The 141,988-nt window shown below is 44.5% G+C and overlaps 1 protein-coding gene across 2 annotated transcripts; it reads right to left on the reverse strand.

The window, feature by feature from the left end:
• Nucleotides 1-25,559: 25,559 nt before the first annotated feature.
• CDC14A (cell division cycle 14A) lies at nucleotides 25,560-119,708 on the reverse strand. 2 transcript variants are annotated; one of them, XM_044300795.1, is made up of 16 exons: nucleotides 119,545-119,708; nucleotides 116,899-116,989; nucleotides 108,507-108,582; nucleotides 88,878-88,970; nucleotides 79,805-79,884; nucleotides 65,791-65,857; nucleotides 63,599-63,661; nucleotides 61,201-61,288; nucleotides 59,338-59,568; nucleotides 54,094-54,232; nucleotides 52,479-52,638; nucleotides 45,268-45,377; nucleotides 44,794-44,841; nucleotides 42,915-43,043; nucleotides 35,490-35,769; nucleotides 25,560-29,113 (listed from the first exon to the last, which is right to left on the reverse strand). In XM_044300795.1, the coding sequence occupies exons 1-16, from the start codon at nucleotides 119,591-119,593 to the stop codon at nucleotides 29,084-29,086; spliced, it is 1,734 nt and encodes a 577-aa protein (XP_044156730.1). In that variant the 5' UTR covers nucleotides 119,594-119,708; the 3' UTR covers nucleotides 25,560-29,083. The 2 variants fall into 2 exon arrangements, with proteins under 2 accessions (XP_044156730.1, XP_044156731.1); XM_044300796.1 differs by lacking the exon at nucleotides 35,490-35,769.
• Nucleotides 119,709-141,988: the final 22,280 nt, after the last annotated feature.

Consider the following 141,988-nt stretch of genomic DNA (forward strand, 5'->3'; position numbering starts at 1 on the left):
TTTTGTCCCTAGGTTTTCTGGTTCACTGTCTTTCCCCATCTTGTGGGTTTTTCTCCGTTTTGCCTAGGCTGTGCGCCGTTAATTTCTTGCGGTCTGCTGCAGCCCTCCTTCCCCAACCCCTTCCCCCCCCCCTCTCTTTCCTTTACCTCGTTTCGCGCCGGCGCCATTTTCTCCGGGCTGTGCGCTCCCTCTCTCTCGGCTCCCGAGATCTCGCGATAACGAGATCTCGGCGTCTTCTGCGTGTCCCGGTATCCCCGAGATTCTCGGGCGCCATCTTACGCCTCCCTCCGGCCGGCTTCACAATTAGGCCGGATCGGAGGCGGGTCTAATATTCGCGCGCGCGATTGGGGGGGCGGAGTTGTTCTTTGTTCCGGTCACCGCCGCCAGCCAGCTTCGTTTTGCCCCACAGGTTTGCGTCCTCTGGAGTGACTAACTCCCATCATGTCCATGCCTCAGCAGCCACCTTCTGATGCCCCTACTCCGCCCATGTTACCTGCTGCTGCTCCTTCTGTTGCAGCACCATGCCCCTCACCTGCCTTACCTCAGGCTAGTTTACAACAGTCCATCACAGAAGCCATTAATAATGCTATGGGCTCTATGTCCTCTGTGATATCTCAGTCCATTGCTCAGGCACTAAAGGCTCAGAACCCTGCCCCTACTCCCTCTGCTGCTACTGCCTCCAGAAATATTGAATCTGATAGCTTAGTTCTATCACAGGATCGCGTGCTTGGTTCACGCAAACGAGCCTGCACGCGCCAGGCAGAAAAAGCGCGCCCCTGGAAGTCAGCACGGGCTCAGCCCGTCCCTAGTTCAGACTCAGAGTTGGAGTCCGAGGAGGAGGCGTATAGTCACGGCCATTGTGCTTCTGACCCAGACCTAGAGGAGGTACTGGTTGAGGATGAGGATTTTGATCCGGAGATTCCTTTGTCACGTCCATCAGCTAGTTCTGCCCCTGAGGCCCAAGGGTCATCCACAGCCCTTACGGACCCTCTCGGCGAACCGTTGTTCGACCCAGATACGTTACACCATCCGCGGTCTGCTGAGTGGTTGCCCTCACCACATGTGGCCCAGTATTTGGAGGACAGGGTTAGGAAGCCTCTCTCCAAGGAGACACGCAGTACGCTAAAAGCTGAGTGCCCGTGCCCCTTAGTCCCTAATAAGGTTTGCGAAACCCCCAATGTGGATCCAAAAATGATCCAATTCTTGGCCAAGACTGGCTTTAATCCTCGTAGAGGACTTGACTCGGCGCTTCGTGCCTGCCAAGATAAATTATTGGATAGCTTAGGCCCACTAACCAAAATTTTCGAATTGGCGGAGTCAGCCAGATCTGACGGCACCCCCATTGACCCAGATGAGCTGCGCGGCTGGGCTCAGCGCGCCATCTGTATGGTAGGAAATGTGAATGCTTCACTTTCCATGGAACGGAGGAAAGCTATCCTCATCAAAATTGAGCCGAAGTTGTCCAACATGGCTCTTACAGAATCGGGCAAAGAGGCTCAGGGCCTCTTATTTGGTGATACTTTCATCAAGGATCTGGGCAAGTTTGTAGGGGCCTTCACCGCATTGGATAAGGCTCAAAGCTCCATGCGGAAGGTCTTTCACGGACGAGTCTCTTCCAGGGCCGGCAGCTTCAGGGGCCGTCTGTCCGGCCGTGCTCACTTCCAGACCCGTGGCGGTCGAGGCTCCTTCAACCAGCGGCAGATGTTCCAGGACCAGAGACCACAATCCTCCTTTTTCCCTTCCAGAGGTTCCTCCGCTAGGTCCCGGTCCTTCAGAGGGTTCTCAGGAACAAGACGTCCCCTCGGTAAGTCATCTGAACCTAATGTCTTTTTCCGACCATTGCATAGGGGGCAGACTCCAGCATTTTTTGGCTGCTTGGTCTCGCATCACGGCCGACCCTTGGGTCCTATCCACGATCCAGGGGTTTCACATCGAACTGACCGTTTCCCCTCTATTCCTTCCCTATCCGCAGCCGAGGGTACTTTCAAGTCAATCCCAAAATTGTCTGGACACGGAGTTGTTGTCTCTCCATTTGAAGGGGGCGATAGAGCGTGCCCCTCTTCCAGATGGAGGAGTCGTCAGCGACGTTTTCTTAGTGCAGAAGAAAGGAGGGCAGTTTCGGCCTGTCATAAACCTCAAACGTCTCAACCACTTTGTGCGATACCGCCATTTCAAAATGGAGGGTATTCATCTGCTCAGAGACCTTCTGATTCCGGACGATTGGATGGTGAAGTTGGACTTGAAGGACGCGTACCTGACGGACCCCATTGCTCCGACTTCCAGGGACCTCCTTTGCTTCCTGTGGGACGGTCAGGTTTGGCGGTTCACCTGCCTTCCTTTTGGTCTGTCATCGGCTCCTTGGTGCTTCACCAAGCTGATGAAACCGGTGGTAGCTTGGCTCCGCCTCCAGGGGGTTCGTCTAATAATTTACTTGGACGACATCCTGATTCTGCCCAATCCCCCGACATCCTTCGGTCTCACTTGCGGATGGCAGTATCCTTGCTCACGGACCTGGGATTTATCATCAACACCGAGAAGTCATCCCTTCAGCCTGCCAGGTCCTTGGAATTTTTGGGGTTTGTGGTGGATTCGTCCACCCAGAGTCTCTGTCTTCCGGGTTCCAAAGTCAGGTCTATCCGCAAGGAGTTGCGTCATACTCTGGGACTTCCCCAGGTCTCGCTCCGTCATCTGGCTCGAGTTATCGGCCTTTTGTCGTCCTCCATCCAAGCAATTTTCCCGGCTCCGTTACACTATCGGGCCCTTCAGCGACTGAAGATCGCTCACCTTCAGTCAGGAGCAGCGTATGCGGACTTGGTGACCCAGGATCAGGAGACCAGGGACGAGCTGGTGTGGTGGATTTCCAACCTCGATGCATGGAACGGCAGAGCCATCGTGGGCCCTCAACCAGATCATAGAGGCGGATGCCAGCCTTCTCGGCTGGGGTGCCCACTGCGAGGGAGTCTCCACGGGGGGTCCGTGGGCGACGGAAGAATCCTTTCTTCACATAAATGCTCTGGAACTCTTGGCAGGGTCGTTCGCCATTCGCAGCTTTACAAGCAACAGGATCTCGGCTTGCATCAAGCTCCGGATGGGCAACGTATCGGCGGTCCGATACGTCAACGCCATGGGGGGTACTCACTCGGCAGTTCTGACTCAACTGGCGAAAGAGTTCTGGACATATTGCCTGGACAATGGATTCAAGGTGGTCGCGGAATATATCCCGGGTCTCCACAATACCTTCGCGGATTGGAGTTCTCGGTACACCTCAGATTTCAGCGATTGGAGGTTGGATCCGACGGTGTTTGCCTCTATCGCTTCTCTTTGGGGCCCGTTTACCCTAGACCTCTTCGCGTCGCGATGGAATTCCTAACTCCCCAGGTTCTACAGCTGGAGACCGGACCCGTTATTGAAGGCCGTGGACACCCTTCTGCAGGATTGATCAGAGAGCCTTTCCTATGCCTTTCCTCCTTTCATGCTGATCCCTCGGGTTCTGTCGCAGATTCGTCGCCAGTTGGCAGAGGTGGTCCTGATAGTTCCCTTCTGGCGGGCTCAGGTGTGGTTTCCTCAACTCCTGGAACTCCTGACGGAGGATCCTCGCCTCCTCACGTTTTCCCAGAGTCTTCTCCTCGGCCCGACGGGCCAGCATCATCCTCTCATGTTGGATGGTTCCCTCCGTCTCCTGGGATGCAGGTTATCGGGCCGCAATGGCAGGTCGCGGGAGTATCGGGAACGGCTAAATTCCTCTTGGAGAATGCTTGGGCGCCCGGTACTAGGAGAGCATATCGATCAGCTTGGGGCATCTGGTCTCGTTGGTGCACTGGACGGAGTTTGGATCCCGTTTCGGCCCCTGTGACCGAGGTTCTTGTCCTCTCTCTTCGACGAAGGTAAAGCTTACAGGACTATGAATGTCTTCAGGTCGGCTATCTCTTCTCGCCACCAGGGTGTTGCTGGTTGTCCAATTGGCCAGCATCCCCTGGTTTGTCGTCTCCTTAAGGGCTCTCGCCTCTCCCGTCCCCCTCAACCCCGTTTCTCCTCTTCTTGAGATGTCTGTTTGGTTCTGGATTTCTTTTCACAGTGGCCTGCCAATGTGGATCTTTCGCTCAGACAGCTATCTGCCAAGCTTGTGTCGTTGCTCTGTCTTGTTTCTTGCAAGAGAGTTTCGGACGTCAGGGCTCTAGACTTTAATGCTCTCTCTTTTTCCCTGCATGGAGTTTCCTTCAACATTTCCCGCCGTACGAATACTAACATAAAATCGGTCTCTTATCCGGAGTTCCCTAATTCTCCGGCCCTTTGCCCGGTGGGTTGCCTGAAGGAATACTTGTCTCGCACTTCGTCCCTCCGGTCTTCTTCTTCTCCGCAAGTATTCATTTCTTTTCGTAGACCGTTCCGCCCGGTAACTAGTGTCACCCTGTCTCGTTGGGTGAAATGGATCCTTACCTCATCCGGGGTAGACACTACTGTGTTTTCTGCCCATTCAGTTCGAGGTGCCTCTGCTACTTCTATGGCGATGGCGGGGGCTCGCTTAGAGGATATCATGAGGTTTGCGGACTGGTCTAGATCTTCCACATTCCGGGAGTTTTATTTTCGTCCAACTCCTCATGCTTTTGAGTCGATTATCTCTACACTTTAAACTTGCAATAGGAGCCTCCGTGTCGTGACATAAAATTACATGATTTTCCTAGTTTATGACGTAAAGTCATGATTTTATAAACGACACGGAGGCGAGTATTGCCCCTCCCGATTTGGCTTATCTTTATTATTATTACTTCCATTAATAAAGTTTTTGTTCCCTCCCTGGTGTTTGGTGGTTATTTTTATTATTATTATTCTTATTATTATTATTATTGTTATTGTTTGCTGCTTTTTATGTTTTAGCTTTATTCTGGTTTCTGTTCCGTACTCTGATTTACGTTTGCTCATTGATTGTTTGTTTATTTATTACGGTCATGCTATGATACCGGTGTCCTTTTGGTTTCTGGCAGATTACCATGTGCCCTTCTATTTCTCTCTTTTAGGTTGAAGTCCTACCTTGCTGTGGTCAAGTGTTTGTCCTCTGGCGGTTTTTTCTGCAGCCTCCAAGGATTGTTTGTTATGGCGGTGTTCCGGATGGATCCTGTTTCGTTCCTGCCCGGCTCGGTTGAGTTTTCCGTTGGACCTGAGTTAAAGGTTGTTCCGATCTGGTTATTCTGTTTGGGAGTTCTTCATGACAAAGAGGAAGATTTCCGGTGGGAGGTTCTACTTATGGACTGGACTATGGGAGGGGTTATCCTTGTGGGATGGTTTACTGGATTTGATGTATTTTTTCTCTTTGCTGCTATGGATTCAGTAAAGATTGAGAAATGCAATACTCGCCTCCGTGTCGTTTATAAAATCATGACTTTAGGTCATAAACTAGGAAAATCATGTAATTTTATCCCATTTGGAATGTTTTTTCCAGCTCTCCATTACATTGTATGCAATATTAAATGGTGCTATTAGAAAGCACAACTCATCCCACAAAAAAACAAGCCCTTATACGGCTATGTGAAAGGGAAAATAATAAAGTCATGGTCCCGGAAAGGGAGTGAGAAACGAAAATGCAAAAACCGAAAAACCTCTGGGGATGAAAGGGTTAAAGTGACAACTTCCGCCATACAAATATACAGCAGAAGTTGCAAAGGGGTTAAGCAATATCTTGCAACCAATAAAGGCGTTCCCCTTCGCGGCAGGCATACACTTCTGCTACATTATTTGACAAGTTGCTTATCTGCGTTTTCACCTTGGGATGTGGAGGAATACACAGGTGCGCAAAACTGTGTTTTAATGTGCTCAGGCTCCGAAGGCTTTTCCTGAACACGAATGCAGTGCAGTCCATACAGTCCTAGCAAGACTGGTCACTTCTATAGGTCTTTCTCTACATCTCTCTTGCATCTGGACCGCTTTGGAGATGTTATGGCTCCATGCTGGGTGAATCCAGGTTCAGGATGAGCTAAAATGTCAGCCCTACATCTTTACTCTTTGCTAGTTTAGACTTCACTGAAGTGGCTCTAGAATGCACTGCCCCCTCTTATATAGAGGGTGAGACCATTCCCATCTTTTTTATTTTAAATTTTAAATTACCATGCATACACATGACCAATATGTTTTTTGCACTTTGCAGTATAATGGAGTGGGATGCTGCAGTTACTTTGGATTGTTTTATTCTCTTTGTTTCTGGTTATTCTGCTGACCTCCTGTTGCCAACATTTGCCTGTTACTGGACTATGTTTGCTACCGCTATCTCACCACTGTCTGAGACTACTCCAGGTGAGTGTAAGCTAGTGTTTTTGTGTCACTTTTATTAGTTTTTGAAATAACACTAGAATTGGAAAAAAATAAAAATAATAAGGTTAGGACTTGTAAAGTAAACACGTATCCTTTGAATAATGCACTATTACTGTAGGTTACTGTTGGCCCTATTGCCACTCCACCTAGTTCACCTGTTGAGTGACTGTTGCTATACCTTTACGTTTTTGCTATCTATATGTTGAATTATCTCTCCTGAGCCCTGCACTTAAGTGTGTCATGTAACTTTCAATTATGTCGATACGCTATGTTATATATGTACACTGAGCAAAAATATAAATGCAACACTTTCGGTTTTGCTCCCATTCTGCATGAGCTGAACTCAAAGATCTGAAACATGTTCTACATACACAAAAGACCCATTACTCAAATATTATTCACAAATCTGTCTGAGGCTACATGCACACGACCGTATGTGTTTTGCGGTCCACAAAAAGAAAAAAAAACGGATGATGTTACGTATGGCATCCGTTTTTTTTTTGCGGATCCATTGTAATAATGCCTATCCTTGTCCGCAAACTAGAAAAAAATAGGACATGCACTATTTTTTTAGCGGAGCAACGGAACGGACATACTGATGCAGCAGGACACTGTGTGCTATCCTTGTTTTTTGCGGAACCATTGAAATGAATGGGTCCGCATCCTATCCGCAAAAAAAACGGATCGGACACTGAAACAAAATACGGTCGTGTGCATGTAGCCTAAATCTGTGTTAGTGAGCACTTCTCCTTTGCCGAGATAATACATCCCACCTCACAGGTGTGGTTTTATCAAGGTGCTGATTAGATAGCATGAATATTGCACAGGTGTGCCTACAATAAAAGGCAACTCTGAAATGTGCAGTTTGATCACACAGCACAATGCCACAGATGTCGCAATGTTTGAGGGAGAGTGCAATTGGCATGCTGACTGACCTCCACATCCAGCATGTTCACCTCCATGATCGTCTGAGACCAGCCACCCGGACAGCTGCAGCAACAATCAGTTTGCATAACCAAAGAATTTCTGCACAAACTGTCAGAAACCATCTCAGGGAAGCTCATCTGCATGCTCGTCGTCCTCATCGGGGTCTGGACCTGACTGCAGTTCGTCGTCCTAACCGACTTGAGTGGGCAAATGCTCACATTTCATGACGTCTGGCACGTTGGAGAGGCGTTCTGTTTACGGATGAGTCCCAGTTTTCACTGTTCAGGGCAGATGGCAGACAGCGTGTGTGGTGTCGTGTCGGTGACTGGTTTGCTGACGTTAACGTTGTGGATCGAGTGGCTGATGGTGGCGGTGGGGTTATGGTATGGGCAGGCATATGTTATGGACAACGAACACAGGTGCATTTTATTGATGGCATTTTTAATGCACATAGATACCGTGACGAGATCCTGAGGCCCATTGTTGTGCCATTCATCCACGACCATCACCTCATGTTGCAGCGTGATAATGCACGGCCCCATATTGCAAGGATCTGTACACAATTCCTGGAAGCTGAAAACATCCCAGTTCTTGCATGGCCAGCATACTCACTGGACATGTCACCCATTGATCATGTTTGGGATGCTCTGGATCAGCGTATACGACAGCATGTTCCAGTTCCTGACAATATTCTGCAACTTCGCACAGCTATTGAAGAGGAGTGGACCAACATTCCACAGGCCACAATCAACAATCTGATCAACTCTATGCGACGTCAATGTGTGCACTGCGTATGGCAAATGGTGGCCACACCAGATCCCCCCCCCTAAGGCAAAACTGTGCACATTTCAGAGTGGCCTTTATTGTGGGCAGTCTAAGGCACTCCTGTGCAATATTCATGCTGTCTAATCAGTACCTTGATATGCCACACCTATGAGGTGGGATGGATTATCTTGGCAAAGGAGCAGTGCTCACTAACACAGATTTAGACAGATTTGTGAACAATATTTGAGAGTAATGGGTCTTTGTGTATGTAGAAAATGTTTCAGATCTTTGAGTTCAGCTCATGCAAAATGGAAGCAAAACCGAAAGTGTTGCGTTTATATTTTTGCTCAGTATATGTCATATGCTGCATATGGGCTATGTGGGCTTTATATTTCTTGGAAAACACCAACTGAGCAACCACAAGGGAGCACACTGCACTGGGAGTGAACAGGTACTTGAGATGTGTAATGGTGGGACATGTTCCAGGCAGCCTGCAATGACATGTCATCACTCTGGGGGAGTCATGTGTTTTGGGAAGGATGCAATGTACATTGCAAATTAACTGCACTAGAAGTAGTAAAAAAAAAATGCACTACTGATGTTGTGTTGCACTGTGTGTGTATTGTGGGTTATGCTGCCATTCAATTACCAATTGTATTATTACTGTTGAATAATATGTTTGGGTGCAAGACCATTGATCTAATTTGCTTAAAGGGGTTTTCTGGGTTCACAGCTGAACCCAGATATAATCTCTTCTTTACTAATTACTATGCATGAGAGGAGCATCGGAGCATTTCCTAGCAGTGAGCCCAAAGACGTCATCGTCACAAATGGGAGGTCTATTGCGCTGCCCAGGGCTGTTTTAGAGGCTTGTACTATTGAATAGTACAGCCAGGTCCATAAATATTGTGACATCGACACAATTCAAATTTTTTGGGCTCTATACACCACTACAATGGATTTGAAATGAAACTAACAAGATGTGCTTTAACTGCAGACTGTCAGCTAATTTGAGGGTATTTACATCCAAATCAGGTGAACGGTGTAAACATTACAACAGTTTGCATAAGTGCCTCCCACTTGTTAAGGAACCAAAAGTAATGGGACAGAATAATAAGCATAAATCAAACTTTCACTTTTTAATATTTGGTTGCAAATCCTTTGCAGTCAATTACAGCCTGAAGTCTGGAACACATAGACATCACCAGACGGTGGGTTTCATCTCTGGTGATGCTCTGCCAGGCCTCTACTGTCTTTAGTTCCTGCTTGTTCTTGGGGCATTTTCCCTTCAGTTTTGTCTTCAGCAAGTGAAATGCATTCTCAATCGGATTCAGATCAGGTGATCGACTTGGCCATTGCATAGAATTCCACTTCTTTCCCTTAAAAAACTCAGCAGTCACATCATCAATAAATACAAAAGAACCAGTTCCATTGGCAGCCATACATGCCCACGCCATGACACTACCACCACCATGCTTCACTGATTAGGTGGTATGCATAGGATCATGAGCAGTTCCTTTCCTTCTCCATACTCTTCTCTTCCCATCACTCTGGTACAAGTTGATCTTTGTCTTATCTGTCCATAGGATGTTGTTCCAGAACTGTGAAGTCTTTTTTAGATGTCGTTTGGCAAATTCTAATCTGGCCTTCCAGTTTTTGAGGCTCACCAATGGTTTACATCTTGTGGTGAACCCTCTGTATTCACTCTGGTGAAGTCTTCTCTTGATTATTGACTTTGACACACATACACCTACCTCATGGAGAGTGTTCTTGATCTGGCCAACTGTTGTGAAGGGTGTTTTCTTCACCAGGGAAATAATTCTTCGGTCATCCACCACAGTTGTTTTCCGTGGTCTTCCGGGTCTTTTGGTGTTGCAGAGCTCACTGATGTGTTCCATCTTTTTAAGAATGTTCCACACAGTTGCTTTGGCCACGCCTAATGTTTTTGCTATATCTCTGATCGGTTTGTTTTGTTTTTTCAGCCTAATGATGGCTTGCTTCACTGATGGTGACAGCTCTTTGGATCTCATCTTGACAGTTGACAGCAACAGATTCCAAATGCAAATAGCACACTTGAAATGAACTCTGGACCTTTTATCTGCTCATTGTAATTGGGATAATGAGGGAATAACACACACCTGGCCATGGAACAGCTGAGAAGCCAATTGTCCCATTACTTTTGGTTCCTTAACAAGTGGGAGGCACATATGCAAACTGTTGTAATTCCTTCACCGTTCACCTGATTTGGATGTCGATACCCTCAAATTAAAGCTGACAGTCTGCAGTTAAAGCACATCTTGTTCGTTTAATTTCAAATCCATTGTGGTGGTGTATAGAGCCAAAAATGTTAGAATTGTGTTGATGTCCCAATATTTATGGACCTGACTGCATGATATATCACAGTAGTGCCAGCTTCTATCTTGAACCAAATTATATTTTGTTGCAGAAATCTTTGCGAAAAGTATGCCGTTTGCAGCAGATGTCAACATCTACAAACGGCTGAACTCTGCAGCAGAATTTTACAACCATAATTGACATGGATTTTGTATAATGTGGATGAGATCTATGAAAATCTCAACCACTTTGCTGCTGCTGATTTTCAGCACACTAATCTGCTGTGGACAATCTGCAGTGTTTGCGTCATTCCAATCAGTTTCCTCCCTAACATTGTGTCACTGATGAAGATCTGAGAGCTGTGACTGAGACACCAGCCATTAGAATTGACATGACTAGTCTGATGTTTTCTGTCCTCAGTTGTCCTTGGAAAATATAAAATTTCTGGAAGTGCAAGTATTATTCTTGTTCATCATGAGTCTTGAACATTTGTTGCTAGCTCTTAACGCTTTTACTCTTTTAATACAATTGATACAAAAGTAACACTGAATACATGACAAAGAAACCAACATGCCAGATCGATGAAGGGAAAAACTGTCTGGGAACCCTAGTTAACATGTATTACACTTTCATTCAACAATAAGACATCCTTGTCTACTTGTCTAAACTGAGCTCTCCAGACCAGGGAGCAGCAACCTTCGGCATTCCAGCTGCTGTGAAGCTACAATTCCCAGCAAGTTCCGTTACTCGGCTGTTCTTGTAACTCCCATAGAAGTGTAACACCCCAGAGTTGTGTTACTACACGCCTCTACGCCGCTACTATCATTTAAGAGCTTTCACACTGTCATCTGATTTTTTTTTCTTATGTTCTCCACAAATGTGCATTTAAAACTATGTTAAATTCCATTGTTTCCTTGTAATTTTCCAGGTTCACCAGCAGGTAGCAGCAATGCATTGGCCAGGTACAAGTCCGAGTTTACTACATCTAGGCTGGAATGGATTAATCCAGCTTAGCTCTCCCTCTGTGGAGGTGTGGACTCTTCCCACATCCTGCAGCATGGGTGGAGGAGAAAGTTAGAGTCAGTGTAGCCCATCCCCTGCTAGTGGTAGGGTGTGTGTGTGTAGGAGATCCCCTGCATAGGGAAGACAGCAAGGATTTTGTCTCGGCTGAGACTTGATCAAATTCCCAGTCTGAGCCCTTCAGCCTCAGCTGGATGAGAAGAAAGCAGACAACCTCCAGAGTTCCAGGAAGAAAGCATCCCCTGAGAAATCATCTGAGAGATAAGTCCAGAGACCTAAGAGAAGCCATTCCTCCTCAGCTAGTCTGTCCCCACAAAGCATAAGTTATAGAAAAGTGCAGAAGATTAGTTCCTGCCACAAGTACAGAGCTACCAAGCAGACAAATTCTCCTGCAAGCTCACATTTAAAGTGCATAAGCATTCATTTCCTGCCAATCATTGCTAAAACCTGCTGGGACCAGAGACCAAAGCTGTATACTGCTTGGATACAAGCTATCTTCAGTAAAGAATTATTTGAACTTCACCAAAAGATCTGGACATCATTTCTGCTGCAAAATTCCTGTATTACTCCTACTATCACTACACTCAAATTTATTGCAAGTGAGCCAGGAGTCCGACCGTACCCAGGTAGGAGATACCGTTGACACAACCACCACTATTCTACAGAGACATTATAGGCCATTACAGCACTCTGACATTCCTAATCTGGGACGTGAGTTATAACACCTTAGAAGGGCCCTGTGCACGCTGCAATTGGCATCACAAACAAATACAGACTATTATCAACCTTTACCTGCCCACTGCATAAGTGGCGTCAGCGTACCCATTCCTGCTCACTGCAGAAGTGAAAGGAGGATTCCGGGACTTGTAATTTCAGAACAGCTGGAGTGCTGGAGGGTGCTGATCCCTGCTCTACACTGACTTGCTACCATTGGCCATTGTATTGCTTCTCAGTCCTTATGTTGAATTATATGTACATCCAATGCGATAAGTACCCCGTGGAATGCTAATTGTTGATTGACATATCACTACTAAGCCGTGTATAACTACATTGGTATTTTCACAGTCTTTTCATAAGGTATCAGTAATGATAGCAAAATCTGGGCAACAGCTACATTCCAAATGAACCCCAGCCCCAACTAAGAGCTCCACCAGATCTACTATGCCCCCATTAAAATGAATGTCAACCAGTCTGTTTTTAGGTTGTAAGTGGGGGGAGAGCCCCTCCAGTGGTCAAACATTCAGGAGTGCCCCACATGAAGATATGGGTGATTATGCCACTCTCACACCACCCTGATGAAGCAGAAAGTGTCAGTAGCTGAAGAGAGTAGGAGAAATTAAGTTGTAGTGGTGAGATCCAGAACTATATGGTGCTGCTGCGCCACCAATGAACCATACACTGCTCTCTGCAGAGGGAGAGCAATGAGGAAAAATGCCCGTCTTTTTTACATGAAACTCTTAAGGAGGAGGAAAAAGTCTGTATATAAGTGCTGAAGCAGCCATCTAAGGACAGTCTGGCACATGTTCAAGGAAGAGGGCACATTTTCCGCTGGAGGTAAGTCCCAAGGAAGCTTTGCTGTGGTGGCTGCTGCAGCAATGAGGCATCATCCAGGTGCTCACCGCCCGAGAGCAGGCAGAGGTAAGGTCCTGGCTGGGAATGTTGACATGGTCACTGTGGCTGTGATGACTGTGCTGACGTGAGTGAAGATGGCCACAGATACTAAGGACAGACACAAGGGGCTGATGTCCAAGACTCGACGCAGACCAGAGGCCGCAGAAGGAAAAGGCCCAGTGGAAAACAGTGAAGCAGATCAGCCAAAGCCAGATGACTAGGCTTCAGACCTGGTCCTATTGACCAGAGCTGACCAACAGCAGGGAGAGGTGCTAGAGGTCAGTGATGGGAAAGCAGCTGACACTGGGTTAGTGCTTGCAGGTCATATGGGGATGCATGCTGTAAGCCTATGTGTCAGCCCAAGTGGGTTTAGTTAGAGCTGTGGAAGAGGAGTCCATCAAGTTGTGGCACCTGTATATGGGAAAGTACTTGTTTGATCTGGCCTGTACATGGTTAATAGGTAGAGACTGTTGTCCCTTGTGGTTGTAAGGCCTGTTAGACTGTGAACTGTTATGCAGCATTTAATCCTTATACATGTAAAATTGTTTGGTTGCTGCTCCCCATGTCTTTATTTCATGTGCCATCAAAACAAACTGCTAGTAGAAAATTAGAAAATTGCAGCACACAGTATTTTTCTTTGCCGTTTAGGTTATGTTTTAATAGTATATCATCATATGATCATCATGATCCAGTGCAAATACAGGATATATTAGGAAGTCATATACAAATCAATGTGGCGACCGGACGTTTTCGGCCTGTCAGGGCCTTCTTCAGCGGTCTATAATCTAGAATAAAGCAATACGTATTTCTGTGAGCTTTAGGATCCATGCATATAGATCAAAGGACTCAGAATAAACAACCAATTTTCTGTAGAGTACAAAATCCGGAAGTAGTGAACAAATATAAAGGGGTAGCGGAACTAAAAACAGGAGACAGCTTGTTAGAGTCAGGGAGTGAACAAAATCGTATACCCAACTATGGTATTGATGTTACAATAGTGACATGTGGTATACACATATGCCTGCATGTCCAGTGGTAATCTGGTACAGACGATAGAGCTAGTAGGAACAGCAGTTAGGTAGGTATAGTCAGGTCCATAAATATTGGGACATCAACGCAATTCTAACATTTTTGGCTCTATACACCACCACAATGGATTTGAAATGAAACGAACAAGATGCGCTTTAACTGCAGACTGTCAGCTTTAATTTGAGGGTATTTACATCCAAATCAGGTGAGCGGTGTAGGAATTACAACAGTTTGCATATGTGCCTCCTACTTGTTAAGGGACCAAAAGTAATGGGACAGAATAATAATCATAAATCAAACTTTTACTTTTTAATACTTGGTTGCAAATCCTTTGCAGTGAATTACAGCCTGAAATCTGGAACGCATAGACATCACCAGACGCTGGGTTTCATCCCTGGTGACGCTCTACCAGGCCTCTACTGCAACTGTCTTCAGTTCCTGCTTGTTCTTGGGGCATTTTCCCTTCAGTTTTGTCTTCAGCAAGTAAAATGCATGCTCACTCGGATTCAGGTCAGGTGATTGACTTGGCCATTGCATAACATTCCACTTCTTTCCCTTAAAAAACTCTTTGGTTGCTTTGGCAGTATGCTTTGGGTCATTGTCCATCTGCACTGTGAAGCGCCGTCCAATGAGTTCTGAAGCATCTGGCTGAATATGAGCAGATAATATTGCCCGAAATACTTCAGAATTCATCCTGCTGCTTTTGTCAGCAGTCACATCATCATTAAATACAAGAGAACCAGTTCCATTGGCAGCCATACATGCCCACGCCATGACACTACCACCACCTGTTCACGCCGCATGTGACCAGTGTCCCCGACAGCCCTCACTGTTATAAGGGCACGCTTTCAAAGTTATGGCCCAGCATGCAGCGCCACCCACTACAGGAGGCCAACCACAGGTAAATGCCAGCAATGTGTTAACCCTTTGTGGCCCGAGCAATGTCTCCACCACTTCAATATATGCATAATAAGATTGTCTTGTCCTTTACATGTTTCCATGATATACCTACCTAACTGCACATACACCCCCTGAGGAAGCTGACGCGAAACGCGCGTTGGGGCTCATTGGATCACTACTTTGGTATTTATTGATGTAATTTTTTATTCACTATATTGTTCAATTTATTGTCCATGTACATTGTATTTCATGCAATTTAAATGTATGTACTGTATCTGGCTCCAATATCTTGTTCATGGTTGGCAAGGTCATTTATATATAACCCCCACTTGGGTATTTATTTATTAACTATCTAGTATCTCTTTGGCCTTGTCTATTGTTTTTTCAAATCTTCATGTTGTCCATTCTGTGATCCTCTCCCACCCTGTGCGTCTTTTTATCCACCATTGTATTGTCTGTCATTGTATTTTATAGGATTTTCCCCCCTTTGGGAACCATAATAAAGTTTATATATATTGTTAGTCATGCTTTGCCTTTTCTCCCCTGTTTTGGTGTCAATACCATAGTTGGGTATACGATTTTGTTCACTCCCTGACTCTAACAAGCTGTCTCTTGTTTTTAGTTCCGCTACCCCTTTTATATTTGTTCACTACTTCCGGATTTTGTTCTCTCAAAAAAATTGGTTGTTTATTCTCAGTCCTTTGATCTCTATGCATGGATCCTAAAGCTCACAGAAATACGTATTGCTTTATTCTAGATTATAGACCGCTGAAGAAGGCCCTGACAGGCCAAAACGTCTGGTCGCCACATTGATTTGTATATGACTGCCTAATATATCCTGTATTTGCACTGGATCATGATGATCATATGATGATATACGATAAAAACATAACCTAAACGGCAAAGAAAAATACTGTGTGCTGCAATTTTTTACTTGATTACGTCAAGCAAGTCCTTGCTGGCACCAGCAATACGGTGTGCGGTACTCCAAATTTAACAGATTGAACGGCACTGTGAGTAACCAGCACCCTATCCGAACATGTCAAATGTCTTCTGATATGACACCAACACTGCTGACAGCATTGTTTCTGGAGTGAACGTACCCAGCGACTATCTGCACACGAATTGAAGATACGCGACTATGAAAGAGATCGCAAACGCCTGATTGGATGGGAGCTGCGTTGCAGTACACTCGCTGAATATTATAAGAACAACCGTATACCAAGAGGTCTACGATCAAGATTGAGATTTTAAACAAGTGCTCTTTTGATATAATCCTTCTCACTCTAGAACAACTACAGAAGTCAATAGAAGAGATGTCTAAGAAGATTGAAACCACATAAACTACCCTCACCGCATCAGCACCAGAGGAGGACTGGAGAAGAGCGAAAGAGAAGAGTTATAAACAATTGAGTGAATACAGAAAAATAACAGAACAGAACAAGCGACAAAAATGTATACGTGACGCAGAAGACTACCGCTTGGATAACGTCTATAGGTGGAAGGGAAACATAACATAATTTTTGGGACAACAGATACCCTCATTATTCAGGCCCTGGTTCCTCATCAGACAGCGATCGATCAGGAGGATATAGACGTCTGGCTCGTTTTTTAGGCAATCGAAGGAGAAGAGGCAGATCGGGACCAGGCGCACCAGGAGAGGCGGGAGGAAACGGTCAAGGAGGTCAAATATAGACCAGATCCCAGGTAAGGAGAGCAACTTAGTAGTTAATATCTCCTCCACCAATATATCTTCAGCACAGACTTACATTTTACAGAAAGGACTATTCTTCTGCCCGACACCAAGCTTGAACACTTTTACCCTGGAACAAGAACTCCAGAAGTTTTACCGTACCTTGAGACTAAAAGTACTGTACATTTTAGCGAAATGGAACCTAGACCGGTGACTACCACTGATCCCCCAAGCACATTATCTTTAGAATCACTAGGCCTCAGGAACAAGAGCTCATTCATGCCTCCACCCAGTAGAAACATTCATCTCCTTTGCCCAAAATACTATACATAAGATCTTAAAAGATAATACACAAGGCCACTACAAACATACCAACAACCTAACAGTAGAAGAAAAGATGGCCCTAGATTCCCTAAAAGCACAAAACGACATCATCATTAAAGCGGCCGATAAGGGTGGTGCCCTGGTTGTAATGGACAAAACAAAATACATGAGCGAGATCAGGAGACAATTAAGTGATGACACAACATATGAGGTCCTGCGTCAGGATCCAACAAGACAAGTTCAAGAACTGATATCCAATATCCTCACTACATATACCAGCCTAGAAGTAATTGACTCCAAAACAGCCACATTTCTTACTAAACAAAATCCCATCACACCGGTATTTTACACTCTACCCAAGATTCACAAAAACCTATAAGAACCCCCAGGACGCCCCATTGTGGCCTCCACCAATTCTGTTTTTTCCCCATTGGCCATTTACCTCGAAAAGATCCTCACTCAACTGATTAAGACGTCCAGATCCTTTCTCCTTGATACAACAGATTTCATTTCTAAATTGCAACAATCATCCAAAAACACCGAACTGTACATTGGTCACATTAGATGTTAATAGCTTATACACGTCTATTGAACACGATAAGAAGATTCAGGCCACGGCCAGACTCCTGCACACGCAATCCGGACTACACTTGATACAGCAGGAATTTTGCATTGAATTATTAAAAACCATATTAACAAAAAAATTATTTATGTTCAGTGATACGTACTATGGCCAGAAGAGGGGTACCGCCATGGGGTCCAATGTGGCCCCTCCATATGCAAATGCCTATATGATGGCCTTCGAAAAAGATCACGTATATACACATCTTTTATTCCACCAATTCTCTGTCATGTGGCTTCGCTTCATTGACAACATTTTTTGCATATGGAGGGGACCCACCTACACCATTGAGAAATTTGTCCAGGACCTCAATAAAATCTACCCAGAATTGTGTTTCACTATGCATGTCAACCAGGAAGAAATCAGCTTCCTGGACATTATGGTCAAACTTGAGCTAATGGTCAACATAACGCTGGATCTCTTCAACAACCCCACAGACCACAATAGTCTCCTCCATTACAATAGTTGCCATCCCAGGGCCACCAAAAATTCTCTCCCTAAGTCACAATTCATACTAGTTAATCGCATTGTCTCCAGTAACGACGTGAAAGAAATTAGACAAAAAGAAATGACTCTAAAGTTTCAGATGAGGGGGTACCCGCAATCTCTCCTTGATTCCACAAGAAATAATATAAGTGACAGCACCCCAGCACGGAGGAATGAGCCACAACGATTGGCATGCGTAACAACATATCATCCCCTAATTCCCAAAATTCATCAGCCACTGAGGAAACATTGGCCACTACTAACAAAAGCTTATCCCAACATCGTGGAATTGTCAACCCCCTCTCACCTGCTACAAAAGACCCCATAATATCAGAGACAAACTTGTTAAGGCCGACATAGGGAGCTTTACCAAATTACCCAAACAAACATTTTTGGAGGAGCCAGCGACAAGGGACATTCCCCTGTCTACATTGCGCGCAATGCTCTAGTGTCATCAGGGGTGAACACGTCACTCACCCAAGAACAGGACGACTATATCCTATTAAGGGATTCTAACCGTGTGACTCCAGTTTCGTGATTTATTTAGTGATGTGCCCATGCGGCCTGGCATATGTGGGCGAAACAACACAACATGTCCGCAATCGAGTGAGTAAACATAAATCCACAATCAGACTTGGACATACCATGTTACCCGTCCCACACCACTTCAGTGAAAAAAAAAGCACCGGGTCTCGCAACTACTACGATTTCAAGTGTTGGAACAAATTGATTCCCCAAGACTCGGTGGTAACCGGATCCTGCGCTTAAAACAAAGAGAGGCATACTGGATCCACACATTGGGAACTATCACCACACGGTCTCAACCGGGAATGCGATTTCTTTTTAAATGTTTAATATGACTGTGAAAAGTTATTGACTCAATTACTTTTGACTCCTACCGCCCCCCCCCCCCCCCCCCCCCAATTTTCTACTACTTGATTATGACAAGCAAGTTCTTTGCTGGCACCAGCAATACGGTGTGCAGTACTCCAAATCTAACAGATCAAAACAAACTGCATCCCCTAGTTATTATGAGGTCTAAAATTTTGCGTTCATTCATTTCATAATGTACCATAAACTACATTTCACTGTATAGTGTATTTTCATCAATTACTCTAGCTCTGATTACTCCTTAGATTATATATTTTTTTTTTTCAAATTAACCTCATTTGCCGTTTTCTCTTAACTCCCATGTTTGAATCCTACTTCCTGGTTTGTCATGCGACTGCTTACCCCTCATGCCTTAGGGCAGAGCAGTGGCGTGCCCGGGGAAGGGGGGCGCCCCGGGTGCCGGCTCTGACGGGGGTGCCAGGCCCAGAAGCAATGAGCGCTTCCATCAATACAGATGGAAGCGCTCATTGCTGAAGCGCTGACACCCGTGACCCAGTCCCAAATACTGCGGCGGGGCAGGGAGCGGAGCGCATAGTTCCCTGCCCCGCCGCCGATCACCGCCATAGGCCTAGTAGGCCTGAAGCCTATGCGGTAGGGAAATCCCGGGCGCAGGCGCGCGTGATGACGTCATCGCGCGCCCCTGTGGCAGGACTCAGCAGCACAGTGCCGGGACTCTGCAAGCAAGAGCAGGTAAGTATTTAGCTTTTAGGGTTTCTTTCTTTCTTTTATGTGCCAACTTTTGGGGACATGAGGGGGCCGGGGTGCACACAGGACAGAGGACGTGTGGAGGCAAACTTTTATTTTATTTTATAATGTGGCAACTTTGGGGGACATGAGGAGGGTGCACACAGGAGGACGTGGGGGGAATATGGTGGGATACTGTGTGGCACAGTGGGGGGGCAATTTATTATGGGAGGGATGGCAATGTGGGGGGAACTACTGTGTGGGGGGCAGTGTGGGAACACTACCATGGTGGGGGGCAGAGTGGGGGGGACACCACTGTGTGGGGGGCAGCGTGGGGGGACACTACTGTATGGGGGCAGTGTGGGGGACACTACTGTGTGGGGGACACTACTGTGTGGGGGCAGCAAGGGGGACACTACTGTGTGGGCCTGTGGGGGCAGCGTGGGGGACACTGCTGTGTGGGGGGACTACTGTGTGGGGGACAATACTGTATGGGGGCAGTGGGGGGGACACTACTGTGTGAGGGCAGCGTGTGGGACACTACTGTGTGGGGGGCAGCGTGGGGGACACTACTGTGTGGGGGGTAGCGTGTGGGACACTACTGTGTGGGGGGAACCGTGGGGGACACTACTGTGTGGGGGATAGCGTGGGGGACACTACTGTGTGGGGGCAGTGTGGGGGAAATTACTGCATGCGACCACCACTAGGGGGAGCGCACTGCATATGGCTTTATACAACTAATAGGAACACATTAGGGTTGGTAGAAATCTATTTGCAATGAGCTCCCCCTAGTAAAGAGACAGCCATGTACGGAAGGTAGTTCAGTGCTGAGCCCCTTGTATAACCACAAGACTAATAACATCTATGGTGATGCAACTGTCACAAAACTGCACCCAGATGAACACATTTATTTTATAAATTGCTGTATGAACACACATGGACACTCCTGCGTAATACAATTTCACTTTATTAAATAAAAATAGTTAAATCGAGAAAAACAGTTTGACGTTTTCCATTTGAAGGGGAGGTAGAAATAGATTTCCACTGCTGTACATTTATTACAAGCTCATGTACTAAGCTGTACAGAATGTTCCAGTTTCTTTATACACATTTTCTTTCTAACACTTCTTGAGTCCAAGCACTTCATAGCCTCCCAGGGAAACAAGATTGCTGTGATTCTGATTGCCAGATTCACATTTCCCCGATGTATAGATTCGTAGATTAGGAGATAATCCACATAATGGCTGCCTTTGTTGTTACGGCACCACGAAGTTAAAAGGCTGAATTTAAAGGGTATTAACACTTTGTAGGATCTAAACTACTTCCTATTCACCAGTCTTGGAAGGAATTTTGGAATGGAGGGTCAGCAGCCTGGCTATGACGCATGGGTGGACGCACAAACCATTAGCTCTAATGGTAGGCTAACAAAATGTTTTTTGCATTCAGTGTTCATTTCGTAAAAGCCTAATCCCATTCACAACTTTGAAATGAAGGGGTCATGTTTACAGGGGTCCTGGTGGATCAGTTATGAAGCGTGGTCTGTTCTGACTCTAAAGCTGCAAAGTTGTTACAGGTGCCCATGACAAGAAGAGAATACTGTGGTCACTAATGGCTCCTTTTATTTGACTAATGGTGGCCATACATATTTGGTGGAAGTAGGTTAAAAGGGGTTCTCCGGGAATGAAGAAAATTAAATTACTGAAAATACTTAAATATTGCTTTATTATGAACACATTCCCAAATACCTTTCATTAATTATAATGGCTTGTTTTTTTTCTGGGAAGCGATCATCAGGGGAAATAAAATGGCCGCCATCCTATTAGTACATATAAAACCTGTCCTAGTCACACAGGAGGACAAGTTACTTCACAACTTTGAGATAAAGAGCTGCCTCATCCTCCTCTCTGCTTGTCAGGGATTATGCTCCTGAATACAACTGATAGGATCAGCTGAATCTCAGTAGGAATGGAGTTCATGAGGAAACATGAAGTACAGAGAGGAGTGAGGGAGATGTGGTAATGAGCAGCAGTACTTGTGTGCAGTCTGCATTACTACAGCCTCACATTACCACGGTCTGTCCTGCCAACCCTCTCTGTACTTCTTATCTCCTCATGAACTCCATTCCTTCAGAGATTCATCTTATCAACTGTATTCAGGATCATAATGGCTGACAAGAAGAGAGGAGGATGAGGCAGCTCTTTACCTCAATGTTGTGAAGTAACTTGTCCTCCTGTGTGATTAGGACAGGTTGTGTGTGTACTAATAGGACGGCGGCCATTTTATTTCCCCTGATGTTTGCTGCCTCGGCAAAACGATCCATTATAACTAATGAAAGGTATTTGGTAGTATACTTTTAATAAAGTAATATTAAGGTATTTTCATTTTCTTAATTCCTGGAGAACCCCTTTAACAGTTGAATAAACAAGCCAACTTTTCTATGGCTGCCCTGCGATCCCTGGTTGTGCAACATCTGTCAAGCTCAGGATTACCGTGTAGCGCTAGCATAACTGTATGCAGTGTTTGGCCTCTTTCACACGAGCGTGACATATTGGCTCTGGATGCGTTCAGTGAAACTTGCACCGTTTCGCAAGCAAGTTCAGTCAGTTTTGTCTGCGATTGCGTTGTTCAGTTTTTTCCGCGCGAGTGCAATGTGTTTTGATGCGTTTTTCACACGCGTGATAAGAAACTGAAGGTTTACAAACAACATCTCTTAGCAACCATCAGTGAAAAACGCATTGCATCCGCACTTGCTTGCGGATGCAATGCGTTTTTCACTGAAGCCCTATTCACTTCTATGGGGCCAGGGCTGCGTGAAAAACGCAGAATATAGAACATGCTACGATTCACACGCAACACAGAACTGATGCATGAAAAAAAAAAACGCTCATGAACACAGACCCATTAAAATTAATGGGTAAGGATTCAGTGAGGGTGCTATGCGTTTAGGTCACGCATTGCACCCGCGCAGAAAACTCGCTCATGTGCGAGTTTTCCCAGAGAAATGCTGTGTTCTTAGGCCTCTTTCACACGGGCGAGATTTCTAAAATCCGGACCCATTCATTTCTAGGGGGCTGTGCACATGAGTGGTGATTTTTACGCATCACTTGTGCGTTGCGTGAAAATCGCAGCATGCTTTATTTTGTGCGGTTTTTACGCAACGCAGGCCCCATAGAAGTGAATAGGGCTGTGTGAAAATCGCAAACATCCGCAAGCAAGTGCGGATGCGGTGCGATTTTCACGCATGGTTGCTAGGAGATGATCGGAATAGAGACCCGATCATCATTAATTTTCCCTTTTAACATGGTTATAAGGTAAAATAATAGCATTCTTAATACAGAATGCATAGTAAAATAGGGCTGGAGGGGTTAAAAAAAAAATTATAATAATTTAACTCACCTCATCCACTTGCTCGCACAGTCCGGCTTCTGATTCTTTTTTCTTCTTTGCTGTGCAGGAAGAAAAGGACCTGTGGTAACGTCACTGCTCTCATCACATGGTCCGTCACCTGATCCATCACCATGGTGAAGGCTCTTGTGATGGACCATGTGATGAGCGCAGTGATGTCATTAAAGGTCCTTTACCCAGGTCCTGAAGAAAGAAGAGAAGCCGGGCTGGGCGAATAAGTGGATTAAGGTAAGTTAAAAGTTAAATAAAAAAAATGTAACCCCTCCATCACCATTTTACTAAGCATTCTGTATTAAGAATGCTATTATTTTCCCTTATTACCATGTTATAAGGGAAAATAATAAAATCTACACAACAGCTAACCCAAACATGCAGATTTTTCTCACGCGCTGCAAAACGCATTAAAATTTTTGCACTCGCGTGGAAAAATCGTGCATTTTCCCGCGACACACCCGCATCTTATCCGCCCCAAATCCATAAGACCCGTGTGAAAGAGGCCTTAGGCTTTTATTGAGGAATGCTATGTACATGCGGGGATTTCAACCATAAGTGTCAGACTCTGTGGATAATGAAACGATTGGATAGCTATCTAAGTTATATAGCCACCTTAATAGTGTTACAAAAGTGTGACAGGTTACTGAAACTAATACTTCTTGCCCATTGATGTGGGGACGGAAGGTGACATAGGAAAATTACCTCTTGTATTTTTAAAAAATATTTGGTGGTTACTTACTTTTTAATTTTCCATGTCACTAATCCATAAAATCCTGCAGTCTTTGCACTACCTTAACAATAAGTGCCACCTCTTGGTCTGTAGGGATCACTTTTTAGCAGGCAATTTATTATCATCACAGGAAGGATTACAATGACATATCTACACAGCATCCACCATTCACAATAGGTCATGTTGTAAATCTGACTTGGAGATCGTCTTTTCCGTGCCATCAGAGCACTTTCTCCTAGCGGTGATTACACAGTGGTTTTATTGCTGTGTTACTTTGGATTACTTCCAATACATTTATATCCATATGAGCATCACCTTTGAAGTGCCAGGTTCTCTGTGAATACTGCCATGGGGAATAGGGTCCTACAAGGATGGCACAGTACTTCCTGGACAGGTGCTCAGGTAACAAGGGTATTTCCCCACCGTGTGGCTATGGTGCGGGTGAGTACTGCGTGGCCCTACAAGCAGCATGATATTAACTAATTAGAACCAAATTGTTTATTCTAGGTTCGCCCGGAAAACTGTATGCCCAATAACAATGAACACTGAATAAACAATTAGGTTCTAATTAGTTAATATGATGCTACAGTTTGTACAGCCATGCCGTATGGCAGAACCCACAGATGGCAGCTGAGACATACAACTAAGCTGTGGACTACAAGGGAAGTATGTGTTTATTTGCTTTTAATACTGTGCATCTGGAAATCACATTCATAATCACACATGAATATTGATTTAAGGTATCACAGAAACATCCCTCCAAAATCTCACCCAAGGGATTGATCCCCTTACTTCAGCTTTATATTGCATGATTTGTATTGCTCTAATGCGGTAATATACAGAAAGCAAATATCCATTAGGCCCTTTTCAATGGAAGGGTGAGATCTGCAGAAAATCCACACCAAAAACTGCAGGTAACACGTGTGGTTTTAGAGTGGATCTAGTACGGAAATGCACAAAAAAAAGTTTTTTTCTTTTCTGGATTGTATCCGGATTGCATGCATTTTTCACGCAGGTGAAGAAAAAGTGAAGAATAACAATCTACCTCTCGTTTTTCATGGAAGCCCCATTCACTTCCATGGAGCCAGGGCTGAGCGAACAACGCACTGTATAGAACATGCTGCGATTTTTTTCCTGAACGCAGAGATGATGAATGAAAAAACGACAGACCCATTCAATTGAATGGGCCAGGATTCAGTCCGGATGCTATGAGTTCACTACACGCATCACATCCAAACAGAAACTCATTGTCAAACGGTCTAAAAACAAGGCAAATTAAAAGAAAAATCCAGATAAAATTCTAATTTCACACGAGCGAGTTTCCCGTCCAGATGCGATTTGTGTGTAGTAAACGCATAGCATCCGGACTGAATCCTGACCCGTCCATTTTAATGGGTCTGTTTTTCATGCATCATCTTTGCGGTCAGAAAAAAATTGCACCATGTTCTATATTGTGCGTTTTTCACGCAGGTCTAGCTCCATAGAAGTGAATAGGGCTTGTTTGAAAAACGGACAGCATCTGGAAGCAATGCATTTTTTACTGATGGTTGCAGGGAGATAATGAGTGTTAGGGTTTATTCACACGAACGTATGTGTTCCGTTCCGTCCACTGGGGCCGCAATTTGCGGTCCCAGTGCACGGAGAACATTCGTGAGGCCTCCGGGACGGATCCAGACCCATTCAACTTGAATGGGTCTGCATCTCTCCGTTCCGCAAAAAGATAGGACATGTTCTATCTTTTTGCGGAAGAGAACCCCCCAGAAGCACTCCATAGTGGTTCCGTTCCGCATCTCCGGATTTGCGGACCCATTCAAGCCAATGGGTCCGTATCTGTGATGCAGAATGCACTTGGAACGGTGCCTGTGTATTGCGGATCCGCATATGCCTACGGTTGTGTGAATGAGCCCTTATTCTGCAGTTTCTCTCCACGCATCAAAAACTGATTGCCTCAGCATTGACAAAAATTACACAATCGCAGACAAAACGTATTCAACTTGCAAGCAAAACCATCAGTTTTTCCCTAAACAGATCCTGACACGATCTGTATTTCTCATGTGAAAGGCCGCAGGTCAGTGAATCCCGGATGTGTGCTGTCCGTAGTCTCCACAGGCCACTCACGTTTCCATTGATTTTAATGTGTGTATTCACACATCAGTGGTTTTCCATTGACCTATTACACCACGGAAGCATGCCCTATTTGTGTCCATGATTACGGATCCCTCACGCACATTATAGTCTGTGTGTCCATGAAAACCACTGACACAACACGGATCACATCTGTGTTTGGTCCTTGGGTTTTCACAGACCATTGATAGGAGATGCTCTGGAAATTAATTTTCAGCCTATCAGTGTCCTTTAAATACAGATGACACACGGAGAGCAAAAAATGGAGACACGGACCAAACACGGATCTTTCACGGACCACTGACCAGAGCAAAGTGGAAGTGTTACCTGTGGCAACTAATAAAAAACTAGCAGTCATTCCTTTACAGCAGGTAGCAAATGGAGAGCAGCGATCAGATTGATTTCCCTGCTTCCCATTTTCACCAGTTCTCAAAAAAATGAGCGCTACTAGTGTTATAAAATACTAATTCTATACATTTCCACTGTAAAGAATTCATTCTTATAACAAATATATTTCACAAAACAAGGCCAGCCATACACAAGAGACACGCTCAGCCGAGCATGAATGTCAAGTCTGAGAACAAAAGGATCAGGCATGTTGAAATACAACAGCCTGATCCTTGTCTTCAATTATACTGCATCTTCCACCAGGGAGAGTCGGGAGGCCCTCCTCCTACACACATTTAGTCCTGACAACATCAGTGGATACGGCTGACAGTAATCTAATGTGTAGGGCCAGCTTAAAAGTCTTATAGGCTAGAGCAGCGATCAGCAACTTGTGGTATTTTACCGCCATCAGAAACGTTTTCATTTGAAAGAGAAACAGGATACAGACCACTGTCCTAGCGAATACACATAAAGGGGTTGTATGAGATTAGAAAAGCATGGCCCCACTCCTCCCCATCGCCTGCAGTTCAGCACCACTGAATTGTAATACCAGACCTAGCCTATGGACAAAAGTGGCGCTATTTTTGATAAAAGCAGCCATGCTCTTTTAATCTCATACAACCCAATAAATTTATTTTCTGCACATTATTATATGGTACAGATCAAAACACATGATATATGGGAGAGCTGTTACCAGCCCTATTTAATAACATGGTATGAATAGTGCACATGTACAGCAACCTATTAAAGACAATTACTTTCATTTTAAGCAAACAAGGTTGATCAAGGTTAAAAAGTGAATTGGTTGCTATGGCATTTGACCCATTTATATCATGTTATTAATTCACATTTCCCTTTGTAGAAAAAAAAAGTTGACTGGAAAGACAACAGAAATAGGAATTCTACACTACCGCCAAATGACATGTCCCAAGATGCTCATCCTGGATCAAGATGAACATCTACGTTTATAACAATTCTAAATATAAAAATCTGCACATAATTCTCCTAATCTCCAACAACCACTGGTTTCCAGGACACTTCTACCACCGCCCTAATAAGGTTATTCTAATATTGCATTTTTATAAAATGTACCTGCACCAACAATGCAAGTAAAAAATAATTCACAGCAAACATTATTATAAAAATATGATTCTAGACAGAAAAAATAGATCTTCTAATTTTTTTGGTTACAAAGAATTGCTAAAAATTTAAAATATATATCATAAGATATGTCGCTCTAACTTGTCATCTATATAATGTATGTATATATACACATACGAGTGTGTGTGAGTATTAATATATACTATATAAACCTACAATATATATATAAATATACAATATATATAGATATATAAATATACACACACAGTGACAAATAGTTCCAATGCCAGATTGTTGTGATTCAGCCTTTCAGGACATTGTGCACATACACAGCCATCATAAGGGGGAGAGTAGCGCCTCTATTACATCCGCTATGAACCAGACATAAATCATGACGATCTAAAGGGCCCTTTACACAGGCTGAGAATTCCATAGATCACCGCTAATAAGCGTTTTTTAGTAACGCTCGTTAGCGATGATCTGGCAGTGTAAATAAATGTACTGCCGATTAGTGAAACGCTCGTTCATCAGGTAATCGGATCGTTTGTGCAAACACAAAAATCCTTTTTCCCCCGACAGTAGATTGTGCTGTGTAAACATAATCTGCGGTAGGGAAACAAGTCGTTATGGGGATGAGCAATGGCATTAGCGATCGCTCCTCCCCACCAGCAATCAGCAGATTGTTGGGAAGGAACGCTTCCTTCCTGACAATCTGCTGTAATATCATCCCGTGTAAAGGGACCTTTAAGTCAGTTTAGTCTGCAGCAGGTCCTTATATTCTGGCTGTAATACAGATGCGAAAATGTGCCCGTATTATGGTTGTGTAAAAGAGTTTTTAAGGGGTTACTGAGTTATCATAAAACTTAAGATACGTCATAGAGATATATGAAAAGTTTTGATCGGAAAGGGTCCGAGAGGTGTCCATCGCGCAGAAAAGAAGAGAGAAGTGCTCGCATAGCATGCTCTTTCTACTCGCTGCAAAAGACGGAAACGAGATGGCTCAACAGACTTTCTATCGAGTCTGTCTCACTTCCAAGGAGAGAGAGCGCGATATGCAAGAGTTCTCTCTCCTCGTTCTAGCAATAGGTGGGGGTCTCGCCACTCACACACTGAAAACTTTAGATATGTCTCTGAAAACTCAGGGACCCTTTAAGTGCAAAGTACTGTATGAACTCTCTTACACAGTATGTCGGAAAGATGCACTCCTTCCTATACCGCTAAGCTCCTTCCCTACTACATCTACCAAGGCTTTGCAGTAGGTGCATAAGTAGAATACCAGTAGGAAACCTTGGACCCTAACCAGTGGGGAAGTATTGGGAAAGGTCTGACCTTCCCACTGCTATACTACACATGCCGTTGTCGACTTCCAATGGACTGGCAATCCAGCATTCTAGCTACATGGTCCTAAGCGTGCCAATTTACTAGATATGTACATACACCTAAATATACCTCAGTATTTTCCTATTCGCACATTCATATTTTCAAACCAAATATGTACAAACCACCGTTGAATTCTACAAAAAAATAAATTCCATATAAAATCCAGTTCATACGATAAAAATTAATCAGACGTGATAATAAAAAAAACAGTCAGTAGCAGGGAAGCGTATGTCAGTAGTGGGCAGAAGCACGCTTTCATTGGCTTTCATTAAGCTTCAAATGCTATCTGGACAATGGATTCCTTTTGTTTGCTTCACTTCCGTTTCTCCACGGATTCGCGACGGGGAAGGGGTTAACGGCTGCGTGGGAACCTTTAGAACTGAACAGATTCAGACTGAAGGGACTGGAAGAAAAGAGATGCATAGTCATTACTTAGCAGAACCACAATCAATACAGAAGGGAAGGTTGCAGGGGGACTTTGGGGGGAAGCTGAGGGAACACGCTAATTGAACATTTTGGTCCAATGAAATGTTTAGGGTCCATTCACACGTCCTCAAAATATATCCGTTCCGCAATTTTGAGGAACGGGTGCGGACCCATTAATTTTCAATGGGGCCACAAAAGATGCAGACAGCACACAGTTTGCTGTCTGCATCTGCACGTCCGTTCCGCGGCCCTGCAAAAAAATAGAACAAGTCCTATTCTTGTCCGCAGACAAGGACAAGAAAAGGTATTTTCTATTATAGTGCCGGCCATGTGCAGTCCGCAAAATGCGCAACGCACATGGTCGGTGTCCGTGTTTTGCGGATCCGCACTTTGCGGACCGCAAAACAGTTGTGGACGTGTGAATGGACAGGACAAAAATGGAAGAAGACTCTCCTTGGTATTTAGTAGTTATAGAATACATGAGTTAAAGCAGTGCAGGTTGACATATCGTATGTTCTACCCATTATTATAAATCGGTTCCTACAACTGGTTTTTATGGGGTTGGCCAATTTGCACTGTAAGGCTAGGGCTACACGGCGACACTGGTTTGCGGCCAGGATCACAGAGTAGTGGCGATCCCACAGAAGTTAAAGGGGTTCTCCGGGAATTAAAAAAATACTTAAATACTACTTTATTATAGATATATTCCCAGATACCTTTCATTATTTATAACGGCTTGTTTTGTCTAGGGAGCAATCATCATGGGAAACAAAATGGCCGCTGTCCCATTAGTTCACACAAAACCTGTCCTGATCACACATGAGGACAAGTTACTTTACAACACTGAGGTAAAGAGCTGCCTCATCCTCCTCCTCCTCTCTACTTGTCAGAGATTATGAACTTTAGCTGAAACTGTGGGGAATTTAGTTCATGAAGAGACATGAAGTACAGAGAGGACAGACAGGACAGACTGTGGTAATGGAGACTGTAAACAAGTGCTGCTGCTAATTACCCACAGCCCTCACTCTCCTCTCATGTCTCCTCCTCATCTCCATTCACACAGATTCACCTGTATTCGGGATCATGATTCCTGACAAGCAGAGCAGAGAGGAGGATGAGGCAGCACTATAGCTCATTGTGGTGAAGTAACTTGTCCTCCTGGGTGATTAGGACAGGTTTTGTGTGTACTAATAGGACGGCGGCCATTTTATTTCTCCTAATGATTGCTCCCTAGACAAAAAAAGCCATTCTAAATAATGAAAAGGTATTTGTGAATATATTTATTATAAAATAATATTTAAGTATTTTCATTTTTTTAATTCCTGGAGAACAACTTTAATTGGATAGCAGCACGAGTCGCAAAAAATCCAACAATGTTGGATAATTTGCAACACAAGCTGCAATCCTATTAATTCCTATGGTATCATCGCTATTATGCGATCCTAGCTGTGACAGCTGTTGCATGACCAGTGTAGTTGTGTAGCCCTAGCCTAATTGGTCATAATTCCATATACAGTCATGTAGGCTCTATATAAGCATACATGACTGTCTACTCTTCCCCAGCTGTCCTAATGGAGGCTTCCAGCTGCCCCGGTTAGAACTAAGCCAACATATTCACCTGTCATCCTCTGCGTTCCTGGGCTGCAAGATGGCAGCGATGGCTTTGTCTGGCGGCTCCTCCTACCTTCCATCCTTTTGGATGCATCCAGCGCATGCGCAGATACGGGGAATTCTGCTGCCTGTATCGGAGCATGTGTCGGATGCAACCATTTGCCATTCAGAACCTGCACAGAATAGAAGATACCCAAAAGCAGTTTGGGGAAGCGGTGACCACCACCTTGCAGCCCGTGAACAGCGAGTACATTTAGTTCACTCAAACTGGGGCAGCCGGGGGCCTCCATGGAACAACCATGACTGTATATAGCATTTTGACCAAATACATTGCAAACTCGCCAACCTCTTTAAAGGGGCTGTGCAAAACTAGAAAGACATTGTAGCTTTTTTGTTTTCCAGAAACAGTGCACACCTGTTCACACACTGTGGTATTGCAGCTCAGCTTCATGTACGGAAATTGGGCTGAGCTGCAATTCCACACTCACCCTGTGAACAGACGAGGCACTGTTTTTTTTTTAGGAAGTGCCCATGTAGTTTTCTAATCCCGCTCCGGAGGTTGTCCAGGATCAGATAAACGTGGCTGCTCCTCTTATAAAAAAAACAACAACAACAGTGCCACGCCTGTCAATGGGTTGTGTCTGGTATTGCAGCTCAAAATCCATTGGAGTTTTTGGAAGAAAGAAGCCATGTTTATTTAATTCTAGACAGCTCCTCTAATGACTGCCGACACAAGAATAAGAAGTACAAGGGAACACCCTCTTGTATGTACTATCTACTGATGCTCAGTTATGTACTAAACCCATAAAAAAATGCACCAACACAGAAAAATAAGTATTCCCTAAAATATAAAACTAGAGAGTGTCATACTGGGTGAAAATGAAAAGCCATATAATTAGAAAAAATGGTAATTCCAAATTTAGTCTCAGTTATCATAAAGATTTTTTTTTTTTACTCTGTTTACTTGATGAGGTGGATCATGTGATATTTTTATAGATCCGGTCATTACGGACGCAACAATACCAAATATGTCTAGTTTTTTGTTTATTTTTACGTTTTATACAATAAAAACATTTTTAGAAAAAAAAATTATGTTTTTGTGTTGCCATTTTCTTAGAGCCATATTTTTTCCATTTTTCTAGCTATAGTCTTGTGTGAGGGATTGTTTTTTGCGGGACGAGGTGACTTTTTTACTGCTACTATTTTGGGGTACATACAACTTTTTGATTGATTTATATTATGTTTTTTGTGAGGTGAGGGGACAAAAAAAACAACTGTTTTGACATCATTTTTGGTTTTTATTACACCGTTACCTTGATGGGGTAGATCATGTGATAGTTTTGTAGAGCCAATTGTTATGGATGCGGTGATACCGAATATGTCTATTTTTTTATTTATTGTTTTACATTTTACACAATAAGAGCATATTTAGAAAAAAAAAACATGTTTTTGTGTTGCAATTTTCATAGAGGGATGAGGTGACGTTTTTATTTCTACCATTTTGGGGTACATACCACTTTTTGATTGATTAACATTATGTTTTTTGGGAGGTGAGCTCACAAAAAAAAAATCAGTTTTGGCGCAATGTTTATATTTTTTTTTACGGCTCACCTGATGGGGTAGATCATATGATATTATTATAGAGCCGGTCGTTGCGGACGCAGTGAAATATGTCTATTTTATTATTTTTTCTACAATTTTTTTTTAAATAATGCATTGGGGGGGGGATTATTTTTTTTTTAAATGTGAAACTATTTTATTTTTATTTATTTTTTTAAACACTTTATTTTTTTTATATTTTTTTTTACACTTTGTGTCCCCCATAAGGTTATACAAGACCTCTGGGGGACATTTAACTTCTTTTTTTTTTTCACTATTGATTTCTCCTGTAACTGGGGCTGACATAGTAGCCCCAGTTACAGTGGAAATACACCCCCCAGAGAGGCTGTACAGCGATCTAGAAGGCAGCGACACCCAGGAACAGTCCCTGTCTTCTCCCTGCGGTGCCCTGCTGTAACTGACAGCAGGCCCCCCGCTCGGCAGCTGCACGATTAGCTAAACTGACCGCCCAAGGACGTTTATAGTCAATGGGTAGTCGGGAAGTGGTTAAATTCTTAAATCTGTTCCCTCAACATTTGTTAAAGGGCTTTCCAGTAATTTTTTTATTGATGGCCTACCCAATATTTGATTGGAGGGGGTCCAACCAAGTCAGCACCAGAACTACTGTAGTGGAGGGAGCTGGTAATGGTGCTGGGCGTCAGACCTATCCTGAGGAAGGCTCATCAACATTAAAGTACCGAAAAACCCCTTAAAATTCCTAATATGTTTTCAATGGAAAAATCTTATTTTTAGTTTTCATTTTAGACATTGTGCAAAGTTGCTTTGCTGTCTTTTCCTGAACACGTTACTATTGTAAGGCTCAGGAAATCGGCAGGGTGTCAACTACATAAAGAGCCAATTTCCTACTCCACATGATGAAGTGGCCATCAGTTCTCACTGTGCAGCCTCCTTGGTTGTCAAATGAAGGAAGCGTATCCTGAGATATCCATGGCACTGGACCCCAGTGAAATGAGACTTGATCCATGACGTAAAGCTTTCTAATACAACCACGCTGTACAGCTGTTCTATAAGTATATATGGATACAGTCGGTATATTGGTTGGTGCTTTCTACTTAGGTGACTTTCACACTTGCGGCAGAGGAATCCGGCAGGCAGTTCAGTCGCAAAACGCATGCAAACTGATGGCATTTCAAGACTGATCAGTCTTAAAAATGCATTGCAGGAACGGATCAGTCTGTCCATTTGTCATACGGACAAACGGGTCCGTTTTGATTTTTACAGGTCTGCACATGCGCAGACCGGAAGGACGGATCCGGCACTAATACATTCCTATGGAAAAAAAATTCGGGCATTCAGGCCTTCAGTTTTTTTGGCTGGAGATAAAACCGTAGCATGCTGCGGTTTTATCTTTTGCCTGATCAGTCAAAAAGACTGACCTGAAGACATCCTGAACGGATTACTCGCCATTCAGAATGCATGGGGATAAAACTGATCAGTTCTTTTTCGGTATTGAACCCTTAGGACGGAACTCTATGCCGAAAAAGGAAAACGCAAGTGTGAAAGTGCCCTTAAATAAGACATTTTACCAGTTCATGAAAAAATTTACTCATTTAAGACTTGTTGGCAGCAACACATCACAAAAAAGTTGGGACAAGGCCATGTCTACCATTGTGTAGCATCCCTTTTTCATTTAACAACAGTCTGTAAATGTCTGGGACACGAAGAGAACAATTGCTGGAGTTTTGGAAGAGGAATGTTGTCCCATCCTTGCCCGGCGTAGGATTCTAGCTGCTCAACAGCCCTTGCTGGATTTTCGTTTCATGATGCCAAATATTTTCTGTTGGTGTAAGTCCTGGACTGCAGGCAGGCCAGTTCAGCATCCGGACACTTCTGCGAAGCCATGCTGTTGTGATGGATGCAGTGTGTGTTTTGGCATGATCTTGCTGAAATATCCAAGGCCTTCCCTGAAAGAGATATTATCTTAATGGAGACATATGTTCTTCCAAAACCTCTCTATAGTGTTCAGCATTGATAGTGCCTTTCCAGAGGTGTAAGCTGCCCATGCCACAGGCATAACAAGCTGGATGGTTCCTCTCCTCTTGATTCCACAGGACACCCGTGTCTGTGGTTTCCAAAAAGAATTTCACATTTTGATTCATCTGACCGCAGAACACTTTTGCCTCAGTCCATTTTAAATGAGCTTTAGTCCAGAGAAGACAGCAGCGTTTCTGGATCGTGCTGACATATGGCTTCTTTGCAAGACACAGCTTTAACTTGCGGATTGTGGATTGCATGTTGCGTGTTGACAGACAATGATTTCTGGAGGTGTTCCTGAGCCCATGCCGTGATTTCCAGTACAGAACCATGTCTGTTTTTAATGCAGTGCCACCTGAGGGCCTGTAGATCCCGGGCATCCAAAACTGACCTTCAGCCTTGTCCCTTGTGCACATGGATTTCTCCAAATTCTCTGAATCTTTTGACACCATGCGCAGTAGATTGTGGCATATTTAATGTCGTCACAATTTTACATTTCTCTGAAATTTTTCACAATTTTTAGATGCAGTTTTTTGCAGATTGGTAAATCTCTGCCCATCTTTGCTTCTGAGAGACTCTGCCTCTCTAACATGCTCTTTTTATACCCAGTCATGTGACTTATGAGAAAATTGCTCTTCCAGCAGTTTTTTTTATTTATTAGTACCACTTACTTTTCCAGCCTTTTGTTGCCCCCGTCCCAACTTTTTTGAGATGTGTTGCTGTCATCAAGTTCTAAATGCGGTCATTTTTTTTTTTTTAAACGGTTAAATGTCTTGCATTCAAAATCTGATATGTGTTCTATGACCTACTGTGAATAAAATATGGGTCTATGTGATTTAAAATCATTGCATTCTGTGTTTATTTACATTATTCACTTTTTTGGAATCGGGGTTGTATTTTTTAATACTCAGATGTGAACATAACCATGTAGCGTATATATTGCCTTTCCTGCTATGACTGGTCAGTATCTTCTCCTATTACTGTTGTCCAGATGAAAATTCAGCAGATGCATAAAACACATTGTTAAGTTAGCACCACAGCATGACTGGTTAGCTAAGAATAAACCCAAGGCAAGGAAGCGTTAAGCAGAGGCAGGAATGGGTACTGTTTGCCCAATGGTACTTAGCGTACAATATGAGGACACTTACAGGAATAGAGCGGCTGAGATAACGTGCAGTGGAAGTGAGGCCCGTGTATGAGGGTCGGAAGGATCCGTGTGAATCATTGCCAGCAGTAGACACATTCCAGTTACGGTTGTTGTTGAGCTCGCCTTGGCTTCGGCCAAGAGGACTGGAGGGGTACAAGCTGGAAGGGTGAGCCGGGGAGTAGCTGGGGCGGGAGGGAGGGGAACTGCGCGAGCTGTCTATCTCTTCCAGAGCAGAGTTCAGATTCCCAAGCGAGCCAGCAAACCGTGAGCTTACAGAATAACTGAGAGGAGAAAACATGAGGGGATATCACCCTGGTGCACTGACACAGCTGAAGAACATGCAGGAAAATGACATGAATGATGACATGCTTTCATAGGTCATGCTGGAGCTGGTACACAAGCAATTAATAAAGCACATACAGTACAACACAGCACAAATGTTTAAGTATTATACAGTTAACATGTGTCACCAGCATGCACCACTGGTATAATACCGTACAATGATCTCCGTTCAAGTTGCTAGAAAACGTAAGTGAACCTTTGGATTTACCTTTATTTCTGCATTGACTACTAATAAAAATGCGGTCTTATTGGTATCCAAGTCACAACTGGAAACAGGTCATATCTTTTAGACATCCACTGTGCAGGAAGAAAAAGTAAGTGAACCTTTGAATGTAACGAGCTCTAGATCACCCTTTAGCAGTAGCAAATTCTTTCTGTAGCTGCAACTAAGATTTGCACAACACCGAGGAGAAATGTCTGACCATTCATCCCTTTGTTTAAGATCATGAATGTGTGTGGGATACAATGTGTGCATGGCTCTCTTCAATTCATATCATAGCTTTCAGTAGGGGTAGGGTCTATTCACACGTCCGCCAAATAGGTCCGCATCCATTCCGCAATTTTGCGGAACGGGTGCAGACCCATTCATTTTCAATAGGGCCGAAATGTGCTGTCCGCGTCCGCACTTCCGCATCCGTGCTTCCGTTTCCGCAAAAAAAATAGAACATGTCCTATTCTTGTCCGCAATTGCGGACAAGATTAGGCATTTTCTACTATAGTGCCGGCGATGTGCGGTCCACAAATTGCGGAATGCACATTGACAGTGTCCGTGTTTTGCGGATCCGCAGAACAATTACGGACGTGTGAATGGACCCTTAAGGTCAGGACTCTGACTTGTCCATTCCAAAACACAAATCTTATTTTTCAACTATTCTTTACTTGTGTGCTTTGGATCTTTTTGCATTACCCAATCTCTTTAGCATGAGGTCATGGATTGCTGTTCTGCTCCTGTAATGATCCCTCAGTGACCCTGAAACAGCAAAGCTGCCCCAATCCATAATGCTCCCTCCACCATGCTTCAAAGCTGAGGTGTTCTTTTTCCATCAAACATAGGAGGGAATTTATTATACACCAGCATTTTACGCTGGTCTACGATATCCTCTGTGCTGCTGGAAGGGTTTAGGACTTTTGTACACCAGTCTGGAGTGGTGGTAATGATAAATACCCCCAATAGTGTTTTACATTTGTGCTAAAAGGTCTACTTTTGTCTAATCTGTCCATAGAACATTGTGCCAGAAGGTGGTTTTGGGCAAACTTGAGATGGGCCTCATGAAGGACAGCAGAAGCATCCTTCATGGTGTCCTTCCATGAACACCACTCTTGGTTTTCTAATAGTTTATGCATAAACAGGTTTTTGCAGTGTGTAGTGTCTTCTGTAGGACCTTTGCTGTTACCATTAAGTTTTTCCTCACCTTTTGCCCATAGTGCTCTTGGAATGATCCTCAACATGATGCCCACTCCTAGGGAGAGTAGCAACAATCCTGCATTGTCTCCATTTGTCAATAATTTGCGAATTGATGTACACCCAGGTCTTTAGCAATGCTTTTGTAGCTGTTCCCAGACTCATGAGTCTCAATAACACATCTTCTGAATCAAGGCATGGTTCACACTTGAGAAGAACAGATTTGTCAGTAACCAAGCTTTGTGTGCCTTAATTTAAAAGGCAAATCACCCGTGAAACCCGCACTTCCAATCTCATCGCTTTAACTGAAAGATGTCTTACCAATTAGTTCTTAGAGAAGTCAGTAACACAGGGGTACACTTACTTTTTCTCCCTGCAATGCAGATATTTACTTCATATGCTCAATAAGACATGAAGGGTACAACGGTTTGTGTATTATTATTGCATTTGTCTAAAATTGTGACAAACAGACCACATTTTATTAGTAATCAACCCAGAATCCAGGTAGTTCCTGTAAGAGTTCATTTACCTATTTTTTTGTATTCAACTGTATTCATGCAGTGGGTCAATTCTTTATAATGTAGCACAATGTGGTGACCATTCTATCAACTCTGAGGAGGCATGTTGCCAGACTAACCTAATTTCACATAAATGCTGCTTCATTCCACAAAATGTCTATCGGCGCTGAGGCTGCTTAATAAGTCGGCATATAAAATCACAGGAAACATTATGTATACAAAAGAACAATATGTGGGAGAGTAAAAGTGTACACATGCTTGTTATTTTTCTACTGACTGATGACATTTTGTATAAGAATATCAGATGAAGTAATAAAATTTCCCTCCAGTGTGAAAATAACTTGTTCAATATCAGCAGTAAAATGGGAATTTCCAGGAAAAAGGGAGCAGTCAGCAGGAGAGCATTTAGAGCTGCAGGAAGCATTTCTTTACCAGGCATGGCACAGGCTCAAGTTGTTGTCTCTATTCCCTGCTGGATATCTCCACATACCTCATCTACGGATGTGCTATTCAGTAGATGAGCTCTAAATTTACTGCATTAAACTATTCATTTATTAACAGGTTTTTTTATTTGCTGAAAACTATTGCAGAAAGTAATACAGCCGGTATACTGTGCCAACAAAAGGTGGCACATTCTACAAGGAGAAAATGCTGCCCGTCTTAGTTTTGGTTGTGTTTTTACTTCTAAGCAAACAACACTAATAAGGGATTTCTGTGTAATTGAACCCCTGCTGCTTCCTTGATTTGCACAACCTTACGGCTTGTACATCTTGGTGCTGCACATTCAATGTTGAGGAGTGTGTGTGTGTGTGTGTATATAAATATATTATATATATATATATATATATATACACACACACACACACACACACACACACACACATTTCTTTGCCCTATAACACGCACTTTTTCACCCCAAAAAATTGCTTATAGGGCGCTAATGAGAGCTTCTATGAGGATGTGGGCGCTTTGTGACGTCATGTTGTGCAGTGCCTCAAAAGAGGCGGAGGAAACTGGAGAAGGGAGTTGACTTTTTTTTGTCTGATCTGAGGTCTGATTAACATTGGGAGTCTGATCTCAGGTCTAACTGGGAGCCTGATTAACACTGGGGGTCTGATCTGAGGTCTGATTAACATTGGGAGTCTGATCTCAGGTCTAACTGGGAGCCTGATTAACACTGGGGGTCTGATCTGAGGTCTGATTAACATTGGGAGTCTGATCTCAGGTCTAACTGGGAGCCTGATTAACACTGGGGGTCTGATCTGAGGTCTGATTAACATTGGGAGTCTGATCTCAGGTCTAACTGGGAGCCTGATTAACACTGGGGGTCTGATCTGAGGTCTGATTAACATTGGGAGTCTGATCTCAGGTCTAACTGGGAGCCTGATTAACACTGGGGGTCTTATCTGAGGTCTGATTAACATTGGGAGTCTGATCTCAGGTCTAACTGGGAGCCTGATTAACACTGGGGGTCTGATCTGATGTCTGATTAGGGTCTGATTAACATTAGGGGTTTGATTAACAGTGGGGTTGATTGGGGGGCTGATCTGAAAATATTTTCTTTTCTTATCTACCTCCTCTAAAACTTAGGTGTATCTTATGGACAAGAGTGTCTTATAGGGGGAAAAATATGGTGTGTAAAAATATATATATATATATATATACACACACACATACTTCTTCATACTGGCAGATGATACTTCTTGCTGAGAGTTATTAGTACAGCGACATTAGTATTGTCAAGTGTAATTAAATATTATCCCACGCAACAATTTAAAAGGCAGAATCTAAGAGCACAAAAAGTGTTAACTTCTTCATGACAGACATGAGCTGTAACTAAGGCTTGTGCTTTTCATTCCTTAGGGTCCATTCACACATCTGTGTGTGTTTTGCGTATCCACGGACCGCACATCGCCGGCACTAATAGACTATGCCTATTTTTGTCTGCGAGTGCAGACAAGAATAGGGCATGTTCTATTTTTTCGGGAATGGAAATGCGGACCCGGAAGTGCGGGTCCGCATTTCCGGATTGGGGCCGCAATTCCGTTCTGCAAAATGCAGAGCGGAATTGCGGATGTGTGAATGGAGCCTTAGACAGATGGCTCTTGAACTTGGCAGAACCATATACAATATGGGCCTATAGATTTCTATAGGTGCTATATTACAGTTCTGTAAAACTCTGAAGTTGTATGGAGCCATAATACTCCTGTACACTTGAGCTCTGACAATATTTTCAGCCCTCGTCACTTTTAAAGGGATTGTCCCCGATGTCCGCAGCCTGCCTCCACTAGGGAAAGAACCAGAGTTGCCTACTCCCCACTGCTCTGGTCCTGCCCGCTGGCTTCCATGTGTCCATCTCCTGTTTACCTCCTCCCTGACATGGGCATGATCATCTGCTCAGCTGCAGTCATTGACTGGCTTCAGCAGAGATGGGTCATTGTGGGGAGAAGGCAAGTATGATTCTTTCCCTAGCGGAGGCAGGCTGCAGGCATCAGGGAAAATTACATTATTTCTTCCCTCTTTAATCACTCGCGTGGTAGTATTCTCTTATCCATCCATCTTTCTATCTACATTTACAGGAAAATGAATGGTATAATGACAGTATCATTATATCGCTCATATTTACCTTACCTACCTATTGTATCCTACTCCATCAATACTCTATAACAGCCATAATGAAAATCTATAAATTAATGTTAGTTATCTAGAGATTGATCATATGTCTATACTGGCTATTTATGAAACCGATTATTATCTATGTATAATATCCATCAGTTCTTTTAGCCATGACTCCATCTAGTCTACTGTCTCTGAACATGAAAACTGTACCACTGATCAGCCATAACAATAAACCATCTGCCTAATATTATGTAGGCCCCCCTAATGGTGCCCAGACAGCTATACCTCATTGAGGCATGGACTCCCCTCTTAAGGTGTCCTGTAGTGTCTGGCACCAAGAGCTTACCAGACCACCTTCTTCCACTGCTCCATGGTCCAGTTCTGCTGCTCCCATGTAGAAGGTTTCGGCAGCGGTCAGCATGGGCATAGTGACCATTCTTAAAGGGGTCATCCCATATAATGAAGTTTAAATTATTGTGTTGTTTATCCCACTACATGCAATTTACTAAATACATGTTTTAATCGATTCCTCCTCCTTTCCTCTTTATTTGCATGTCTTCCTCTGAGCCCCATACACCATGCAATGCATTCTGACACCCTTCTATCATAGCCAATAACTCTTCTGTTCTGCATCACTCCCCATGTGCATCAATAAGCCTTGGGCGCCCATGACCCTTTGACAGTTCACTGGTTATCCTGACCTGAAGAAGGGATGTACACCCCAAAATACATAATCATCATTGTGACATAATAAAAGATCAATACGTATTTGCTACCTCTGAGCCCATGGGGTTTTTAACTGCAAAAGGGAAGGACAGGATCCTGGATTTTTTTGAGAAACCCACCTCTTGCATTTTTACTTTTGGTAAGTACTAACCACTGCATACTAGGAACACCCCATAAAACCTGCCATTTTGGAGATGTTCTGGTGTAGCCATTACAATTGGACCCTTGTCAATGTCGCTCAGATCCTTAATTTTGCCCATGTTTCCTACTTCCAACACATCACCTTCAAGAACTGACTGTTCACTTGCTGCCTAATACATCTCGACCCCTGACAGGTGCCATTGCCATGAGATAATCCATGTTAATCGCTTCCCGTGTCAGTGGATCAAAAGTCATGGCTGATCAGTGTATATCTTTAAGGGGCATTCCTATCTTCCAATGGTGTTGGGGTCCCCTGCTGCCCTCCACTTTCTGCTCCTGCTCTCGACATGGCAGGAAATGGCGGTAATGGCGCTCAGCCGGTCAGTGGCTGAGGCAGTTCATCGCTGCAGCCCGTGGGGTGCAGCAGAGCGGAGACCCCGGTGGGGATCAGTAAGGTGAGCATAAATTCTGTTATTTTACCACAGCATGTGCAGCCCCTGGGACAGCCTTTTTCCCGCACTGGAATACCCCTACGAAGAGCCACCTCCATCATACATTAACATATGTGAATGTATGATATGAATTTTTTTTTTCTATAAAAATGGGTGGATGCCTTTCTGGATATCATTTTTTGAAGTCACTCCACGCATACTAGTTCCTGTCCAGAATCTTTTCTCTCGGTCTAAACTTTTAGCATGGCGGAGAGTGTCAAAGGAGTTTTCTACAAGATCTTTTCAATTTTTGTTTATTTATTGAAACAGCCTGGGCCCTTACACATGTACTTACCTTTCCTGGCCCCTCCGATCCAGCAACACCTCCCCGTCAGGACATACCGTACAATGGTGGATTCAACCACTGGTCTCAGTGATGTATAGCCTATGACCAGGTCAGTGATTGGCTGCAGCATAGCTCATCACTGCGTAGGTGTACAGGAAATCACTGCAGCCTGGGAAGAGGCCCAAGCGGTGGCATTGGATCTGAGGTGCCAAGGAAGGTGAGTGTCAGTGCCTTTTTATTATTTTAATCAGGGCTTTAGTTATAAATTAATAAAAAAAATAATGTTGGAAAACCCCTTTAGCACTTTTCGTCAGACCAGGGAAGAGCGAGGGGTGGTGGCTCAGTCAGTAGCGTGGCTGATCAGGCCTACGCACATTACATTTACTCAATGCACTGCTCCCCTGTTTGCACATGTAGTTCTCAAACAACTATGACCCACAATGACACTGGATTTCATATCCTGCTAAATTTTAGGGCAAAGTAATAAATAATCATTACAGATGTGAGGTCTAATGGGCGTTCTGGCAAGTAACTCTGATTGGGGGGGGGTCTAACAATGAGGGCTGATCTGAGGTCTGATAGGGGTCTGAAAATGAGGGCTGAATTGAGGTCTGATAGGGGTCTGGTCTGAAATAAAGGGCTTATCTGAGGTCTGATGGGGGTCTCACATTGAGTGCTCATATGAGGTCTGATGGGGGTCTCACATGGAGGGCTGATATGTGGGTCTGATGTAATGTCCTGATATGGGGGTCTGATCCGATGTCCTGATATTTATGGGGGTCTGATCTGAGGATCTGAAACATTTTTTCTTTCTTCTTTTCCTCCTCTAAACCTGGGGTGAGTCTTATCTTCGGGTAAGTCTTATAAAGAGAAAAATACGGCAACACATTGTGACACTTACCTTTTGATCTTGCTGCTTGAAGACCCTGAACTCTGCCCCACTCGTCTTGCAACTGCTGAGGTGGACGCAGAGACTCTAGATGACTTCAATGGGGACATAGAGCCTTGTGAACTGTTAGAGGCGATTATTCTAATTAAAAAAAAACTTAGCTTATCAAAGTGAAATGATATGAGGAGAGGTAAATCATTACTTGCTACAGAATGTGTGAAATAGTTGCTAAATGTAGTCTATCACTAAGACCACTTTTAGGGCTCATGCACACAACGGTATCCATTAAGGATCTGCAAAACATGGATAACTGCTGAGTGCATGCATCCTACAGAAATATCCTATCCTTATCCGTAAAACAGGCAAATATAGGACATGTTCTATCTTTTTTTGTGTGGCTGCAGAACGGACATAAGGATGCAAACAGCACACGGTGTGCCATCTGCATCTTTTGCAGCCCCATTGAAATGAATGGGTCAGAATCTGATACCCAAAAATTGTGGAAGAGATGCGGACCGAACATATGGTTGTGTGCATAAGTCCTTACTTAGAGAAACAGATGCGCTAATAAAAACAAGCTAAGGGGCGCTCCTAACCTATTGGCCAGGCTCTCTAATTATCGCAGAAATCAATATCTTTCTGTACTATCAGATACTGATGGCTATTCTTGTCGAGCTGAAGTTTTAAATTGATCTGTGCTGGAGTGGTTCTGTAGGTGAACAGTACTGCAAGTGTCCAGCAGGGGATCCACCCTGCATCCTTTAGGCTAGGTCTACACGACGACATTTGTCGCGCGACATTTTGTTGCACTAATGTCGCGCGACAATTTTTATAATGGCAGTCTATGGTGTCGCACTGCAACATGCAACATGCTGCGACTGCGACACGACAGTCGCAGAAAATCCATTCGAGATGGATTTTTCTGCGACTGTCGCGTCGTAGTCGCAGCATGTCGCATGTTGCAGTGCGACACCATAGACTGCCATTATAAAAATTGTCGCGCGACATTAGTGCAACAAAATGTTGCGCAACAAATGTTGCGCCCTATCTGTCGCGCAACTTTTTGTCGCGCAACAAATGTCGTCGTGTAGACCTAGCCTTAGGGCACACAACAGCGCAGTATTTTGTGGTCTGTAAACTGCGGATCAGCAAAACATGGTTGCCGGACATATGTGTTCCACAATTTGCAGGACGGGCGGCCCATGATAGAAATGCCTATTATTATCCATAAAACAGTGCGGGGCCACGGAACGGAGCAACAGATTCAGGCATCACACTAAGTGCTCTCCGCATCTTTTGCGGCCTTATTGAACTGAATGGGTCCCCATCCGAGACGCAAAAGAGGCAGCTCGGATGCGGACCCAAACAACGGTCGTGTGCATGAGCCCTTATAGATATAGGTTAATAACTACAAGGCAAATAACTTTTAGTTTGTAGTTGGTTAGGATGCAGTCTTTGGCTATAGGGAGTGTCATAGTTGATACATACAATAGGGTGGTCACTAATAACCTAAACTGAGAAGATAAAGTCTTCTGACAGGACCAATCTACAGCCAGTCTACAATCACTAATAACCTAAACGGAGAAGATAAAGTCTTCTGACAGGACCAATCTACAGCCAGTCTACAATCACTAATAACCTAAACGGAGAAGATAAAGTCTTCTGACAGGACCAATCTACAGCCAGTCTACAATCACTAATAACCTAAACTGAGAATATAAAGTCTTCTGACAGGACCAATCTACAGCCAGTCTACAATCACTAATAACCTAAACTGAGAAGATAAAGTCTTCTGACAGGACCAATCTATAGCCACATGAAAAAAAAACAATGATTTGTACAATCAAAGGTAATAAAACAAAGGAGGAACAACCAAATGTAAGCAAATCACCTGAAAGGCTGGGATGTTGATCTGGTGTGCGGTTTCATTTCCTCTAGCCTGTAATGAAAGATATATTCTTCCATGAGTTAGGAATACAAACCTGAAGCACATATAGTAGTGGGAGAAAATACATTTTCAAGAAGCTGCTCTGGCCTTAAAGTCTATGGACATCTATGAATGGTTTATTTTTTTTGTTACTGTTTATGAGCGGGTGCACCCTGTTCACTTCAGGGGTCCCGTTCTGAAAAAAGGAGCAGGTCCCAGATGTGAGAACTGCAGCTATCTGGCACTGATGTCAGATCCTGGGGATAGGCCACCAGTGTCCCAGATGGGAGTAGCCCTTTAAGCAAACAATAAAAAAATACGGAGAAGAGATGAGATGTTAAAATGTGCAATAGAAATTGGGCATACAGAAGGTCCGATAAAACAGCAACATTACCACATAATAGAGCCTACTGTGACGTTAACGCTTGGTGAGCTTACCGTAGAGCTCCTGTCGTAGCCGACCTTGGCTGTCTTCTGCTTTTTAAGGCACGTAATTTGTCTCCCTGCGTTAATCCATTTTTCTGTTCCAATTCATCCTCAGAATCAATCTGCAAGTGAAAACATGGTCTATTTAAAACCTCGTATAATACAATTATTAAATTAATGGGGCAGCAGATTATCTTCTGAAGATGAGAGTGACTTTCAGATTTGAAAGAGTGCACATGAAAAACTATTGGCGCAAGTAAATAACAGTAATGGAGGGGATGTGGTCATTTGAAACGTCAAAAATGGTCACCAGTTAATTAAAATTATTACAACTGCAGGAGCTTCATGAATGAAGAGAAAGAATAAAAGAAGAAAGCGGTGAAAGTAGGAAAGGTGAAAACTGAAGGGGAGATTTTTCATCTCCATAAGGCTACTTTCACACTTGCGTTCGGGGCTGCGCTTGCGAGTTCCGTTTAAAGGCTCTGACAAGCGGCCCCGAACGGATCCGTCCCCCATTGACTTTCAATGTAAAGTCAAAACGGATCCGTTTGCACAATCATGATGCAAACGGATCCGTTCTGAACGGATCTAAGCGTTTGCATTATAGGTGCGGATCAGTCTGTGCATATACCAGACGGATCCGCTCCGAACGCAAGTGTGAAAGTAGCCTAAACTGGCATTATAGAGTCACCAGCCCTGGGTTTGCTACTTTTTAAACACTATTTGTACAATTCTTTTTTTTTTGCGCAAATGGCATTTTACTACTGACGGGAGTGTGGTGAGGGCAGGGTCATTGGCCCTGGCAGATTTATCATCATTTACGCCATCTCTCTGATCTTTGATAATGGAAACCTACTCCAGCTACGAGTTTGTGTAGATTTCATTCTAGGCTAATGGACTGCTGGAGGATGCGCTGAATTTAAGACCAGGCTTGTGCAAAAAAATATGTAGAGTGAATAGTAACTGTACAAAAACAGATCCATCATGGATGCCGTGGCTGGATTTTTTGGGAAGTGTTCAAAAATGAATCCATCATGGCTGCCATGCCCCCATTTTGAATGGAAACTTTGATGCTATTGTGAACGGAACCACAAGCATACAAATTTTTATTTCAATTATGGTCACCATAACTGTGTTGCCACCATGAACAACAGACTTTTACAGGGACAGATTTCTGCCTGTGTAAAGAAGGCCGATCAGTGATATAGCATGCCGACTGATGTGTGTTTATTCCCCATACAAATGGCCACATGAACAACTGGACTGTTTGTGGGGCCGTTCACTTGCATTATTGACGTTACAGGGCATGATGTGTTATGGACTATTTTTCTGTGAGTATAAAAGATTCGATCAGTTGACTGATCAGGTCAGACTTTTGCATGGGCCAGTGATTATCAAGGAATGTTAATTTTTTCAATGTAAACGCCCCCATAAAGCAATCTGAATGAACATTCAACCCTCTCTGTCCGTGAACATCTGCTGAGGATACCACAAAGTAACAGTATGTTATTAACACCTCGAGAGAAACCAAAAGCTGAGGTGGACATGACCTCTACAGGGTTCTTCAGCTGTGAGAAGCAGGTATAAGGAGAAGTCCATACCTCCCGACAGTCCTAAATCTGGAGGGACAATCCCGGATTTCGCCAGCTGTCCCGCAATCCTGGGAATGGGTATGTACCGATTTCAACCATATCTGTAACCTCAGGATGTAGATATAGTTGAATGCAATGGTGAAGCAGGGAGCATTCCCCAGTGGTAGGCACAAAGTGGTGATGTCATCACACCTGTAGAGCTGAGCTGGAGAGTGCAGAGGCCAAGGATCATTTCCCACTAGGGCAGTGATGCTCAACCTGTGGCCCTCCAGCTGTTGTAAATCTACAACTCCCACCGTGCCCTGCTGTTGGCTGTCTGGGCATGCTGGGAGTTGAAGTTTTGCAATGGCTGGAGGGCTGCAGGTTGGGCATCCCTGCGCTACTCTTCAGCTTAGCAGTCAGCACATCGCGCCTGCTGCTGGGGGAGGGTAAGATTCATTAATTCACCAGGAAAACAGGCCTAGGTGACTATTACTTTAAAAAAACTTTTTGCTAGCACTACTGTAGGGGTAGGGGCTAAATCACATGCGCGGTAAGAACTTTCTGACATCACGGGGTAATTTATATTACTAATCTTTATTAGTGGCGAGCATTGGAATTAGCCAGTGCCCTGCTCCTGAATCCTAAGTCTGCTTCAGAGCAGTCAAGTCAGAAGGTCCCTATGGCACATCGGATTTAGACATTACCCTAATCTAACGGGGGCAATTTATTGTAAGGGGGCATAACTACTGTGTGGGTGCATTAAGGGGGTATAACTAATGTGGGGGAGGGGTGGGGGGGCACAACTACTGTGTGGGTGCACCAAGGGGGTATAACTAATGTGGGGGAGCACAACTACTGTGTGGTGGCACTAAGGGGGCATAACTACTGTGTGGGATACTAAGGGAGCCATAACTACTGTATGCGGGGACTAAGGGGAAGTAATTGCTGTGTGGGAGCACTAAAAAGGCCATAACTACTGGGTGGGGGCAATAAGGGTAACTAATTGATGTGTGGGGGCACTAAGAAGTCTGGGTGAGATTAGGTGTATAGGTAGGCTTAGTGCTGTTGTCCGTCTTTAGGTTTTTCAGAGGTTGGTAGGTAGGAGAAGACAGCTGAAATCATTATGAGGGCCCAAGAAATGAAATGTGCAAGAAGGACGTCAGAAGATCAGCCAGCGCAGCTCTGGGAATGTCTGTCATTAGGAGGGATAATGGCTCCATTATGTTACCTTTGAAGGAAAATTCTTCTTGTCAGGACAAAATAGGAGTGATTAGTATGAGACAAGCAGAGCTTTCCATAAAGCACTCTGTGCCCCCGCACGACACTTGTTAGCAGCCCCAGATCCAGAGCTCTTTCACATGAGCATGCTAAAAATGGTAACCCCAAAAGGAGCTAGCTGTTGGTCCAAAACGCGTTGCGGTCTGAAGTACCGCATGCTGTATCTTCAAATAGAGGGTGGTAACTACCGTATATATCAATTGTATAATGCTTTTACTTGAATTGCTATTTTCAATCTTGTGAATATGATCTAGTTGTTTGCAGTCAATACCATTATAGAATTCATTATTACTATATCATCAATAGGATTTATTTAGTATATAACATCACACTTCATCTGCTTACAATATATTACTCTACATTGTAGCATTGTATACCCCATAGATACAGGGGCGTAGCTGAAGGCTCATGGGCCCTGGTGCAAGAGTTAGACTTGGGCCCCCCTTCCCTTAGTGCTTTGTGTGTCTTCTTATGCAGCACAAGGGTATTTGGGCCCCCTCAGGCTCCTGGGCCCGGTAGCGACTGCTACCTCTGCACCCCCTATAGCTACGCCCCTGGATATATAACATAACTATATTAGAGCATGGGCTGCTTCTGACAATGTTTTTAATGGATTTTTGTGTCATTGTAATAATAAAGTATTATATTTGATATTTATGACTGAGTTTTTTAAAATATATATATTAGAGGGATTTACTATTCGGGAGAATATATAGGTGTTGATTGTATGACGAGTCTCTCTCTGAATAGAAGGTGTATCTTTTATACAGGTATTGGCAGATTAAAAGCAGTCGCAGAAGATGGATGATGGCATGCACGGACACAAACCTGGTGACAGTCGGAGACACTTGTCTCTAGGCCCGTGTGTCAAGAGGCATCATGCAGAATAGCATATACCCCGAGTTTCACTGCAGAGACCCTCGGTAGGAGCTGAAAATAAGTTGGTGTGAACAGCACCACTTCGTTCTATGGGTCAGTGTGCATTCCAGAGTACAGGCAGCACGCCAATGGGAACTACGCATGTGTGTAGCACCCCAGTACACAAGCCGAACATATATACAAGATTCGTTTTAAAGGGGTTCTGCAGTTTTTTTTAAACTGATGATCTATCCTCTGGATAGATCATCAACATCTGATCGGCGGGGGTCCGATACCCGGGACCCCCGCCAATCAGCTGTTTGAGAAAGCAGTGGCGCTCCAGCAGCGCCACGGCCTTCTTCACTGTTTACCGCAGGTCCAGTGACGTCACGACTAGTATCAACTAGCATGGGCGGGGCTAAGCTCTGTTCACTTGAATGGAGCTTAGCCCCGCCCAGGCCAGTAGATACAAGTTGTGACATCACTCGGCCAGCGGTAAACAGTGAGAAGGCCGCGGCACTGCTGGAGCGCCGCTGCCTTCTCAAACAGCTGATCAGCGGGGGTCCCGGGTGTCAGACCCCTGCCGATCAGATGCTGATGATCTATCCAGAGGATAGATCATCAGTTTAAACAAAGTGCAGAATCCCTTTAATGATCCAGGGCCTGTTATCTCTTAATGTCAGGATAGAACTGTGCATAAACAGATAACAAAAGGGGGAAAAGCATACCCCTAGATGAAAAACTTATGTTGGGGGGCCAGGGCAGGTGTTCTGGGTTTTTATGCACTGATAAAGATTTCACCTTCAGAAACGTTGCAGGGTGATTTACGTATATTCCTTTTCATCTACCCAAAATGTTTTGTTTCTTTCATTGTAGGACACTTCAAGACCAAGCCAATTTTGGAAATTACGTTTTGGATTTCGATTGCTTTCCAAGGGCCATAGCTCTTTAGGGCTCTTTCACACTTGCGTTCTTTTCTTCCGGCATAGAGTTCCGTCGTCGGGGCTCTATGCCGGAAGAATCCTGATCAGTTTTATCCTAATGCATTCAGAATGGAGTGAAATCCGTTCAGGATGCATCAGGATGTCTTCAGTTCCGGACCGGAACGTTTTTTGGCCGGAGAAAATACCGCAGCATGCTGCGCTTTTTGCTCCGGCCAAAAATCCTGAAGACTTGCCGCAAGGCCGGATCCGGAATTAATGCCCATTGAAAGGCATTGATCCGGATCCGGCCTTAAGCTAAACGTCGTTTCGGCGCATTGCCGGATACGACGTTTAGCTTTTTCTGAATAGTTACCATGGCTGCCGGGACGCTAAAGTCCTGGCAGCCATGGTAAAGTGTAGCGGGGAGCGGGGGCAGCATACTTACCGTCCGTGCGGCTCCCGGGGCGCTCCAGAGTGACGTCAGGGCGCCCCACGTGCATGGATCACGTGATCGCATGGCACGTCATCCATGCGCATGGGGTGCTCTGACGTCATTCTGGAGCGCCCCGGGAGCCGCACGGACTGTAAGTATACCGCTCCCCCGTTCCCCGCTCCTACTATGGCAACCAGGACTTTAATAGCTCCTGGCTGCCATAGTAACACTGAAAGCATTTTGAAGACGTCTTCAAATGCTTTCAGTACACTTGCATTTTTCCGGATCCGGTGTGTAATTCCGCCAAGTGGAGTACACGCCGGATCCGGACAACGCAAGTGTGAAAGAGGTCTTAGTCATATGAAGGCTTGTTTTTTTTTTTTAGACCAGTTGTATTTTTTTCAATGTTACATATTAATGTATTGTGAAACTGTAAATTTGCAGAGTGAAAAAAACAACACAATTCCACCATTGTCGTTTGGATTTCGTTTGATGGCGTTCGCTGAGCATGACAACCTTATTCTGCAGGTCAGTATGACTACAACAATAGCTTTTATTATGTTTGACTACTTCAAAAAGACCTTTACATTTTACTGCATTAGAGCTCATTCAGACGACCGTATGAATGGGTCCGCATCCGTTTCACAATTTTGGAAAAGCAAAAGGTATGTTTATTAGACAAGGAAGGAGCACTAGAAGGCATTGGGGCAAGTTTACATTTCCGTTGGAGGCTCCATTTGGGGCTTCTGTCGCAGATTCCGTTAAATGCATGCAGGACTTTTTTGTCCAATAAAAAATAAAAATAGAATTCCGAACAAAAACTGAGACTTCATTGTAGTCAATGGAGTCTGTTCATCTCCGTTTGGGACATGTGCCCTATCCGGCACTACCCTTATTTCTGTTGTTCTGCACCTCTAAAGGAAGAAAGAGAAGGAGTTCAGTGCCAGGCCCGCTCTCACCACTGGCTCCAGAGACAAGATCTCCATCCATGGTGAGTATACAACTGCCGTGACATGACTATTGATGTACGTGAAGCAGGCTGGCTGTTTGGGTGCAATAGCTAAACCAGCCTTATTCTCTGTCTCAGAATCAGCTGTGACATAGGCAGAGTCTGGCAGCCAGCCGCTTTAAGGACATCACTAATTAGGTGCTGACACGGGGGGGGGGCTCCTATCAATATCGGAACAAAGCAGGAATTGGAGCAGGACTGATATCACAACATGTGGCAGCTATCAGTGCAGTCTCAATAGTTTAATTAGAGCCCGCTGCAGCACTTTCAGTAACGCGGTACCTTAATGCAGCATGTCCACATAGGGGCGGACTGGGAACTTAAGTGGCCCTGGGAAAAAACTAAAAGTGGCCCCATGTTGTAGGCAGGTCCAAAAAGACAGAAGGCAGGGCCAACACAAGTAGGAAGGGACAACAGAAGTAGGCCAGGCCTGCAATACCATAGTGCAGCACAAAATACCACCTCAACAGAATCAAATACCACCGTGCTGCACAAAATACTGCTGCCCTCACCATAGTATCACTGTATTCAGGGCAGAGATACAGCTGAGTTCAGGAGGGCACCTGCAGCAGCTGGCATAATAATTGCTGAGAGCATCAGATTATTATATACCCAGCTGGCAGCCATGAGGAGAGCTCAGGTGGTCCCAAGGGCATCGGCCCACCAGGTAATTTCCCTATAAGGTCTATGGCCAAACCGCCCCTGCTTCCACGTCACAAGCGCCACATGACCGTGCCATGTGGTTGTACCCTCACACTTTGGGGCACATTTATTAAGATTGGCGTTTTGAACAATGGTCTTAATAACCCCAATACCTGGTGGTGGATCCGCTTGAGTTATGAAGAGTGGCCGGCCTTTACATAACTTCAGCGGATCCTCGGCCACTTCTAAATGTAAGACAGCTTCCTATATATGTCTTACATTTATACAATTTTCTACGCCTAAAACAGGCGTAGAAAATGGTAAATGAGATGGCCTGGCGGCCCAACCCGCCCATGCCACAACCACTTTATTGAGACCTGGACCTTTGCGCCACAATCTGCGCCAGAAATACGCCTAATTTAGGCATGTTTCTATTTGACAAATGACCCCCTTTGTGTTTCCAGGAGTTTGAATTTAGACACTTCAGTGACCATGGACATACTAACCTCCCCTGATCTGTCCACACTGTGATGGCGACTGAGTCTGTTGCTGACAGACAAATCTTCAAATTCAGATAAGATGCGGTTCACAGTCCCATCTTCCAGTTGGATCTGTTTCTGTTTACTCCTGTGGAGATCTCCCTGCAACCACAGCCACGCCTGCTTCCTAGAAACGTGGCAAGCAAGAGATTATTCTCATATACATAGTCATAATCAAAAAACACATAGATTGTTCTATTTGCTGTAGAGCAATGCTATTTAAAGGCTATGAACACCTTTGGCGGCCAATTTTCTTATCATTCCATTTCACAGATTTTGGGTTCAAAAACATTTTTTTTCGACTAATCTTTACAAAAAAACTTTTTTTTACAGTTTAATCTATAGCCTTCACTTTCAATGTATCTGCAGACCATTTCTTTCTGTTTTAAAGTGAATCCTTCAGAGAGCTGCTCTGACGGCTTGATCTGTAGCCCTTATCTCTGAACTCCTGACAGAACTTAAATGAGTGTCAGGAGTTCAAAGATAAGGGCTACAGATTGAGAAGCCAGAGCAGCTTCCTGAAGAATTCAGTGTAAAGCAGAAGGAAGTGTCTGCAGATACACTGAAATTTGAAGACTGTGGAACATAAACTGTTGAAATTTTTTAATAAAGACCAATTGAAAAAAAGATTTTTTGGGTGAAATATTTATGGAGATCTGGTTTCGGTGCTGGTCCCAGAAGTGTAGCTTTTGAGGTCGTTTTGACACAAGCAGAGTGCTTCCCTCCTCTCTGTGTTGGAGACATGCTAATAGGCTGGCTGTCTGGCTCATATCATTAACTAAGCCAGCTCCCTTCTCTCTCTCTCTCTCTCTGCATCAGCCGTGACAGAGAAGGGAGCTGGTTTAGCTATTGAACCGAGCAAGACAGCCAGTCCCTTCATCAGGTCACCAACATCGAGGGGGAGAGACTCCCTGCCTGTGTTGAAACAGAGAAAACTACACTTCTCGTACTATAGGACTGATCACATAGTTTTCTATGGCATCACTTTAGTGTCCAGTGGCATCACTTTTGATAAAGGACATTGCCCATGTTTCTCTGTCTAACCTGGGACATCAGAAAAGTATAACTTTGTCTTCAGTTATGTCCGGCTCAGGCATAAAATAACTGGCAGGACATAACGCAAACTAAAAAATTGGAACCAAAGTCACTTGTGAATCTTCTCAAAAGTCTTATCTCAAAAACTGTTGTATCAATGAGATTTCCTGGTCAGGAGAGAAGCTGTAAAGGCCCTATTAGTATGCATGATTTCAGGCCAGTTATCAGGAATATGAACTCTTGTTCCCAATAATTGGCCTGTATATTCGAGCAGCCGATCAGGCTGATGGGCATCTTTCATCAGTAGAATTAGAATTACTGTGGATTTTGCAGTGTTACAGTATCTTCAATCTCATCTAACCCAAGCCTAATTTTTACTGCACAGTTTAGCCCTTTTAATGTAGAGGAGTGAAACCCATGGTGAAAGCTTCAGGAAAATCCCTATGTTATATAAGTGGATTCACATCAAAATCCACTACCGGATTTACAGCAGAAATACTCCTCTCTGTGTGCAGCTATCCTAAAGAGTTAAAGGTAAGTAACTTACTCTTCCAAAAAGTGCTGCTGGGGTCCAATGATGGAACCAGGTCGACATATCCTAACCCAAGCGATTGCTTCAGCATGGGTGAACCTGTAGTGCTTCATGATATAACAGGCAATCAGGGTACCTGTCCTGCCGAGACCAGCTGTGGGGAACAAGGAAGGAAGACAAAGCATGAAGTCGTCAATGAGTGAAGGATGAAAGCAGAAAGCCATAAGTCTAGTGAGGCAAACTCAGCCTGGACACACCCTCAGTGCACTTAACTGCTCATTTGCATATGGATTGAAAGTACCTTGATTTTTAGGTGAAAGGAATCAATACATTCAGTTGAGCCCTACAAGGCACTGTGTTCTCCAGGACCTGGAAGCCCCTTTTCATATGGCCAGGCAGAGTGCAGTCTACACGCATAACATGTCTACTGGCCAATCGATGGCCTCCGCTATGATGTGTGCAGGCACAGCACACGACCACTGCTGAGGCCACTGCGTATACACATCACACTTCTGGTCCAGCAGGGACTGGACGGGGAGGAGAAGGGAGCCAGAGTCATGGTGACAGGGGAGTCTTTACACCCAGCCTGGCCATATGAGAAGGGGTTCCTGGTCTTGGAGCCTTTAACAGTGACTTTCCTGGTAACAAATTCCCTTTAAATGGTTGTCCAGTTTAGAAAACCCATCTTTAAACACCCTATTAAAGAGGTCCCTTTGGATGAACAGATATATTTGAGCCTTACATACAGTCCAGAGATCAATGAGAATTGGGTCATGCTCCATTTCACTTACGGTAGTGCTGCAAAACTGAAAACCTGCATGCTAGGATCCACTACAGATTATAAAGGATCACAGGGGCGAGACACTAGTGATTAGCTTATAGAATAAGGACCCTTTAAACAAAAGGATCAGTCCAAGGTATATAACCCTGTGGTAAAGTGCACGGTAAAGTCCTGGAAGGGGTGTATATCCCACCCAGGTTCCTCAACTGGATGAGGTAAGTAAAATCCAGGAAGATAGCACTGCCTTCAGCAAACGTAGTTGCTGGAGCTATTTTTTGTTAACGTTCAAGGGCTGGATTTTATTTAGACTGGGAAGGTAGGTTTGGTAGTGGGACCACCCCAGTCCACCCCCATAATTGCTGAAGTGCCATAAAATAAAGCATCGTTTGGACTTTAATCCTTTTGTCTGCAAAGGAATCTGTCATCGCCGCTCTGCTTGAGAGAGCAATCCCTTACACCCCTTTAAATAAACTGGATTTTTAGCAGAAGTTTAGTAAAAGCCTGATATCTGAGACTGCTCTGCTACACTGCACAGTGTATCCACATGTCAGTAAAGGGGAATTCCAGTTTGTTTGTTTTTTTCTTATAAAATAAGAAATTATACAAGTGTCAAATATGCATGTATATGTAATTATTTATTTTGCTTTCATACCTTTCTTATATAAGGTTGTTGACCCCTATCAGCACAGCAGAACTGTATAGCCCGTGAATCAGTCCTGTGTAATGCACCCATGGCCTCACTGAAACATGGCATCAGTCATGTGACACCCCACTGACATTCAGCAAGCAACACTGTTACATGACATACATGTGCTGGGTCACAACACATGACACTTCCATACATAGGAGTAATTGTGGAAACTATTGTGACTATTACAACAACTACTTCACTGGATGTGATTTTATAGGTTGGGATTAATTTATAGGTTGGGATTAAATTTGATGTAATTGTGAGCTGGTCATCTTGTTGTATACTTCACTGTATGTGTCTTTACATGGCTGCCTGTTTATAAGTGATTTGTAAAATGGCTGCCTGTCTGTAGGTGGTGTGTTGTCAGGTTGTTAAAAACAAAGTTAACAAAAAATGACACATACAGGGTAGAGGATAGGGAACAATGCTAGATGTGCTTCTACACTGACAGACAAGGGAGGCTGCTGCAGGCAGTAATACTGTATATAGTGCACATATGTGCTGCATCTCAATAAACTGCTATTCACCTGTTAGGTATCTGGACAGATAACTAAGATGAGCTGCACCATTTATTTTTTTTAGACAAAGAGGCTATTGCACGGATATATTAAATGTCTGCAAGCAAAGTTTTAAATACATGTATATTACAAAATTGTAAACCTGCCTATTCTGTAAGAAAATCAAATCATTAAAACCGGAATACCTCAATAAATAAAATAATGATGTGTTCACCATTTGCTGCAGCAGAAAACCTACTTTGTTTCCCTTAATCGCCAAAGACCAGAAATCTAATGTCTGGCAACTAAAGGGTTACAGAAAACTGTACAGCGCCTGTGCTCCAGAGATTCTACAAAACCATTCACATTTACTCTACAATGACTATAATTATATGACTTCAAGCCAAGGAGTGTGTTAAGTGCACATTAATTACCGCCACAGAAATAGAAATATTTACATGAACGGCCTCTAGAGGCAGCTGATACCGTCAAGGCTTTACATGAGGCAACACAGCATCACCTGCTGGGCAAAGATGGTAAAGCAGTATTTCAAGGGGCTTTTACAGTTTTATGTATATAAAGAAAATTATGGTATAATGATTAATAGTTCTGTACAATAAAAATTTTGCAACTCTCTAAAATACATTGTGTTTCCAAGATCTTCAATCTCTTGTTGAAACCGACTGAAAACAATAATTGTTTATATCCGGAAACTGAAAACCTTTTCTGAAAACATTATATAGATCTGGAGAACCTCGATGCACTGAATAAGTCGTCCATTACCAGGACAGGTGCTCACCCACTGGATGTTCCTCTTTCAGAACAGGACCATTTTAAAAGGCTATGTACACCTTTGGAAGGACATTTTTTATTACTGCATTGTACTTATATTGAGATAGACATCATTTTTTATGTTGGTCTTTATTAACAATATGGAATCCTTTTTTCTGTACAGAGCTGAGATGCTCTAGCAGCAGCCTGTGGATTTTCTGTCTTTTCCGTCAGTTGGGTTGCTGACGGGCTCCTTATCTCTGCTCTCTGACATTATAAACACTCATTATAGCTCAGTTCTTATATTACTGATAAGAATGTGGCTTAAATAAGTGATAAGTGTTTATGACCTCTCAGTAGTTTAGAGAGAAGGTTTATTAGATGACCAGCACAAAGTGAAAGTACCAGTCACACTGCTAGAAAACAGCTAACCCTTTGTGACAGATTGGCTCAAAAGGCCAATTGAAATTATGATTTTTAGCTAAAAATGAGTAAAATGCAATCACAAACAAAAATTGCCTCCAAAAGGTGTACATAGCCTTTAAATAAATTAAAGGGGTTCTCCATTTAGACAAACTATATCTTTGAAGGGTCCCTTTACAATAATCTGATCAGGATGGGTCCTACCCTGCAGTCACCTCCCCCCCAGCAAACTTCTGTAATGTGTGGGGAAGCCAGACAGTAGATGTTTACCATCCTTGCACCACGGGTGAAATTAAGCATCTATTTCATGTATAATGCAGCATAGGGCAGCTCCCTCAATGACCTCAGGGTATACGGAAACCCCTTTAAAGGGGTTGTCTCACTTCGGCAAGTGCCATTTATTATGTAAAGAAAGTTAATACAAGATACTTCCTAATATATTGTTATTGTCCATATTGCTTCCTTTGCTGGCTGGATTCACTTTTTCATCACATTATACACTACTCATTTCCATGGTTACGACCACCCTGCAATCCAGCATTGGTGGCCGTGCTTGCACAATATAGGAAAAAGCACTAGCATATTTGCGCTCCCGCAATCTCGGCCGCCAGAGAGGCCAGCACTTTTATCTTTAGTGTGCAAGCACGGCCACCGATGCTGGATTGCAGGGTGGTCGTAACCATGGAAACGAGCAGTGTGTAATGTGATGGAAAAATAAATCCAGCCATCAAAGGAGGCAATATGGACAATCACAATACATTAGTAAGTGGCTTGTATTAACTTCCTCTACATAATAAATGCTATTTGCCGAAGTGAGAAAACTCGTTTAAGTTTAAAAAGCCTTCTCCTTTGTTAGATGTACGCTTGTCACTGTCAACTGCTCAGGGCTGATCAAAGACCGATGGGGTTAGATCGAGAGGTGTGAACAAAAACCAAAGTAGGATAAATGTTTTTGACAACAGATGTCACAAAATAGCTTACTTTACATGTAAAGGGGTTCTCCGAGACCAGGAACCCCTTTTAATATTGCCATGCAAGGTGCAGGGACTATAAACAGAAAGACTCACCTGGCAGCAGAGCTCCAGAAGCAGCACTGGCCTGCCATCTCCTCTGCTTCTGCTCCCCAGTGGACCAGAAGTGTGATCTGCCATTTACACGCATGTCAGTGCTGACAGCCAATCAGAGGCCTCAGTGCCATGACTGCACACATGTACAATGAGGGCACTGATTGGCCGGAGGCAGACACATCCATGTAAACGGCACATCACACCTCCTGTCCAGCAGGGCCCCAGAAACAGAGGAGATGGAACTGGTGCACTGGTGAAAGGGGAGTATTTTTTTAATCCCTGTCTGGCATCTCGTTATGTAGCTTAAGTTTAGCTTTCTGTTCATTCCGACAAACAATTTCCCCCCTATAGATGCTCAGAAGCAAGACTTATTAACTCTAGTGAATGGGTCTGAGAGAAAAACAGACTGCGCATGGACAGTGAGCGCGGTCCACTGAAAAACGTGTCCGGACAAATGTAACACTGTTCATCTGAAAAAGGTCTAGCACATGTCTAAACCAGCCATATCAGCATTAGGCAGTAAAATAACTCATAAATTACCTGTGATGAACCTGGAGAGGAGTCCAGTGGAATGAGACGCATGCGCAGATAAAGCAGAGGTTAGCACACATCACTTCACTGCGCATGCGCAGTACACCTCACATCACAGTGCATCCTTGGCTTTATCTGCACAAAGTCCATTTGGCCAATACTGCTGGAGTCATCTCTGGACTCATCTCGGTTACTTTATAAGTTCTTTTAAAGCTGGTTTTGACAAGGCCATGCTTAGAAAGGTAACCTCCAGAAGTAAAACTCTGTATAATGCTAGCGGATCAGCGGTCCAATCCTAATGCCGAAAGGGAGAGTCCCTGGACTATTTCCTGGTTATGGAAACCAAAAAGAAGTCCGTGCCCCTGCACAGTTGCTCTGGAATAATGGTTCCATGAACTGTACTGCCAGTTTAGATATAATGTCAGGTATCCTTTGCAGCATCCACATCAATGGGAGGAGAATCCCAGATACGCCACCGCTCAGCAGACTTTAACATACCTTTACAGTGAACAGCAATAGCCCCATCTGTATTCTCACAGAGGTTCAGGAATCGCCGTACTATGCCATCGCTGGGGGTGCTGCCATCTACAAAGAACAGGTCGTAGTGGTCAAAGCCAGCATCTGTAAAACGCTTGGCGTCGTAAATCTTCTTGTTGAGTCGGATGATGGCGGTGATGTTGTGTTTTCTGAAATATGGGAAGTATGCTTCTGGTGCATGGAGGGGATAACCTGGAAAATGAGAAGAAAGTGAACTGTTCACTTCTCAACCATATGTAAGATGCTACATTTCATGGGTTCAGCAAAAAAATCCCACATGTGTAGGAGCTGTTAAAGTAGCAGTCTGTGCCCACCACTGCTCCTCTTCTGCTAGTAGGCACGGCTGCTGCCTTGGCTCCAGGGCTCCGGTGTCCCAGGCCCAACAGCACCTCTCCCTTCCTTTCCGGAGGTTTCAGCCTCCTTCCACATAGGCTGAGGCCTTTTTCTGCCCTAATTTTCTCCAGGTTCCAGTTCACTAGTTTCCTGCAAAATTGTGCCGTTCGTTTGCCTGTTCTGTGTACAGACTACTGCCCGACTTCTTGAACTGAACCTTCACTGCCTGATCTCACTCTTGCCCGATCTCTGTCCTGACCTCGGACTGTTTATCAGATTGTGCTTACTCCACACTAGTATCCCTTGCCCCTGTGGGACATCACTTGAAGAAAGACTACTCCAATAGGTTGAAGCCTGGTGGTTCTCCTGCAGTGGTGTTCAGATCCCTGTACAAGGGTAAAGGGCAAAGACCAGGGGGAACCCTTAGATAATGCTCTTAGGAGTATCCCTAAGTGTGACACAGCGGATCCACATCTGCTCCACTACTGCAGTATGGTACAGGGTCAAGTGTCCCAATAAAATATTTTATCCACTGTAGTGTCCACACATTTGGTATCTTCAATAGTATGTGATTAATGTAAATTACTGTACATTGGTTACACTAACAGATCTTTAAGAAAGCATATTTCGGAACATGTAAGAGACATCTAAAAGCTTATGGTTGTGAAAAAGTCTTCTGACCATTCGAGGGGTTGACTGGAGGTATAAAGTTCATGCTAGGGAAGCATTTTGGATACAGCAAATGGAAACAAGGTTTCCAGAAGGCATCAAACGGGTCGAGCAGTCATAATATTCATGACCTATCCTCAAGATAGGTCATTAATATCTGATCGGTGGGGGTCCGACTCCTGGCACGCCCCACCCCTACCCCCGATCAGCTGTTTGAGGAGGCAGCGATACTCAAGTGAGAGTTGCTTCCTCTTTGATTTTCTAGATCTAGATGGCATGCAGGTAAACACTGAAGAGGAAGCACCACGGCCTCTTCGAAGAGCTGATCGGCAGGGGTGCCCGGTACCAGATCTCCACCAATCTGATACTGATGACCCAGGCTGAGGACAGGTCACTGCACAACCCCTTATAATCTACATTCTGACATAATGAGGGAGATTTACCAAGACTGGCATTTCTAACACCAGTCCATGAGGGTGTGATTATGTGAGATGGGCCAAAATTATTAAGTGCAAGCTAGGAACTGGTCTAGTTTTCAGGCATTACTTGTGCCAGAAAACTGGCATAAGTAACAGAAATGTGCCAGTCCACTAAGACCCCGCCCCCTCCCAACCACATTTAACAAAAAAGAAGGGGCAAAAAGTTGCAAATTTCTGAGCAAAACATGGCTTGTGCTAAAAATGTGCATCATTTTGGAGCCACAATTCTGGCGCAGGGGATATGATTAGTCCCCACAATAGTGTTTTCAATGATGGAACAGGTAAAGCCCCTATTTCAGGCAAACATGGTGTGACTATTTTTCTTGTTTTATGCTGGACTTACCGTTTTCAATTTTGCTTTTTGGATGAGGGCCACTGAATGCCAGAAATTTCCCAGGGACAATCCAGTTGAAATCCCCATTCTCCACTCTCTGGGAACACAAGAAAGAGTTACAGACCTAGTGTCATATGGCCTCACATTTACAGTTCTGTCACAGAGACTACAGTGGGTATTATGAAAGGAACATACAGTATTCATTTTTTAAAATATTTTATGTATTCATCACAGTTTTGCTGCAGTTTTTCACCATTAATCTTAGTTTGGAAATATTGTGCCCACATGTAAAAACACAGATTCATTTTTTTACGGAGAGGTATTTCTTGTAACGTCTTGGATCTCTTTCTTTCCCATTATACAAGCATACAATACATGCAGTAAGGTCCGAAGCTTCCAGGCAGCCAGAGTCAATCACTGGCTGCCGCGGTGGTATGTAACTACACCTAGACGTTGCCACAGTATATTAAAGGGGGCTCTCCTAGAGGTTTAGAAATTCTGCAGGGAGGAAGTGGCTGTGTAAAATTAAAAAAAGACCTTACTCACTTATAATGACCAGTGGCTCCCTCCCCACCTCCCTGATCCCCACTGGGCTGCAGTGGTCACAAGCCGTTCATGCCCCGGCTGCAGCAGTCACTTGAACAATCAAGGTGAAGCCATCACTACTTGCCCATTTTAAGGGTGCATTCACATGACCATAGGTATTTTGCGGTCCGCTAAACGCAGATCCGCAAAAAATACGGATGACGACCGTGTTGCATCTGTTCTTTTGTGGAGCCATTGTAACAATGCCTATCTTTGTCTGCAAAACGGACAGGAATAGGACATGTTCTCTCTTCTTTGCAAGGCTAGGGAACAGACATAAGGATGCGGACAGCTGTCCGCATTTTTTGCGGACCCATTGAAATGAATGGGTCCGCATCTGATCCACAAAAAATATGGTTGTGTGAATGGGGCCTAAATGTAAGAGTTTTTTATTTTTTTATTTTACACAGTCCCCTGCTACCTACTAAATAAATAAAAATCTTGAAGAACCCCTTTAAGGTAAGGCTCTGTTCACAACTCCATCAAAACTTATTTTTCTGTTTCATCATAGGAGCAGTAAAATAAAAATAACAGTTATGATAGACACCAACGGATCCTACATGGACCTTATAATGAAGTCCACTGGGGTTGTCCATCAATGTGACAGGAAGAATAGTACTGCATGCTGCACTACTCTTTCTGTCAAATATGTGAATTTCCTGACAGGCATTGCGGGGGGTATTTGTACTATTGGATAACCCCTTTAACTTATAGTTTTATCTGAGCCTTAAAGGGGTTCTCCGGGAATGAAGAAAATGAAAATACTTAAATATTACTTTATTATAGATATATACCAAAATACCTTTCATTAGTTATAAAGGCTTGTTTTGTCTAGGGAGCAATCATTAGGGGAAATAAAATGGCCACCGTCCTATTAGTACACACAAAACCTGTCCTAATCACACAGCAGGTCAAGTTACTTCAGAACACGGAGCTAAAGAGCTGCCTCATCCTCCTCTCTGCTCTGCTTGTCAGGGATTATAATCCTGAATACAGTTTAATATGATCTTCAGCTGAACCTCTGTAGTAATGGAGTCCATGAGGAGACATGAAGTACAGAGAAGATGGACAGACTGTGGTAATGGAGACTGCATACAAGTGCTGCTGCCCATTACCTCCACCCTCCACCTCCATTCCCACAGAGATTCAGCTGAAGATCATATTAAACTGTATTCAGGACCATAATCCTTGACAAGTAGGAGAGGAGGATGAGGCAGCTCTTTATCTCAGTGTACTGAAGTAACATGTCCTCCTGTGTGATTAGGAAGGTTTTGTGTGTACTGATAGGACGGCAGCCATTTTATTTCTCCTTATGATTGCTCCCCAGACAAAACGAGCCATTATAACTAATGAAAGGTATTTTGGTATATATCTATAATAAAGTAATATTTCAGTATTTTCATTTTCTTCATTCCCAGAGAACCCCTTTAGGCTGGGTTCACACCTGAGCGTTTTACAGCGCGTTCCTACGCGCTGTAAAACGCACAACAGGCAAGAACCAATGGTTCCCTATGGGAATGGTTCTCACCTGGGCGTTTTACAGCGCGTACGATCGCGCTGTAAAACGCCCGACGCTCAAACAAGTGCTTGAGCTTTTTTTTGGGCGTTTGTCGCGCGTTCCCGCACATAGATATTCGGGAACGCGCGACAATGTGTGCACGCCTGTCTCTGTATGCGCGATTGTAAACGCCCGTACAATCGCGCATACAGAGCGCTCGTTTCAGAACGCTCAGGTCTGAACCCAGCCTTAAGGAAGGAAAGGAAAACAGGAAAAACTCTTCAATATTCTTCTCCTTGTACAAGAACAATGCAAGAAACCCACCTCATAATGTTCATATTCATCCACATCGAAGTTTTCAAAGTTAAAAAACCCGAGATGGAGCGCCTACAAAGAGACAATCACACACTGGTATTATCAAACTCGTAAATACACTGGTATTTTTAATAGAAACTCCATCCATATAAAGCGGTTCCTTACTAACTACAGTATATGGCAGCTTTATTTATATTAGGCCTCCTGGTCCTGTGAGTGACATTGATGCACAAGGTGCTCGCCCCAGGGATCAGCACCTGTGCAATTAGCCAAGTACACTACAGCTGGGCACACTGCGCAGGCACCGAAAAGGATAGATGACGGCGCATGTGCAGAATTTCAGGTGGGTCCCGGCCACCAGAGAGGCTGCCATTTTTCTTATAGTGTGCAAGCACGACCACCACTGATGGATTACAGGGTGGTCGTAACCATGGAAACGAGCAGTGTATAATGTGACAGAAAAATTAACCAAGCCAGCAAAGGAAGCAATATGGAGAATCACAATACATTAGGAAGTGGCTTGTATTAACGTTCTCTACATGATAAATGCCACTTACTGAAGTGAGAAAACCCCTTTAAAGAGAACCCTTCACTAGAATAAAACATCTAAACTAACTATACGGACATGGAGAGCGGCGCCCAGGGATCTCCCTGCAGTTACTATTATCCCTGGGCGCTGCTCCGTTCTCCTGGTATAGCCTCCGGTATCTTCATATGTTAGGCTCCACCCAGGGGAACCTGCCAGCGTCTACTTCTCCCATTCTGTAGCGCTGGCCAATCGCAGCGCTCAGCTCATAGCCTGAGAGAAAAAAAAGCCTCTCAGGCTATGAGCTGAGCGCTGTGATTCGCCAGCGCTACAGCATGGGAGAAGGAGACGCTGGCAGGTTCCACTGGGTGGAGCCTAACATATGAAGATACCGGAGGCTATACCGGGAGAACGGAGCAGCGCCCAGGGATAATAGTAACTGCAGGGAGATCCTTGGGCGCCGCTCTCCAAGTCTGTATAGTTAGTTTAGATTTTTTTATTCTAGTGAAAGGTAAAGGTTTAAGGGTTTTTTTTATGGCAAAAAAGGACAAAAAAAAAAAAAATGTGGAAGCACCCAAAAGGTTTCACAATCAGCATGGGAGTAGCTTTAACAGGTGCAGAGGTGGCTGCAGCATTTAGGGCTCTTGCGCACAAACGTATTTTCTTTCCGTGTTCGTTCAGTTTTTTTCAATGGGTCCACAAAAAAGAAAAAACGGAAGTTACTCCATGTGCATTCCATTTCCGTATTTGTCCGTATTTCCGTTCCGCAAACATGTTCCTATTATTGTCACGGACAAGGATAGGACTGTTCTATTAGGGGCCAGCGGACCGCAAAATATATATGGCCGTGTGCAGGAGCCCTTAGGGTACTGGCATGAGCAGTTTTGCCTCATCACAGGGGTTTAATTTTACATTTTTACACAGATTCTCCACTTCTGCCTCCACAGTGTATAGTATAATAGTAAAATGCCAGCATTCTAGACACACAAATTATTAGCTTCTAGCTCAGTGAAGGGGTTGAAACTATGAAGCACTCTAAAAAAAAGGGCAAAGTAAAAACTACAACCTGTTATATTTTATTATGTAATTGGAAACAATTTGGTCTTTTTTGGGAGTGTTGTAGTAACACTTATATCCTCTGGGTGGCAGCATCTGCTTACAAAATAAATAGCTCCATGCCATAGTATTCGTGGAAATGATTAAACGGCGTTCCCATTTGTGCTGTATTTAGAAATGATTAAAATCAGCATCCATGTATAAATACAATACTAGGATCCCGGCAGCTGCACGAGTAAAGGGAAGCTACGACAGAGGATAAAGCAGAAGGCTTAGTGGCCGATATCAGACAGAACGACACCACCCTGTATAATGGTTGTCATCTCCAGACAGTTTGTGCCTGGCTAAGGGTAGGGACACACAGAGATTTTTGGACGAGGTTTGGGGGCAGATCTGCCCGCAGGATTTTCAGCCAAAGCCAGAAGTGGATCCTCCAGGAAAGAGAAGCATAAATCCTGCCTTTATATTTCCGATTCCTTTCAAATCCACTTCTGACAAATAATCCTGCAGGCAGATCTGCATTAAAACCTTGTCCAAAAAACTCTGTGTGGCCGTAGCGTAATGCTCCCTAACATATATAGGATACTGAAACGTGACATTTAGATACAGCTGCATTTACCTTGCGGAGGCCCTGCAAACACTCCAGGATGGTGAGGTTGTAAGTGCAGTTTCCAAAAGAAGCATCTCTGCAAAAAGACAGATCATACACAGTGAGTGAGGGAAGTCAATCAGAAGCCTGCAATGTCCTAACATCCTTAGGTATGTGATAAAGGCTGTGACTGCAGGAGCCACTGTCGCAGACTGTTGTATTTGCCCTGCAGCCAGCACTATTTCCCATCACAGAGATGGATCCTTCTGTGATGCCTAATGGACTTCAACATATAAGTCAGAGAAGTCTGTTGGGAGTCATTGGTATCAGTCGAGTGATGGATCCGGCAGAGAATTGTGGCTTCTGTTATAACAAATGCCACCAGTCCACCAGGTGGAGGGGGCTGGTTACTGCAATGGGAGCAGCGCTGCAGTAATCAGCTCCATCTACTACACAATGAGCGGGGCCTGCTTCCAGCGCTGGAGCCACCGCAGAAGAGCTGATCGGCAGGGGTGCAAGGATTCCGACTCCCACCAATGGGACAGTGATGACCCATCTTAACGATAGGCCAACAATAGTAAAGTCCCAGAGGACCCCTTTAAAGAGGACCTGTCACCTCTCCTTTCATGTCCGTTTTAGTAACTACTTTTATTCCCCATGAAATAACAATTCTGGAGCATCTATTCTTATGATTCTATGTTGTACCATTCCCTTATTATTCCAGCTGGAAGTTATGAATAAATTGCTGGCAGTTTGCATTGAAGGTCCAGATGGGTGTTACCCCGGTTGAGGGTCTGACACTGGCAGAACAAATAGAGTCAGACTGTGCAGGGACACACTCCCAGCTGGTAACACCCCCCTGGACCTTCACTGTAAACTGCTAGCAATCCATTTATAACTTCTAGCAGGAATAATAAAGGAATGGTACAACATACAGTCAAAAGAATAGATGCTCCAGAATTGGTATTACATGAAGAATGAAAGTAGTTCCCCTTTAAAAGGAGTCATCTGGGACTTTTTTTGTTGGCCTATCCTTAAAGGGGTTCTCCTGGCTTTTAATATTGATGGCCTATCAACGGGATAGGTATCACGATCGGCGTAACTGTCACATACGTGACACGGAGGGAGGAAAAGAGGGAGGCCCTGCCCTAGTGAGAGGGAAGGTGGTGACCCCTGACTCACCTTGCGGCTGGCGCCTGGCTGCCCTGTCGTCCCTAGACGGGTTCCTCACCCGTACGCCGATCACGTGCCTAAAACCCTGGCTTTCCCTAGGATGAGCCCTAGATAGTGAACAGGGCGGTGGGAACACTAGTCCGCACCACTAGCTCTAAAGGAAAACACCAAGGGGAGGACAGACAATACAAACTAAACATATAATCCCAGGAGGGCAACAACAGGAGACAACAAAAGCCCAACAGGGATCCGGAGGGTAGCACTCTGGAACAACAACCAGATTCTCAGCTCCAGTGGGTCAGCATAGATGTCCAGGCAGGAAGCTCTATAACTGGCAACAAGAGAAGTGTGAGAGGAGAATATAAGGAGTTTGGGAGTGGCAGACAAGAAACAGCTGAGGAGGAGAAGCTACGGATCCCTGAGTGAGACAAAAAGGATAGCAAGGCAAACACAGAAAACAAACACTAAGAAACACCGTGATCTTTAGACATAGAGCGTGCAGCCACCCGCTGCGACTTCCTGACCCCGGGTATAACGGAGTCAGACGTGGCTCTTGACACCCTCGTGACAGTACCCCCCCTTTCACGAGGGGCCTCCGGACACTCAGGACCAGGTCTCTCCGGATGAGAGACATGGAAAGCCTGAATCAACCTGTTGGCGTTTACCTCTGACGCTGGAACCCACATTCTTTCCTCGGGACCGTAACCCCTCCAATGCACCAGATACTGAAGAGAGCGGCGGACCCGACGAGAATCAACAATTCTGGATATTTGAAACTCCAGATTACCATCCACAACAACAGGAGGAGGTGGCAGCGGTGATGGTTCTAGAGGTGGAACATACTTCTTGAGCAGCGACTTATGGAAGACGTTATGGATCTTAAAAGTCTGAGGTAGCTCCAGGCGAAAAGCCACAGGGTTAATGACGGCTACAATTTTATAAGGACCAATGAACCTAGGACCCAGTTTCCAAGAGGGAACCTTCAACTTAATATTCCTAGTAGACAACCACACATAGTCATTCACTCCTAGGTCCGGACCTGGCGACCGTTTCTTATCGGCCATGCATTTGTATTTACCACTCATATTTTTCAAGTTAGCTTGCACCTTCTGCCATACCGATGAAAGAGATGAAGAAAACCGTTCCTCTTCGGGAACCCCAGAAGACCCCCCCTCTTTGAAAGTACAAAATTGGGGATGAAAACCGTATGCACCAAGAAATGGTGACTTGCCAGTGGATTCCTGACGGCGATTATTTATGGCAAACTCGGCTAACGGTAAATATGATGACCACACCTCTTGGTTTTCAGACGCAAAACACCTTAAATATGTTTCTAGGTTTTGGTTGGTACGCTCAGTCTGTCCATTCGACTGAGGATGGAAAGCTGAGGAAAAGGATAAGTGTACCCCTAAACGTGTACAAAAAGCTTTCCAAAACTTAGAAATAAACTGGGTTCCCCGATCCGAAACCACATCGGAAGGGACCCCGTGAAGCTTCACGATTTCACTGATAAACACCTGAGCAAGAGTCTTAGCATTAGGAAGTGCGGGTAGCGCAATAAAGTGTACCATTTTGCTAAACCTGTCTACTACTACCAAGATAACTGTTTTACCCGCAGACAAAGGTAAGTCAGTGATGAAATCCATTGATAGATGTGTCCATGGTCTATTGGGGATGAAAAGTGGCAATAAAGACCCTGCTGGACGTGTATGAGAGACTTTCGCGCGTGCACAAGTAGAACAAGTAGACACGAAATCTATTACATCCTGACGCAACCTTGGCCACCAAAAACGACGAGACAATAGCTCCAAGGTTGCTTTACTACCCTGGGTGCCCAGCAAGTGCCGAATTATGATGTTCCTTCAATAACTCAAGACGCAGGTTTAACGGTACAAACAATTTCTCTGAGGGGCAAGAGGCCGGGGCGTCCCCCTGGGCCTCTAACACCTTTCCCTCTAGAACAGAGTGTACAGCAGAGACAACCACTCCTCTTTGTAAAATAGGTACCGGATCACTAACATTACCCCCTCCAGGGAAACTACGAGACAATGCGTCTGCCTTGGTATTTTTTGCCCCAGGACGATAGGTGATTACAAAGTTAAATCTGGTAAAGAATAGCGACCACCTAGCTTGTCTAGGGGTGAGACGCTTAGCCGATTCTAGGTACAGAAGGTTTTTGTGATCCGTAATTACCGTGACGGGGTGGATTGCTCCCTCTAAGAAGTGACGCCACTCTTCAAACGCCAGTTTAATCGCCAACAGTTCCCTATTTCCAATATCATAGTTCTTTTCTGCTGCAGATAATTTTTTGGAAAAGAAAGCGCAAGGACGCCATTTGCCAGGAGACGGACCCTGAGACAATACAGCCCCCACTCCCACCTCCGACGCATCAACTTCAACAATAAAAGGCTGGGAGACATCAGGTTGAATTAGGACAGGTGCCGAGGTAAATCTCTCTTTTAGAGAGGAAAATGCAATTTTAGCGGCGTCAGACCATTTAGAAAAATCAGTCCCCTTCCTAGTCATGTCAGTAAGGGGTTTAACGATCACTGAATAATTTTTAATAAACTTTCTGTAGAAATTTGCGAAACCCAAAAACCGTTGTAGAGCTTTAAGGTTCTCAGGAAGATCCCAATCTAAAATTGCCTGGACCTTCCCAGGATCCATACGGAAACCTGAAGCAGATAATAGATATCCCAGGAATTGTATTTCCTGAACGGCGAAGACACATTTTTCAATTTTCGCATATAATTTATTCGTCCGTAGGACCTGCAGTACTTGCCTGACATGTACTTCATGTGTTTTCAGATCAGCCGAATAAATTAAGATATCATCTAGGTATATGACTACAAACCTGCCGATGAGATGACTAAAAATATCATTAACGAAATGTTGGAAGACAGCAGGGGCATTGGTCAGACCGAAAGGCATGACTAAATTTTCGTAATGCCCCTCAGGGGTGTTAAAAGCTGTCTTCCACTCATCCCCTTCCTTGATACGAATCAGATTGTAGGCCCCCCTAAGATCAAGTTTGGAGAACCACCTAGCACCCGCAATCTGATTAAAAAGGTCAGGAATGAGAGGAAGAGGGTATGGGTCTCGGACGGTTATCCGGTTTAGCTCACGGAAATCTAGGCAAGGACGCAGGCCCCCATCTTTCTTTTTAACAAAGAAAAACCCTGCAGCCACGGGTGAAGAAGAGGGTCTGATGTGTCCCTTGGCCAGACTCTCGGAGATATAATCTTTCATGGCTTGTCTCTCGGGACCCGAAAGATTATACAACCTGGACTTGGGTAATTTTGCACCGGGAATCAGGTTAACCGGGCAATCATAAGGACGATGAGGTGGTAGCTTCTGACAACCCTTTTCAGAAAAAACGTCCTCAAAGTCCGAAATAAATGTAGGTAGGGAAGCTATGGAGGCGATTAAGCAATTGTTATTTAAGCAATTCTCTCTGCAATGCTCACTCCACTCCAATATCTCCCTGGCCTGCCAATCCACCACTGGATTGTGCGCTACCAACCAGGGAAGACCCAATACCACAGGAGAGGGAAGGCCCTCCAGAACGTAACATGAAAGACGCTCCTTATGGTGGTCCCCTACCCGAAGATGTAAGTTATGGACAACGTGAGTGAGGTTTCTCTGAGACAGAGGAGCAGAGTCAATAGCGAATATGGGAATGGGTCTCTGCAGCGTACAGAGAGACAAACCCATAGTGCGGGCAAAATGGGCATCTATCAAATTTACCCCTGCACCACTGTCTAGAAAAAAAGAAATAGACTCCGTCTTAACACCAAAAACAATAACCGCTGGCAACACAAATTGAGATGTTCGTATGGAGGAAACGTATACCCCCCGGCTGACATCCTCCGCACAGCCTGGGGTTAGTAGTTTTCCGACGGTCTTTTGTTTTTGGGAAAGGAGGGACAGACATTAATGAAATGACCCTTCCCCCCACAGAAAAAACAAGCCCCCCACCTACGGCGAACCTCAGGAGGAGGGACCTGACGAGAAGTTCCTCCTAGCTGCATAGGCTCATCCAAGTCAGTACAGACTAACTGCTGCTTGGGAGAGGTTACCGATTGCTCAGGAATTTTCGATCTCTCCCTAGGACGTCTATCTATCCTGATAGAGAGGGACATAACAGCATCAAGGGAAAGGGGGGTCTCATACAGCGCCAGCGCATCCTTAACCCTTTCAGATAACCCAGAGCAGAACTGACTCCTGAGAGCCGGGTCGTTCCACTGAGTATCCGTAGCCCACCTGCGGAAGTCTGAGCAATATTCCTCTGCTGGCCGATCTCCCTGTAGGAGTCTCCGTAACTTCGACTCAGCCAGGGCGACACGGTCAGGGTCATCATATATGAGACCCAAAGCCCCAAAAAATCCCTCCACTGACCGGAGAGCCTGGGAACCAGGGGGTAACGAGAACGCCCAGGATTGCGGGTCCCCCTGAAGCAGGGAAATAACAATCCCCACCCGCTGTTCTTCATTACCTGAGGAGTAAGGGCGCAGCTTAAAATATAATTTGCAGGCCTCACGGAACAACACAAATTTGTCCCTTCCCCCAGAGAATCTGTCAGGAAGAACAACCTTGGGTTCTGTAACAACCTGGTTACCCATAGCAACCGCTGGGCTTACGGTCTGCTGCATTTGCTGCTGCTGTTGGAGGACAGACGCCTTCAATCCTGCCACCTCCAAAGACAGGCCTTGAAGCTGTTTTGCCAAAGCAGCAATAGGATCCATATTGGATTCTAAGTAGAGAAAAAAAAAAAAAATTATATATATATTTTTTTTTTTTTCCTCAAAAAAAAATAAGGGCCAGTTATAATATCACGATCGGCGTAACTGTCACATACGTGACACGGAGGGAGGAAAAGAGGGAGGCCCTGCCCTAGTGAGAGGGAAGGTGGTGACCCCTGACTCACCTTGCGACTGGCGCCTGGCTGCCCTGTCGTCCCTAGACGGGTTCCTCACCCGTACGCCGATCACGTGCCTAAAACCCTGGCTTTCCCTAGGATGAGCCCTAGATAGTGAACAGGGCGGTGGGAACACTAGTCCGCACCACTAGCTCTAAAGGAAAACACCAAGGGGAGGACAGACAATACAAACTAAACATATAATCCCAGGTGGGCAACAACAGGAGACAACAAAAGCCCAACAGGGATCCGGAGGGTAGCACTCTGGAACAACAACCAGATTCTCAGCTCCAGTGGGTCAGCATAGATGTCCAGGCAGGAAGCTCTATAACTGGCAACAAGAGAAGTGTGAGAGGAGAATATAAGGAGGTTGGGAGTGGCAGACAAGAAACAGCTGAGGAGGAGAAGCTACGGATCCCTGAGTGAGACAAAAAGGATAGCAAGGCAAACACAGAAAACAAACACTAAGAAACACCGTGATCTTTAGACATAGAGCGCGCAGCCACCCGCTGCGACTTCCTGACCCCGGGTATAACGGAGTCAGACGTGGCTCTTGACACCCTCGTGACAATAGGTCATCAATATCAGATCGGCGGGGGTCTGTCACCCGGCACCCCTGCCAATCGGCTGTATGAGGAGATGGCGCACACAGTCTTTCTTCCTGCTGCCGTCAATGCAATGCAGCAGAAACAGCCACAGCTCCTCTTTACATATCATAATGTAACTATATGGTTATAGTTATTCAAGACAACCATTCAGCTACTTGGTTTCAGATTTTATTCATATTCATATAGCTAAGCTGACATGCCATTCAGGACTCTAAAGTTGTCCATGCACCTGCAGTGGCTTTTGGGCGAAGATGGTTGTAGCCCACAGCCATCTCTCCCTACTCCCCAATACACGTCTGTCAGAGGTTTATCTCCCAGGAGAACAAAAGGATTGAGCTTTGAAATTTGCCAGGAGTCGTCGGGAGCCCCCCTTACACAACGGCAGGTTCAGTAAATAGCAGTTGTGTATGGGGGCCTTAAAGGGGATTACTATGGTTTTTAACAGATATGCTCGTGTAGTTGCTTACCTCATGTACATCTTCCCTGTGCTTTTTTTTTTTTTTTTTAATTCCTACCCACGTGACCCAATTTCACCATGTAAACCAATCCCTCTGGTTTGTTTCCCTCTGTATCCAACCAAACCCATTATGCAGTTTTCCTTCCTCTGCCACAGCGCCAGCACCGCCCCTAACCACGCCCAGCTCGTTACATAGACACTCCCCTATCACTGCCCCACCTATGGACTAATCATCACAGGTAGGGATGAGCGAATAGACTTCGGATGAAACATCTGAAGTCGATTTGCATATAACTTTGTTCTAATACTGTACAGAGCAGGAGCCCCACACAGTATTAGAATATATTGGCTCCGAGGAGCCGAAGTTACTGCTTTACGAGACTTCAGGTAATAACTTCATAAATTAATTTATACTGAAAAAAATATATATACATTTCCCGAACTCGGGTTTGGTTGCAAGGTACCATTTGGAACCGAACCGGAGTTCGGGAAATGTTTTTTTTACAGTACAAATTAATTTATGAAGTTATTACCTGAAGTCTCCCGAGACTTTGAGAAGCAATAACTTCGGCTCCTTGGAGCCAATACATTCTAATACTATACGGAGCTCCTGCTCCGTACAGTATTAGAACAAAGTTTTAATGCGAATCAACTTCGGATGTTGATCATTCTAAAGTATGTTAAAGCAAAGCAGAAAACCCCTTTAGGCCCTATTCACATGACCGTATTTCCTGTCTGCATTTTTTGCGGATAGGGTGCGGACCCATCCGTATGTCCGTTCCGCAGACGTGCAGAAAAGATAAAACATGTCTTATTATTGTCCGACAACAATAGGCATTGTTACAATGGGTCCACAACAAAAATGGGTGCAAAACAGACGTCATCCTTACGTGCGGACCCACATTTTGTGGACCCAAATACATACGGTCGCGTGAATGCACTCTGCAGGACTTACAGAATATGTACTTGGGGTTTTAATCGATGCATCATGATTAAAGGAAGAGTGGACAATTAAAATACACTGCCTGTCCCCCAAAAATGTCGCCACCAAAAAAAAAAAAAAGGGTCACACTAATATTTTGTTGGACCACCTTTAGCTTGATTACGGCACGCATTCGCTGTGGCATTGTTTCGATAAGCTTCTGCAATGTCACAAGATTTATTTCCATCCAGTGTTGCATTAATTTTTCACCAAGATCTTGCATTGATGATGGTAGAGTCTGACCGCTGCGCAAACCCTTCTCCAGCACATCCCAAAGATTCTCAATGGGGTTAAGGTCTGGACACTGTAGTGGCCTATCCATGTGTGAAAATGATGTCTCATGGTCCCTGAACCACTCTTTCACAATTTGAGCCCGATGAATCCTGGCATTGTCATCTTGGAATATGCCCGTGCCATCAGGGAAGAAAAAATCCATTGATGGAATAACCTGGTCATTCAGTATGTTCAGGTAGTCGGCTGACCTCATTCTTGGAGCACATACTGTTGCTGAACCTAGACCTGACCAACTGCAGCAACCGCAGATCATAGCACTGCCCCCACAGGCTGGTACAGTAGGCACTAGGCATGATGGGTGCATCACTTCATCTGCCTCTCTTCCTACCCTGATGCGCCCATCACTCTAGAACAGGGTAAATCTGCACTCATCAGACCACATGACCTTCTTCCATTGCTCCAGAGTCCAATCTTTATGCTCCCTAGCAAATTGAAGCCTTTTTTTCTGCTTTGCCTCACTGATTAGTGGTTTTCTTACGGCTACACAGCTGTTCAGTCCCAATCCCTTGAGTTCCCTTCGCATTGTGCATGTGAAAATGCTCTTACTTTCACTATTAAACATAGCCCTGAGATCTACTGTTGTTTTTCTTCGATTTGATTTCACAAAACATTTAAGTGATCGCCGATCACTATAATTCAGGATTTTTTTCCCGACACATTTCTTCCTCGAATACGATGGGTCCCCACTATCCTTCCAGTTTATAATAATGTGTTGGACAGCTCTTAACCCAATTTCAGTAGTTTCTGCAATCTCCTTAGATGTTTTCTCTGCTTGATGCATGCCAATGATTTGACTAACATCTTTTCCACGACCACGAAATGTGTCTTTCGACATGGTTGTTTAAAATATGAGAAGAAACTCATTGCACCAGTTGGGGTTAAATAACTTGTTGCCAGCTGAAAGATAATCGCCCATGCAGTAATTATACAATAGGAGGCTCCTAACTATTTGCAGTGTAGTGTATAATTCCGCATTTAGTGTAGGCGTGTGACAAATATCCAACCAAATACAGCGCACATCTATAACCACACTGTAAATACCTGAACAATAGCGACCCGGAAACTATAAATTCCACCCTGAGGACGCAGAGGAGAGAGGGTTCAGTGTGGGACAGAAAGCGTAACATGAGCTCACAGCCATAAAGATTTATCATTGACAGGCGGACAGGTCGGGACAAGGGGGCAGTACAGAGGTTACAGGATGGATGATTCCTGGCTGATGAAGAAGGGATCAAATCAGAATCATGGAAACAAGAAGACTGAATAACACGAGAAAAAATCATCCTGCGCCTTCCATTGGCTATCACAGTAAAGATGGAGGATGAGAGGATACCCTCCTAAGGCCGGTTCCACATAAGTGTAATGTAATACATGTGCATTGGCCTTTGTTCACATCTCCATTAGAAATTATCTAGCAGCCCGATCCGGCATAAATGCCAGCTGTTGGCCGGACAAAAACCGCCGCATGTAGCCATATTTGTCCATCCGAAACACGGCATGTCGGTATAGCCGTATCACTGCCGGATCCCATTACAGTCAATAGGGATATAGCAGTGATCTGTAGACTCCAGTAATGCTGGATCCGGTGAGAAGAGACGTCTAAGGGGGGGCATGATTAACCTATACAAATATATAAATGGGCCGTACACAAAATACAGTGAAAAACTGTTCCATGTAAAACGCCCTCAAAAGACAAGGGGGCACTGCCTCCGACTGGAGAAGAGAAAGTTCAGTCTCCGGAAGCGTCAAAGCTTCTTTACTGTAAGAACTGTGAATCTGTGGAATAGGCTTAATGCTTATGAAAATGTGTAGAAATCTGAGTCTCACTTCCTTCTGGGATTCCCGTCCCCACCTATCCCTTGGTTGAACTTGATGGACTTTTTTCAACCGTATTAACTATGTAACTATACACTCACCTAAAGAATTATTAGGAACACCTGTTCTATTTCTCATTAATGCGATTATCTAGTCAACCAATCACATGGCAGTTGCTTCAATGCATGTAGGGTTGTGGTTCTGGTCAAGACAATCTCCTGAACTCCAAACTGAATGTCAGAAAGGTGGGCTATAACAGCAGAAGACCCCACCAGGTACCACTCATCTCCACTACAAATCGGAAAAGAGGCTACAATTTGCACAAGCTCACCAAAATTGGACTGTTGAAGACTGGAAAAATGTTGCCTGGTCTGATGAGTCTCGATTTCTGTTGAGACATTCAAATGGTAGAGTCCGAATTTGGCGTAAACAGAATGAGAACATGTATCCATCATGCCTTGTTACCACTGTGCAGGATGGTGGTGGTGGTGTAATGGTGTGGGGGATGTTTTCTGGGCACACTTTAGGCCCCTTAGTGCCAATTGGCCATCGTTTAAATGCCACGGGCTACCTGAGCATTGTTTCTGACCATGTCCATCCCTTCCTGACCACCATGTACCCATCCTCTGATGGCTACTTCCAGCAGGATAATGCACCATGTCACAAAGCTCGAATCATTTCAAATTGGTTTCTTGAACATGACAATGAGTTCACTGTACTAAATTGGCCCCCACAGTCACCAGATCTCAACCCAATAGAGCATCTTTGGGATGTGGTGGAACGGGAGCTTCGTGCCCTGGATGTGCATCCCTCAAATCTCCATCAACTGCAAGATGCTATCCTATCAATATGGGCCAACATTTCTAAAAAATGCTATTAGCACCTTGATAAATCAATGCCACGTAGAATTAAGGCAGTTCTGAAGGCAAAAGGGGGTCCATTAGTATGGTGTTCCTAATAATTCTTTAGGTCAGTGTATAGATCTTTGCTGCGGTCTGTTTGGTTGGGATGGGACGTGTGGGCGCACTACAGGTGCAAAAATGTGTTGCATTACGCTCGTGTGAAACCGACCTACGAGGAGAGCATCCAAAACATGACACCGTGCCAGGTTATCCCGACAGGACATCTCTGTCACAGTACTCTCTGACCAGAATGTGGCCTCCCCACCACACAGTTCCTGCCCCTCCTTTCACATTCAAGAAGAAAAGTTAAAGGGGTTCTGCAGTTCTTTTAAACTGATGATCGGCAGGGGTCCGACGCCCAGGACCCCGGCCGATTAGCTGTTTGAGAAGGCAGTAGCGCTGCAGCGTTCTTGCCGTTTACAGCAGGCCCAAGGCACGGCTAAGATCCACAGACGTGAGATCGGGGCCAGGCGACATGTCCAGCTCTGTCAATAAAGTGGCGGGGGGGAGCCTCTTGAGCAGCGGGGACAGCCCCTCACAGCTGAAGAACCCTTTTTTGAGGAACAAATCGACGCACTAATCTCTATGATAGATTTCAAATCCACAACATGTCATTTTCGGCTGCAGATTTCACCCTTGTGTGGCAAAGTCCATAAGTAACACGTGCAGATTTTGCTGCATAGTTGCAAAAAAAAAACGCAGGGGGATTTTTGCAACAAACTAACCCAAGTCTGGCTGCGCCCTTAGCCTTAGACAGTGATAGAATAAGACAATGATATACGTGTACACATTCATAGATATAAAAATACAAGTGATAACACGAGAGAACAAGCAGCCCATGGATTAGATTTGAAGACATACTACAGCTTATTCTAGGTATGGAATCCCCTGAGGCATGAGAGACACGTGGAAGACATTATATATAATGCTGGAAGCAAGGGTGAGCTGTAGCATCTGCCTTTCAGGTCAAACACTCATTCAAACCCAATGGTAAAAGAAAAGGCTGCTAGTTCACTTCTGACTAATTGTTATACAGTTGGTCCGTGCCTCCCGCAACATCACTTCTCCCTGTGATCACAGCCACTGGTTCTTGATTCCATGGCCCCAGTTGAACGAGCCTACCAGAAAATTCCTGCCTGGGTTTCTCCAAAGCACTGCTCCATCACTCCACAGAGGCTGTAGCCTCCCCTTGTTGCTTCCTGCCAACTCTCCATCTCTCCTCCTGCAGCCGATAAGGTGCACACTTTCTCTCTGGTTTATAAAGTGCCAGTGCACACCCAACTGAGGCCTCCCCAGCCAATGACCGGCCATGTTGGGGTATTTAGGCTATCTTCCACTTTGGAGGGTGCCTGAACAGGTTCTAATACTCTAGTTTCCTACAAAGATGTACTGTTTCCTCTTTGTCTGCCCATGTACCGATTTCTGCCTGATCTCTGGATATGACCCTTCCCTACTGACCTGACCCTTGGACGCTATTTGGATTGCATAAACTCATACTGAACTGACCTCGGCTTGATCTTGACTATGGTTTTACCTGATCCTTTAGTGCTCTGCATTGTCAGCATTCTACTGAACAAAGACTACGCCAAGAGGTAGCAGCCTGGTGGTTCCCCTGCAGTGTAGTCCAGATCCCTGTACAGGGATTAAAGTGTAAAGAGCAGAGGGCCACTGTTCAAATGACACAGTGGATCCACACCCGCTAATGTAATTACATATAGAGCAGTACATGGGGCCTCCAATTTTCTAATATAGATGGTGCTAAAATTCAGTTGATGAGTTCTAAATCCAGTAGGGCAGTCTATCTAATCTGAGTGCCATATAGATACGAAGGGATTGCAACCACAGATGTTCTCAAGCTAAAGTGCAAAGTTATAAAGCTGTGACATAAACAATAGTGCATTTATCTGGACTCGCAATCCGTATTACAGCCTCTCCCCAGCCTAAAATGGCTCATTAAGGTTAAAAATAAATTCCTTTCAACGCCACAACAAGTAGAAACAAGTTCAGTTTTAGGTTAAGTGCCCCTTTAACACAATCAATACTTGTGCTCTATAGGTTGCACCTAATTTACATAAATCTATAGATATTCATATCTATACAGCACTAAAACAAGACTAAGGTACTGCAGGTGAAAAAAGTAACAGTCCCTAGATAACACATAACAGAAGTCCCGCCAGTCCTAAAGGGATCGCCCGGCAGGTAAAAAAGTTTAGACTTGGCTCAGAGTAACAGCAATACTCAATCCACCAGCGCTCCTGTTCCAACACTTTCTGTCTGTCTTTCCTGGTCCCTCTCGATGCACCGGATAGCGGATAGTCACCAGGGTGGACAGTGACAGGCTGAGCAGTCCTTTGTGTAGAGAGGGACTAGTAATCAGAGACTGGCAGGGGACCCGGGAAGTGTTGGAACAGAAGGGGTTCTGTTCTGGTGAGGTGAGTATTGCTTAACCCACCGTGAGTCTTCAATTGTGCCTCACTGGGTGGCATCACTCTACCTTTTCCTCTAGTAGTCCCTAATTTTGTTCTTTGTGATATGAATTTCCCTAGATCTGGACCTGAAAAGTGCTGGAATGGGATTAGTGAGGCGAGCATGACAATTTAATTTTTTTAAACCATTCTTAGCCTTTTGTAAAAAAAATGTTTAGCCATCGGACGACCCCTATAAATATATTACTGGGGATGCTGGTGTAAGTGAATAGTGCCTATACGTATGTTCCCATCTTCAGGCAGTAAAGTAAGATGAGGTCAACTCACCAAACTTGACTAACCACCTGCAATATGACGGATTCCTCACTCGATGTATGAATGAAGGCGAACCTCAAAACCAACCGTACCTTTCATTGCCTTCGACCTATTCTATATGGGTGGAAAACATTGTATTCTGTAAACCACTTACCTGAAAGGAAGATACTGGGGACTGGAACCGCTTAGTAGCGCCCTATATGCTTCTTCTGGGGTCTTCTTCAAGTAGATGACCTAGATTCGAGGAAAAACAAAGGAATAACATTAGTATTCACTATAATTCTCAGTACAAAGAGAAAGGCGGAGATTTATCAAAACTGGGGGAAAGTAAAACTGGCTTAGTTGCCTATAGCAGATTCCACCTTTCATTTTCCAAAGGAGCTCTGAAAAATGAAAAGTGGAATCTGATTGGTTACTATGGGCAACTAAGCCAGTTTTCCTTTACACCAATTTTGATAAATCTCCCCCATGACTCCTAATATTTTGGGGAATTTGATGCCCGACCCTCTACTGTACTGCTCTGAACTAAATGTCAGATCCAACTACCCAGCAGAGCAGCAAACGACTAGGTGAACAGGTCAGAATATGGTAGAATATGGTTAATGACCAGGAAAACCTCTAAATCCTCCGTAAACCTCTCTAAAATGTAATCCAGGGTTTTAAAATATACAAACGAGAAAATAAAAATAAGGCATGGAAATAACTTACTGCTAATGCGAACACCTACCTAGAGTATAAAAATCAGTAGGGGAGCACACGCTACCGTGCCATGACGGCTGGGACGGCAGGGGTGCAAGAGATTAAAAGGCTGGAGGGCACGCATTCATGGGGTGGCTTCAGGCTTCCACGTACTAGGTAATCCACTCCACATTTATATCGCCATGGAGGTCAAACAGAATAACGCTCTGCAGAGGACAGGCTACTTAGCTGCAGTACTGTGTATGCATGGCAGTGTACTAAATGAATGGAGAGTAACATCACACAATGACCAATGCTGTCAATTCTGCCTCCAATGTAGCCGATCGGTCACTATATATTGGCGGGGTCCCTTTACAGGACGCTACTGATCTACAGCTTCGTCCTAATGGAATCACTAATAGAGTTAGAAGCATAAGCCATAAAGCTTTTTTTTTAAATTAAATTATTCTTTTTATTTTCCAATACACAGAAAAGACAAATACATTAATAATCATAAACCATCTTTCCCATTTTACCCACCCCCTGCCACCCCTTTAGAGAGGGAGGGGGGGGAGGAGATACGCGTAACCACGACCAAAAAAAAAAAAAAAAAAAAAAAAACATAAATAAATAATAATAGTCTATCCAGCCCTAAAGTACCCAGTTATTCCATATTTCATCAACTTTTTTTGCTTTTCTACTTTGGCCCTCCATCATTCGTTCTTCCTTAATCAGATTATCCACTGCTTTCCTCCACTGTCCCACTGTTGGAGGGTCCACCCCTACCCATTTCCTGAGTATAAGGAGTCTAGCTTGAAATAGTATCTTTTTTAGAACAGTTCGTAAATCTCTATTTAGGCCCAGATGTTCTGTTGCCCCCAGGATACAAATCATAGGATCTTCAGATATCTGAACCTTCAAATTCAGATATATCATATCTGTTATTTCTGTCCAATACCTAAACAGTTTTGGGCATCTCCAAAAACAATGTATTAGATCAGCGTTCTCTCCCCCGCATTTTATACAATTATCCGAATCTCTTACACCCATTCTTTTCAATATCCATGGTGCTCGATGGAGCCTATGGACTACAAAAAATTGTGAGATCTTATGTGAGCCCCTATTTGAGACTCCCGCATAACTTTTTAATGCATCATTCCATTTTTCCTCCGTAAAAAATTGTAATTCATTTTCCCATTTTTTCCTAGCAGGCATTGTAATCTGTTTTTTTTTTCCTTCCATCAATATCCTATATCTTTTAGCCGTTGTACCTCCTCTTTCAACCACGTTAATGAAATTATACAGTGTGTCAGATGTTTCTACCTTATATTTATCCACGTTCCTAACCGTATACAATGCGTTTTTAAGCTGGAAATATTTATATATGTCCTTTTGTGGTATACCAAACTCTCTAACCATTGTATTGAAGTCTTTTAGTTTACCCTGTTCAAATATCTGATTTAGATACTTCACCCCTTTTTTTTCCCAATCTATATAGGCCTTAATCCGTTGCAATTCCTTGAGATGAATATTTTTCCAAATAGGTGTATAGTGCAAAAACCCTTTAATCTCTAATATCTTTTTAATTTCCATCCATACGTGTTCCAATAGATTTAAAACTCTATTTCCAATATTATTTCTACCAAGTGTACCTGATTCCAATACCTCTAAATAATTCCATTCTTCTTTCCACCCCACTCTATTCAATGCCTGCCTACCCACTAAACCATTTAAGCTAGCTTTAATATGACCATATTGTGTAATTAAATAGTAAAGAGCCCAATTTGGGACAGCTAGCCCACCTTCTCTCACTGGCAGCTGAAGTATCTCTCTCTTTATTCTGGGGGTCGTACCTTTCCAAAGGAAATCTCCCATTAGCCTATCAAGTAGTCTAAAGGTATCCTGTGGCAACCTAACTGGGGCGTTTTGAAGAACATAAAGTATCTTAGGGAGGAAGACCATTTTTATTAAATTTACCCGACCCTGTATTGACATCGGTAATTTTCGCCAAATATGTATTTTGGCCCTGAGTTCTTTTATGAGGGGCAGAACGTTAAATTTTTCGTATTCTTCAACATTTCCAGAAATTTGTATCCCCAAATATTTAAAGTTTTCCTGTTTACCAAGCACCTGCGCCTTTAAATCCTCCTGTGGTTGTGCATCTCCCAACATCAACATGTATGATTTCCCCCAATTTATATTTAATCCTGAAAAAAAAAAAAACTTATCTACTATGTGCATAACTCTATTAAACTGATCCCCAGTATTGTGCATAAATAACAAAATGTCATCTGCATACATTAATAGTTTTTCTTCCCCACCCTCATAGTGAAAACCTTTAATCTCCCTATCACTTCTTATTATGCATGCCAGTGGTTCAATCGCAATAGCAAATAATAGTGGAGAAAGAGGGCATCCCTGCCTAGTGCCCCGATACAGGGCAAGGGGCAGGGACAAGCTCCCGTCCACCATCACTCTAGCCCTAGGGTTGTGATATATTAACTGTACCCACCTTATAAATCCCTCCCCTATACCAACCCTTTTTAATACTATCCATAAATATTCCCATTCAATGCAATCAAATGCCTTTTGGGCATCTAGTGAAAGTAGCGCTTTCTCCCCCACCTCTAATCTATTAGCTTCAATATTTAGAAACAGCCTTCTTATATTTGCATATATCGTTCTGCCTGGTATAAAACCAGTTTGGTCTTCATTTATTACACTTTTAACCACTTTTGATAGCCTATCTGCCAAAACTTTTGCCAAAATTTTAACATCCGTATTTAAGAGTGATATTGGCCTATATGACCCAGGTTCTAGTTGTTCTTTGTTCTTTTTAGGGATTAGTGTAATAATTGCCTCTTTCATAGAGTCTGGTAAATCCCCAACCTTTTTAGCCTCATCCAAAGTTATTTTTAATTCGGGTACTAACACCTGGGAAAAAGTTTTATATACTTCGAAGGGGAGCCCATCACAACCTGGTGCTTTTTCAGATTTTACCTGCCCCAATGCCTCATTTATTTCATTCGTCGATATTTCTTTTTCTAAAAATTCTTTTTGGGCCTGGGATATCTCTCTGAGGGGAATCTGGTCTAGATATACCTCTAAATCTTGTATTGAGTACTGTACTTTAGACTTATATATCTCCTGAAAATATTCCAAAAACACTCCTTTAATTCCTTCTGGGGTGTTAATTATTGTACCCATTTTATCTTTAATCGCGCCTATCCAAGATTTCCCTCTTTGATTTTTCACTATACTTGCCAAAATTTTACCGACTTTTTCTCCCTCTGAGGCTAAACGAATCCCTTTAAAAAGTAGTTCTTTCCTGCTTCTCTCCATTTGATATAACTTTAGTTTTTCCTGTTCTTCCTCCCATATTTTCTTATTATATTCGGTAGGGTATTTTACACATATTATTCGCGCTTCTTGAACTTTTTTTTCCAATACAATCCCCATTTCCCTTGTGGTTTTATTCAGGTAGTTCACTTTTTTAAAAAGCAATCCTCTCAGATATGCTTTAGCAGTGTCCCAAACAATTAACTTACTAGCAGAATGGTTATTCTCCCCAAAAAACTTTTTTAATTCTTCGGATATACTTTCTTTATCTGAAATAATTGATAACCAATGTGGGTTAAACTTAAACAGTGGTAATTCCCTCTTTTTATTCAAATCTAATTCCATTACCACCGCATTGTGGTCTGATAGGGCCATGGGCAAATACTGTATTTTCATCCTATTACAGGCCATTAAGTTCTTATTTCCCAGGACCATATCTATTCTGGACCAAGTTTGATGAGTTTTAGAGTAACATGAATACATAATTTCATCCGGGTTCTGAAAACGCCAAACATCTACCCAATTAAATTCATGGGCTAGTTTAAAAAAATCTACTTTTTGCATTCTTCCCCCTCTGCTAAGGGTTCTGTCCATAAAGCTAGTGTGAACAGAGCCTTATACCGTCATCTACTGGCTGGAGTGCGGTAGGAACGTTGGCCATTAAGGAAAACGGACGCAATTACAGAGAGAACATAAATATTCCAAGCAGCTGGCTCCCATGGGCCTGGTACTGGAAGATGGCAGTACTAACCAGTGAGCCATCATGGCGTCCACTTAGTTCAGTAATCAGTGATGTCAATAGTCAGTAGCAGCTGGATGACCTCAGAGTGAACATGTATAAGGCTACTTTCACACTTGCGTTGTTAATTCCGGTATTGAGATCCGGCAGGGAGGGGGATTAAACTGATCCGTTTTGATTTTGCACATCAGGATGCATCCGTTCCGTTAGGATGCGGTTGTGTTAATCAAAACGGAATAAAACAGATCCGTCGCTGAATACATTGAATGTCAATGGGTGACGGATCAGTTTTTTTAAGCTCCTAAAAAATATATATATATATATATATATATATATATATATATATATAAAAATAAAAAAAAGATCCATCACCATTGACTTACATTTTCATGACCGGACACAAAATTGCAACTTGCAACGGTTTTGTGTCCAGTCACAAAATGGAATGCTGGCGGAACGGAAGACATCCTGAACTGATCTCTTCCCATTAAAAATGCATGAGGACTAAATGGAAACATTATTTTTTTCCGGTATTGAGATCGTCTGCCGGATCTCAATATCGGAAAACAACAACGCAAGTGTGAAAGTAGCCTTAGCTGTATAAAGCGACATTAAAGGGTCAGCCTTTTTTCTAGTTAAAGGGCTATTCCAATCAAGGAAACTATGCCCTATCACTAGGAAATGCCATCACTTTCTAATCAGTGGGGGTCTGAGAAGCCGCAGCACCGTGGAACCTTCCATGTACATCGTGGCTCCCACCACCAGCTGTGCAGGGAACTGAAGCGTGGCCACAGTCATTTAAAGGGGTATTCCAAATAATAATAGCTGACCACTAAAAATAACGCGCTAACATGACACAGTCACATAGAAGTAAATAGAGAGGCGGTCACGCATGCAAACCACCCCTCCAATTTATAGGGAGCTCCGCTTCCAAGATCAATGGGGGCCCCAGTTGTCACACCCATAGCAATCAGAGATCCTGAGGATGGCAGATGTGTGTTGTTAGCGGGAAAACCCCTTTAATTGCAGCTTCCGGCACAGCAGGCGGCTGCGAATGTCCGCGTGCAGGGAAAAACTGAACAGGACAAAGCACCAGAGAAGCTCAGCGACAGCTTCATTCTCAGGTGGCCATACAAAGATCAGAAAGCAGTGGGATACCTAGCCACATGCCATCACCTTCTGTGATAAAATAACCCTTTAATGGCCTTTTCTATCAGATATACAGCTTTTACACCATCTATGGGAATATAAAAATAATTATTCTTGAATGTGCTACTTCATTAACCCTTTCTATATTTCCTTTATAGGCGCATGAATAGAGTTTCTTGCTCTGGACCCCAGTCTTTTTTTTCTTTTCAATTATCTTTTTATTAAGTTTTATAAAAAGGTATATAACAGATGAAGCAGGTCATCTAACAATAGGAAGCATACATGGCATATGACTCAGTCGTATTAGAAGAGAGGACTTGCAGAGTCCCCTCCAGGAGTAGTTGTTTATACCATTAAGCACTACATACAATGATTGTTCAACCTGCTATTAAGGCCTCATGCACACGACAGTATTTTTTTGCGCGGTCCGCAAAAAGGGGTTCCGTTGTTCCGTGATCCGTGTCCATTATTTTTTCCGTGTGTCTTCCTTTATTTTTGGAGGATTTCCAAACATGAAGGAAAGTTAAAAAAAAAATCTAAGTTTAGTTTGCCATGCAAATGATAGGAAAAAAATGGACGCGGATGCCAATCTTGTATGCATCCGTGTTTTTTAGCAGACCCATTGACTTGGGTCCGCGAACCGTTGTCCGTGAAAAAAATAGGACAGGTCATATTTTTTTCACGGACTGGAAACACGGACGCGGATGACAAACGGTGCATTAGCCAAGTTTTCCACGAACCCATTGAAAGTCAATGGGTCTGCAGAAAATCACGGAACAACGGACACAACAACCGTCGTGTGCATGAGGCCTAACTGAGGTTAGAATACCTACAACTGGTGTAAACAGAATAAGGAAAGGGAGAGAGGGGTGAGGGTGCGATGGACATATATAGACCTACTTTAATGGCTAGCTGTGTTGACTATAGGCGAGTTAGTTTTGGAAATTTTATTGAGGTACGTGTTCGTCTTCCGAAATGTTACCCAGTCTGCCCAGATCTTTTGGAACTTGAGGTGCGTCCTGGATTCCCAAGCGGAATATATATAGATATATGATCTACCTTCTGTAGCCATTGTGTGGGTGAAGGGGCAGCGTGGTTGGGGCTAATCTCCATTCAAGTGAACAGAGCTTAGCCCCGCACAGGCCAGTTGATACTAGTCGTGGCGTCACTGGGCCTGCGGTAAACAGTGAGAAGGCCCCGGCGCTACTGGAGCATCGCTGCCTTCTCAAACAGCTGATCGGCAGGGGTCCCGGGTGTCAGACCCCCGCTGATCAGAAGCTGATGATCTATCCAGAAGACAGATCATCAGTTAAAACAAAGTGCAGAACCCCTTTAAGTAAAGAACAAGTTTCCTCTTCCTGGGTGTTATCTCTTGTAATCTAATGTTTAATAACACCGGAGAGAGCGTGTTTTGTAATGAACATATGCTTTTAATTGAGCTCAAAACCTCTGTCCAGAACGGCTGTAGAAGTGGACAAGTCCACCACATGTGGAAATAGGTGGCCTGTGGTTGGGAGCATTTCCAGCAGATATCCGAGCCAAGACACCTCATTTGTTTAAGTCGTCCCGGAGTGAGGTACCATCTAGTGAGAATTTTGTAGTCGGGTACATCTAGAAATGCCATGCGAGAAGCGATACATTTGCTTAATGTCTAATTCTGACCATTTTTGTGTCTAAGTCTTTGCCCTGTCCAGGGTATACTCTGGACCCCAGTCTAATTACTGTAGCAGAGATCCATTGCAAAGAGTGTCTACCTTGTGTGCCCAGTCTTCACTTGAGGTGAATGCACTATGCCCGCCAAAGCAAGGCACAATTCTGGGAACCGAAATGACGTGCTAACTTCCATTCCTAACTGGCTCTATAGCAGGGATGCTCAACCTGCGGCCCTCCAGCTGTTGCAAAACTACAACTCCCAGCATGCCCTAAAAGCTGTAGGCTGTCCAGGCATGCTGGGAGTTGTAGTTTTGCAACAACTGGAGGACTGCAAGTTGAGCATCTCTGCTCTATAGGCTCCAGATATAAAGCGATGTCCTCATGTAGAATCACTGTCTTACTGTCTATAATCTCCTCTCGGGTTAGATTTAACCTCGGTGACAATGTCTGGTAACTCAATATAGACTATGAGTTAACGGAATTCGCTCCAGAGAAGAAGCCCTTTAATACCATTCAGGCTGAATATAAAGCCCCCTTTAAATCGGTGACATTTCTGCACGGCTTGGTTTGCTGCACATAGTGTGATGTCTATAGAAAGTTCACAAAGGCTGAACTGGACCCTGACACATGAGACCCGGTCTATTTATTCCTGTCCTCTTGTAAAATATTAACAAGACAGAATGAGAATCTCTCAGACAAAAGGAGGAGCAGGTCAGGGACTTATCACTCCTCACACACACACAGGTGACAGCCCTTTTCTCCTCTGTGACTGATCGGGCAGGGTTCTTGGTGTGTGACAGCCCTCTCCTTCTCTGTGACAGATCGGGCAGGGTTCTTGGTGTGTGACTGCCCTCTCCTTCTCTGTGACAGATCGGGCAGGGTTCTTGGTGTGTGACTGCCCTCTCCTTCTCTGTGACATATCGGGCAGGGTTCTTGATATGTGACAGCCCTCTCCTCCTCTGGGACAGAACCGGCAGGGTTCTTGGTGTGCGACAGCCCTCTCCTCCTCTGGGACAGATCGGGCAGGGTTCTTGGTGTATGACATCCCTCTCCTCCTCTGGGACAGATCGGGCAGGGTTCTTGGTGTATGACATCCCTATCCTCCTCTGTGACAGAACAAGCAGGGTTCTTGATGTGTGACAGCCCTCTCCTCCTCTGTGACAGAACCAGCAGGGTTCTTGGTGTGTGACAGCCCTCTCCTCCTCTGACAGAACCGGCAGGGTTCTTGGTGTGTGACAGCCCTCTCCTCCTCTGACAGAACCAGCAGGGTTCTTGGTGTGTGACAGCCCTCTCCTCCTCTGACAGAACCGGCAGGGTTCTTGGTGTGTGACAGCCCTCTCCTCCTCTGACAGAACCAGCAGGGTTCTTGGTGTGTGACAGCCCTCTCCTCCTCTGACAGATCAGGCAGGGTTCTTGGTGTGTGACAGCCCTCTCCTCCTCTGACAGAACCAGCAGGGTTCTTGGTGTGTGACAGCCCTCTCCTCCTCTGACAGAACCGGCAGGGTTCTTGGTGTGTGACAGCCCTCTCCTCCTCTGACAGAACCAGCAGGGTTCTTGGTGTGTGACAGCCCTCTCCTCCTCTGTGACAGAACGGGCAGGGTTCTTGGTGTGTGACAGCCCTCTCCTTCTCTGTGACAGAACGTGCAGGGTTCTTGGGTTCTCCACTTACTGCGTAGGCACCAATCAGGAAGGCCGCGTTGGCTCTTTTCCTCTGATCATAGCTTGTGTAGTGGACAATCTTCTTTCTTGACAAACTGAAAGACTGAAAAAAAATATATATAATAAGTCACGTAAGAAACTGAACTGAGCAGATCACACATCTGGAAGCACGTAGCCTTCATGAGGAAAACCTGACAACTAATGGTGGCTGCTTTGCTGCTGATAAACATATGGGATAATTCATCTGACTTAGGAAAATTCTAAACATCAATGCTCACTCTAAGCCACTAACACGTTGTCAGTATTTTTCATCAGAATTTGTAAGCCAAACCTGAAAGTCACAGACTTTCCACTTCTGGTTTTGGATAAAAAAAAAAACAGGGGTGCAACATACTGAGTGTCCGTGACAGGAGCTCACAGCATCGATGATGCTTTGAGTTCAGTTCAGTTAAAGGGGTTCTCCAAGACTGTGGACCTTTTGATATTACCAGGAGCTCTGGTTCCAGCCATGTACAGGCATGGCACAACAATGCTGCCACCGCTGAGGTCACTGACCGTCCAGCAGCAGTAACGTGCTTGTGGGTGCCACACTTTCAGTCCAGAGGTAAACCGAAAAAAAGGAGGGAGCTCATCATTGGAATGGTAATAGGCGAGTTTTTGTTTTAATCTCTGTACCCTACCTGGGAGTATCAAAAGGGGTTCCCGGTCTTGAAGAACTCCTTTAAACTCAATGGTTAGGCCACGACATGCACATGTAATATGTATGTATTATATATACATCACGTTCCAGTGAATAGTCCCTAAAGCTCAGATCAAGGTTAGGATTGGCCACAATGCGATTAGTTGTACGTTGGGTCATTCGCACAAATGATCTGACTATAAACATGACAAATAGAAGTAGAAAATCAGGAACAAAGGGGGGAATTTATCAAAGACGTTTGATATCCCCTGCGCCGCTAGAGGATGCCCTTAGTCTATGACAATATGATTCAAAGGTCTCTAGGACCTAAGCGTAGCATTTGCATACCTCTCTGACTAGTATAAAATAAAACATATTTCTTTAATGTGTACTTCTTAAAATCACATAGAATTCGTTGGGGACTGCTTTAAAATTCCTCAGGAAGTACAGGAGGGAATGTATATTGTGTATAGGGCTATGTCACTCTTCATATAGCCATACTAATGCCTGATTACTTCTCAGGCCACTCATCCTCACTATTTCATTCTGTATCTCGCTATCTCGATAGTTTCGCCCACTCAGGGGTCCCTACCTCTCTATCCTGAACTAAAAGTCTATGCCTGCATCCCTACATGTTTCGCCGTTTACATCGGCGTCTTCAGGGGATGGTGTGACAAGGCGCATCCTCTGGCAGTCAATTCACCTAAAATGAAATCTACGCCAGAGAACTGTAGATTTCTGGTCTCATTTACGCCAGAAAATTGGTCTAAATGATGATATTTGAACTGGAACAACCCCCTTCTGGAAAGTGGCGAGAGCAGTGTAGAATCACCACTTCCAGCTAAATTTACAATAAACGGTTTAAAAAAACTGAATTGGGGTCATTTATCAAACTGGTGTAAAGTAGAACTGGTTTAGTTGCCCATAGAAACCAATTAAATTCCACCTTTCATTTTGGACAGCTTCTTTAGAAAATGAAAGGAGGAATCTGATTGGTTGCTACGGGCAACTCAGCCAGTTCTACTTTACTCCAGTTTGATAAATGACCCTAAATGTGCTTACACATCGTAGCAATGGGCTTATCATGCCATACTGACATCCAGATTTCTGCCTGACGTTTATGGCCTGTTAAGTGATAAAAATTACTACTACATGTCCTTGAGCTGTCCTTTGGTCACACTGTAAAAAATTCCATTTGTTTCTATGTAATGTGTTTCTAGACGACAATTTCGGGGATATTCTTTCCATCGAAGGACGGGCACCATGATGAAAACAAGACAGACCCGTTTTTAAGTCTATGGGGTGCACAGGGGCCGTTGTTGTTCACCACAGGACTGATCCAACACTGTTATTGTCCTATAGATCAGAAAAACTGAAATATAAATGAAGTGTGAAAAGAGCTAAAAAGAGCTGGATGACAACCAAAAAGGGGACACAACCTATGTCGGCTTGCAGTTATGAGTGATTTTTATATTCATGGGAGACTAAATAAAATATCCGTATTTCTAATTTTCTGATATTATGGATATTTCCCTGCACACAATAATTTCTGACTACTGCCTGTGATCATAGGTAAGTGGATCTTAGCTAATGCACCTGATAAAGAACTGGACACAGCAAAAATGAAATCCTCCCCATCCAGGTGCCTTCTGCTCACAGATGTGTATTAATCAGAGACCGTCCATTTTTATCAGAACAGCCACTATTGTGCCGAACAAGCTGTAAACGTATCCACGTGCCTCACAGTCAAAGTAGAGTCACGTATCGCCTTCCTCCAGCACAGGGGATAACTATCAGATTTGGTTGGGGTCCTACCGCAGGGACCCCCCACCGATAACAAGAACCCCGTGGAGCCCTCCTGAAATGGAGAGAGCGGCTGGTCAAAAAAGGCTGTCATTGCGCCATTCATTTGTAAGGGAGCGCCAGAGATACCCGAGTGCTGTGACCGGCTATCTCCGACGCCAACTCTGCCGCTCTAATCCCAGAACAGTTATTATGCTGCTCTAATATGTCCCTGAGGAGGTAGCAAATATTAGCGAAACGCGTAGACCTAGAATCAGGGGTATAGTAGTAACAGTTTAGGTTTCTGTGCCGGCCGGGTCGCTCTTGTCAGAGTGAGTGCTCCGACTATGCCAGAGGTCGGTTAGTCTTTGAGCACTCAGCTAGTAGGAAGGGCAAAGCTAGACTCAGGAAAGTGGCACCAAACTAGTAAAATTTAAAAGTGGCGTGCGTCTTATGATATATGAGGTGAAGCAAATCACCAATTTTGATTTGTAATGTTAGTATTTTTTTGGCACAAATGACACCATTATTGATAAATGTCGCCCCAATGGGTATATGCAGACCAACAGTCACAGAAAAGATAAACCCAAAGCATGAACTACTTTGCTCCTTTTTCCATACCAAACACCCCAAATCAGGTCCATACGTCATGGAAAACCTTGGACAACATATGAATGCCATGCACGTTTGGTGTGTTTTTCACAGATCATTGCTAGGAAACACTCTGGAAATCCAATTTTCAGTAGCATGGGCCAAAATGGCCTACCCCAGCTTTTTTCACACGTGAAAAACAGATGGCACACGGAGGGCAGAAAATGGACATATGGAATGAAAACAGATGCATCACAGACATCGTTACGGATGAAAAGAATGGACGGGTAGTTCGTGGACAGAGAACAGACACTGACGTGTGAAAAAGGCCTCAGATAAGAACTAAGGGGGTCATTTATAGAACTAATGTAAAGCGGAACTGGTTCAGTTGCCCATAGCAACCAATCAGATTCCACCTTTCATTTTTGACAGCTCCATTGGAAAATGAAAGGTGGAATCTGATTGGTTGCTATGGGCAACTAAGCCAGTTCTACTCTACACAAGTTTGATAAGTCTCCCCATAAGAATCTACCCAATCATTGTATCATGTATCTTGAAGATTTGTGCTAGTCTTACGTGTGCTGAAGAATGTTCCTATGAAGAAAACACAGCGTTGATGCAGTATTTAAGCCGCGGGTCCCAGCAGGGCTACCATACTGGGCAGATTATCCCTGACCATGTGACAATAATGAACTCATAATAGTGACCACGCTATAGGGAATCTGTCACCCTGTCTGAGGGCAGCATGAAGTGTAAGGGTGGGTTGACATCACATTTTTGACATCCGTTTAAAGTATAAGTTGGGGGGGGGGGGGATACAAATGCGCAGCACACCACGCTTTTGTATCCTGCAGAGTCCCATAAAAAAAACTTCATTATATGTTATATACTGTATATGCGTTAACGCATATGTATTTTCTTTTTTTTTTTACAATGAAACTCTATGGTGAACGGATGCCACTATATGGCAGATTTCTCCCTATTTCACTAATAAAGGACTCCTGGGTCACAGTGTGGGCCGTGCATTACAATTATCAAATGCTGCATATTCACAAATTACTAATGCACTGATGAAATCTGGTTTTCTGTTACTAACAGTGGTGTAGCAACTGGGTCTAGAGAAGGGGGACTGCCAGGGGCCAGCGCCGATTCCCCCCAAAAATTTAAGCCACTGGTTCCTTTCCACATCCCTCTTGCAGAGGTTCAAAAGCACAGGAAGAACTCCAGCGTCAGGACATCATTTTATCACAGAAAGGGTTGATGGCATCAGAAAGAGGACTAAGACGCTAGTTGTAGGAAATGGGGAGGGTGCTATATATAAAGGCACAATAGATCCTCTGATGTGTGGGGGCACAACCATTGGTATTGGGTAGGGGGACAAGGGGGGTATTATTATCTTGTGGGGCACCAAGAAAAGCACTATTACTAAGTAGAACCTAAAGGGGGCACTATTACTGCTTGGGAAGGTGCTATCACTGTGTTGGGCACAAAGAGGGGAATTATTATGGTCTGGGCATAACTACATCTATGAGTTTGTTTTCAAGTGGGAGAAATGTAGGGAGGATGCTGGAAACACAAAAATCTAAAGACATCTACACGAAATTCTGCAGAGAAGAACCGTGATTGGAAGAAGTGGTCATGGTGGTCCGGCCCAAAAGATTAAGAAAAGGAAAGAGAGCATCTACAATTAGAGATGTCACCGGTGAGTTACTATATTTAACTGTACTACATTTATTTATAAGGTCTGCGGACTGTCTTTGAAAATTAGGGACAGTCCCTGCAAATTCGGGGCGGTTTGCAATTATGTTTAGGACATGCCACTTCATTGATAGCTCACACCTGCTTTCCTGCTAAACTACAACTCTCATCTAGCGTATTTTTTTTTTCATATTTGCCTCAAATGTTTAAAACTGAAAGATACATTTTGTGCCAGAAAAGCTCCAAATTTTGGTGCATTTTACACCAAATTCTAGGCACGTTCACATTAGTAACTGTGGGCCTGTGTTAGGCCTAGTGCAGGGCCTGAGGGGAGCGGTGCATGATGCAGGCAGTCTATCTTTGGCGTTCTGTGTCATAAACCAGTCCCCTGGACCTGAACAAGGCATATCACACTGCATACTGAGTCCGTTTTGCCCAGAGTGTTCCTTTAGTCCCCTTTCACACGGGCGAGAATTCCGCACGGGTGCAATGCGTGAGGTGAACGCATTGCACCCGCACTGAATCCGGACCCCTTCACTTCAATGGGGCTGTGCACATGATAGGTGATTTTCACGTATCATTTGTGCGTTGCGTGAAAATAGCAACAGGTTCTATATTCTGCGTTTTTCATGCAACGCAGTCCCCACATGGTGAGTGCGATTACGTCACCAAAGGTCCTTTTGCAGGTCCTGAATGAAGACGATGCCGGCTGCGCAATCAATTGGAACAGGCTGGTTAATTTTTTTTATTTTTTAACACCTCAATCTACATTGTACTAAGCATTCTGTATTAAGAATGCTATTATTTTCCCTTATAACCATGATATAAGGAAAAATATTAAAATCTACAGAATACCTAACCCAAACCCGATCTTCAGTGAAGAAGTCCGGGTTCGGGTCTGGGTACCACAGCCAGGTTTTTATCACGCGAGTGCATAAAAACTGAACATCGGAACGCAATCGCAGTCAAAACTGACTGCAATTGCGTACCTACTCACGCGATTTTCCCTGATCGCAGATGCAACGTATCCAGACACATTCCTCTGCAAGGGGCCTTACAGCTTGTATTATATTCCAGAGCTGCATTCACAAATCTGCAGGCCTCAGAGCTAAAATCTCTCAATTTCTCTCTGGCTCAAGGCCTGCACTGGTGGTCAAAATTCTGGGAAGTCTCCAGCACTAAACTGTATTGGGATGCAAGTTTTGATATAGATTATATCTATATACAAGTTGGACATACCCTTTAAATATGCAAACTGCATTTCTGAGAATCTAATAATTCAAATCCAAATCATCAATCCACCGGTTTCTTAAATAAACGTATGTATATTGTATGCAATCACAGGAAGCTTATGGATGTTTACTTATGAAAAATGCACCGATTCAGGAAGGGAGTACCGGCCGGATGACACCAGGATAAATGGTTCTTTTCTCAATATTCACTTGCGTTGTGTCAGTTCCCTCTCTGTTTCCTGATACAGAAGGGTCACCCGCTTCTGTCTATTCATACGTGGATTTTCCATATATCCACCCAGTGTGCTGTCAGATAATATTTCTAAGGTGACCATTCCATTTGGTACTCTTGTTAAGTTTTGAGTGACATTCCTAGCGAATGGCAAGTGAAAAATATATTATTTTGTATTTCCAGGAGCATGAAGAACACCAATATTAAAATCACAGATGGTGATTTTATTTTTATACTGTACAAAACTTTTTTTGAACATTGTTTTACTGATTTCATTAAGAAAGAATGTAGTGATTACTTGGCTTTACTTATGATGATCACAAGTTGCTTTGTGCCCTAGGACACGTTCACACTTGGCAGTTTTCCCACATTCTGGATGCTGCGATATTGTACTGAATACACATTTGTTATAATTTATTCATGGGTTTATAAACCTCCTGTTTTTAACATAGTACTGGTTTGATGGGAGGAGCAGTACACAGAGTACTTGCAGTAGAACAGATCTGCCAACCAATCAGATGTCTCAGAGGCTCTCCAAATAGATATGGGCAAGTATTCTACTTTTCCTGTGCAATAATTTTCACCTATCTGTATGTGTGTGTGCAGGAAGCGAGGAGGAAGAGTAGACGGGAATGCCTACAGATGGACGGAGCAGTGGAATAGAGCACCTACAAAAGAGAGGAGCGGTACAAGAAAATTTACCACCAGATGGGATGAGCTGTAGAATAAAATACCACCAGAAGGGAGGAGCTAGAGAATAAAGTACCACCAGAAGGGAGGAGCTAGAGAATAAAACACCACCAGAAGGGAGGAGCTAGAGAATAAAGCACCACCAGAAGGGAGGAGCTAGAGAATAAAGCACCACCAGAAGGGAGGAGTAGAAGAATAAAACACCACCAGAAGGGAGGAGCTGTAGAATAAAGCACCACCAGAAGGGAGGAGCTGTAGAATAAAGCACCACCAGAAGGGAGGAGCTGTAGAATAAAGCACCACCAGAAGGGAGGAGCTAGAGAATAAAGCACCACCAGAAGGGAGGAGCAGAAGAATAAAACACCTCCAGAAGGGAGGAGCAGAAGAATAAAACACCACCAGAAGGGAGGAGCAGATAAGGATATAGTAAAATAGTGTGTCTAAGGAAGGTGCAGTAAAATATAGTGTCCAATTGTCCATAGAAGGCAGGAGCCGTAGAATAGTGTGCCTACAGCAGGCAGGAGCCGTAGAATAGTGTGCCTACAGCAGGCAGGAGCCGTAGAATAGTGTGCCTACAGCAGGCAGGAGCCGTAGAATAGTGTGCCTACAGCAGGCAGGAGCCGTAGAATAGTGTGCCTACAGCAGGCAGGAGCAGTAGAATAGTGTGCCTACAGCAGGCAGGAGCGGTAGAATAGTGTGCCTACAGCAGGCAGGAGCCGTAGAATAGCGTGCCTACAGCAGGCAGGAGCAGTAGAATAGTGTGCCTACAGCAAGCAGGAGCGGTAGAATAGCGTGCCTACAGCAGGCAGGAGCCGTAGAATAGAGCGACTTCTTAAGAGTAATGGTGAAAGTGCTAGTGCTAGATATACCAGTGTGAAATAAATGACATTCCAACATAAATAGTTTTTGCCTATAAGCCCACACAAAATCTGATAGCACACAAACAACTCCAAACACAAGGCACTATGCCTAGTATGTGAACAGGGCTGAAAGAAGAAGTCAGAAAAATTTATGACATAACAACTAGCAGCGGTACTTACTGAGTCTGACGCATTTTGCAGTAATTAAAATCAATCGTTTATAGCACAAAAGTCATAAAAATTCCTCTGCTTATGCCAAAATTCAGACATCAATGTCTACCGCTATGATTGCTACTTTTCTATATCTCCAGTTCTAAGAACCTTCAAAAGGTTGGACAAAAGCGTTTGGACAAGACTGCAGGTTTAGGGGAAAAGAATGGATCCAATTCATATACAATCACACACACGAGGTAGGTCTAATGTCATCCAGGTAAAAAGTGGCATCGCTGTTTCTTCATAGACTGCCCTGGGATTGTTTTGGACAGCTGTTACGCCAACCGCATCATCAGAAGAAAGGTGCAGGATGGTGCAACCACTTTGGACCATAAAACACCCCCTGAATTTGGCCTTAGCTGACACACAATATTTAGAAAGACTGATGACTAATATAGAAGTAAAGCTGCATTAAACCTAAATTCTTATTCACTTTGAAGATCTGTGAAGCAGCAAAAATGTTACTTAGAAGTCCACGGAAATAAAAGCCTGCACACAACATGCCATGAGTAGAGAGATGATTCCAAGGGGTTCTCCGGGGAACATAGCCTTGAAAACCGGAGCCCTAGTCATCCAAGTTCCTAATATACTGACCATCATGAGACCAGACTGAACTTCTGCAGTCCTTACATTAGGCAGGCGAGTCCCATAGGTATTAAACCGCTACTTATGTGCCCAGTGAACCCCTTTCCTTGTTAGATAGCATTCTCGGCTCGGAGGAGCAGTCACACGTTGGGCATGCTTAAACTGGAGATTTATTTCCGTTCGCAGCCAACACTTCTGATGTCTCTTGCACTAGAGGAGGAGTTGGGTGCAAACTTGAAATCCCATCGAGTAGGTTCGCACAGATTTTTTTTGCAGGTTTTGAGGCACATTTTTCTGCAGGTTTTTCAGCCAAAGGCAGAAGTGGATCCAGCAAGAAGGAGAAGTAGAAGTCCTTCCTTTAGATTTCCAATTCCTTTCAAATTCACTTCTGACTTTGGCTGAAAAACCTGCAGGAAACCTCAGTGTGAACCTACCCTAAACAGTTTCCTTGACGCCAAAGCATGCAGAGGCCTCTTATCAGCAGCTGAGGCTTCCTCCCATTACTCAGGGCCGTGGCCATGCTCTGCCCATTTCCTTGGTGATCTCTGGGCAACACACACAAGCCAAGCAGCTTTCAAAGGAGCACCTTTACCTGCAGCTTCCTGATTAACGGACAGGATCGGCAAACATTCTGCACAATGAGACAGAGTGACACAAGGCTGCCTCTTCACGGCTCGTGATGACAGCTTTTCAGTTAGATCTCGACAACTCAATATTCAATCAGTGTGATTCCAGTCCAGAGGGCTGCGAGCTTCCATTAGATGGACTGGGCAGATGAGGGTTTCCACTTTGTTATGCAGAATTAACTACACTATCACAATTTTTTTTAAAGCTTTCTATTATACACATTTTTTCAATTTTGAAACAGTTTTAAAGAGCACCTATCAACAGGATCAACCCTATTGAACCAGTCATACTGCCTTGTAGGGTTGATCCTGTTGATTAAAATGATACCGGTTTGCATAAATAACAAAAGTCTTTTCTTTCTTAGGCCGCATGCACACGACAGTTGTTCAGGTCGGATGCGGATCCATTCACTTCAATGGGGCCGCAAAAGATGCGGACAGCACTCCGTACAGTATTAGAATGTATTGGCTCTGATGAGCCGAAGTTGTTGCTTTGCAAAGTCTCACGAGACTTTGCGCAATAACTTCATAAATTAATTTGTACTGTAAAAAAAAACATTTCCCGAACTTGGGTTCGCTAATCCCTACTTCTGACCACTGATTTGTCGACGGCTGTAGCCAAAAACTGCTGAACGTTGGTGGTGCTGGATGTCAGACCCCCAACAATCCGATATTGATGACCTATCTGGACTATCTGAGGAGTGGAAAATCCCTTCAATGCTGCTCACAGCTGAGAATGTGTTATCTGGTCTAGGTAATCTTAGGCAAAGTTCACACTAGTAATAAAGGGGTTGTCTGAGGTGTTTAAAAATTTGCCAAAGAGCAGGAAAATGTATAAAAAGTACCATTACTTACCCTGTAAATGGACTGGCACTCTAGCAGTGCATCATTCATGTGACCACTGCAGCCAATCACTGGCCTCAGTGGTCATATGCCTTTCATGCACAACTAACCATTGATTGGCTCATGTGAACAATGAATGTGATGTCACTACTGCAGGACCAGTGGGGAGCAGAGTGGCGGGACAAGGGTGAGCAATCCTATATTTTCTTAATACAGTTTTCAGACAATTTTTCGAAAATCTTGGACAACCCTTTTTGGATACGATATGTAAAATATCGGAAACTATCATCGATGGAAGCATTAGAGCAAACATGCAAATTAGGGAACCGTGCTGAATTATTCTCGGTTAATAACTCGTCTATCAGAGCAGAGACTCGGCTCTGTGTAGGTTATATGTCCCCTTTAAGATCAATGTAGTAAAACACCTCAAGGCAAAGACTGGACGACATTACCATTAGGATGCCTTCACACGCTGTGGAGTTTATGGCAGAAATTTGATTTTGAATGGGGCAGCAAGTGCATGGATTTCTGCAAGACGCAGTCAGCTGAATGGAACGGATTTTTAGCCGAGTAAATTTCTGCCACAAAATTTGCAACGTGTGAAGGCACCTGTCATGAAAGGGTGGGGAACAGTGCAGCCCTGTGCTCCACCCGCACCGCTAAGTGCAGGGGCCTAAACCAAAATGGGAAAATAGTAGTAAGACATAAAGAGGAGAAAACCGGACAGGCAAAACCAGGACCGGATCAGAATCTAAAATAGATACAAATACACAGAAAAGCGAGACAGGAGAAAACAGCAAGCAAAGGAGCGGTCACAAACTATCAGAGTTAATTACCAGGAGGTCACATCAGAGGCAATGCCAAAATAACAGGCAAAAGGTCAGTGATCCAGAGTAGCAAACACACAACTAGGTAGTAAGGCTTAGTAACCAATCACAGGCACCAGTGGTCAGCAGCCGCATGTTTAAATAGTCCTCCTCCGCCGGTACAGAGCCTGATTGGTCCAACGTCCTGGCTCCCTGAGGGGTCAAGCAGCCCCACTGTCAGCCATATTGCAGCCATACTTACCGTGGGAGCGGAGACAGGTAAGTACGTGATAGCACCCTTACTGTGGACACAACCTCACTGAAGCCTGGAGTATACACAGGCCGAAATGGAATGGAAGGGGTCATTGCTACAGTTTCGACAGCAGGTATACATCACATTTGATCATTCTAAAGGCGGCCATAAGCATTCAATAGCTGCCGGCTGAATGATACTTCTCTCCTGACTCCCTCCCGGCTTCCCCACACGCCTACATCCATGTTAGGCTCAGCAAATGTGTCTGTGTATTCTATGGGGAGAGCAGAGGAAGCTGCTGCCACAGAGGTATGGTGGTGGCTTATCTCCTGGGAGAACAAAAGAATCAGGCGAAAATTTTCATCCTCTGTCGAAGGAGAGTCAGGAGCTCCCCACACTTTAGAGTGTCGGCCATACCCGCCGTTCTCTGCAGGTTCGTCCAACGAAAGACTAATGTGTGTGGCCAGCTTCACAAGCCTAGTCTATATGAGGGTTATGACTAGAGGTGAGCTTCATATGTTACATCTGTTACATCAATACAATACTTCGGAATAATACTGTACGGAGATCCGTCTCCGTACAGTATTAGAAAGTATGGGCTCCAATGAGCCGAAGTTAGTTATTTGCAATGTCGCGTGGGACTTCGCTAAATAACTTCTGTAATTGATTTTTAAAGTGGAAAATCACTTTAAAACTGAACTCCGCTTTGGTACCGAAGTTATTCAACGAAGTCTCGCACGACTTCGCAAATAACTAACTTCAGCGCTTCGGAGCCCATACATTCTAATACTGTACAGAGACGGATCTCCGTACAGCATCAATCCGAAGTTTTGAACAAAGCGACTTTGGGTGTAACATTCGAAGGTCACTTCGCTCATCTCTAGTTATGACCAAATCTCGGACAACCCCTTTCAGGGATTTAGTACATTTATAAGGTGCACCAATTCCCGTACAGTCACTAGCATCTAATGTCACCGAAGCCAGAAAGGAAGCTTTTACATGTGGCAATTATGTCCTATGTCACAATGAATTTATAGGTCCTCATAAATATTGTCTCAGCCTACATAATGCACGTCTCCGCTCGGTGTAGGTTCAACGTGACCTTAAAGATCAATGTAATAAAAGCACTAAAAAGGAATTCTGGCCTCGTCAGTGAGCACTGCAACGCTTTCATTTATTAAAGGAGCTGTCCACGATTAGAAAAAACATGGCTGCTTTCTTCCAGAAACAGCACCATACCTGCCCAGCTTCACTGAAGTAAATGAGGCTGAGCTGTAATACCACACACATCCTGCAGACAGGTGTGGTGCTGTTTCTGGCAAAAGCAGCCATTGTTTTCTAACCCTAGAGAACCCCTCTATACCCGCGACTTATATAATCTCCTGAATTCTTGACGCATATAAAGAAACAGTCAGGTTTTTTTCATGCAGTTTTGGAAGCCAAAATCAGGAGTGGATCATAAAAGGAGAAAGCGTGGTGGAAAATGCTGGCCTTGGGATTTTTCCTTTTTTTCCCTCCAAGTATAAACTAAATAAATCGGCCCAGATTTACTAATATGTCTGCACAACAAATATGCAGGGCGGGGCTTAGCAGAAAGAGGGTGGGGCTTCATCAGAAAAAGGGGCCTAAGGTGTGTCATTTTGCTCCAAAATTGTCCCACAATTCTGGCGTAAAAATCTGTCTGAAACTACGCTAATAGGGTCTATAGTTATAATCCAGCCTGAACTTCGCTATAGATGTGGTGCAGGTTACACCATCTTTACCGTAAAATAGACTAGGCTGCGCTAAAGCCCGCCCATCAGTGCCAGTGACATCACTGGGAACACTGCTAGGCAGAAGTCTCTGCCTAGCAGTGTTAAAAATATAAACAAACAGCCCTTGCCCTGCGCAATACAGCGCAGGGCAAGGGAGAGCATCGGGCATGAAATCAGGGGCTGAGTCGGGGACGGAGGAGATATGCCTGGGTTCACCTCCTGAACCCGGACAACCCCTTTAATTTAACACTCATCGGGCAATCGTTTGAATTTGAAAAAAATTGGATCGCAACTCAGATGATGGCAGTGTTTGGTATAGGCGAGTACAGCTCCTCCATAGTAACACGTGTGTTGTTCTCTGACCGTTTGTATACAGCCAAACCAGTAATTCATGCTAATTACTGGTGGGCGTTGTAATTATCCAATTATGATCCCAGATACAGAAGCCTTACATACAAGGGGCCTTGAGGGAATGTTTGAGATATTGTGCCAACAACTAGAGTCCTTCAATACGGCAGATATTCTGCGATCAACGATAACAGCTTGTGGATCGGCACCGACTCGTCACCGGCATTTATATCCAGGAATTATCACTAGTTTTCATTTGTCGGGTACCAAAAACAAGCAATTTTAAGGGTACGGCCACACGGTCAGGTTTCCAGATGCAGTTTTGGAAGCCAAAATCAGAAGTGGCTCATAAAAGTCTAAAAAAGGACAGGTACAACTTCTCCTCTTTTTTGAATCCACCTCTGATTTTGGCTTCCAAAACCTGACCATGTGGCCGCAATGCGTCCACCTTCAAAGGAGCATATTCCTGTATGTCCGATAATCGGTGGCATGTATACATGGGGCAATGATTGGGCATTTATGTTCTGACAATTCTAAAGGAAGCCATCTCTTCAGACAACGCTCTTACAGATGGAGGCTTGTTTTCCTCCAAATATCGCAGCCTGGCGTGACTACTTTACAATGTGAAGAGGATGATATTTCTCAGTGTATGCAGTTTGCCTTGTAGCATCACGGTGGTCTGACGGCCCACTGTTCCCGTACCACTGCTCTGTTCCCGGCCACTTCCATTCCCTGCAGGATTGGAAGACCGGAAGTGGTTCAGTTCCATGACCACTGCAGCCAATCACTAGCCTCAGAGGTTACATGTACTTGAATGGCATGTCACTAGCAGTCAGGCTGCAGTGGTCACAGGACCAAATGTCATTGACCGAAAATGGCTGGGAATAAGGCAGCACTATGACGGTGGGTCTGTGCAGAGCTGAGTGTACTTTTTTCTTTAACTGGGCCTCAGTTTCATCTATTGTCGGGTTGTTGGCTCCTAGGCCAGGCAACCACTTTAAGGAGTTTTCCCACACTCCCAAAAAAGGTGCAGCAGAGGTCACACATGTGCACTACCAGTCCAATCACTTTTTTACCACCTGGCTCTATCTCCTACACTCCCATAATGATAGAACAGAGGTAGCACATGTGCACTACCACACAATTCACTTCTCTAGCACTTGGCTCTATCTCCTACACTCTCAAAGATAGAACAGAGGTCACACATACGCACTACCAGTCCAATCACTATTCTAGCACTTGGCTCTATCTCCTACACTCCTATAAAGATAGAACAGAGGTCACATGTGTACTACCAGTCTATTCACTTCTCTAGCGCATGGCTCTATCTCATACACTCCCATAGAGATGGAGCGAAGGTCACACACGCACACTACGCAAAAAAAAATAGAAACTGTAAAAAAAACACCATTAGCAAAAAAAAAAACGCGTGGTCTCAGTTTCAAAATCCCCACAGACATTTAGCGAACATCTGGAGTATGCAAAAAAATACGCCAAAAAATAAGCGCAATAAAAACTGTGTGAATCCAGCCTAAGGAGCTAGCCACTGACATGGTGCAGATTCAGCACCAAAAAGCTGTGCAGACACTGCCTCCCATTGTGGTCAAAGGAAGGCCGCATCGCCATTCCTATCACCCTATGCTCAGTCATCGGTTGATCCTGATAGTTCCTGCACAGCAGATTGCCGTTTTCACAAAAATAATAACTATGGGGACAAGCAATAGCTAGCCCCCATACAGCGGAGGTGATAGCTGCGTGTAAATGCAGCCCTCATCTCCGCAGATGATCTGACAGATATCGGGAACGTCTGCTTCGTTCCGTTCTGTACGTGTAATAGGACTCTCAATTACAACATGCTTTGTAATGATCACCAGTGCGATCATCTCATGACCAGGACAGATTCTCACCCTATGGAAGTTAAAGGAAATGTGTCATCAGACTACGCAAATAACCGCATACAATCCATACGCAGGGTGTATTCGAAAACTGCAAGACTTCTCATGTACAATGACCAAACGTTATTTGTTGAAACCGGATTACCCCTTTAATCACTGCAAGCCACATATTAATACCCCCACATTGGGGGTCATTTACAACGCACCTGTACGCCAGAGACTTTTTAAACACCATGGCCCCTAAATTTAGATTTTTAATTTCTACTTCGCCCACGCCACTTTCTAAAAACAGCCCCCAGCACATTCACTATCATTTACGGCAGTTTAATTGCACCTTGTTATAAAATGAAAGCGTCACTAACCTTTCAACAAACTTCGGATCAAACATTCATTTCTTTGGGGCCGCAAAAAAATGCAGACAGCACACGGATGTGTCTGTCCCGCAAATTATAGAACTTGTCTATTTTGAGAACAAGAATAGGCATTTCTACTATTGCGCTTGCAAAAAAATGCAACATGTACACGGCCGGTATCTACATTTTTCGGATTAGCTGTTTGCAAACCTAAAAACACACACGGTCGTGTGCATGAGGCCTTGTAGGGCTACCTCATCTGAACGTAAGGATACATATCACTTAGAGATTCCTTAATTCATTCTGGAATAAAAGGAAAGATTTAAAATGGCCGCCAGCGACCGGTCCTAGAATGTGAGCAGGGCTGGTTGTCTCCACTTGCAGAGCTGCATAGGCAGGTGAGGTGGCGGGGGACTAATACACTCTCTGGCACTGGCATATACTACATATTGGTGAGTTTTCCTGTCAGGCTGCTCAGCCATGTTGGCATATTGTAGGCAGGATCGCATAATTATCCTCTGTTGTAGAGTAGCGCAGTGTGTAGTGAGGCCTCACCCCCCTAGGCAGCTCTGCAAGTGCTCTGCTCCCATTCTAGGACAGATCCATTTGAAATTTGTTCCAGGAGAAGTGCACCGAGGGTGGGCCCGAGCCATTCTGTACACTCCTTCTGCCAGCCCTTCCCTCTCCTTCATGACAGGGCCAGGCTCCTGTAAAGTCGTCTCACCTGGCCCTGTCAATCAAGGAGGAGAGGAGGGGCTGGCAGAAGAGGAGCAGGAGGAGCACCGGTGCACAGAATGACTTAGGCCCGCCCTCAGTGCACATAAATTCTCATCTGCATATGAATTTGAAGTACTTTTTCTCCAGCATTAAGCAATGGACCACTAAAAGAAAGTTATCGTTACATTCAGCTCAGCTAATCCTACAAGGCATGGTGTCTGGTTTATCAGTGAATTTCCTGGTGACACACTCCCTTTAAAGGGGTTGTCCAGGATAAGAAAAACATGACCATGAACCACCCCTGTCCGTGGGTTTTGTATGGCCTTGAAGCTCGGCTCCAGTGGAGTCAATGGGGTAAAGCTGCAATACTGCACACAACCTGTGGACAGCGGTGGTGATGTTCTTGTTTTTGGGAGAAAGCAGCCATGCTTTTCTGATCCTGGACATTCCCTTTAAAGGGGTTATCCCATGATTAATGTAAAACTAGTACATGACAAGCTCTTTCTAAAAAAGCTAGAACCAGCCCTGTACCTCCCATGGATCCAGAGATCTCCCCATTCATTGCTCTGCTGGATTTATATCAAGCTGACAGCTCAGGGGCGTGTCTTTTCTGCTGCAGCTCAGGGGGCGTGTCTTTTCTGCTGCAGCTCAGGGGGCGTGTCTTTTCTGCTGGAGTTCTCTCCCTATCACAGCTCAGGAGGCAGTTGAAAGATGAAACTGAGCATGTGCGACCATCTCAGTGAGCAGGACAAAGAAATAGAACAAACAGCAGGTGGCGCTATACAGATATATTTAATTGAATACCTCAGTGGCTATACAGAATTTTTAATTACACGCAATTACAAAAGTATCCAGATCCAGGTGATGGAGAACCCCTTTAAGACATGTGAAGCGAACTGAACTACTGCAGCTCCTTAGTTTACAATCTTTTGTAAAAGCATGATGTTACTACAGAACAGGGTTCTCCCTGAACAGGACGCTACGTCCGTACAGACGGCCCGGGCTATGCTATGCACTAACACACAGCTGATGGCTACGCAGAGAAGGCCTTATAAATAAGTAATAGCTCAGCCGCTCCATTAAATGGCTTCAGTCGCGCCATGTCAAGGAGAAAGGGGCACCTGCCAGGAGCCGGGGCAGGAGGGGTGCACATTCAGCAACATTTACTTGCTGCACAAGCAAGCTTGTTAAGAGATTCTGCTCGGATTTCACAGCCGCCATACAGACATGTCCTTTGTGCCGAGCACACGGATCTCGGGTTCCTTGCACAATCAGAATGAGACAAGGAGCGGTAGATTATTCAGTGGGGGAGGGGAGCACTAACACTGGCTCATTTAATTCTAAGAGAGCGGCCGCCTTAATGCCAGTTCATCTCCTGGATACTGACGGGCAGCCTCATAAATAGGAGAAGCCGCCCGCTGTACTGGCAGACAGGCCTCATCAGATCATGTCAGCGAACAGTGGACGAGGAGTTAGCAAAACCGCCGTCTCTGACATCTCAAGCGGCTAAATCTCCGCTCTTCACGCGGAGCTACATATCCCAAAAAGTTACAGCACCCATCATCTTTTCTGACTTGTAACACTTCTGGAGCACCTTTCTTTACCACTAGGTGTTGTGCCGTTCCTCTGTTATTCCCCTGGAAATGTATAAACAACCTGACAACAAGGTGTCACTTTGTCACGGGCAGGTGTCAGACACTGCCAGCAATGAATGGACAGTGACAGGGTGTGTAGGACCACTACTTCCCTTTGAAAGTGAAAGGGATGACAATTTATTCCAACATTTCTGGGAGGAATAACAGAGGAAGGACACCTCAACATTGTAAGATAAGAGGCTCAAGATCTTATGAGGAATACAAGTGTATACTACAACAGGCATCAGGAGAGATGATGGAGCCTGTTTAAAGGGTTTCTGTCACCAGATGTAACCCTATTAAACTAGCTGACATTAGCGATGTGCTGATATCAGCTGGACCTAACTAGTCTATTCCTACTTTTATCTATGAACCCGTTACTCCAGAAATATAACTTGTATAATATGCTAATTAGCCTCTAGGAGCGGGGGGGGGGGGGCATTGCCGCTGCTCCTAGAGGCTCCGTTCTCCCACCCTCTAGATTGACAGGGCCAGGCGGCAGCGTTGGTCTCCTACTGCCAGTCCTGTCTGCCGTGTAAATCTCGCGCCTGCGCCGTCCCGTTCAGTATTCGGTGCAGGCACAGTGAGTGAAGGGCGCTTGCCAGCTTCTTCACTGCGCCAAATACCAAACGGTGCAAGATTTCCCAAGCGCACAGGGCTGGCAATTGGAGGTGAAGGCTGCTTGCCCTGTCAATCTAGTGTAGCAGGGCGTGGCCAGAGGTGGGAGAACGGAGCCTCTAGGAGCAGCGGCAACGCCCCCCCTGCACCTAGAGGCTAATTAGCATATTATAAAAGTTATATTTCTGGAGTAACGGGGGCATAGATAAAAGTAAGAATAGGCTAGTTAGGGTCAGCTGACATCAGCACATCGCTAATGTCAGCTAGTTTAATAGGGTTACACCTGGTGACAGAAACCCTTTAAAGAGGAGCCGTTACCTCTCCTGACAAAAACAACTCTGCAGCATCTATTCTTATGACTATGATGGGCCATTCCTTTATTATTCCTGCTAAAAGTTATAAATGAATTACTGGCAGTTTTCAATGAAGGTCCAGCTGGGTGTTACCATTTTGGGGTGTGTTCTATCCAATCAGTACTGCCAGCGTCAGACTGTGCAGGGAAACACCCCCAACTGAAAACCCCCCCCATGCCCCGACCTTCATTGCCAATCGCTAGAAATGTATTCCTAACTTCTAGAAGGAATAATAACGGAATGACACATCATAGAGTCATAAGTATAGACGCTCCAGAATTATTATTACATGGCGGATGCAAGTAGTTATTAAACCAGACATGTCCAGGAGAGGTAACAGGGTCCTCTTTAAGAAGTCAGCGGTACTAATGTTGTAAGGCTACTTTCACACTAACGTTAATGTTTTCCGCTATTGAGATCCATCATAGGGTCTCAATACCGGAAAAAAAAAATAACATGTTTTGTCCCCATTCATGTTGTAGTTTTCTTTCCGTCCTGGGATGCGGAGCAAGATGGATCCGGCATGAGCTAATGCAAGTCAATGGGGACGGATCCGTTTTCTCTGACACAATAGAAAACGGATCCGTCCTCCATTGACTTTCAATGGAGTTCATGACGGATCCATCTTGGGAATGTTAAAGATAATACAACCGGATCCGTTCGTAATAGATGCAGGTGGTTATATTATCAGTAACGGAACCGTTTTTGCTGAGCCCCGCCGGATCCAGTAAATACGCCATCGTGAACGTAGCCTTACATCACCTTCCTTCCCTTTTAAAGGCATTATTAGGACTACAGCGTAGCTTCAGCGAACCCTCTGATCAACTTCTGCTCGGTGGAAAGGAAGAATCCAAGAAGCCATTGCATATTCGCTCACCTTGAGTTTCTTGTTGAGTTTGCAGCAGTATCTGTAGAGCAACGCAAGGTTCAAAGGCCCAAAATCTGCATAGAAGCTGAAAGAGATAAAACAGTGTTCAGACTACAGCGAGGTGGAGAGCCCGCGAGGCCGGTCACGCTGCAGGCGCCGATAAAGGGGTCTGATGCAGGACTATATAGGCCTTCTTTTAGATTTCCCATCCATTTGAATCCACTTCTGACTTTGGGTCGGAAAAAAATGGCAGTCATTTACAAACAGATATACGCCCCTTTTGGCGTATATCTGTCGCAGATTACAGCGCAATCTCCAACTTCTTCCCCTTTTCCACCGCTCACGCCGGGTCTAAAAAAGGGTGGGCCCATCTCATCTATCATTTTGTGCGCCTGTTTCAGGGGTAGGAAATTATCTAAATCTATGCCAGCAAGGGAGTTGGCGTAGATTTAGACAGGCGATGGATACGCCGCATCTGCCGCCAGCTAAAGGGGTGTAAGGACCAGCGCCTATACCTCGATTGTGGCATGACCTGAGCCAATCAAGGTTTAGAGAAATGATCTGTACCTCTCCCAACATGAGGTCGTGGCTTCACTGGAAGGGGGCTGTCCCAATATGCAGCATTTAGCGCCAAAATTGCGCCTTAATTCTGGTGTATATGTCTGCATTAGTAACGACTTGCATTCACCATGTAATAATTCTGAAGCAACTGTTCTTACAGCTCTATGTTGTGCCGTCCCTTTATTATTCCTGTTAAAAGTTCTGAATGAATTACTAGCTGTCTGCAATGAAGGTCCAGATGGATGTTACCAGTTGGGGGGGGGGGGGGGGGAGGGGGGGGTCTCTGCAAAGTCTAATATTGGCAGCAGTGATTGACTAGTGTCAGACTGTGCAGGAACACACCACGAACTGGTAACACCCATCTGGACCGTCAATGCAAACTGCTAGCAATTCCTAACTTTTAGCAGGAATAATAAAGCAATGGCACATCATAGAATCATAAGAATAGATGCTGCAGAATTGTTATTACATGGGGGATAAGTCCTCCGTATCACACGTGTCAGAGGAGAGACTGACCCTCTAATGTGTATGGGGGCCTACTGACAGCAGACGTCCAGGGTGAAGGATCAGGCTGCTGGACGTCAACATGCCCATTCTTTTTTTCTTGTGAGATGAATCAACACCAGAGGTGTCTGGAAGTGGCTTCCTATTGTGGAAACAAGCATGCATGTGTATGGTGGGCCGGGAAGAGCTGCCGGTCGTGTAGGTTGGCGGCACATCCCCTGCGTACATGGGGAGAACCGCTGCTGACAAGAGGATTGGTATGCTGCCATAAAGGGTTCTATTACATTAGTGGCAATTGCTTGAAGAGAAAATGTATCAACGTCATAATTCTGTAATATTAATAAGAAAAACAATATAATAATGATACATTGATATAAATAATACGCTGCTACATTCTCATGTACTGCAAAGTCCATAGGAGGAGATCGGACACAGATAAGGAAGGGAGGGATGTGTAATCAGGAATCAGAGGAAGTGGAAGAGAGGAAATCTGACATGGTGGGGGGGGGGGGGGGCGCGCCGGACCTACGGTGTGGTTTGGTCAGCTCCCTTTGGTTACGGCACATAATGACATGAAGACATACCGTACGGTGACACATGTACACAATGACGGCACATACAAAGGGCTCACCATCGGCCCACATTTATTACTACAAGCAGCTAGTTATAGAGGCAACTATAAGATGCCTATACAGCATTAAACTAGATTAAATCTGTGCTCCACTAGGCAGCTCCTTGCAGTATGGAGGCTGTGCCTGGAATCCAGCTAAAAAGGACAGTATGAGCACATTACTGGAATTGTTCTCAGCAATGTGATTTGCAGCTGACTCCACAATGCTCCCCCAAATTGCCCTTTTAGAGTGGCACAATATACGGTCCCTAAACTCTGGCTCCGGAAGCTGAGCTATATAGCAACAGCACTTAATGGTTTATGAGCATCTTAACAAGAACTTCCCCTCGTTTATGGTCGAGACATTAAAGGGAAGCTGTCACCAGCGACCTCCCTACCGGGCTGTTTGGATAGACACATGGCTGGGGTTCACCTGATTGAAGCTTTGGTTTTCTTTTGTTGATCCGAGGCCCTGTTCCGGAGTTATGATATATATTTTTTATATGCAATTTAGACCCTTGGTGCAATGAGGGTGTCACTGTTGCTCTTAGTGCACCCAAGCTCCTCTCCTTTCTGTGGCCAGTCTGTGCTTTGATTGACAGGCCAGGCAGCGGTAATGCAGCCAGGGAGGGGCTGGCTACAGAAAGGAGTGGAGCTTGGAGGAAACAAGAGCAAAGTTGACGCCCTAAGCATAGCTATGTGTGCTTTTATTGTGTAAAAAAAAGATTTGATACATATGCATACATGAGTCAGGGATACATGAGTCAGGGACACATGAGTCAGGGACAGGACTCACCTCAGGTTAATTTGCATAGGCTTCAAATCAGTTTTTTTACACAATAAAAGCACACAGAGCTATGGGGACTGGGTATTGCGGATATGCTAGCGGCCAACTAGCAACCCATGTCCTCAGCTCTATACACAAAATCCCAGTGACAGGTTCCCTTTAACACAAGTGTGAAAGTACCCTAAGGCCCCCTTCACATGGGCATCATGGGTGAGGGGCAGATGCATTCAGGGTGCATTGCGGGAAACTCGCACGAGTAGGCAGGCAATTTCAGTCAGTTTTGTCTGCTATTGCATTCCGATGTTCAGTTTTTTCTGCGCGAGTCCAATGCGTTTTGCACGCGCGTAAGAAAAAAACTGAATGTGCTACCCAGACCCGAACTTCTTCACTGAAGTTCAGGTTAGGTGTTCTATTCATTTTATTATTTTCCCTTATAAACATGGTTATAAAGGAAAATAATTGCATTCTTAATACAGAATGCTAAGTATAATGTCAATTGAGGGTTAAAAAAATAATAAAAACATAACTCACCTCATCCTGTTGTTCGCACAGCCGGCATCGTCTTCTTTATTATTCTTTCAGGACCTGCAAAAGGACCTTTGATGACGTAATCGCGCTCACCACGTGGTGAGTGTGGTGACGTCAGCGCAGGTCCTACTGAATGAAGATAGAAGATCCTTCTATCCTCATTCAGCAGGACCTGCGCTGACGTCACCACACTCACCACGTGGTGAGCGCGATTACATCAAAGGTCCGTTTGCAGGTCCTGAAAGAATAAGAAAGAAGACGATGCCGGCTGTGCGAACAACAGGATGAGGTGAGTTATGTTTTTATTATTTTTTAACCCTCAATTGACATTATACTTAGCATTCTGTATTAAGAATGCAATTATTTTCCTGAAAGAAGAAGAAAGAAGACGATACCGGCTGCGCAAACAAGAGGATGAGGTGAGTTAATTCTATTTTTTTTTTTAACCCCTCCATCCCTAATTTACTAAGCATTCTGTATTAAGAATGCTATTATTTTCCCTTATAACCATGTTATAAGGCAAAATAATACAGTGATTAGACTTTAATGGGGTCGCTCATCCCTATCGTCTCCTAGCAACCATGCGTGAAAATCGCACCGCATCCACACTTGTTTGTGGATGCTATGCGTTTTTTTATGCAGACCCATTCTGCAATTTTCACGCAACACACAAGTGATGCGTGAAAATCACCGCTCATCTGAACAGCTCCACTGACATCAACAGGTCCGGATTCAGTGCGGGTGCAATGCGTTCACCTCACAAATTGCACCCGCGTGGAATCCTCGCCCCTGTGAAAGGGGCCTAACCCAAACTTCAGTGACTGAAGAAGTCCGGGTTCGGGTCTGGGTACCACATTCAGTTTTTTATCACGCGCCTGCAAAACGCATTGCACCCGCGCAATAAAAACTGAACAACCTAACGCAATTGCAGTCAAAACTGACTGAAATTGCGTGCGCACGCGCGTGGGTTTCCTGCAATGCACACTCGACGCATCCGGAGCAAATCCGGGACGCCCGTGTGAAAGAGGCCTAAATCTTTAGATCCCTGGTCACACCATTTATGACTGGTTCTTGGGGCTCGGGTAGCACTACGCTGGAGCAGTAAGCTGGCGGTATGGGATATTTTTTCAGTTTCCTATGCGAGTTATTTCAGAATACCAGTAAATACATAAATCAGCTCATGCTTAAAAAATAACAGCTAAAAAAAAATGAAATTTTAATCAGTCAGCCACAACTCATCCCCTTGACACCAGACAATAAAAGACAACTTAATTATACGGTTTCGGATTCCTTCACACCACTGCTTTTAAGGTGTGGGTGTAAACTGTTTAATATAAAAGTGTTCCCGAGTGGAATCAATGCTAAACATATAATAAAATGTAATACACTGTAAAAAGAGATGGACATACCAGATGTGCAACGGGGCGGAGGGCTCAATGCAACCTTAAAGGGGTTATCCAACCCTGAACCCCCCCCCCCCCCACACACACACACAATGCCCGGAACCACCATACTGACAATACTCACCTGGTCCCCAAAGCCGGTTTCCTTCCGGATCGCTCTACGGCCGTCTTTGCATCTCGCGTGCAGATAAAACCATCCGTCAAGGTCAGTATTGTCAGTATGGTGGGTCCGGCCATTGTGAGGAGGTTGTTCAGGGTTGGTTAACCCCTTTAAAGGGGCTTTCTGAGATGTCTTAACTGCCCGCGCCATCAGCCCTCACAGTAGTGCTGCAGCCTTCTCTCAGCTTTGCCTACGCCATGTGATGTCACCTTCATTGGTCACATGACTGACGCAAAGCTCAGCCCCGCTAAAGTGATACCAAGCACAACCAGTATCAAATGGACGGCGCTGTGCTTGGCGAGCAGAGAGAAGGCCGTGGCACTACTGTGAGCACCGATGCCTTCTCGAACAGCTGATCAGTGGGGTCCCGGATGTCGGACCCCCACAGACCAGATACTGATGACCTGTCCATAGGATAAGCCACAAGTATAAAAGTCTCGGAAAACCCTTTTAAAGAGGTTCAATTAGAACAGGTGAAGATAAAAATGTTACTACAGAAAAAGGCCTCTGTCTCCACTTATCAGACTACATTCCTAGTCCGCCTGCCTTCTGCACTGATCACACACGGTCACCTCAGTGGTAAAATCCATCATCAGTGAAGATGGATTAGCAACTCCCTGAGAGATCTGGTTACAACTGCAGCCCACAGAGAAGGAGCTTTTGGAGAGAGACAGAGAGACACACACAGATGCTGCAGCAGCATTTAGTAAGTTTCTATCCCACCCTAGTGCGAGTGCAAAACGCATTACAATGTTTTGCACTCGCATGGAAAAATAGCGCGTGTTCCTGCAACGCACCCACACATTTTCCCGCATGGTCTGTGTGAAAGGGGCCTTACAAAGACAGAGCTGCAGCAGAAAGGACACACCCCTGAGCTGTGATAGAGACAGAGCTGCAGCAGAAAGGTCACACCAACTGAGCTGTGGCAGTGAGAAACTGCAGCAGAAAGGGCATACCCCCTGGGTTCCTAGCTTGAAATAAATCCAGCAGATCAGTTGAAGCAATGAATGGGGAGATCTCTGGATCCATGTGAGGTACAGGACTAGTTCTAGCTTTGTCATGTACTATATGATGCCCGATTTTCATTTTTTACATTAAAGCCTCTTGCACACGACCGTATGGCTTTTTATTTTGCAGTCCGTTTTAAATAGATCCGTTTTTCCGTTCAGTCGTTTTTCCGTTTCCGGAAGCATGGCATATACAGTAATTACATAGAAAAATTGCTCTCTATTCAGAATGCATGGGGATAATCCTGATCAGTTCTTTTCCGGTATAGAGCCCCTGTGACAGAACTCTATGCCGGAAAAGAAAAAAGTGTGAAAGTGCCGGATCCGGCTCACAAATGCTTTCAGTCAGCGGCAGATCAGCGGATCCAGCGGCCAGTTCGACGACAGAGTGCCGCAAGTGTGAAAGTAGCCCAACTCAGTAGCTATTCTAAATTTTTTATGACATGCAATTACAAAAATATTCAGATCCAGGGGCTGGTTTGAAAACTGTTGAATATTTTTTGTGGGAACACCCCTTTAATCCTTGTATATCCTAACTATACATGACAGCGTGCCATTTCTACAGTTCCCAATTACGAGACTTTTGACGACTACGTATTATTATACCCCAAACACTTTATCTGCTCCTATGGTTTCCTTTTCTTTGTCCCCTATTTACTAGAGTAATGTTCTCCGCTTCTAATTTCGGGGGTGGGGTGAACAATGAAGGTACAGCCAGACCCTTCTGAATGAACAATGGTGAGGCCCCTTTTCGGAGAAGTAGGTCAGGGCTGCGTGACCACTTCTTCACTAGAGCGGAGACTCACGCTGCCTCTGAAGCGCTAGATCCGAGTCTTTACCCAGTTTCCACTGCCGAGTCTCCTTCTCGTCACCTCCAGCCATATAAAGAACTGCAATCCTTTAGACTTTATCACAAAGCACACTGAATATAAAAGGTGGGGTTCCCCTACAATCTGTCTTCTCCCAGGAGGCACTCGTCTGTCCAACCATCTAATACTAGACAAAGTGTTAGGCTCAAATCACACATGATGACATTTGGATGCAGATTTCGTTGGAGCAGCTTTTTGAGCCAAACAATAGAGGGGAGAAGTACAAGGTTATGTTTACAGGGCAGATTACAATCCGACCTGTATTTTCCGAGGCTCTCTACCACTGACGTGCCGTTGTTCGCAGTCTGCACTGCCAAGAATTAGCTTCATTGTCCTTGGATGGGGCCAGTCCTCACGGCAGCCTTTTACCCTTTATAGATAGCAATCTATAATCGACAAGCTTCTCTTGTAATAGCCCTGAGTTACAACCTTTATTTCAGACCAGAGCTGAATTCAGACGGTTGTCATTGGAAACAGTCAACAAGCTTGTCAACACACACACTCTTCCAACAGCTTAGCCGAGCTCCTATATTGCGGAGAGAGCTTGTTTATACTGCCGAAAGTGAAAATGGCCCTTTTCCGAAATGCAAATACCAAAACAAACTTGGTGGAGACAGCAGGGAACGCAGGGAGGTTTCAGCTCTGAAGCCTGCACAATGGTGAATGCAGCTCTTACAAGATCCAGGCTGTAACTTGTAATCAGTACAATGTACTTGCAAAACAGTACAGCAGTTTTTTTTTATATAAACTGTGTTCAAAGAAGCACATACTCCTTAAACTTAAAACCCCTTTAATACTCCAAGAAATGTAGTAAAGAGTAACAGGAATAAGACTTTAAAAGGGTTTATGAAAGCTTAATATGGATGTCCTGAAGGCCAAGTCATCAATATCTGATCAGTGCGGATTGGACTCCCGGCACCACGCCAATCAGCTGTGGGCTCCGGTGGGCGCTGCGGCCTCTTCCTAGACCAGTGATGTCATGCTCATCGGTCACGAGGAATCAGTGCCATTCAAGTGAATGAGATTGGGCTGTAATACCAAGCACAGCCACTATATAATGGATGGCGCTGTGCTTAGTATGCTGGGGGCGAGGCCACAGAGTTCTCTGGAGAGCCACAGCCTCTTCAAACAGCTAACTGGTGATGGTCACGGATGGCAGAACCCCCCCACCAATCAGATATGGATAACTCCTTTAACTGATTCCCAGCCACTGCTGTGCAGGTGCTGCTCTCCACTTTCTGGTACTATTCTGATGCACAGGAAGCAGCTGGAAATGCCTGCTCAGCCAATCGCTGGCCCAGGCCGGTCACCACTGTGGTCACTGGGGCATCTCCAATCATTTCCTGTGTGTTGGACCAGGAAGTGGAGAGCAGTGGGAATCAGAGCAGCGTCGCAATGGCAGAAGCGGAGAATCGGTGAGGGTGAGTAATGCTTATTTTTAATCCACTCTGCCTGTTTTTAAAATGGAGAAAAATGCTATTACGACATTTTTCGTTGCAACTGGCATATATAGGCCACCTTCGCCAGTTTTTAAAAGGGGGCAGGATGTGGGCAAGGCCGTCACCACAGGTTCATTCATAAAAACTGGCGTAAATAAATGGCTGAACTGTACGGCAGCTGTGGTTTTCAGCCTCCCCGCACGGACTGCCGGAGGAGGCATTTCAGTTATGCTCCTTGACATGCCTCTCCGGCAGTGCAGGCCCCATCCACCCGGTCCTGATAAATTAGGGTCAATATCAGGGATCAGCAACGTTTGCCACTCCAGCTGCTGTGAAACTACAACTCCCAGCATGCACACTTCTTCAACTGAAAGGAGGATTCTGGGAGCTGCAGTTTCATAACAGCTGGAGTGCCGGTGGTTGCTGATCCCTGGCCTACGTTATATGTTCATTTTAGCAGTAGGTGAAGTCCCCCCAACACATCCGGTACCTGATGTGATTGGAGAGAAGACATAGAAAGGAGCCGTACTTACTTCTCATACACCAGCTCCTCGTCAGTACAGAAGTAGTGCGTGTTTATGGTACTTTTTGGTTTGTTCCTCAAGGTTGCAAAGTACAAGCGATCTGGAAAGAAGAATGAACATGGCTCAGTGCTGGCTTAGTTCCCCGTTCCATAGTAGTGTCATCAGACAAGGCCGTGGTCACTGCTGCAGAAAGGACACGTCCCTGATCAACCGTTACTAACAATATCAGACTGTGAATGGCACCCATTTCAGAAGATCACCCCAATCCAGACCAGACTTCCCACGGCACATTATCAAATCTACCATATTTTATGCAGATTGGCCATTTTCTTTAAGAAGACCCCCCTCCATCCTAGAAGACCACAAGTCAATGCAATTTTGGGTGGTCATCTCAAAGACGATTTATTGCATTTAAGAAACGCCTTTACTGAACTCTTCTGTATTATAAACTAGATTGTGAATCTGTTCCTTCAAGATGGATACTTTCTTGGCTATCTGATAAATACTGTATATGGGGTGATCCATTAGATCTCAGCTGACTGACCATCTTATGGGGGCCCCGGACTCTACCTGACCGCTGACACTGGAGGAGATAAGGACCTGGCACGTAGGATTTCAACTGCCTGATCCTCTTGCTGGATGTGTCTGGCAGCAGCTTTCTCCCCACTCACTACATATGCATGGTCGGCTAAGCCAAGCATGCATGTGTATGGGAGGATCGGGAGAGACGGGCAATTATCTCAGGGGTGTTGCTGGACTTACCGGTAGGTGCTTGTGTCAAGCCTCTACATTTCATGACATCTTTGTACCATTTTCCACACTTTGATGCTTTAAGAGGTTATCAGAGACTAAAAAATGCCCCCCCCATATGCCCGGGTCCCTCACATTGAATATACTTACACCTGGCTCCCGGTGCCCGCACCGCCGCAGCTGCTTCTCCCTGTGCACGAATGAAAACATCCAGTGTCGGGGGGAGAAGCCAATGGCAGGTGGGGACAGGACGAGCCTCCCTAGTATCGCGGGTGACGCTAGGGAGGCTCATCCCTGTCACCACCTGTAAACCCTCCCCCCCCCCCCCTTCCCGTCACTGGATGTTTTCATCCAAGCACAGCTGCGTCGGTGCATGAACCAGGGGCGGCGCGGGGAGCCAGGTAAGTAGATTCAGTGTGAGGGGCCTGGGCAAGGACCTGTCAGCTGATAATCATTTCTTATATCTCTGTGTTGTGCCATTCCGATATTATTCCTACCAGAAGTTTATTAATGAATTTCCTAAAGTCTACAGTAAAGTTGTAAACATGCACCCCCAACTAGTTACACCCTTCTGGACCTTCACTGCAAACTGTTAGTCATTCATCCATAACTTCCAGCAGGAATACTAAAGGAATGGAACTACAAAGAGTCCTAAAAGTAGATGCTCCAGAACTATGACAACTCCAGCAGAGGAACATCCGCTCTCCGACTACCAAGGGATCTGGTGGTCACTTTCTGGCACAAATGTCCTGCATGCGTGACTTATTATCCGAAAGCTGGCATTTCTTCTGGAACGGGAACAGATCCCCGTTGGATCCCACTCTTGTCAATGGGATCCCAGCACAGCATTATTTGGCTACGCCGCATACGGTGACCTCCGGCAGGACACAGCCTTACTACAGATGTGAGGAGAGGGGACGTGTCCTCTGCGAGCCCTGAAATCTTCATGTGTATGGGCGTCCTCACGCTGTGGATCACTACTATTCCCCCTGAGGCCTCAGTCTGTCTGTGTACTGCTATCTAGTGTGACCGGGGTGAGCGTCGTGAGGCTGCTCTTGTGAAACACTCGAGTGTGTGGTTACTATGGGGACAGAGAACGTATCACCACAAAGACACACAACCTAGGAAGCGGCCGAGGAACAATGCTCCCGAATAGTGATCAGCCGACTTGTTTTTTTAAAGTTCGGCGTCCAAAGTTCAGGTTGGGGTTCTCGAAGAATCCTGTTATGGTCCGTTGTGGCAGAATCCATAACGGGATCCTTCAATAACCCGAACTCTGGACGCAGAACTTAAAACACAAGTTCCGAAATCAGGTTCTGGAAGTCAGAAAGAAGACTCTGCACTAATATATATATACACACACCCCTAAAATACAAGCTTCTAGTTATATATACACCCAAAATAGTGTCCGATATCACTTCATCTCAGACAGGGAGAGATCGCACCAGATTTGATACAATAATCTATGGCATGAAATAAAGGGGTCCCCAATAATAAAACACAAATCCTAAGTTATGAAATGCTATGGGGTGAAGCATCGGACCAGGACAAATCCCTGATAGACTGTCAGCTCTTGGGGGCAGAGTCCTCAGCCCTACTGATGTGGCTGGTAGGTGCACCCTGTGATGGGGCAGCGCTGCGGAATATGTCAGCGCTATAGACTTACAGAGCATCATTCTTATTTCCAGCAATGATGATCAGAAAGGACCCGAGGAGCGGAGACCAGTCTAAGTTCTGATAACTTCTAGGAGGCTGCATCTGGGACAGTCCCCTCCTATGGAGAAGTATCAGCTCCAGATACCCACAGGTGTGTGTGCGCCATAGATCTCGGAATCTGTACGTACACGCTGTACAGTCATTCTGAAGGAGACGCACGGCCGCGGTGCAGTGTGCACGGTGTCTTACCCTTGATAATCTCCGCTGCGCTGATCAGCTCCTGGTTCTCCATCCCCATATCACAGGGAGAGCGCCGCTCGCTCTGGCATCGCCCCCGGTAATCCTCTTGTCCGGTCCCCTCTCACATTACTCTTCCCGTCTTGCCCCAGTGCTGTCAGCCTCTCCCCCAGCCCCAGCTCTGTGCCCGCTCTCTTAAAGTCGCACGTCTTGGTAACCGCCAGCCAATCCGCGGCCGGCCTCCGTTACTAAGGCTTTGTGTCTCCCGGCCAATCAGGGTGCAGGAAGGAGCTTAACCCTTGTCGTGTCTGAGCACTGCTGACAGGAGGAGGCGAAGCCGTGGCTTTACTCCCGCTGGTGTGTAGTAGAAACGCAATCCGGGGGCCGTTCCGGGGGCCCTCCTGCTCACACAGTGGACTGCGGTTCTTTTTGTCCACTGTTTCACGAGGTAGAATAATAAACTGGTACAAGAAGTGGCATAAAGTTGTACTGGCATTCAATTGGGTACTGTAATATCACCAGTGTGTGCCCTACACTGCACGGCGACATTCACAGCGCCCCTTGTGGACAGTACAGGTGCTGCTGCAGTCAGTGGCCAATAACATGGGGCCTAAGCCCCGCTGTGGGCCCCAACCCGGCCACCTGCCACCCACCAGTGCATATGCCTCCCAAGTGTCCCTCTTTTGGAGGGACAGTCCCTCTTTTTGACCCGGGGAATTAATGAATAAATATGCATTAATAAACTTACTAATTTGCTCCGTACTACATTATCTGTATGACTTCTGCCTGTATATTTGACCATCACTTCATTATTTCTGCATTGTGGACCTTAAAATATCTATAATCTGATGATTTATGTGCTAATATTTAAAGGGATATTGAAGTGCAGGAAAAAAAATAAATACATTGTCCCGAGGGCTCCACATGCTGTAAATAAAATAAAAGGAACTTGTACTCCCCTATCTGACCCCCGGCTGCTGCAGTTCTGACGGAGTCATTAATTATTCTCGGGCCGGAGTATGACAAAAAAACGCCGTGATGCGCGCCGCACATATTGTCCCCTTTGCGAAAGTTGGGAGGAATGCCAGTGCTGTATGGCAATTTATAAATGATGGGCATGGTGCCCTCTAATTCACTGCCCCTGGCACCCACTACATATATGGCCTGAAAGGCTACATAAAGATCCTACTATTGCCCTTCTGTTCAGATCAGTGGGTGTCTCGGCTCGGGAAGAAATATGACGGCCTTCTACTGGTGACCACCCAATATACAAGACTGAAGAACATATGGCATCATTGGGCCTTAAAGGGGTTGTGTCACTTCAGCAAGAGGCATTTATCATGTAGAGGAAGTTACAAGGCACTTACTAATGTATTGTGATTGTCCATGTTGCCTCCTTTGCTGGCTGGATTTATTTTCCATTACATTATACACTGCTTGTTACGAAGTTGTCTTCAACTCTACCCACAAGTGTTCGATTGGGTTGAGGTCCGGGGACTGTAGGGGATAATCCAGCACCTCTACTTCGCTGTCATTGAACCATTTCTTCGCCAATCTCGACATATGCTTCAGGTCGTTGTTCTGCTGGAACACCTTTTCATACCCATAGTACTCGAGTGTACGAAGTAACTCATCTTGTAGGAGACTCACATATAGCTCAGCATTAAGACCACCATCAATCCTGGTCAAGTATCCAATGCCTTTGGCTGTGAAACAACCCCATGTCATCAGGCTTCCTCCACCGAACTTGACAGTTCCTTCGGTTTCTCGATCCATTATCCCCCTTTCCCCTTGTTTCTTCCAGACCCATTTGAACCCATCAAACACCAGTCTATTGTCTTTCATCTCATTGCCCCAAATCACCCGTTTCCAGCCTTGAACTGTCCACACTTTTGTGCAAACTTGAGCCGACGCTTCTTATAACAATATTAAAGTTGAGGCTTCTTCACCTTTTTCGGGCCACCATTCCAGAACTTGTGTAATGTGCTTCGCGCGTTCCTTGTATGGACGTCTGTGATCTCACTATTACAAAGCATATGAGCCACCTCCACTGCCGTGTCGTGCCAGAACTGATAGACTTTGCGATGAGCCGACTTGTTGACTACTTTATTTTGCCTGGACGTCCACCTCTTGGCTTTAGAAAGGATGGACGGACTTTAATTCGTATTCTTCCAACTCTTGGTCGAGATACCTCTATCGATGAGCTGGATGATGCGGGTTCTCTTTTCTTGGAAATCTTCTTCATGGCTGCTCCTGGATTCGAACTAGTGACCTTTCACTTGGGATTCAACCAAATAACACTCTCAGCGATGAGGGAATGTGAGAGCAGTTTGTAATTTGTAGTATACAAGAAGAAAAAGACCGTTCCACCACCAGGAGCAAAACAGTAACAATGCAGTTACATGACAAGAATCTGCATAACTAATCATACGCTAAATAGCTGCAAGTCCAATGTATGTATGAGATAGCCAAGAGATTGTCTATAAAGTGATGGTAGTCTCATGTTCGAAGCTGTAGCGGATGGTGAGATATGGAGCCTGAAAGTCAAAAGTTCAAAACATGGTTACCCTTTTGCTCGTCAGTGTAACTCCAAAGTCTACAATCACAGTAAGGGGAACATGAATAGCATGGAGGTCAAGCATGCTTGATGTCGCTCCATTCATAGTGTATGTGGGACTGACAGCCAAGTACATGCCACACCATTCAAATTCTTCCTTACTGCGGTCACGGAGTGAGAAGGAACCTTTGTGCGGCTTCTCTGCTGACAGATGCCCTACAAAGGATGAAAACCAGGGGACTGCCATGATAATGCTTTTAGAAACATCCCAAAGCATCACTTATTCGTTAAGGAGAGCCAGCTGCCTGGTCTGGTGCAAATGCTGGCTGTCGTCCGGACAAAAAGCACATATATGTTTATGCATATATAAATGCATATAAAATTGTATCTATATAAAAGTCGAAAACATTTTCACACGGGTAGGATTACTGCAAACTGTCTCAGGTGCCTAAGAGACTGTGTTCTGCAGCATCGTTCGCTGTATGGTATGGTACAGTATGTAAATCAATGGGTTAAAAATCTGTGTCCAAGGATACCATTATACATATATTTAAAATAACATATATACAGGTCCTTCTAAAAAAATTAGCATATTGTGATAAAGTTCATTATTTTCTGTAATGTACTGATAAACATTAGACTTTCATATATTTTAGATTCATTACACACCAACTGAAGTAGTTCAAGCCTTTTATTGTTTTAATATCGATGATTTTGGCATACAGCTCATGAAAACCCAAATTTCCTATCTCAAAAAATTAGCATATCTCATCCAACCAATAAAAGAAAAGTGTTTTTAATACAAAAAAAGTCAACCTTCAAATAATTATGTTCAGTTATGCACTCAATACTTGGTCGGGAATCCTTTTGCAGAAATGACTGCTTCAATGCAGCGTGGCATGGAGGCCATCAGCCTGTGGCACTGCTGAGGTGTTATGGAGGCCCAGGATGCTTCCATAGCGGCCTTAAGCTCATCCAGAGTGTTGGGTCTTGCGTCTCTCAACTTTCTCTTCCCAATATCCCACAGATTCTCTATGGGGTTCAGGTCAGGAGAGTTGGCAGGCCAATTGAGCACAGTAATACCATGGTCAGTAAAGCATTTACCAGTGGTTTTGGCACTGTGAGCAGGTGCCAGGTCGTGCTGAAAAATGAAATCTTCATCTCCATAAAGCTTTTCAGCAGATGGAAGCATGAAGTGCTCCAAAATCTCCTGATAGCTAGCTGCATTGACCCTGCCCTTGATAAAACACAGTGGACCAACATCAGCAGCTGACATGGCACCCCAGACCATCACTGACTGTGGGTACTTGACACTGGACTTCAGGCATTTTTGGCATTTCCCTCTCCCCAGTCTTCCTTCAGACTCTGGCACCTTGATTTCCGAATGACATGCAACAGTCCAGTGCTGCTTCTCTGTAGCCCATGTCAGGCGCTTCTGCCGCTGTTTCTGGTTCAAAAGTGGCTTGACCTGGGGAATGCGGCACCTGTAGCCCATTTCCTGCACACGCCTGTACACGGTGGCTCTGGATGTTTCTACTCCAGACTCAGTCCACTGCTTTCGCAGGTCCCCCAAGGTCTGGAATCGGTCCTTCTCCACAATCTTCCTCAGGGTCCGGTCACCTCTTCTCGTTGTGCAGCTTTTTCTGCCATACTTTTTCCTTCCCACAGACTTCCCACTGAGGTGCCTTGATACAGCACTCTGGGAACAGCCTATTCGTTCAGAAATTTCTTTCTGTGTCTTACCCTCTTGCTTGAGGGTGTCACTGATGGCCTTCTGGACAGCAGTCAGGTCGGCAGTCTTACCCATGATTGCGGTTTTGAGTAATGAACCAGGCTGGGAGTTTTTAAAAGCCTCAGGAATCTTTTGCAGGTGTTTAGAGTTAATTAGTTGATTCAGATGATTAGGTTAATAGCTCGTTTAGAGAACCTTTTCATGATATGCTAATTTTTTTAGATAGGAATTTGGGGTTTTCATGAGCTGTATGCCAAAATCATCAATATTAAAACAATAAAAGGCTTGAACTACTTCAGTTGGTGTGTAATGAATCTAAAATATATTAAAGTCTAATGTTTATCAGTACATTACAGAAAATAATGAACTTTATCACAATATGCTATTTTTTTGAGAAGGACCTGTATAATATAAAATAAAAAAATAATATTTTTAAAAAAAAATTCAAAAAATATTTTTAAAAATAATGTAGTAACGTGGGTTCAGTTACTCACTTCACGAGGGGGGCGGTTTACCAGGATAAGCATAAAACACCTGTAAACCAAGTACCCCCCCAGCCTGGATCGCTTCTAGAGTATTAACGGATGAAGGCAGCAAATCACACGGGTGCTTCTCTTCAAAGGTCTTTATTTGCATATGTAAGTAAATCCGGCTCAACGCGTTTCGGGACAGGCACGTCCGATCATCAGGAGCAATATATTGCTCCTGATGAAGGGACGTGCCTGTCCCGAAACGCGTTGAGCCGGATTTACTTACATATGCAAATAAAGACCTTTGAAGAGAAGCACCCGTGTGATTTGCTGCCTTCATCCGTTAATACTCTAGAAGCGATCCAGGCTGGGGGGGTACTTGGTTTACAGGTGTTTTATGCTTATCCTGGTAAACCGCCCCCCTCGTGAAGTGAGTAACTGAACCCACGTTACTACATTATTTTTAAAAATATTTTTTGAATTTTTTTTTAAAAATATTATTTATTTTATTTTATATTATATATATGTTATTTTAAATATATGTATAATGGTATCCTTGGACACAGATTTTTAACCCATTGATTTACATACTGTACCATACCATACAGCGCACGATGCTGCAGAACACAGTCTCTTAGGCACCTGAGACAGTTTGCAGTAATCCTACCCGTGTGAAAATGTTTTAGACTTTTATATAGATACAATCTTTTGACCTTTTTTGCAGGTTTTTATACGCGTTTATATATGCATAAACATATATGTGCTTTTATCTCACAGCTCGAGACATATATACACACCCCTACATCCAAAAAACTTGCTCCTCATACCAACACAAAGCCCAAATACCAATCAGTAACAATCAACCACTATTGGCGCTCAAAAGGGTATATTCCAAATAGGCGAGATCTGAAGGGTATCTCTACCCACCAGTCCCCTTACTTGGCTCACTACTGTATTCTCTACAGGCAGACATCTTGTCGACCTGACTATACCCGGAGCAGCCTTTAGTATTCAACACCAAACCTTCTCTCCATTTCCACTCCTATAAACCCGAGGCGCCTCAAGTCTTTCAGATCTAGTGGAACCCCTTTCCAACAGATCGGTCTGACCCTCACACTTTCTCTCTCTTATAGTCCGGACAAAAAAACATTGCATGCAATGGTGACGAAGTAGAGAATCTGGCAATGCCAGACCCTGCAAGATGGGGCAGGCTACTTTGTGCCAGAACAACATGCCGGATCTTCTAATGGAGACATGAAAAAGCCTTAGTTGGCACAGGGTGTCCACACTGACAGCCCGTTACATACTGAATCCCATGAGAGAACAGCTGGGATGACTCCATGTGTAGCCCTTATCTCTGAACTCCTGACAGCTCATAAATACCCATTGTAGGTCAGTTCATGCTAAAGGTTTAGCCATAAGGAGTGTCTATGAGTTGTCAGAATTTAGTATAATGAAAAAGCCTGCTGGTCTTAAAATACACTTAAAGTGAAAGCTGTGTCAGAAAAAATGTTAAAGGGGTTGTCATAGACAATGGGGGCATATCGCTAGGATATGCTCTCATTGTCTTATAGGTGTGGGTCCTAATGCTGGGACCTGCACCTATTTAGAGAACGGACCCCCGGAAGGTTTTGGCTGGAGGACTCCGGTCCGGCCACCACCAAGCCGGCTTCCCATAGAAATGAATGGGAGCATACTTCGCATGCACGGCCCCCGTTCCCATTCATTTCTAGGGCGCCGACGGAAATAGCTGAGCCAGCGCTTGGCTATTTTCACCGGCCCCATAGAACATGAATGGAGCGTGGCTGCGCATGCGCAGTGCGCCCTCCTTCACTTGCAAGGCTCCGTTCTCGATATAGGTGCAGTTCCGTCGGCCCTTAAAAAATGAATGGGAGCAGGGGCCGTGCATGCGCGGTATGCTCCCATTCACTTCTAAGGGGAGCCGGCTTGGTGGTGGCCGGACCGGAGTCCTCCAGACACCACCTTCCGGGGCTCCGTTCTCTATATAGGTGCAGGTCCCAGCAGTGGGACCCACACCTATAAAACAATGGGTTCATATCCTAACGATATTGTCACAATAGGTAGGGAAGGTAACAGCAGACTAAAAGACAAACTAAACAGACTGAGGACCCACAAGCTAGGGAAAAACAAGGTCACCTCCTAGAAATCCCTGACACACTTTCCCTAGGCTGCTAAGCCCATGTGCATACCTCAATGGTAGATATACACATGTATATGTCCCCGTGCCTAAGACTATAACACACTAAACAGACCCTCAGCAATAGGAAAAAAGGGTAAGAGACACCCAGCGCCTTCTATCACTGAAGGCACTAGCGTCCCCACTAGAGGCCTAGACAAAACAGAAACCAAAAGGGAAAAGACTTATCTGATACGAGAAGGAGCAGACGATCCACCAAGCATCCAAAGCTCACACAAGGTAGAACTATAACCTGAAAAGGCTATAGGGAAAAAGGGAGGTACAAATAGCTTCACTAATCACCAAAAGAACACCACCTGGGAGAAGGTGGAACTTTGCTCAAACCCACAACAAAAACTATCAGGTCGAGTCACGTGCAGCAATTCTGAGATCTCAAACCACCCACAGGGCAGGGTATGACAGATATACCCCCATTGTCCATGATGAGACAACCCCTTTAAACATTTTTTAATAAAGAACAATTGTAAAAAATTATTTTTAGACCAACATGAGTAAAATGCAATACTTGAAAAAAATGGACCCCAAAGGTGTCCATAGCCTTTAAAGGAGTCATCTAATATCTGAAATTTTTCCCCCCCACACGCAATGCACAGACCCCTGGTATGGATTATACTTACCTGTTCCCCGTCACCTGCATCGCAGCCGCTGCATCTCCACGTCTCTCGGATCAAAACATCCGATGACGGGGGGAAGCAGCCAATAGCAGACCCACGACGGGGACGAGCCCCCTTGAGGCAGGTCACCGTAACGGTCTGCTATTGGCTGAACCCCCCCGTTGCTGGATGTTTTGAGCCGGGAGACGGGGAGATGCCACTGCGGCCATGCAGGGCTCCGGAGCAACGTGGGTCCCGGGGAGCAGGTAAGTATAATCCATACAAGGGGCACGGACATTGGGGGGGATAATTTAGATATTGGATAACCCCTTTAATGCCCAGTGTGGCTCCATACCACTGGTGACACCTGAAAGTGTCTCACAAGCTAGAAAAGTTTGAGGACCTCTGGGTTAGGCCTCTTGCACACGACCGTATGGCTTTTTCAATATTTTGCGGTCCTCAAAAAACGGATTCGCAAAAATTATGGATGACGTCCGCATGCATTTCATTTTTTGCGGAACGGAACAGCTGGCCCCTGATAGAACAGTACTATCCTTGTCCTATATGCGGACAGTAATAGGACATGTTTTATCTTTGAACGGAAATACGGAAACGGAAGGCATACGGAGTACCTTCCGGTTTTTTTTGCGGATCCATTGAAATTAATGGTTCCGTATACGGAATGCAAAAAACTGAACGAAAAAAAAAAACAACAACAATGATGACCAAGGGGAAGGGACCCACAAATCATCATTACATTTCATCTAGGGTCACTTTAAAAAATAAATAAAGCGGAGTTCCTCTTTAAGCAGTGAGTGTGATATTTCTAGGTTGGCATAATTTGATGAAGTGCATACAGATCACTACTATTTCATGACTTTCCGTTATTTGGCACCACTATGTCAGAAAGATAAATGAACGCGGCATTACATCAGCGTTACTGCTGACTGCACACCAGACTGTGCTGCGTTCCATTATACATCCCCATTACACCCCTGCCATAGCAGAATGCCACAGGCCCACAGCAAAGCACCTGTGCCCCTAGGAAACGCACATTTTCATCGTGTTGGCATTAACATTTAGCTTTTTCTCCTATTTTTGCAAGCTTCACAAAAAGGAACTTTACAAAGGATTATGTAAAATACAATAAAATTAAAATGCAGCGTGACAAGAGCTGCTTAGCATCACACATAAGTAAGAGCACCTAACAGAAGTTAAAATATCTTCAAATCTTAAAAAAATATGTAGATCCCTAATAATTCTTTATTTTAATAAAAGAATGAAATCCATATCATCATGTAGCAGCCCAGTCTATGAATGATCCCTGCTCCGCCTAATACTAGGTTTTACTCCAGCTCGTCATCCTACAGTCTATAGGGCTATTTGACCCCACACCACCCCCTCCCCAGCCAAGGTGTTGACTTTCTGATTTTCTAGGGTAGGAGATAAGCCCAATGCTAAACAGGCAGAGTTGAAATAGTTAAGTTCACAAATTATTCAACACAAAGAAACTTCCCTGTGGATTATATGATTTATTCATCATTCATCTTATTTAACACTGAATGATGCCATTTAGGTCACTCTGTGGTTTTAGTATACCGTACTTTGGATTGTTTATGAAAAAAAATAAGAAAGAAAAAACGGAATCAACTACCTGCATTACAATTGTTATATTAGATGTATCAGAAATTGAAATCAGATCTAGTTTATACATTTTCCTTTACATTGTGTATTAAAGGGGTTATCCAATCCCTATAATGACCCCCACAATACCCAGGCCCCTCGTATACATTATCCTTACCTGCTCTCCGGATCCCTGCACGGCCGCCGCTGCATCAAAACGCGATGCTTTGTATAACGCTCGTTCATCAGGTCATCGTGTTGTTCTGCCGGGACGGAAAATCACTGTTCCTGCAGATGACGTAACAGTGATCGGGAGCGTTTGCCTTGTTCCAGATCATGTGTCAAATAATTGGTCCATGTCGCAGGACCCTTAGTTTTTACATAGGGAGCGATCCTTGGAAACACAGCTGAAGATCACAGTCCACAAACAGGGTTAACAGTCACGCTAAGATTACCATTTAAATATGAAAGGTGTAGAAGATTTTTTTTTAAAAAAGTCCAAATGAGTAGAATGCAATAATAATAAAAAATTGCGGGCCACAATACATGAACTCCGACCGTGGGGCAGCCGCAGCGGATCGCAGACGATTCACTTTAATGGGTCCGCGATCCGCCTGTTCCGAAAAAAGATAGGACATGGTCTATCCTTTTGCGGAACGGAAGTATGGGACGAAACCCCACGGAAGCACTCCGTAGTCCTTCCGGTCCGCATTTCCGGACTTGCGGACCCATTGAAGTGAATGGGTCCACATCCGTGATGCGGAATGCCCAAGGAACGGTGCCCGTGTATTACAGATCCGCAATACGGCAACGGGCAGCACACGTTCGTGTGCAGGAGGCCTAAGGTGTAGAAAACATTTGGCTGTTTTTTAAGTTGAGTTTGTCCAAGATATGTAAAAATAATATATAAAACAGATTCTTCTTTGCATTTTTTTTTATATTTTGGATGATCTACCGTAGGAGAGCACCACCGTGTACCGATATACAGACATGTTTTGTGCAATAACGGAACGGAAGAGAACTTAAATCAGAGAAAAAAAAATCTCAGATACAGAACAACGGATCCGTGAAAAACGGACCGCAAAACAACAACGGTCGTGTGCATGAGCCCTAAGGCTGTGAACAAACTTTTGGAGCTTTTACAGTATATGGCACCCACAGCACTCTATGGCGCCCTACTGTACTTGGCTACCATTTCATATGGGGGCATATATATAGGGTAATTGCTGTTGGATTCCTTTTAAATCATGGCATATAGGCTTGAGCGAATCGAGCTTCGGATCACAGATCCAAAGTCGATTCGTTTAGAACTTCCGTTTTAATGCTGTTTCCGTACAGCATTAAAATGTATTGGCTCCGTGGAGAAGGCCTAAGGCTCATTTCACATGACCGATACGGAATGATTCAGGGTCTGTTCAGGGAAAAACTGATGGTTTTACATGCAAGTTTAATCAGTTTTGTCTGCAATTGTGTTCCGTTTTTTTCCATTTTGTGATATGTTTTTCACGCGTTTGAAGAAAAACTGAAGAATGAGGCCTCTTTCACACAAGCAAGCTTTCCATCCAGATGCAATGTGTGTGTGTTATGAAGGTATAGCATCTAGACTGAATCCTGACCCATTCATTTCAATGGGTTTGTGTACATGATCATTGTCTAACGGACAAGAATAGGACATGCTATATTTTTTTTTGCGGGGCCACTTTTTTGCAGCATTGCAGATCCAGAAGTCTATGGGAATTATTAGAAGTAGCATACACCACACACACCCTTGAAGTGCGGTATTTGGGTCAATGGTGTTTTTTTTTTCAGGTTTTTTATAATAATATTTATTGATATAGCACCATCATATTCTGTAGTGCTTTACAAATTCTTTGACCCTTGAGGTGCGGTATTTGGGTCAATGGCGTTTTTTTTTTTTTTTATCTCAGCATTCTCTGGGTCTGCAATTTTTTCCCCATAGACATCTATTTTTATTTTTTATTTTTATTTTTGCATACTTTCCTATAGAAAAAAATGCAAGGCATAGAAATAAATCCCTCAAAAACACAAATGAAAAACACAGAAACAATTCAAACTCATGGACAACCAAGAGACATAGAAGAGAAGGACTGAGCCAAGGAGTAGATGAATGTCCTGCTTGGAGTTAGGCTACTGTGCCATAGTTATATACCCATGAAACATGTCCTCTTCTAGGAGTAGTTGAAGATAGTCTTCACTTCAGGACATAGGAACTTGAGCCATTATCAGCCATGTCAAGTGCACTAAACTGCTGGAGGCGTTCTCTGGTCTGTTTAATGGTTACTTATTTGTACTGCAGCTATCCAGCTCTACAAGCAAGAAGCACAGACCACAAAGCCGGTGTGACAACCCAGGGCAGGGAGCGGCTGGTAGCTTCCCAGGATACGGTTGAGATGGAGAAGCTTGAGACAAACTATTTGACTGTGGGAGGAAACCAATGAAGCTGAAGATGGGACATCTTACCGACAGACTGACTCAGAGATTGGTGAGTGGGAGACAAAGGTGTCCTCTGTCACGCAGGCTGTGGTCGGCCGCCCTGATAAATTATCACTTAATTTCACATAGTGTCGTTTAAAAAACAAAAATTTTTTAAATAAAAACTTGAGTAAATCTTAAAGAGGACCTTTCACCGATCCTGACATTGTGAACTAAGTATACAGACATGGAGAGCTGCGCCCGGGGATCTCACTGCACTTACTATTATCCCCGGGCGCCGCTCCGTTCTCCTGCTATGCCCTCCGGTATCTCCGGTCACTAAGTTATGGTAGGCGGAGTCTGCCCTTGTTCTTCTGTAGCGCTGGCCAATCGCATTGCAGAGCTCACAGCCTGGGAGAAAATAACCTCCCAGGCTGTGAGCTCTGCGCTGCGATTGGCCAGCGCTACAGCAGAACAAGGGCAGACTCCGCCTACCATAACTTAGTGACCGAAATCTCTGCCTACTATAACTTAGTGAGCGAAGATACCGGAGGGCATAGCAGGAGAACGGAGCGGCGCCCAGGGATAATAGTAAGTGCAGTGAGATCCCCGGGCGCCGCTCTCCATGTCTGTATACTTAGTTCACAATGTCAGGATCGGTGAAAGGTCCTCTTTAAATACTTTATGCACACAACCGCATGTATTTTGTGGTCCGCAAAATACGGATGTTGATTGTGTAACGTTCGTGCTTCATCCGGATACTGTAAGTCACGGGTGTCAAACACAAGGCCCGCGGGCCGAATCCGGCCCGCCAGACCTCGTCATGTGGCCCGCGTAGCCGCCGCCGGCCGCCAGCCTTCACCTTTTATTATCACTTCCTGCAGGCGGCCCCTGCAGGAAGTGATAATAAATCGCATAATGAGCGGCAGGGCTTTTTTTCTGGCGGAACGCACCGGAACGGCATTCCGCCACCTTTTGACATCGCAGCCTGGCATGCTCCAGCATCACAGACTGCGATGTATCAGCGGGGAGGGACTGGGAGGAGGAGCTGGGGGCCGGTGCGTTCACTGTGCTCCGGCCCCCAGCTCCAGTAGTTATAAAATGTGTACAATTAATAAGGATTCTATTCATGAGGCCCCCTCTGCAGTAGAACATTCAATATAGCCACATCCTACTCACGGGGCTGTTATCTTAATGCTGGCCGGCCGGGCAGACGAGCGGCAGCGTCACGACTGACGTCATGTGCCCGGCCTACTTTCTGAATGAAGGAGGCGGCGCAGGCATGTGACGTCAGTCGTGACGCTGCCGCTCGTCTGCCCGGCCGGCCAACATTAAGATAACAGCCCTGTGAGTAGGATGTGGCTATATTGAATGTTCTACTGCAGAGGGGGCCTCATGAATAGAATCCTTATTAATTGTACACATTTTATAACTAGTCTGTACTGGAGCGGCAATGGGGGGGGGGGGGGTCTGTGGATGGCACTGTTATGAGGTGGGGGGGTCTGTGGATGGCACTGTTATAGGATGGGGGATCTGTGGATGCCATCCCCAGATCCCCCATTAACAGTGCCATCCCCATCTGGGGGGTTTCTTTGCTGGGCTGGACTTTTATAGCCCCCCCCAAATTTTACTTGCATCCCTGTTCTCTAAAGGGGCGGTTTTAGGGGGCGGTCCTAGGGGTGGGCAGATCCCCCATAAGTCCGATACAACCGGCCCTTTGAGGATGACCAAACTGCTGATGCGGCCCCCGATGAATTTGAGTTTGACACCCCTGCTGTAAGTGGTCTGCATTTTGATTCCAACTATAAGACATGTTCTTTCCGCATGTTTTTTTTGTATAGGACTGTGTGATGTAGTTTGGTTGTCTGCATTTCTGTGATGGCCATTCATGCTACCTACGGTGGGCAAGCCTGCTATGTGTGACCGCATTGACCCTTTACATGTATGTAACACACATATGTTTATATGTCACTTTGGGCAAACTTACAGCTCTCCCATCTCTATGCGGTTTTTATACCCAGTGTTTATGACCCCCTTTCCCTGTTAGTTGGGTATATGTGAGGGTGGTTGCTCACGGTCCCGTTACACGGGGCGTCCCACTCTCCTTTACCTTGTGCCTTTGTGTTATAATAATTGCATTGTGTCTTAATAAACTACATATATATTTTATATGTGTGTTCTCTCATTTTCTATGGGGTCATTGTTTTTTTTCCGTTGGTTGGCTTTTTTCTATAGGACATCTGCTTTCCGCATTGATATGTCCATTCTGCAAAAAGACATGTTCTATACCCACCGAAATGAATGTGAAAAAAACAAATTCAAAATGGACGTCAGCCATATTTTGCAGACCGTAAAATACATATGGTTATGTGCATGAGGCCTAAAGGAAAGCCTCAGGCTTCATGCATGCGGCCATAGTGTTGCTTTGCATGGGTGTGCTGTTGGCATCTTTTGCAGCCCCATTGAGATGAATGGGTCTGCATCCAAACCGCATAGGAGATATGAAAATTGCCTGCGTTGCCGGAGGATTTACCTAATTTATGACGAGGTGTCTGCCTCATCATAAATTAGGCGCATCTCCGGCAGTCCGTACACCTAGAGCCCTTGGCTGGAATAGTTTTTACTCCTCATTTATGCCTATTTTCTGGCATAAAGTTCCGTCAATTTACCGGGGCCAATTGGGGAGGGCGGTGTAAAAATGCCTGTGTGACAAAATATTGCTGCATGGGCATTTAAAAGTCACAAAAAGCGGTCTTGTGACTATTTTTAGGCCAAAAACTGGCGTAAAATGTTCAAGTGACCACTATGGAATCGGATAAATCCAATGTATGGGACGATCTTAGGGCTCATGCACATGAATGTTTGCCGGCCGGGCCCATTCCGTGCCTCTGTTCTGCACCGCACCTTCCTTATATTGCGGACCTGCTGTTTGCAGGCCGCAATATGGGCCCGGCCGTCACACGTTCACGTGCCTTAGCCCTTAGGCTATGTTCAAACGGCTAAAAACAGTGCAGATCAAAAGGCTCATCTGCCTCTGTGAACAGCACGTTTGGTGGTGGAGATGCAGCCAAATATCCCTCTATTTTAGCGCCGCCTTATTGACTTTAATAGGGAACGCAGCTAATACACACTTAAATGAAGTAACATGCCACATTTCAAGTGTTTTCTTCTAAATGAGCTGCGTAAAAAAAAAACAACACCACCATCATATGCACTAGGTTACACCCCATAAATTGGCCATTCCATGCGGTTTTGTTAACCTTTGCAAGAAATCTGCAATGTGTCCTAAGTGTTATGCCCGGAACGGTGTTTGGTGAAGACTGTCCCTACCATTCTGAGACTGTTTTCTACCTGTATCATGTGTCCTTGGTGTCCCTGCAGTTATCATCGTCAACCAAAAGAAAACATCATATGGGTGTTAGCCCATTAAGAAATCCCAAAAAAGTATTTATGGAGCACAGGATGGTTACACGCAGGGTGTGCACGGCTTCAGTGTGTGGGTGCGATGTCCCAGTCATGCGGATGACATACAGGTGATAGCGTCTAGAGAATGCATCATTGACACCGCCACGACATTCTCTAATATGTCAGCGCTTATCAACTTCTCCAGCACACCGAAGATACAGTAGATGACACATCATAAAGAGCTGTTTACAATGGACTTGTCACCTGTCAAATCTTTATTATACCGCCGTGACATCAGGCCTTTAAAGGACTGCTGATCTATCTAACAAACGGCCACATAGGGCATTTATCTCTGGGACAAATGTCTAATTCAGTGGTCAGCAACCTTCGGCACTCCAGTTGTTGCGAAACTACAATTCCCAGCATGCTCCATTCACTTCTATGAGAGGTCTGAGAAGAGTAGAGGAAGTATGCATGTTGGGAGTTGTAGTTTCACAACAGCTGGAGTGCCAGAGGTTGTCTACCCCTGCAAAAGAATCAGAAAATGACAAAGGTTTCTACTCCAAAAAAAAACAGAGAGGTCAGAGAAGCACAGTAAGCATACAGTAAGGGCTCATGCACATGACCGCTGCCTGTTTTGCGGTCTGTAAAATACGGATCCATAGCTTTCAGTATTGCTAGATCTACTGAAACAGCGAGAGCCTGCTACGTTGTTTCCTGACCACCTGGTGGTCTGGGCTTAGTCTCATCTTGCCTTAGTAAGGGCTTGTTCACACGACCGTATGTATTTTACGGTTCGCAAAAAACAGATCCGTGTGACGTCCGTGTGCATTCCGTATTTTGCAGAACGGAACTGCTGGCCCCTAACAGAACAGTACTATCCTTGTCTGTAATCCGGGAAATAATAGGACATGTTCAATTTTTTTGCAGAACGGAAATACGGACATATGGAAACGGAATGCACCTTCTGTTTTTTTTGCGGACCCATTGAAATGAATGGTTCCGTATATGGTCCGCCCAAAAAATAACAGAATGGACACAGAAAGAAAATATGTTCGTGTGCATGAGCCCTAACAGCTACATGAGATAACCCATTTAAGTAAAACGCCAGGAGCAGAAAAAAATAAAACGGTCACCTGTCTGTCTTGCATTTCATATTTCTCACAGATTTTCACCTAGGGTACTTCCAAAATTGCGGCAGGACGGATCCGACAGGCTGTTCACCCTGTCGGATCCGTCCTTCCGCTATCTCGCCGTGCCGCCGGACCGCCGCTCCGTCCCCTTTGACTATAATGGGGACGGGGCGGAGCTCCGGCGCAGTACGGCAGTTCGTGGTGAGAGGCCGCCGGACTAAAAGGTCGTAAATGCAGGACTTTTAGTCCGACGGCCTTTCGCCGTGCTGCGCCGGCGCTCCACCCCGTCCCCATTATAGTCAATGGGGACGCAGCGGCGGACCGGCGGCACGGAGAAATAGTGGAAGGACGGATCTGACAGGGTGAACAGCCTGGCGGATCCGTCCTGCCGCAAGTCTGAAAGTACCCTAACATCTGGAGATTCCGCAGGTGCAAACAATGCCACTAAAAACGCAAGGGTGCACAAACATGCCTTTAAAGGGGTTTTAAGGGCGTTTTATACCGATAGCCTATAGGTTTCTGATTGGAGGGGGTCCGACACCCGAGTCAGCTGTCAGCGGCACTCACAATAGCGTTGTGGCCTTCTCTCAGAAAACCAAGCACAGAGCCCTCTATTTGATAGCGTCTGGGCTTGATATTGCGCTCAGTCCCATTCACTTTAGAGCCGAGATGCTCCTAGGCCTCGTGACCGATGTACGTGATGCTACATGGCTAAGGGAAAACTATGAGGAGGCCGTGGCGCTATCACAACTGCCAGTGCCTTCTCAAACAGCTGATGGGCGTGGGTCACGGGTGTCTGATCCCCACCAATCAGATACTGATGACCTGTTCAGAAGATAGGGTATCAGTGTAAAACTCCCGGAAAGCCCCATGTGTGAGCCCACCCTTACCCACTTTATCCTGGTATTTATACCACTATGACCCAAGAAAGGCACCCATTAGGTGCTGGAATACATACACAAATAAGTTTGGATTTTGTTCTCCTCTTTCTGGTCCTTCACACAGCGCTATTTTGATGCTTGCCTCATATAGTACAACTTTTCCACAGTGTGGAAATAAATCCGCACGGATTACAATGGGTGATATGCAATGGTATGCAATGGAACATGAACGTGCTCTTTCATTTCTATTAATCGCTCCTCTTCCAAAAATAACAAAATAAATCTGCCTCTTGTGAAAGGTTCATTGTTCTTCACCCTACATAGGTAAGAGGTAGACTAAAAGCACCTTCAGAAACGAAGATGATGCCTAATATTAGATATTGGCACGGCCACCTCTACGGTACCAGCCTCCGGCCACCCATACCCACACTACAGCACCAGGTGGGGGGGGGGGGGGGAGCGCCGGGTCACAAGGACTGACATTTTATTCTACACGAAGTGTAAAGTGGAACCAGACCAGTCTAGGAATAGGTAAGGGAACCCGTAGTCAGAATCTCAGCACTCGGATTGTAATGGGATCTGACGGAGAAGTCTTTATAGATTACAGAAAAATGGGTCTGTTCGCCATCAGTTTTATAGAGCAGCATGTGGGATTCATGCATAAAAAATTATTTTGTAACCAGACACAGAGCACAGGAGACCCTAGGACACTGGCATTAGCATTGTCATAATCTTTTAATCTCACAGCTAACACAAGCAGGGATCATTAAACTCCTACACAACGCGCTGGCGGTGGACCTCGCCTGCCATCTCATGGCTGCATCCAACAACTCAACTGTAATCCGATTTTACGGCTACAGCCACATCATATTGGAGCCAGATCTCAGACGTCTACTTAAAAATATTTGACTAATATCAGTTTCTATAGGCGCAAAATTTTTGTTTCCACCTGCAACCTCGTTGTGTTACTGTTGGCAAAAATCACTATGTAAGGACACAATTTATGCCCAAGTAAAAAAAAAAAAAAAAAAAAGCAAGCAGGTGTATGCAGCGGATTAAAAGGGACTAATACTTTTGGACAGTGTGTCTGGTCTTTCATTCAGGGCTCATGCATACGACTGTATGTATTTTGGGTCCGCAAAACAGGGATCACAAAATAAAAAAACGGATGACATCTGTGTGATGTCCGTGTTACATCAGTTTTTTTTTTTTGTAGATCCATTATAACAATGCCGTCGTTGTCCGCAAAACGAACAAGAATAGGACATGTTCTATTTCTTTTTGTGGACTTGCGGATATACAGATATGGAAGTCACACGGAGTCATTACCGTTTTTTGCGGCTCCATAGAAATGAATGGTTCCAAACACGGGCTGCAAAAAAAAAAAATTAAACGGACACAGACAAGAAATAAGTTTGTGTGCAGGAAGAGAGAATTACTTACTGCCCCTTGTGAAAGTCTGAAACTACCTTGGGGAGAAAAGCTGGATCGGGACGAAGGCTTATCCTATCCTGCTGAATGGACATATAAGGAGGGTTAATGGAAAGAGCTTGCATTTCGCCCAATCCAGGCTGATGTGATGGCCACTTAAAAAAGAGACATTTTAATGTTAGGACTTTGATGGAGACTTCAGAGAGGGGTTCAAAGGGCACTTTAACCAAGGCCCGAAGTACAAGACCAAGGTGCCAAGGAGGGACTCTTGCGACCCTAGCCGGGATGTTTCTAGCGACAGCCTTACAAAATCTAGCAATTAGAGGATGTACAGCCAAACATGAATCAAACAGGATACTTAGGGCCGAAATCGGAACTTTCAATGTACTTAAGGCCATCCCTCTATCTAACCCCACTGGAGAAATTCTAAAATCCTTAGAATGCTAAGCTGACAGGAAAGGAAAGGAGGAACCCCTAAAAAAGAAAACCGACCATACTCTAGCATATATGCCTGTATTCACTTTCTTCCTACTCTTTAATAAGGTAGAGAGACTACCGAACCCGATAGCCCATTCCGGATCAGAAGAGACCTTTCAAAAACCATGGCATCAAGTGAAGGCCCCTGACTGGGGGGTGTTTTACTGGGACCTGAGACAAGAGATACGGAATCTCAGGAAGCACCCATGGCTCCCTGACCGACAGTAGTCTTAACCAGGTGAACCCTGATGGGGCCAAAAGGGGGCTATCAAAATCAAAGAAGCTTTGTCCACCTTCATTCTGTTTAACACATTGGGAATTAACTGCAACGGAGGGAATGCATACAGAAGACCCCTGCCCCAAGGCTGGAGGAAGGCATCTACTGCTGTGGGAAAATCCCCTGGACAAAGGGTAAAGTACCTTCTTACCTTCCTGTTCCTTTTTGTAGCGAAGAGGTCTATATCTGGCAACCCCCACAACTTACTATATTAGCAAAGACCTCCCGATTCAAGGACCATTCCCTCTGGTCTAGTCTGTGTCAACTCAGGTAGTCCGCTTTCTAATTGTCTACACCTCTGATATGTACGGCTGACAGTAACAACACCTTCCCCCCCCCCCCCCCCCCCACAAGGAAAAAAATCTAACTAGCAATTCCTATCAACTTTTTGGATCAGGTTCCCCCTGATAATTCAAGTAGGCCACCACGGAACCATTGTCGGACAAAACCTTTAAATGTCGGTTCTGAAGCCAAGGCAGAATCTTACATAGTTACATAGGTAATATGGTTGAAGAAAAGACAAACGTCCATCAAGTTCAACCAAGAGATAGGTGGGGACGCGAATCCCAGAAGGAAATGAGACTCAGATTTCTACACGTTTTCATAAACATTTAGGTTTTTACTTTTAGAAATTCGTCTAAACCCTTTTTGAAACTATCCACTGTTCCTGCTGTGACCACGTCCTGAGGAAGTCTTTTCCACAGATTCAAAGTTCTTACAGTAAAGAAGCTTTGAGGCTTCTCGAGACTGAACTTTTTCTTCTTTAGTCGGAGGCAGTGCCCCCTTGTCTTTTGAGCACATTTTACATGGAACAGCTTTTCGCCGTATTTTTTGTATGGCCCATTTATATACTTGTATAGGTTAATCATGTCCCCCCTTAGATGCCTCTTCTCAAGACTAAATACATTCAATTATTTTAATCTTCTTCATTACCAAGACCCTCCATGCCCCTTATCATTTTAGTCGCTCTCCTCTGTACTTTTACCAGCTGCAGTGCGTCCTTTCTATGTACTGGTGCCCAGAACTGGACTGCGTATTCCAGATGAGGCCACACCAGCGCTTTGTAAAGTGGTAGTATTACATCCCTGCCCCGCGAGTCCATGCCTTGTTTAATGCATGACAATATCCTGGTGGCCTTAGAAGCATTATGTGCTGTAATTTAATCTACCATCCACAAGGACACCCAAATCCTTCTCTATAAGTGACTCCCCCATAGTTACATCACCTAGGACATATGAAGCACAGAGATTATTACTACCAAGATGCATAACTTTACATTTGTCCACATTGAACCTCATTTGCCAAGTTGATGCCCAATCACTCAGAGTGTTCAAGTCAGCTTGTAGTGTGTGGACATCTTCCATAGACTGTACAGTACTACATAGCTTAGTGTCGTCTGCAAAAATAGAAATGGTGCTATTAATCCTGTCCTCAATATAATTAATAAATAAATTAAATAATAAAGGGCCTGGGACCAACCTGGGACCATTCTGAATAGGAATCATTGACCACAACTCTCTGGACACGGTCCTTCAGCCAGTTTTCAATCCAATTACAAACTACACTTTCCAAGCCAATAGACCTTACTTTACTTATTAGGCATCTATGAGAGACAGTATAAAAAGCCTTTGCAAAATCCAGAAACACTACATCCACAGCCGCCCCTCTGTCCAGGCTACTATTCACCTCCTCATAAAAACAAATCAGGTTAGTCTGACAACTTTTGTCCTTGGTAAACCCATGCTGGTTATCACTTATAATATTATTTATAGTCAGATACTCCTGTATATAGTCCCTTAAGAGTCCTTCAAACATTTTTCCCACAACAGAAGTTAAACTAACTGGTCTATAATTACCTGTGGAGGACCTTGATCCTTTTTTGAATATGGGCACCACGTTTGCCTTGCGCCAATCACTTGGCACTGTATCAGTCCCTAGAGAATCCTTAAAAATTATAAACAGGGGCACAGCAATGACTGAACAGAGCTCTTTAAGCACTCTTGGATGTAATCCATCTGGATCCGGAGTTTTGTTCACATTTATCCTATTTAACTTCTCTTGGACCATATCTACCGTTAGCCAATTTAGTATATCACTGGATGTACTAACAGCCGCGGTGCCACAGATATCAGCTCCTTTCTCTTCTTTTATATACAGAGCTAAAAAAGCCTATTTAGGAACTCTGCCTTTTCAGTGACTACCCCCCCTTTACCTGTGCCTCTTCAGTGACTACCCCTCTTTACCATTATTTAGGGGACCTACCTGCTCAGACCTAGGTTTTTTAGCATTTATATATTTAAAAAACTTTTTGGGATTTGTTTTGCTTTCTTTTGCTACCTGCTGTTCGTTTTGTATCTTTACTAATTTTATCTCCTTTTGCAGATTTTATTAAGCCCTTTGTAATATTCAAACGCTACAGCTGACCCCTCAGATTTGTATTTTTTAAATGCCCTCTTTTTGTCTTTTATTGCTCTTTTTACAGTAGCTGTAAGCCATGGGGGGTTTAATTTTAGCCGTTTATACTTTTTTACCTAAGGGATAAATTTTTTCGTGCAATTACTCAATGTGGATTTGAAGCTCTCCCATTTATCCTCTGTATTATTATGTGACAGTAGCTGCTCCCAGTCTATGCCCTGAAATGCTGCCCTCAACCCAGGGAAATTAGCCTCTTTGAAATTCAGTGTCTTTGCTCTGCCTGACAGAGTTTGCTTTTTATAGTTTAGGGGGAATATAATTATATTGTGGTCACTATTACCTAGTGTTTCTCGAACAGTAACATTACCAACAAGCTCTGCATCATTAGAAATTACCAGTTCCAACAGAGCATCGACCCTAGTGGGAGCTTCTACAAACTGGCCCATAAAGTGGTCCTGCAGCAAGATGAGGAATTTTCTCCCCTTTGCAGTTGAGGCAGAACCATGACCCCAGTCAATGTCTGGGAAGTTAAAATCTCCCATTATGACCACTGTACCAGCCTGTGCCGCCCGCTCTATTTGGTTATACAGTTGTGTTTCTATCTCCTCTGTGATGTTAGGGGGCCTATAGATTACACCAAGTATTATTTTTTCAGTGTTTATATCCCTTTGAACTTCCACCCATAAGGTTTCCACATCCTCACCATTCTCACCCACAATTGCCTCTTTCACACTTGTCTTCAGATCACTCCTCACATACAGGCACACGCCACCACCTTTTTCTATTGACCCGTCTTTCCTAAATAGTGTAA

The sequence above is a fragment of the Bufo gargarizans genome, chromosome 7, assembly GCF_014858855.1.
Source record: "Bufo gargarizans isolate SCDJY-AF-19 chromosome 7, ASM1485885v1, whole genome shotgun sequence".
Taxonomy (NCBI): Eukaryota; Metazoa; Chordata; class Amphibia; order Anura; family Bufonidae; genus Bufo; species Bufo gargarizans.

Coding starts and splice junctions, on each gene's coding strand:
- CDC14A (XM_044300795.1), bottom strand. CDS start 119,593: ATGGGGATGGAGAACCAGGAGCTGATCAGCGCAGCGGAGATTATCAAG. Junction 108,583..116,898: donor GAGGAGCTGGTGTATGAGAA/GTAAGTACGGCT, acceptor TATCTCTTTCAG/CTTCTATGCAGATTTTGGGC. Junction 63,662..65,790: donor GTTTGCAGGGCCTCCGCAAG/GTAAATGCAGCT, acceptor GTCTCTTTGTAG/GCGCTCCATCTCGGGTTTTT.